Raw genomic sequence first — 144,179 nt, forward strand, 5'->3', positions numbered from 1 at the left:
ACTCATTGACCAATTATCGCTATTGACCAAAGCAGAAAATCCATTAAATCCTCACTGATCGAATCAGTTTAGATAGGAGAACTACTAATCTCTCAGTAGATCAAATTAGACAGTAGGACAAGTGATCTTCCTACTAACCAGAGGAAATAAAGAATACCACTGACTTCTTTATGGACCAGTGCAGATAGGAGGATCACTGAGACTCAATGTTTAGTGTGTTTAGGATCACTGATTACTAACGAATACAGATAAGAAGATCACTGAGTAGTGCAGATATGAGAACCCCATCTCCTCACTAACCAGAGCAGATCTAAGAACCACTGATCTCCCTATTGACTAGCTCTAAAAACCTCTGATGTCCTCACTAACCAGAGCAGTTAAGAGTAGACCAATGAAGTTCTCACTGACCACAGCCAAACAGGACCACCACTGATATTCTAGCTGCTAATCACAGAACCTGACCCCACTTCTTAGCTGCAGACCCGCATGTAGTAGTACATAGAAGAAGCAAACACAGGAGCACCTCTGATCTCCCCTCTGCTCAGCGACTAGCAGTCAGGCAGTGTTGGCTGAGAGAACCTGCCCACTACTTGGCTGTTTGTGGTTGTGTGTTGCTTAGTATAAGGAAGAGGGGCGGCGCAAGGGAGGTTGGCAATGGTATAATCTCTTGCTCCAGATTATTTCGCTCTCCCAGCAGCAGAGAGCAGTGAGCAGCAGCTGACATCTCCAGGAGTTACTCGTCCACCCTGCCGCTGCTTCTTCTTCGCAGAGGGATTTAAACCATTTTCCATCCAAAAAGGGAACTCCAGAGAGCCGCGCGCCTGATCGATCTCAGAGCTGCCAAGATCGCAGTGCTTGCTTGGAAACTTCGCTCCTTTGGCTTCTTCCCCACAAGCCTTTTGTGCATTTTTTTAATGTTGCATGATTGGGAGGGGAGGGGGTGCAGAGGAGCTCCGTGCAGACAGGTGATGGGCGTTTCAGAGGAGATCTAGAGCTGCCTCTTTGGTTTTTTTATGTTGATCTGATCAGAGCACCAACATGCAGACCACCCTACATCTTACCGCCTGCTAAAAGACAACCATCTGCAAAGAAATCGCAAGGGGGGGTAGAGGAGAGCAGGTTGGTGTTGGAGATCCCACCCAACCCCCCCAAAACGTCCAGATCTGTCACATTTGGTGGGGTGTTGATCCCCCTCTAAGGGATGGTACTGACTCCCCCAGACACAGGAGCAGTTCTGCAGCTCCTCCAGCAAGACGTTGCATTGTCATTCAGTAGTAAGTGCAGCAGAACGCAATGACGAGCTGGGCTTGGATTTTGCTTCTAGGCGTCTGCTACCTGTCTCCTTCCCTTGGCGAGGTAGGTCTGGTTCTTGTTCTATATATAACCCTTCTTCCGCTGTATATTTGTAATGCGAATTTATTGCTGATCCATAAGCAGATCTCACACTTCTACTGTATATGGGCAGGGCTGGGAGACACACACGGCACTACGATTAAATGATTGCCCAGGCAGAGCCTCGGATCCTGAATGTCCCCTTGGCAGTGCCATGTCGCCCACCTCCACTGCACAAGTTGGTGAATTGGCACCCTGGCTGAGCAGATCTCTTTCCCAAGAGGTTCTGCAGCGGTTGTAGGTGCCCTTCCCTGGAAATGACAGCTTCCTCCCTAGAGGCTTTGCTTGCACTGGACTTTGATGGTGGCGTAAGAATCAATGTCATACTACCAGCAATTGCTCAGGTATATTACAAACACATGTAGTGATCACATTTTTTCGGACCATGCCTAAAGAAGGTGTGGGCATGGCCATACCCATTACACTTCGTATCCCCCACCTTCCCTTTCATCTACAGTGAGAATGGCAAGATAACCACCCCAAGAGGTTCTGCAACAGCTGTGGGTGCTAGACCAACTTCCAAGCAGCACCCAGTAAATTACACTTGCCTCTGGAGTCTGTGGTTACACTGGACTCTGATGGTGGCCATAAGTATCATGATTGCACTGGTATATAGAGATAGGCAGTGGTCACATTCTCTCAGACCATGAATGAACAAGGTTTAGGAATGACCACACTTATTACATTTCTCTAAGCTATAGATTTCCCCACCTTCCCTACTGTAGATATCTTCCCCAAGAGGTTCTGCAGTAGTTGTGGGTGCCATCCTAACTTCTAAGCAGCTCCCAGCAATGCCACTTGCCTCCCTAGAGGTTGTTAGACTCTGATGGTGGCCATAAGAATTCATATCACACCAGTGAATGCACTGCTGTATTGTCCACACCATTGACACAGGCAGTGATCCACATTCTCTCAGACCATGTCTGAACAAGGTTGGGGCATGTTCATACACATTGCACTTCTAAGGTTTAGATTTTTTCTTCTTCCTTCCAAACTACTCTGCGCCAGGCCCTACACATGTGCTTTAATGTGATATACTGTAGCCTTGCTGAGCACATCTGTCTCCTCGCCTGTACTCCCTCCTACAAAAAAGTTGCTAAAGCTATAATCATTGAGGATTTGTTTGATCTTTAGCCCTGATGGAAATTGCTGATTCTGATGGGCACTGCAGTTTATGCCTGTGCAGAAAAATGTGCCTCTTCTGTTTCTAGTGTCACACCTAACAGAGAATGAATTCCCATCCCCTTATAGAGCACTTGGGCTACTGTAAAGCAGGTCAGCCCTCGACACCTTTTGTATTTCATAAAAGCACGTTCTATTTTTTCCAGCTAGCTCGTTTGCCAGGAAATTAATTAGTGCTTAGGGAATTGATGATATTCCCTAGGACAAAGGAAGCTACTTAATTCATATGTTTTCCTTCCGCAATTATTATTCTGGCTTATTTAATAAAGCAGTGCAGAGGCTGATGGTATACAGAGTGCTCTAATCCATAGCAACCAATCACATTTCCGCTTTATTCAAGCAGACCCCTGTAAAATGAATTCTGATTGGTTGCTGTGCATTGCTCTTTAACCGTGGGAAATAAACTCATAATCCTTTGAAGCCAACATGACTGCTGTTGTAAAATAGATTTTATTTTGTATCTGTTAAATTGTATTTAAAAGCTTTTTTTTTTTCTGTTGTCAAATATGCTAATGGATGTATAAAGTGTGTTAAATTGTAAATGTTGCATGCACTATGTAGGATTCTGCATAATGTGATGTGTTCACATTATGAGTTTTTATTAGTGGGTCTGTAGCGCAGCCATACCATAGCATGTGTGTGAGAACTGGGACAGACCTGATAAAGTTTCAAGGCTGGGCTGTAGACAGTGTAATATATATCCTCAGGGTTCTTAAAGGGAAAAGCCAAGCACTAGTGCCCTTGGCAATAATATTTAGAATGATTTCGAACAACTTATTTGTTCCATGTTGATGTTGCATTGAAGTGAAGTGACTGCCATAGATTGGGGGGGGGGGGGGGGAGCGGTTGGCGGGGGAGTTGTGATCAGGCAGAAGGGTAGGCTGAACTCAGTTGTTTGTAGGTGTTTGGAACCGTGAAAGCCCCCTCCCTGAGAACAGCACTGAGCTCTTGATGTTGAGTTCATGGCCAGTTTGAAGCATTTACCTGTCTGGCAGTGGTTGTCAATCTTCTGGATGTTGTGATGTAGAAAGACACCAGTACTTTCTGCTGAGTGGCACTATTTTATACATCCACTCAGAGTTGAAGAAGACTTCATGTGCATTCGGTATTTGATTCAGCTCTCTCTAAAGGACATTGTATTGCTAGCATCGGTCCTTTCCATTGTATAGATGAAAACATTGTCACAATGCATACATGCAGGAGGGCCAGTATGTAGTAGGTGGTATTTGGAAAGTAGGAGGAAATTGGAGCTCCCAAGAGAAACCCACACAGAGATTTGGAGAACATATAAATTCCTTGTAGATAGTGACCCCAGTGGGAATTAAATCTAGGATCACATGAGAGCCAGGCAGAAATGCCAACTGCTGTTACAGTAGTAATCCATGTCCTGGGGAAACCCATACATTGATAGTGATAGGTAGTTCCCCACCAAGGAGCTGTGAGCCCTCAGGGCTAACCACCATACAATACACATTCTACATAAACTTTAGACTGTGAGGAAGCCCAGGGAATCTTACACAACCACAGGAGGACACAGAAACTCTATGCAGAAAATGAAGTTGGTTGAAGGTAAACTCAAGACCCCACAGCTACAAGGAAAATGTGCTAAATACTGACCCACCAAGCCAGCTGAAGCCCCAGTGAATACCAAACAAGCACAAGAGAACATTCTAGGCAAAGAGTTTAATGCCCAGTATATATTGTCATAACATAATGATTTGCTCCAGTCAGACCTTTGATTTAGGTGGCTGTAGACTTTACTGCCAGAGTGCATGACCAGCAGCATGACCTCTCTTTCCTCCACTACTCCCAGCAAATGAGACGTTGATTGGTCTGTGCAGAGCAGCAGTACACTGATGAGACAGGATTGTTCTCTACCCCCTCATTTGGAAGTTGGCAGTGTATGATTGGCAGCACACATCTCCTGTAATCCCCCTAACCCCCCCCCCCCCCCTCCCCAGGGAATTATAAAAGTAGAAAATAGTTGTGGAAAATCATTTATGTAGTGTCTCACTGGAGAAGTCACATTCCATGTCAGACGGATAGACAGCTGCACATGGAAAATACCTGGTTTTATATCTCTCTGTTCTGCATATTTTCTGTAGCTAGCCTGCAGACTGTAGCGTTGGCTTCTTTTACTTCCTGTCTGGTGTGCATGACTGACTTTACGTTTTTTCTTTGTGTCTTAATTTCCAGACTGTTGACTTGTTTTCTTGCAAGAGGTCAGGCTTGGAGCTCAGCTCTATCTCAGATTCTCTGCTCATCTGGTAGCACGAACTTAACCTCTTGTAGATGAGGCCTCCATTGGCATTAGGATTATTTAACAGTATTTAAAGTGTAACTCCGCTCTTAGTATTGTATAACATATATGTTCTACCCAAGGTGTTTTGTAATGCCATTTAATATTATTAAAAAGTAGCATTCCCTATGTTTTTTCTGACAGTTGTACAGTTGGTAGGACATTTAAATTTCCCCTTCTTGCAGCCATAACAACAATACAGTGTTTAGACATACAGAATGCCAACCAATCCCCATGTTCTTATCGGAGTACTTGACTATATATCATCCTTGGTTAGAGCTGCATTTTGGAACATCTAAAGAGCATACAAAGAGGTTTTATTGTAGTAAATATCAGAACACAAAACACTTATTTTGCACTTTTCTCCTGGTGGACTTTAAGCGCCAGAGCTGCAGCCACTAGGGCAAGCTCTATAGGCAGTAGCAGTGTTGGGGAGTCTTGCCCAAGGTCTTCTACTGAATAGGTGTTGGCTTACTGAACAGGAAGACACTTGGTTTGAACCCAGGTCACCTCTGTCAAAGGCAGAGCCCTTAACCAGTACACTATCCAGCCACTAACTTTAATATATAGAACTAAACTGGCACATACTGCTTTTTTCGTAGGCAAGAGCAAAGTGAACTTTAACCAGAGGTTAATCTCGTGCTACCATATGTATCATCAAAAGCACAAAATGCTGTGTATAATTGAATCCCACGTTTTCAGGTCCCGCTGGCTATAGTTTATCTTTCCCTGCTATGTGTCTGATTGATTGCAGATTGGTTAAAGTTCCCTTGTTGACTTATACGTTGAAGTCAGACAGTTTCATCATCACAGAATTCCAGACCCGGACCAACCAATGGGAAACTTTAATTTTTTTGCTTGTTTTAGGAACATGCCATTGGAAGGCTAACAGAAAGCGGTTAGTATGAGTGATAGCACAGCCCTAGCTTTACATTTGTAGTTTTCTAATTATTGATCCCATAGTTATTAGAGGAATTTAGTAGTGTATGAGACATATATGAGCAGCATGGTGATGTAGTGATTAGCACACTTGGGTCACGGGTTCAAATCCCATGAGGGACATTATCTGCATGGAGGTTTATGTCCTTCCTGTGTTGTTTGGGTTTCCTCCAGGTGCTGGAGTATGTTTAGGATGCATCCAAAAATATAATATTAGGCTGTTTGGCTTTACCCAAAATAAGCCGTAGGATGTGGCAAGGATATTGGTTTGTGAGTCTGTGAGACAGTGACGTATGTTTTTGGCTCAGTGTTAAGTGCCATATTAAATTTGCTATATAAATGTGTGAAATGAAGTGTTGTACCTCATGCCTCAGAGGTGCTTCTACTGGACTTTAATAGGACTCTTGCATATTGGGCCTGATCTATGAAAGACCTCCCAAGACCGGCGTGCACTTGAGAAGGGATCTCTTAGATATGTGCCTGTTATAAGTAGTGATAACGTTTTGCCAGCTAGCTGCAGACAAGGAAATGTAAACCAGGTTTGGTACAGCACACAGGTTCTTCAGCCTACTTTAGATAATCTTAGTAAGTCAGTCCATGGTCTTTGTACATGTGCCCGCATAGCCGCATACTTTACCCATGACTGTACTTTTGATGTGCGTATTGTATCTCCTTACACACGTGGTGGCAGAAGAGGAAGCATTTGCTGTCTCTGGGTTCCTCAAGTGGGGTTGCGCTTGCTAAGCATGATGTGCAACAGAACCACCCAGTCACATGTCCAAACACCTATATGTGAACCCTTGGGCTGTATATTAATTCAGCTTGCACAGTGGTTATCCTAAGCATGCCTAGCAGGCAACAGATACTCTTCTCTGTTGAAGTAAGCACAGGCATTCAGAGACAGCTTTTACACCTAGAAAGAAAGAACTGACTGTAGAGCAAAGGTAACTGGGGCTGCCTGAGATAAGGAGTGAATTAGACGCAGGTCGGCAGTGAATGACGTTGTCTTTTGTTGTTCGCCGTGGCTGTAGTTGGGATTGTGCAGCATTTTCCCCTTGTGACATTGAAAAAAATTAGCCAGGCCTGTTTCACTCACTGACTTGTAAAGTGAACAGCTCACAGCCCTGGTCCATGTTTATCTGAGGCCTCCTTGTAGGAAGAACTAGGTGTACCCTGGCTACTAGCTGTGTGTCTGAGGGAGGGACTGGGATGCACGCTGTACATTTGATAGTGGGAGTGGATTATCATTGGGAAGTGACTATGAATTGTGTCTGTGTGTATTTTTTTTTTAATCTATTTCTTCCCTCACTGCTTGAAGGAAGCAGAGATCCCCCAGGAGCTGATAGAGAGACTGGCTCACAGTGAAATCCACAGCATCAGCGACCTGCAGCGCGTCCTGGAGATTGAATCCGTAGGTAAATTCAATTTCCTTTTTACCTTCTCACTTCTGATTTGTGACAAGTGTCCTTTTGTAAAGAGGTTATAAAGGCAAAATATACACAAATCTAAACAATATAAATATATAAGCATTTACAATCAGAGCAACAAGCCTTTCTCATCAGTGTCTCTAAAATAAGTGTTGACATTGTGTACAAGCTTTTTGGCGGATTTGATGCTGGTTCTGTCACTGACAGTCTGGCAGGGCTTCTGCGTGCAAATTTGCAGATAGGTGAAAACGAAATCATTGCACATACAATGGAATTCAATGGAGACTAAATTGCAAAATTTTGTTTGTGTCTTCATCTGCATGAACATTTTGCACACCGCATGCAATTTTTCTTAGACTATCTTTAGCTACTGTGAAAAATATGTGCAAAAAAACTTGACGCGTGTGGAAAAAGATTTGCAATTTCCGCACTGATAAGTGTGACCCCTGCCTTAAGCCTGGTATGCACTTTCAACCATGATTGGCCAAGCACTGACCAATTTTACTGCCTCGGTGTAGTATGAGAGATTAACTACACAATTTGTTCATAGTATTCAATATCTGTTGACGCTCATATTTCATGGAGGTGGTAAAATTGGTCAGTGATTGGCCAATCATAAATGAATGTGTGCACCAGGCTTTACAGTGTAACAGAAGCAGAGCATACACATGTCCAATTTTGATTGGCCAATCACTGGCCAATTTTAACACCTCCATGGAGTATGAGAGCCAACAGAGTTTAGATACCATGAACAGATTGTGTAGGTAAGCTCTCCTACTACATGGAAGAGGTAAAATTGACCAATCAAAATAGGATGTATGTACCAGACTTAACAGCCTATCACAGAGAGTTTAGCCAATAGTGTTCAGGATTGGGGGAAGCTCAGTGTTAAGGTTAATTATAATTTTATCAATTGGGCTCCCCTGGTACATTGATACCGATCACCAAGCTTAAACAGAAAATTTTATATTCTGCCTGACACCACCTTTTTTTTTCCATTTTATTTTGCACCAGAGTTGAATTGGTTAAACAGGATGAAAGGTCAGATTTGTGGGCCATAAACAGCAGCTGAGCCATTGATAAAGCAAGCAGGCTTATAATGAGTGGGTGTGGTTTTACTCTCTTGGGAGAGGAGGACTGAACTCCAGAGATAGAATAAAAGGTGACCTGTGTTCATGTTCATTGCCTCCGTCCTGAAGAATGGCCGATCACTCGTCATTATGAGGATTTCTGTGGCTCCTTTAAGGTCCATCTGTTGCTGATTGAATTAAAACAGAAAGTTCAAGTTGCAACAAAGTGATCGCACTGAAAAAAATGACACTTAAAGGGAACTCTGCTCGCTACTAATGTTGCCACTGAAGGTACACAACAGGTTATGTGTAGCTGTTTCCATTTATTTATCTTCTGGTCTGTAGAGTAAACATTATCCCCTGTGCCATTTCCACTGTGCTGGCATGCATCTGCGAGATGTGATGCTATAGCGTGCTGTGATATTAGATCGCATACGAATTCCTTTGAGCTGTGACCTGCACGGCTATAGGGATTTGCATGTGTGACCGGATTTTATGCTGCATGTCGTCTGTTTTCGGTACAGCAAAGTCCCCGGTATCCGGCGAGCATCGCTCCTAGTGCCGGATACATGTGCTTGCTGGTTGCTTGAGCAACTGGGCAAAAAAGCACTAACTTCCCCCCATGCAAAATAAATACTCACTGAGTGTCCAGCGCCGTCTTCTAACCTTCTTGTAGCTCATAGTGGCTTTCCGAGGTTCTCTGTGCACGGCTCCCCGGTGTGTCATCTGACCCGCCTCAGGTCACGTGACACACCAAGAGCCATGCACGGATGCCGGAAAGCCTTTAGGAGTTTCAGGAAGGTTAGAAGACTGCGCTGGACACTCTCTAGACACACAGTGAATATTTTTGGAACCCCTGCAAAACCCCAAAATCATAGTGCTTGTTATCCCCTCAGACATGCCGGTTAGTCGAAACTTCCAGTTGCCTGAGTTCCGGATAACGGGGACTTTGCTGTATTTGCTATGACTGACGTTTTGCCCTCCTGGAACAGATGTTTGCGCTGTTGTTTAGTTACACGTGGCAGAATTTTCTAAAGCATTACCAGCCAGTATCAGACTGGGAGGTGGAAAAGTTGAGGAAATCCACTTGCTGGCCAAGCAGCAGTAATCAGGTGTTACTACTCACAGTGAAGACTTGCTGCAGATTTCCATTTGGAGTCATAACACAGGGTTACTGTTGCTTGACCAGCAGGTACATTTCCTTATCTTTTCCATTTCCCAGTCTGACACTGTTACCAGCCATCATGAAGGAGTTCCAGTGGGGATATTAGAAGTGGGGATATCAAAAGTCAGAGTTCCCCAACCCTGTCCTCAAGTACCACCAACAGTAAACATTTTGGAGAAAACCACAAACATGCACAGGTGAGGTAGTTAGTGTCTCAGCAGAGCTGATTAACTACCTCTGTGGATTTCCACAAAACATGTACTGTTGGTGGGCCTCGAGGAAAGGGTTAGGGAGCAATGTCAATTTTTCCATTTTTTCTGCCATTTATATAAAAAACATACACTTGGGTCATATTTAAACAAGGTTGGGTTTTCTGAAAGGTTAGTATATAAGCATCTGTGATTTAATGCAGGTGCCCACAGTGGGATGTTTTTGTAATAGGGGAAGCTGTCCCTTTTTATTTTTTGTTTTTTTAAACTGAATGTTGTTTGCAATGGAATCAGAATTTTTAATGAATGCAAAAGATATCTTGTGATATCCCTTGAGAGATGCTTTGAGATCTCTGAGGGTGTCCTAATGAATGGAGCCCACAGCGTTTCCAAAGTTGTGGACACTGCAGCTCCATGTGATGCTGGAAGGTCCCCAGCAGAGGCTGTCTATCTCAATGCCTGGCTTCAGTGCTCTATGTTTCTGTTCTGTGCTGATAACTATCACATAACAATCCTTTTGGTTTCCTTTTTTAACATATTACAATCCACATTTTTCCTAAGTGGTAAATGTGGTAAATTTCATGTGTTTGGTCTGTCGGAATAGCTGTTATGAACTATTTTAGTTGACCATCACCTGTAGGAAACATCTTTCTTGGATGAAATCCACATCTATCTGAATGGGAGAGCATCATGGGAGAAACTCCATTCACCATTCATAGCTCTTGTTTCAGCAGATGTTGATCTGCAATGCCTATGGGCTATTCTGTAAATAGTAGGCTGACCATAAGCACTTGCTGGCCTCCCATCTGCAGACTGAAGTGTCCAGTGTGTGGTTGCCAATTCCTGTTAGGCAACCATTGGTGTAAAATAGGTGCAAGGTATTACTTTTTGACAAGAAACAAATGTACAGTATAGTCACAGTTATCCGGCACTGACAGGGAGAGTATTTTAACCTTGTGGGGAGCCGTGGAACCCAGTCTTGAAGCACAGCAGGGCCCACCAACAGTCTGAGAAATTGGCCCTCACCATTGCGAGTACTGCCGGCGATTTGTGCTGGTTGGCTGAGACTGCCGGCTAGTTGAGTTCCAGATAACCAAGACTCTACTGTATATCTAAATGGTGTATGTGGGAAGTGGGATGAATATTTATTTGTGTAGCCTGCTATTCTCTGCTGTATTGAATATCAAGTTTTTCCAGAATTCTTTTTTTCTTCCATATAAGCTTGTGGTGCTCAGTCAGGGGCCCATATTATTATTATTATTATTGATTTATAAAGTGCCAACATATTCCGTGGTGCTGTACAAAGTAAGAAACAAACATGGGGTACAATGGTGTACACTAATATACAAGATACATAATTAGTGACAAAATACAAAAAATGATATAGCATGCAGAATACAAAATACAGAATTGGTAATGACAGTGATAAAAGTAACATGATGAATAAAATGTACCGGTATAATGTTTTCTAAGACACAAAAGGGGGAGAGAGCCCTGCCCTTGCGAGCTTACAATCTAAAGGGAATGGGGGGAAACAAGAGGAGGGGTAGTATACGATAAAATATATAAAGGCAGTGTGTTTTAGGATACCTAGTAGGAGTGCAATTTGGTCTTAGGACAAAGGGAAGCGGCCTAAGGTAGCGCATATGCTTGTCGGAACAAATCAGTTTTTAGAGAGCGTTTAAAGGTAACAAAGGTTGGTGAGTGACGGATGTGTTGTGGGAGGGCATTCCAGAGAAGGGGTGAAGTGTGTGCAAAATCTTGTAAGCGTGAATGTGAGGAGGTGATTCTAGAGGAGGACAACAGAAGATCATGTGCAGATCTGAGATTGCGATTGGGTTTGTATCTGGAGATTAGCGAGGATATGTACCGGGGATAGAGATTGGGGAGAGCTTTGTAGGTTAGGAGTTTGAACTGGATCCTCTGGTTAATTGGCAGCCAGTGAAGAGCTTGACAGAGAGGGGCAGCAGAGGAAGATCAAGAAGAAAGGTGAATGAGACAAGCAGCTGAGTTCAGTACCGACTGGAGTGGTGCCAGTTTGTTAGAAGGTAGCCCATATGCAATTCAAATTTCCACCTGAGTTTTCTCCTAGGAGATCATTTTTTAATCTTCTATTCAAAATAACTTTCCAGTACTTTTCAACTAAAAAACTACCAAAACGTAAATGAAAAAGTACTATCAAAATTATTTGAGTATTTTCTTGCTTTCTGGTGGCTTAAAAGGCATTTTATTAACAAGTTTAAAAATATAAACCTAGGAGAAAACTCAGGAGAAAAAGTTAATTGCATATGGGCCAGAGTGTCAGTTCATTCTTTATGGTGGGCGGTGTTCTATTTATGGCTGCAATCGAGAGTTTGTAAATATTATTTTTCTAACTAGAGGTTCAAAGTGTCCATAGTGCTTTGTTGTGGGACTTAGGGCTGGGTCAGACGGAGGAACCGGCCACTCATCTGCGGCAGCCTCATCTCTTTGCAAATTCTTTTCTGAAAGCTTGCAGAAAAGCATTTGTCGCATTCGGGGGCACTTCCTGGCAGCTGCGTTTTGCATCCCTGCAGGGGGAGACGGAAGTGTGGCAGTTAATGACCCTGGAAGCAACAGGATCGGCTAAGCACCAGGCAGACAATGGCAAAATTTGGCACCAAAACGCAGTATTTGCTAAAACACTGGTAAGCAGTCGTACTGACGGCTGTCTATGCTGTTGTTTACCGTCGCAGAACCGTCCATGTGAACCTTCCCTTAGCTGAACTCTGTGCTGCATGGAACTGGCCATATTATACACGGTTACTCCAAAAATCCTGCACAATATATCGAGTTGGAAATATAGAAAGTTGTAAAGCAGAAGAGTTGAATTTGCAGAAAATTTAGCAATGGCTATTATGTTTCAAGATATTACCGTTGAGCTGTAGTTGTTATAGAACATGATGGAGTAGAAGCGGAAAACTTGTTACAGGTGATTGCAGATGATCTCTTATGTACCCAACCTTGTCAGAGTGGTGTCATCTGGCCTCCTTTTATTGAAGAGACACTGTAAGTGACATAGTAAAATGCAGTACATTATTTAGGATACCTACTTTTGCTGTAATGTTCCTGGTCTCAGCACCAGAAACACTACCCATATCTACATATATTGCTGTATATTGAATGTGGCCCCACCCTTCCAGTGATGTTTAGCCTAGCCTGTTTAGTTATGCAAAATTCTTTTCCCAGGGCATTTTGGGAGACCAGGTATTATTTGTGCTCGATTTGGAATTCTCTTTAAACAAACATTCTGCAGTCATCACCTGACAGGACTAAAGGTGTTGCCACCTGTAATAATGTTCAGGATGTACATCAGGGAGATGAAATATGTTACAATGGGCAAACACTGATTGAGTTATTTATAAATGAATATTGTAAAAAAACACAGAACAATTTTATTTATTATGTTATTTTCACTACAGTTCCTCTTTAAAGGAATTATCAGGCAAAAAACAAAAAAATGAGTTTCACTTACCTGGGACATCTACCAGCCCCATGCAGCCATCCTGTTCCCTCGTAGTCACTCACTGCTGCTCCGGTCCCCGCCACCAGCTAGCTTTGTTTTTGCCGACTTCGGGGTCGGCGGGCGTAAAAATGTACGCGTTACACCACTAATGCGTGAAAATGTATGTGCTAATGTTTCTGCACCATCGGGAAGGCTTACAAATGTACGCCGACCCCGAGGTTGGCAAAAACAAAACTAGCTAGTAGCGGGGGACTGGAGAAGCAGTGAGTGACTACGAGGGCCCAGGTAAGTGAAACTCATTTTTTTTGTGTGAACATTTTACTGTTGGCAGGTGATGTAGCTGCTGCAAGGTTTTTGGCAGTTGGAAACAGCTGTAAACAGCTATTTTCCACAATGCAACAAGGTTCACAGACAGGAAATGGACAAAAGTTTGAACTTTTCTTGTGGGAGGGGCTACTTGTGGGAGGAGTTTCACCACAATATCAGTCATACAGCACCCCCTGGTGGTCTGTTTGTGAAAAGGAATAGATTTCTCATGTAAAAGGGGGTATCAGCTACTGATTGGCTTAAAGTTCAATTTTTAAGCTTTGGCAACATTTTACTGATGTGGAGCCTCCCAAGTGGTTGGCATTGCCCAATCTGCATCATGTCACCATTTCTATTGAGACCTGATGATTGTACCCAATTGTACGGTCTCTTCTGACACTTACAGCAAGCCACATGTATACAATATACTATAAATTAAGAGCAACTTCTACCAATATTTCAGTTTTTAAAGTGATACTTCACCCTACAGTGAAAATTCACCAGAAGATAGTTTACAGTACAAACTCAATTAATAACTTTCAACCTGCGTTTAAAGAGGAACTTTACTGAAACTAACGTAATGAATAAAATTGCTTATTTTTTACAATATTACTTTATAAATTATTTACTCAGTGTTTGCCTATTGTAATATCCTTCCTCATGCTGATTTTTCATTCAGAAATGTATCACAGGAGGTGACATCTTTAGTCCTGTCGGGTGCAGTTCTGCGGAATATTTGTTTCTGAGAATTCGGAAGCCAGTACTAATAATACCTTGTCCCACAGTATGTAGAATTCCACAGTCTAGACCAGGCATGGGCAAACTTGGCCCCTTCAGCTGTTAAGGAACTACAAGTCCCACAATGCATTGCAGGAGTCTTACAGCCACAGTCAGGACTCATAAAGTCAAATGCATTGTGAGACTTGTAGTTCCTTAACAGCTGGAGGGCCAAGTTTGCCCATGCCTGGGCTAGACTAATCATCACTGGGAGGGCGGGGTTACATTCCAGTACACAGCAATATATAGATATATGAAGTGTTTCTGATGCTGAAAACAGGAAAATTACCATAAACGTGGGTATCCTGAATAATTTACTGCATTTGATTATAAGACACTACAGTGCCTCTTTAAAAATGTTACATTGCATTTCTATAAAATTCAGGTATACCTCTGCATAGAGTGGAAACGGTTTACAACATCTTTAGGGTTTTTACTGCTGTCAGTGGATTTTTGTGGGAGAGAATTATCCTCACCTTACTGTATGTCCAGACAGGAAGTGGGTACATCTGTTGAGCAGAAGACAGTGGAGGGCAGTAGTAAACCTTTTTATGAGCATGCAGAAAAGATAGAACTTCCATCACTTACCTTTGTCCCTGGTCACCCATTTGACCACATTCAAGTCTTTGGTGTCACAGTGCAGGCAGAAACAGCAGTAGATTCAAGGACTTCCTGCATCGGCAATCCCCAACCGGAGGATACTCAGTAGCTGGCAAAAGATACTTATCAGATAATGTATGCTGAGAGTGGAGGCTGTCTTGCACTTTGCTTCTAGTAAGTTCAAGAGTTCAGGAGAGACACTAATGCTGGGAATACACAGTTCGTTTCTGGTGCTCGATTCTTCTCTCGATCGTTTTTGCCGCTTGATTCTGCAGTCGATTCTCTTATCTTCCACTCGTTTTTCTTCTTTTTCCATTCACTTCTATCAGAAATCGAGCAGCGAAAGGATCGAAAGGGAGATCGGACATGTCGGAAATTATCTATCGAACCATCTACAGTGTTCTCCCCAGAAATTTTTTCTAGCTGGATGGCAGGAAAAATTAGCCGGGTGGGGCGGGATGAGGGAATGCAGGGCCGGAGCTTTGTGCAACTCTGCTTACAGAATAGGAGGAGGTGAGCTGATAACAACCGGGTGCTAACCAAAACTAGCCGGGTGGAGCACCCGGCTAAAAGAGCCTGGGGAGAACATTGCATCTAATCACCTCAAAAACGATCCGTGTATTCCCAGCATTGGAGTTTTGTCCTCACATAGAAGATTGATCTTTGCATAGTCAGGAAGTTTCTGTAGCTAGGCAACTGTTGAGGGTTTGGGCATAGGATTTTCAGCTATGCAAAGGACTCTGTTGTATTCATAATAGGAGAAGACTTTACCATGAGCTGCCCAGGAATTCAGAAGTTTATTGCAGCCATTGAGAGATTCATCCTCATGCCAAAGAATGCTATTCGCATAGTCAGGGAGTCCCTGTCTCTAAGCAACAGCTTAGTTTCTGGGGATAAGAATTTCAGTGATGCAAACCAGGAATCACTGATATGAAGTACTTTACTGTGTGTTGCAAAGTATAGATGGGGAAGTGACAGGTTTACTCAATAAGCCTAGTATTGAATTAATGTTAGAATTCACCTTTAGTATGAGTTAAAAAGTGAAATTTGTTATCCTGTTATTAGTTACAGTACTTATACTATAAAACAGGGTATTACATGTTTCCTTTTCAACCGTTACTGAGGTCTGATTGTGTAGGAACTGTACTATATTAATTTTCTGTTATCCCGCAACAACTGTGTGGAACACCACTCAGACTGGCAGGGCTGTCAGGCAACTGGTATTGTTTAGAAGGAAATAAATATGTCAGCCTCCATGTTCTTCTCACTTCAGTTGTCTTTTCATTTCCTAAAAATAAGGTACACACATTACAGATATAAAAAAAAGGTTTTTGAAAATGTCTCTTGAACTGTCATTTTCCATAGCTAGAAACAGGAAAATAACAATTCAGTTGTTTGCTAGACAGTTCTTGTAATAAGCACCCCTACCATTTTATGTAGTACACAAGTACTGCCTGTGCTACTCACAGCCACCAGTTAGATTTCCAGAAAGAACCAAATTGGTTGCTGTAGCAACATTTTTTTTCAGTTTAATAAACTGTATGCTGATAAATAGGTCTGATGTTGCTTTTTAGTTATTTGCTTGCACCTGACTTCCAAATTGCGTTCATAATTACGGCTTCCATCCTGAGCATAAAACACTCCACTGATTCTGTAACGTAATGACAAAATATCCCTTATGAAGGCTTAGGGGGGAAGTATGCGCAATCATTATTTCAATTATCCAGGATTATGCGGCACCATATTTTTTGTATCGTTCTACCTGTTGACAGGGCTGCTTTTTGTGAGCTGTAATCTAGGAGGAAAGATTATGACTGCTGGTGAAAACCGAGCTGACAATAGCTGTGTTATGATCGTGTCTCTAATGAATAGTGAAGAGGCTTTGATGACATTTGGGTGGCAGCTTCTGTCGAGTGCATGCCTTTGGCGATTTTTTTTCCCTCTGCAGCTTTTTGAAGTCGTGTTGGGGCCTCCTAACTTTGGCCATCGTCATAAATAATAAAAAGCAATTATTTGTCAGGTATTAAAACAAATCAGTGGCAGGGGATCCTGGAGCTTGTTGGAACAAGACTGGGAGGCTAATTTCTTCTGCATCTAAACAATTGCCTTGCAGGAAGTCAGGCTGCTGAGGCCTCGCTGAGCTTTGAGCTTCTAATCGCGCTTCGCAATCCCAGGCTCCACTGATGGAACATTTTCAAGAAGGAAAAAAAAAGCTGCTTTTATCTTAAAAGAAAAAAGCAAACCTCTAATTAGATGGTCTGTGTTTGTCATTTAAAAATGGAGGGGATGGTGTCAATTTAAATATTTGATAAGAAATATGTACAGGGGCAGAACCGCAGCCATAGCAACAGGGCTGTGGAGTGGGAGCAATTTTTGGGTACCTGGAGTCAGAGTCAGTGTTTTCATAAACTGAGGAGTTGGATGATTTTTGCACCAATTCCATAGCCATGATAGGGCTGTCGATGTTGAGGAGTCGGGGCAATTTTTGGTTGCCTGGAGTACCTGTGTTGATGTAAAGGTATCATGCAAAGTAAAATTATGGGTCTCCCCCTGAGCTCTGTATGTGAGTACTATTTGTGTTCCTCCAATGGGAGCCTTGGGGATGGGAGAGCATGGGCAGCCTTGAGCAGCACTGAGAACTAATGAAATAATAATAGTGTCTTGTGTAATTCTGGGAATACTCCATGAGATTTTTTGGAAGATAGACGGTTCGATAGATAATTTTCGACATGCCTGATCTGATTTTTGATCGTTTTTCTGATTGATTTCTCACAGAAGTAAATGGAAATCGATCTCAAAAACGATTGGAAAATCGGTCAGACAGTAAATCTGCTGAAAAATCTCATTGTGTATTCCCAGCATTAGGGATCCGGCTCAATGGATGACTAATGATGTCACCAGTGAGATGACAACAAAAATATAAGTGGTGTGAGCAGCTTATGCCTCTGTGCCATTTTACTTTTTACAACGCCACGGAATAAGTTGGTGCTTTATAAATCAATAGTAATAATTTTATTGATAAAGTGTGAAAATACAACCTAGGAGAAAGCTTAGGAGATAAAGGGAATTGAAAAAGGGCCTAAGTGAGGAGAGTACCCCTATTATGGTCGAAAACTCTACAGCCTGTTTGTTCTGGAAATTCAAAACTTGTGTGTGTTGGATTATGGGAGAATGTTCTTAAGATTAAAATGCCCCTGTGATAATATAATAAATGTTTCTGCCTTGGTAGGTTGTATTGTTTTGTTCACACTAACAACTTAATTAAACTGGACCATGTGTCCCAGTTCATTGAAATGCTGCTCCCTGCACAATGCATGCGATTCCAATTTTTAATCGTTTTTACATCCGATTCTGATTTTTAATCATTACTGCATGCTGCGTTTTTTCCTCGTTTTTTCTGTTGATTGCATTCAGGGAAAATCGGAATTGAAAATCGGAATCGCAAAACGGATTTGCAGTGTGCAGGGAGTCTTAGGGCTTTGAGTTTAGGTCATGTGATGACATCAGTCTGAGCAAAAGCTATAGATAAAGGTCCTTGTACACCTGGAATGACTGGACAACTGACTTTAAACCTCAGTTAACCTCTGCCGACCTTCAGTTGACCTGAGGTAAACATGCTTCGACACTTCAGTTAAAATAACAGCTGATGCGAAGTCAGAGTTCTTTACTACCCCAGTGTACATATAATTATGTGTGCTTAAAATGTGCGAAAGTGGGCCTTTGATCTACTGTCCGTATATTTACTCTGTCGTTTAGTTGGGCGCAGTGTGAGCCGAATGACGGCTCGCCCTGCTGCTGCTCAAATTCCCGATGGCGTCATAGAAACTTGGAGGGAGAAGTATTTAGGGGTTCCAGGGATCTATATCTAGAGCTGGACTGTAGCATTACTGCTATAGCTGCTCCCAACTCAGTGCAATGTGGTGAAACCACCTGCTTAGTTTCTTTTGATCAGTAATGCAATTTATGTGCAATACTTGCATGTCACTTCCTGGGTGTACAATATCAACTGTTACTGAGTTTAAGCCTTGTACACAGGCTAGAATCTAGCCGCTAGATGGTTCTCAGTCAAGGACCGATGGTCGTTGATGTCTGTACCGAGAATCTAGTGTGTGTAAGGTGATAGTTCTGGAGTGCTGAATTGTCTCGCCAAAGTGCATTGTTCTCCTCCTTTCCCCTTCCTCTTGAAGCTGCTACATCGTGTCTTTGTCCCTCCTCTCTACTCCATAGCAAAAGAACCTCTGTACATAACTCTCCCTTGAACTTCTGTCCAAGGAGTAATGCCTGCTGGTCACACTAACTATGCATGTGAACTCACCTTTATAATGATAGTAAATTAGCCGCAGTGTGTGCTGCTCCCTGTTTAAAAAATGTGCAGATCTTATCACCAATCAGATCAGATTCTGATAGGAGAGTGATCGATTGGATAGGCACATCAGCTCATAATTGAGCTAGCTAGCTTTACATTGTTGTCTAGAGTCTCATTTTAAGGCCTTTTAAGCTGTGTGTACTCAAGGTGGAGTAAGATAGAAAAGTCAGATACTTACCTTATCGTGGGTGCACTTATCTTCATGCATGGGCATGGCTGTACTGCATCTGCGCAGTAAGCCGGAGCCACTCGTCCATGCGATTTTCCAGAGGCTCCCGGGCAAAAGGATGTGGGAAGCCTCTGGAAGATCTAGCGGCTTTCCTTGTCTTAGGTAAGTATCTTCTTTTTTCTCTTCTTAATTCCGCTTCAGGTTCTCTTTAAAGAGAATCCGTGACCAAGAATTGAACTTCGTCCCAATCAGTAGCTGATACCCCCTTTTACATGAGAAATCTATTCCTTTTCACAAACGGATCATCAGGGGGCTCTGTATGGCTGATATTGTGGTAAAACCCCATCCCACAAGAAACTCTGTGCACAATGGTACTCCTGGCAGTTTCCTGTCTGTGAACCTTTTTGCATTGTGGGAAATAGCTGTTTACAGCTGTTTCCAACTGCAAAAAAGGCAAGCAGCAGCTACATCACCTGCCAGCAGTAAAAATGTCACGATGTGATAAATGTCAGAATGTAAATCAGGGATTTAAAATTTTTTACAAGGGGCAAACACTGACTAAATCATTTATACATAATTATTGTAAAAATGAAGCACTTTTTATTACATTATTTTCACTGGAGTTCCTCTTTAAGTGTAAGTACTCCTCTGTCCAGCAAAAGGGCAGTGTGAACAAGTCCATTCCGTTACCATTGGATTTAGATTTATAGAGGGCTGTGGGATGATGCTGAAACCCCTATTTCTGTTAGATGATTATTTAAATATCGCTAATTAAGGCTCGTCTGCATGCCTATCTCCAACCTCACTTGTCTGATTAATTCATGAAGATTCCATATGCATATAACCTTTCTCTGTGGGATAGATTAAGCACTGGAGATGTATAAAATATTTACAACGACGTGTAAGCACTATAGAGCTTCCACTCCTGTGTGGTGAATACTAGCATGATGTCTTTTTAGTGTTTGGCTGAACTGGCAGAAAGGTGAAATGTAGCCTCTGTTGTCCTTATCAACCCTATTGCAGCTCATTAAATAAGATGAACCTTAAGGTGCGTACACACGCACTACTAAAGAGAACGATGGGTCCGTCAGACCCTCCCGCTAGGTGGGCGTTCTCCCGACAGTAGTATCTGTCGGGTACAGTAGTGTCCGTTTCTGAACGATCTGCTGAGTGGTTCGTTCAGAAACAGCCTTGTCAGTCTGCAGATAGTCTGTACACACGCACTACTGTCGGGAGAACGACTGCCCAGCGGGAGGTTCTGACGAACCCGTCGTTCTCTTTAGTAGTGCGTGTGTGCGCACCTTTAAGCATACACTATGAGCTGTAAATTGTATCAGGTAAACGCTTGGTATCTCCATGATAGCAATCATTTTACAGCACACAATTTTTTTTCCTGCATTTATGCAAATTACAAAATGGGTGTTGCAGAAATAGTGCAATCCTTGCTACGTACACAATGTGCATGGTGCTTGTTCAATGCACATTGTTTAAATGCCGCAAATTGCTCTATTTGCAGTTTGCCAACTACATAGTTTGCATAAATGCTGGAAAAATTTACATGTACTCTCTGCACTGGTAAATTTCACCGCAGGTTAGCGCATCTGTCAACGTACGTCAAACAAAATTAGTAGTTATCTGGGCTTAAATAATTTGGAACAGCACCACAAGCTTAGTACCACTCAGGCCTACGTGAAAAAGGTGTTGCGGTAGTTTGGGTGCCAAGTGAAGGCACTGGTCAAATGTATGCACTTGCCTAATTTTATTTAAACAATTATTGCACACTTTCTGTAAATCCAATAAACTTCATTTAACTTCTCAAATATCACTGTGTGTGTCTCCTATATGATATATTTAACTGACATTTTTTATTGTAACAACCAACGATTTATACAGGAAAATCATGGACGATTAACAAGGTTGACCAAACTTTCTCATCCCACTGTAGTTGCCATTTACCAGCGTGGTTGGATGGGTTCCAAAAAGGACAGTTTATTAGACTTAAAGGACTTACGAGGCCAACGGTGGAAAAAAAGTGAATTACCTGTATCGTCGTTTCAGGCACGGAGGACGCCGTCCGCGCCCTCCGTGCCGATCCGCCGGGTCCCCCCGCTCATTATCCCCCCTGGCCGGCTCCCGACCCCACGGCCCGGGTCGGGCTCTCCTGCCTCACGAAAGATGGCCGCTTCCTCTGGCCGCGGCTGCGCAGTCCGCCTGGCCGCGAGTGCGGCTGCGCAGCTCTAGGGCCAACCGCCCCCCGATCTACACTACGTAGCGTGGATCAGTAGCGTGGATGTTAGGCCCCTCCCATGGAGGATTGACTTCTTCGCAGTGGGAGGGACGAGTACTTAATAGGTTGCATGCAAGCTGTTACAGGAAACCAACATCCTCCTCCAGTGGTAGAAAGGTCATGTGTATGCTCGGTGTGTATTCGACCCCACAAGTGGGGCTTGCACTCTTTTGCAGGTAGGCACTAGTCTGTTTTTAAGTAGCGCTGCTCATTTCCTTGCTATGTACTAATTTAATTCGTTTTCGGTCAGCTGCTCCCACTTAACAGCCATGCTTTTGGTGTATATGCAGAGCTTCTGTTTGGGTTCAAGGTGCGTTTGTAGTTCCTGGGGGGGGCTCAGCGCATCTCTGATTGAGAGGCCATTCGGAGGCGGCCTAGTGTTGCGCTGATCCACCTTTTGCGCAATTTTCGAGACACCAGTGTTTATCCAGCGTGGCAGTAGGTATCTTCAGTGTCGAGATCAGAGCAGTTTCAGAGTAGGTACTTTGTGGGAGAACGCTGGCAGTCTGGCTACTGAGAGGATGTGTGGGGAAAATGGTGACTAATAATGTATATCTGTACTGCTTGTAAGACATTTTCTCCAGTGCACATCGTCCTGAATGATTCCGTATAGCGTTCTGCCTGTTTGTTTTCAGTGGATTACTGAAGGAAAACAGAAAGAGAAATGCACTGTATGTATTTATAGAGTTTAGATTGTCTAAATCCCTCTCATCTGTGACTAAGCACAAGTTGTAATTTGATCCCTCAGCTGCGCCAACTGACTGCCAAGACAGAGAGCTTATTGGTAAACATAGGATGTTAACAATATGTCTGCCTCCATGAAAGCAGGAAGTAGACACAATGCAGATTTATTGCAGGATTTGTTTCAGCTGTAACAAAGAAATGCTTTTCTTTAAAGGTTATTATGCTGTTGCGTATCTTTTAGAGCAGAGAGGAAGTTCTGAGTTATGGTCCGCTTTAAATAAAGTACAATAAGTAAATAAAGTAGTTATAGATGTGGGCTGGTACTGGGCCTACCGTATATAGCTTTCATTAGAGAGGAAGCAGTCAGTGGAATCTGTATCAGATATACAAGGGAGGGAAGGGTCTTGTCCCCGCAGCAACCAGATTCCAGATAGTTTTCCAGTGCAGGTGAGAAAAAGGAAGGCAGATTCTGATAGGTTGCTGTGGATCAAAATAAATTAGGCCTTCTAGATAACAAAATCAATACTTGCTAATGGATGGAAATGTTCTCTGCTGAACTCCCATGGATGGATCCTGAATCTAGCGAGAGACCAGTGATGTAGAAGATTTACCTCAGTAACCAGAAATGTTCCTCTGTTCAAGGGAAATGGGTAACCCAGAATACCCCTTAGACAGCCGTCTATACCACCTACATTATGTCATAATGCATAACCCTGTATTATAGTGTTATCATTCCTCAGCTTGAATACGTGCCGAGGAAACCAGTGACATTTTTATCCGTTGCTAAAATAAAATGACGGCAGGACAGGAAGAGATTTGGTTGGAATGTGCTATATGCGGAATATAATTGCCAAAGAGGAGATGGCTACCTAAAAATAACCTGTCCTTTTTATCTCCTTTTTAGACTGGCAGGTGTACAAGTGCCACCTGCCTGTCATAAACACGTAGCTGGGCAGTCCGAACGCTAATTTTAACCGGGTAATGAAATTTAGATTATTTCATAAGTCAGTGGATTTCCTCCATGTTCTCTTCAGTATTTGAAAGGCCCCATTGCTGAAGCGTTTCTTGTGCTAAAGAGTGTAAAACCTAACTCTTTAATATATATAAATATTTGTTTGTTTTTTGCTTGTTTTCAGTGTACTTTTAATTTTTTTAACTACTTACAACAGTTTATACAATACTATAACATGCAACGACAAAAATATGCCACAAAAATCAGTATTGTATATGTTGTACATGAAGACAACCAATGTATAAAATGTGGTAACATGAGACGTTTGTAAATATATATACAGTAGAGTCCCGGTTATTTGGAACTCAATTAACCAGTCTCAACCAACCAGCACAAATCACCACAGAGGTGAAGGCCAACTTCTTAGGCTGTTTGTGGGCTCTGCTGTGCTTAAAGATGGGCTCCCCCAAGGTTAATATACATTCAATGACTGAATTTTAACATTTAATACAGAGTTCATGGTATGTATATAGAGTGGGTATACTACTGTAGAGGACTATTTCTATCACAAGCGACCAGAAAGCACAATTATCCGGCATCAGAAGATCCCCTTCAGTGCGGGATAACTGAGACTTTGCTGTAATTAGAAAAGAACAGTGTCAGTTTTCACTGCTGTCTTTCGCTAAAGCAGACACTCACAGGCAGCATGGTGGTGTAGTGGTTTGTGCTCTCGCGTTGCGGCGCTGGGTCCCCGGTTTGAATCCCAGCCAGTTCAATATCTGCAAGGATTTTGTATGTTCTCCCCATGTCTGTGTGGGTTTCCTCCATGCACTCCGGTTTCCTCCCACGTCTCAAAAACATACAGATAAGTTAACTGGCTTCCCCCTAAATTGGCCCTAGACTATGACACATACACTACTTGATACATACATGGACATATGACTATGGTAGGGATTAGATTGTAAACCCCTCTGAGGGACAGTTAGTGACAATATACTCTGTAAAGCGCTGCGTAATATGTCAGCGCTATATAAATACTTGAATAAATAACAGGTGATTTTTGATCACTACTTTACATGGAACTCCCATGGCTTTGAAGTGAACCCAGCACTCTTTTGACTGTACTGTCACAGCAAGCCTTGGGCCTGGGCACACCGCTGCATTGCTGAGCTGATTTCAGTAATACGTATCAGTGTGCAATATATGGGGACATCAGGCAGTGCATAGACAGTAGCACTACTCTAGTGCTTATCATTCAGTCGACCTAGTAGACCCTTATGTATTGAATAGCAGTGTGTTCTGACAACACACTGCTGCCTGCATTTATGTGCATAATAGTTGAATGGGGTCAGCGCTATACCAAAGAGCAACACGGGTGCATTTTTGTAAAATGCCTGACCACTTGCATTGCGGAGCAACATGAGAGTGTGTCGGGGCCCTACCAGTCCTGAACCCACAACTCATCCCCTTCTCCTGGTCCTTAGGGACGGGTCTCTCTTTTGGATCGCCATGTTTCCTGACTTGCACATCATGACATTAAATGACTTTATCTTATGTGGCACATGCTGTATCTTAATGTGGGCAGTCTGTAAGCACATCATGTGGGAGCGGGTGGGTAATTCCCATAGCACTCCTGGCTTAGTCATTTCCATAGTAGCAGCACTGCAAGAAAAGGTCTAGAAAAAAAAAAGCTGTACTGTATTTTAAAAATGCTGTACTGTGAAAAGGATTATTGAGGCTGACATATTTATTTCCTTTTAAAGCGGACACTCAGAACTTCCTCTTTGCTCTAAAAGAGGAGCAACAGTATAATAACTTTTAAATAAAAAAAAATATTTGTTACAGCTTACAGAACTCCTGCAATAAATCTGCAGTGTGTCTACTTCCTGCTTTCATGGAAGCAGACAAAGGGTGAACATCCTGTGTTTACATGTTAGCTGTGTCTGCCAATGACTGCCGAATTCATGTGCTGACACAGCTAAGAGATCAAATTACACTTGTGATTATTTGAAGATGAGGGGGCATTTGACAGGCTCTTCTCTCTAAAAACACACAGGGTGCATTTCTTTCTGTTTTTGCTGTGTCCTGTGCAAGAGTTCGGGTCTACTTTAAACAATGCAATTTGCCTGGCTGTCCTGCTGATCTTGTGCCTCTATTGACTTTCATCAGATTTGCAGCAAACACGTTTTTGCAACACAACTTTCAAGTGGGTATATAGCTTGAATGCAAAATAAATACATTTTTAGTTTAATTTAATATCTTTTCTTAGTGGGAAGAATTTTACTGAGGGGAAATTCAGATTACCACAGTAGCAATGCCTGTTCGTGGTTGGTTCTCTTTGTTACAGAGAAACGCACACAAGTCATGAATGTAGCTGAAAAGCAACAAAGTTCTTAAGCAAAAGGCTTGGATGTCATTTGATTAGCTGAACATGAAAATAACGTGCATTTTTCTCTGTTGGTCTACATGAGTTATTGTGAGGTAAATTGTGCTTTGTCTACCCAGCCCTATAAATCAGATGACGGCGACTTTGTTCCGGGCTTCTGAAAATGTAATTGCGTTTTCTGGCAGATGTTGAAACGAATGCCAGGGCTGAGCCGTTCCACGTAGGATCACCTTATATATGTATTTTGCCTGACTTTATTTGGCTGCTCTCCATCTTACCATTTTGTTGGTAATGATCAGGTTGCATTTTCAGATACATTATGGAACAAGACGGAACTAATTGTTGTATATTTTATCCATTCTCTAAACACTGTCAGTACATCAGGGCATAAAAAATTTAAGTGAAACTATTTGGTAGCCTGCCACAGAACCATTCTAAATTACCCGCTGGCAGTTTCTCCTCCCACAACCGCCTCGAAGAATGAGATATGTAGAGTATGGAAACCATAATCCTGATCAAAGGCCTTTTATGTCGGGCTAATTCTGGGGACATGCTCTGTATGAAAGCAAAGGGAACCTGTCATGGAGAAGGACATGTATGAAAAGATTGTGCAAACGTTTCCTGTCTTGCATCTTCTTTCATGTTCATTGGACCTGGTACTAGTGCACACGCTAATCTTTGGAACTGGTATCCAGATGATGGCATTTTTGGTGAAGCTTTTTGGCAGCTGACATTAAGTCACATGCTTATCTTATTGTAAGCTTTGCATTAATCTTACTGTAAACTAAACATTAAAGAGTACCTAAACTATAAATCACAGTTTGCTTTCAACCTAATAAATTGCCAAGATATATTAAAATCACACATAATAAAGTATGATTTTCTCACCACCAGGGTCTGTATTTCACGTCTGGTCTTGAAATCCCCTAGCCCTGTCTGAAATCAGGACCTGCAATTTTCTTTCTTTCCTAGCCATGGGAGCAAAGGATGCTGGGGGATTGATGCCATGACTTTGCCCCCCAAGTCCTGCTTCCAACCCACTGTGAAAAGAGATGTAATAAGATCCAGGCAGGCAGACATCTGGGATAAAAATTATAGCGTGTTGTCTCAGATTTCTTATCTTTATAATCACTCAGCTCTGTTTCTCACTTCATCCCCAAGTGTGGTCCCAAAACAAGCCTGGCTCTTATAATGTCATCAGTCCAACCCATAATCTGCACAGAGCATGTGCAGGCATATCAGAATCAGAATAGTTTTATTTCGCCAAGCATGACTGGGTCATGCCCGGAATTGGGTTTGGCACAATACATAGCTCTGAAAGGTACATAGGCAAAGGAGAGCATCACAGATACAGTGCAATACAAAAGGACAGACAGTAAAAACATCGTACTCAGGAATATTGCACTCAAGAAAGAGGAAATGTATGTACACAAATAAACATTCAGCAAGCATTATTACGTAAGCATTATTCCAGGACACTGCTGGATTCTAACCAGGGTGCAGGGACAAAGTCCAATCAGTTAGGGGTGATGGCAGGTTGCTTCGAAAAGCGTATTTATTACAGACCGCTACTGTGCAGGTGGTAAGGCACAGATAGAGGGTGGGAGAATGTTACGGGAGTTCAGGAGGCTGACGGCTGCAGGGAAGAAGGAGTTCTTGTGTCTGGTGGTCTTAGTGGGGATGGCCCGAAGTCTCCGGCCCAATGGTAGTGGGGAGAAGAACCCGTGGCCTGGGTGCGAGGGGTCACTTGCGATCTTCAGCGCCCTGGCACCCAGTCTTGTGTTATACAGGAGGTCAAGTGGAGGCAGAGGTCTCCCAATGATCCTCTCCGCCGACTTGATGATCCTCTGTAGTTTGTGTCTGTCACTGGCAGTGGCTCCCGCATACCAGACCAAGATGGAGGAGCAGAGGATCGATTCGATGGTGGAGGAGTAGAAGCAAGTTAGAATCTCCTGCGCCATGCCGAACTTCCGCAGTTGGCGGAGGAAGAACAGCCTCTGCTGGGCCTTCCGCTGGGTTGGCGTAATGTTGGCCTTCCAACTGAGATCTCTGGAGATGGTGGTGCCCAGAAGGCGAGCACAGGGCACTCTGGCCACCTCGGCGCCGTCGATGTAGATGGGAGGTGGAGTGGGAACGGATTTCCTAAAGTCAATTATTAGCTCGACAGTTTTGGCTTTGTTGAGCACCAGACTGTTCTCTATGCACCAGTGGCATATTCTCTCCACCTGCTGCTGATACTCCTGGATATTGTCTTTGGTGACGAGACCAACAATGGTAGTGTCGTCGGCAAATTTTATGACTTTGACAGAGTCCACCGTGGATCTACAGTTGTTTGTGTAGAGGGAGAACAGCAGTGGGGACAGGACGCAGCCCTGTTGTGCCCCTGTGTTGGTTGTCATTTCCCTGGAGTAGATGTCCCCCAGTCTGACAACTTGGGATCTCCCAGTAAGAAAATCCGTGATCCATGAGCGTAGGGTGGAGTGGACCCCAAGTGTGGCCAGGACATTCTGAAGGATGTGTGGGCATATGGTGTTAAAAGCCGAGCTGAAGTCTAGTAGCAGTACTCTGGCATACGCATCTGGTCTGTCGAGGTGGTTAAGGATGTATTCCAGGCAGATGTTTAAGGCGTCATCAGTAGACCTATTTGCCCTGTAGGCAAACTGGAGAGGGTCCAGAAGGGGCAGGGTGGATAGCTTGATGATGGATAAGACCACTCTCTCTAGTGACTTCATGATGACAGACGTCAGGGCCACAGGCCTGAAGTTGTTAAGGTCCGTGATGCCTTGTTTCTTTGGCACGGGTACGATGGTGGACCTCTTGTAGCACGCAGGGACTCTGCCCTCTGCCAGTGACTTACTGAAGATTGCGGAAAGGATGGGAGCAAGTTGCCTTGAACAGGTCTTGAGGCAGGCTGGAGACACACCGTCGGGGCCCGAGGCTTTCCTGTCCTTTAGCTTGGACAGGAGGCGCCGGACATCTGCCTCGCCCACCTCCAGAGGGAGTGGGTCTTCGCTACTTGTGTCACTATTTGCGTGGACTGGGGGGAGGGTCAGAGGTGTTGGGTGTCCCCCGGGCTCAGCCTGTCTCTCGAACCTGCAGTAAAATCTGCTTGGTTCTTCAGCTAACTCAGAGCTGGGTGAAGCGTGTTGCGGTGGGGGCTTGTAGTTGGTGGCGGCCTTGAGCCCTAGCCACACGGCTCGTGAGTCGTTCGAGCGCAGGTTCTGCTTCAACTTTTCAGCGAACTCCTTTTTTGCAGCTCTCAGCTCTCGTTTCAGAGCGTTCCTTGCCTTCCTGAAGTCCTCCTGGTTGCCATCCTTGTGCGCCGCCTCCTTGCGCTTGCGCAATAGCCGTAGCTTGTTGGAGAACCACGGTTTGTTGTTTGGGTAGACCTTGAAGGATTTGGTTGGGACGCAGGAGGCCTCACAGAAGCTGATATATGAGGTGACGTTATCCGCCCACTCGTCCAGGTCAGGGGCTGCTAGGGCTTCCCAGTCCGTACAGTCAAAACAGGCTTGAAGGTTGAGCTTAGCCTCGCTTGACCATACCTTGGAGGACTTCACAACCGGTTTTGTAGATTCCAGGAGCCTCCTGTAGGTGGGGATGAGATGAACAACGCAGTGGTCAGAGGAGCCAAGCGCTGCCCCGGAGGTAGCGTTGTAGGCGTCCTTCAGTGGCATGTAGCAATGATCGAGTGTGTTCGGGCCTCTGGTGGGGCAGGCGACATGCTGATGGTAGCGTGGCAGCTCTTGTCGGAGATTCGCTCTGTTAAAGTCGCCCATAACGATGAACAGTGAGTCTGGGAGGGATGTTTCCCACTGCGATATGATGTCGCTAAGGGTGCTTAGGGCGGTTTTGACGTCAGCGTCGGGGGGTATGTACACTCCGATAAGGACATAGGAGGAGAACTCCCGTGGTGAGTATGCCGGCCTGCAGTTCACGATTAGAAGTTCTAGGTCCGGGGAGCACCTCCTGTCGAGTACCGGTGGGGTGGGGCACCATGAGGAGCTGACATAGAAGCAGATGCCACCGCCTCTTTTTTTCCCAGAGAGGGCAGAGTCACGGTCCCCTCGTATGAGGCCGAAGCCTGGAAGGAGTAGGGCGTTCTCTGGGATGTTCTCATGCAGCCAAGTCTCCGTGAAGCAGAGTACTGGGGTGTTCTTCCCCAGTTCCCACCTGCCGCAAAGGAGACGTAGTTCGTCCAGTTTGTTAGGGAGAGAGCGGACATTTGCCAGGAGGACCGAGGGGATGGCTGACCTCAGGCCCCTCCTCTTGAGTCTCACGCGAGCCCCAGCTCGGCAGCCTCTACGATGCCATCCTGCTCCGGGCCAAGGAGCAGACTCCAGGACTTGCTGGATGTAGTTCTGGACCAGGTTTGGCAGGAGCTTGGCTTCAGGGAAAGGTGGGCTGCGTTGTTCCCACCAGAGAAGTTGCTCCCTGGGGTACATTGTGCACGTAGTGGCGTGGCCGCTGGTAGGAGTGGGGCGCCAGCGGGGGGTGGAGGGGCACGGCATTGCGCAGATGGCCACGGAGGCAATCAGGTCAGTACAGATCAGATCAAAACAGAGTTAAAACCAGTGCCATACAGAGATTAGAAGCAATACAACAATACAGATCGGTGGGTGTAGAAGGGAATGCAGTAGTGGTCAGGCAGGTAGGCAGGTCAGGTGGTGTCAGAAGCCACATTGGCAGTACCTGAGACCAGCATTCCCAGTCAGGCAGAGACAGCGGTTAGAAGAGTAGCAGTGGCAGACCCAAGCAGGCATGGCAATATAACAATATATGCGTGGGCAGACCAGTTATGAGGCAGCAGTTGCAGTACAGTGTGAGCGCAGGCAGCACACTGGTGGTCAGAACAGAGTTCTTACCGGCCGGTGGTGTGGCACCTCTAGGAGGGCAAGTTGGGTTCCGTGATGGGCTGGTTCCCTGTGGCAGGTGAGGGAGAGAGGCTCTGTGGTGGGCAGACACGTTGTGGTAGGATGGTGGGGGGTGGCCGCTGGAGTGGAGTTCCTGTGACTGCTGTGGGATGGATGTTACCTTGTGTCTGTGTGACTGGAGGCAGCAGGATCCGGAGCTGTTGTGGGGTGAAGTCAGCTTGGTCCCAGATGCGATGCAATGGAGAGGCTCCTGAGTGGCGGGGATCCTGTGGTGGCAGCCAGCGGTGGCTAGCGGGGATCCTCCACGTGGGTGGCCTGGCAGGCCCGAGGTGATGGCGAGGGCTGCTCCGGCACACAGTCCCAGTGAGTGGCTGCTCCGGTGGTGTTGCCGCTGGGGGCCTGGTGAGGTAGCTGCTGTGAGGGCCGCCTGTGAGCGGTGAGCGTGCACACCCTCTTCTGCGGGCCACGCCAGAGCGGGGATTGCTGTCGGCTCCGCTGTTGACCGCTGACGGTGGTTGGGAGCCAGCGGTGTCGGCTTTGATGTCTGCCCGCTGTGGGTGGATGGAAGCCAGCGGGGATGCGGCGCACAGAGGGTAGCGGCGGCTCCGATGTTGCCCGCCGACGGCGGTTGTTGGAGGCCAGCGGTGTCGGCTTTGATGTCTGCCCGCTGTGGGTGGATGGAAGCCAGCGGGGATGCGGCGCACAGAGGGTAGCAGCGGCGGTACTCTCCTTGTCCGCGGTGGAGGCTCGGCAGCAGGGCTTCCCTGGTGACGTAGGGACGGGTGTCCCTCAGCGGTGCCAGTGAGTGCAAGGCTCCGGTGGTGGAGGTCCAGGAGTAAGGGCCCTGGTCTCCGGTCACACCTTCCACGTGGGTCGCCGGAGGTCTGTTGGTGGCGTCGGTAGTGCAGCTCGCTGTGGATCAGAGGCGAGCAGGGGCTATGTGCACACATCAGTGTGCATCACAGGCATAAGAGACGTGTGATGCACCGTAAAAAAGTAACAAAAGTAACAAAAACATAGTAAAAAAGGGCAAAAGGAGGCAAAAAGTGCGGAGCTAAGTGCCGAGGCTGCTGGCTCAGCGCCATCTTGCATAAAGGGGAGGGCACAAGGCTGGAGGGGAGGACACATTGCTGAGGGTTTACGTGCAAGGCTTTAGCATGAGGAGAAAGATGGACATGCTACTACAGATATAATTGTGTGTCTGTTATAGACACTACGATGTACCAGATGTAAACTTTGAATGTTCATCTAACTGTATACAGTGCACGGACTACATTTATGTATTGCCATTCTACATTTTTTTGACTGGAGGTAGTCTTTAAAGTTTGGGACCCACTTGTGACCTCGCTAAAAAATGCTAGCATTTTGAGAGTGATTTTTCCATTTAAAAGTGGAACGATTTCCAGAGTGATTTCCGGGAAAGCTATTTTGGGCCCTGCTTTCTCATATGAAATCAATCCAAAATTGCTGCATGCAGGGCGATTGTGATTTTGGCAAATCGTAATCGCTCTTGTAGGATCACAGCCATTCACTTTCAGCACTGAAGCACTTTTGAAATCACCAGTGATTCCTAAAAAGCATACATCGCTGCTGAAAGCGCTTTAGTGGGTTCCAGACTTAAGGCGCTTTAAAAATCACAATTTATTTTACACCATTCAATTTTCAGAAAAAACTGATCAGAAATATATGCCATTCTCTATTTTTATTAATTTATGGGGAAAAAACTCAAAACCGATCGTTTATATAAAAAATGTGAAAATTGAATCTTCTTACTGTATCGTGCATAGCCACGTTTATGCAGTCATAGATTTTGTCACTTAAAGGATACCCGAACTGACATGTGACATAATGAGATAGACATGTGTATGTACCGTGCCTAGCACACAAATAACTATGCTGTGTTCCTTTTTTTCTTTCTCTGCCTGAAAGAGGTAAATATCAGGGCCACACTGTAGTCACTTCCTGTCTGAGTCAGGACTGAGTCAGCCACTTACATTCCTGATATTCAACTCTTTCAGGCAGAGAAAGAAAAAAAGGAACACAGCCTAGTTATTTGTGTGCTAGGCACTGTACATACACATGTCTATCTCATTATGTCACATGTCAGTTCGGGTATCCTTTAAAGTGACCCTGAGATGACAAATAATAAAAGATTTCTACGTACCTGGGGCTTCCTCCAGCCCCCTCCGCAGCAATCGCTCTCTCGCCGTCCTCCTCCATCTTCTCCTTCTCCCTTTATCAGCCCCAATAACTTGGTGAGTCGGGGCCCACTGCACATGCGTGGCCCGCCACGTGCGCAAGCCCCGCCACGCTCCCATGGACGGGAGTGTTCTGTTCCTGCGCATTATTACTGTGCAGGCGCAGAACAATCCCAGCCGTGGGAGCGAAGGGGGAAGGGGGCGTGCAGCCGCATTGCGCATGCGCTGACTGGCCCTGACTGACCAAACATGAATTCGGCAGTCCCACACGCTGGCATCCTCAAAAAGAGAGTGCTGCACTCTTTATTTATGGATACCAGCGTGTGGGGATTGTAACAAATACGTTTTTGTTACATTTCAGGGAAAAAACGTGCAGTAACGCGTACTAACGCAAACGCATGCCCAACGCAACAAATTAAGTGTAAAAGGACCCTAAGTGTAAATGGGTCCTAAGGTTGTGTGCACAGATAAAAGGTTTCCAGTCCTGCCAGTTTTTGACAGTTGCCATCAGTTTTGTGTGAGTTTTCTATCACGTGGTTTACACATAAATATGTACATTTCTGATCCAGTCCTGCTTTCTATCACGTGGTTTACATATAAATATGTACATTTCTGATCCAGTCCTGTCTTGTCAGTTTTGCATAAGTTTTGGATGAGTTTTCTATGGCTTGGTTCTGCAGTGCATTTGTTGCATTATATTGCAACGGGTAATATTGTGATGCAATTATATTTATAGGGTACATGTACATCGGTGCATCGGTGGTGGGTTCTGTCACAAGAACACCCAGCATGCTTTGCTCCTGCTCCTGGACAATGTGTGTGTTTACATTGGCAGTGAAGCATACTTTTATCGTACTGCATGCTTCAATGTATGGGTTGCATAGCACTCCTGACGTGCGATGCGGCTATTCAGCACCGTTGCGTGGTGATTGCATCTGGTCATTGCATCGCAACATGCATAATGTGAAAGTATCTCTACCTGTTACATTTTGAAGAGTGGTGGATATTCATGCAAAGTTTTGACTATTCATTATTTTACCATATATGCAGCATGGTGGCCTAGTGGTTAGTACTTTCGCCATGTAGCACTGGTTCCATTCATATTGCAACCAGGGCACTATCTGCAAGGAGTTTGTATGTTCTCCCCGTGTCTGTGTGAGATTTCTCCTGGCACTCCGGTTTCCTCCCACACCACAAAAGTTAATTGGCTTCCCCCTATATTGGCCCTAGACTACGATACATACAATACACGATACATACATAGACATATGACTATGGTAGGGAGGTCCTCTGAGGGACAGTTAAGTGACAAAACAATATACTCTGTACAGCGCTGCGGAAGATGTCAGTGCTATATAAATACGGAATAATAATATGACTCAGTACATATCGGTACATTGGTATCATGCAGCACTCAGCATTGCATAGCAGCACATTGGATTTCACCTTGTTATGAGATTTGTTGGCAGCCCCATTCATCTGAAAAGGGTGCGGTAACTAATAAAATGCCGCCTACAGGAGGTTTTTTTTCTACTGCCGTGTATCACATCTATTTGGTGAAGACAGGCAGAGGAAGTACTCAGCAAGGATCACATTTTCATTCGTGAGATCTGATATTGTACTGACTGTATAAAAAAAATTGTAAAAGATATGTGTTTTATACTAATCCTGATTAATGAAACAAAAATAAGAAGGAAATGCATTCACTTGAAAGTTGAACACTATGCAAACTGTAAAATTCACAGGAAAATCTCTGTGACCTCATCTTTCTTTACGGCCCTATGTACAAATGGACAAGCTATGGACACACCAGGCCTACTAAGTGGACTGTATAGAGGGTTAAAGAGACACTGAAGCGGAAAAAATATATGATATAATGAATTGGTTGTGTACTATGAATAATTACTAGAAGATTAGCAGCAAAGAAAATATTCTTATATTTTTATTTTCAGGTATAGTGTTTTTTTTTTTCTAACATTGCATCATTCTATAATATGTGCAGATTGCACAACACTCAGCATTTAAAATGATTCTTTCAGAGCAGCCTGTGAACTAATGACCTCTCCTCTGGCAGAGAAAAAGAAAATTGTTCACTAACAGTTGAGATAATAAAAGTCAGAAGACAGCCCTCTCCACGACTTTGAAAGTCGTAGAGCTTAATGGCTTTTTTGCATAGAGATAACAACTGGAGTTTCTTAACTCTTCCTGTACTGGAAACAATTAGACTGATGTATCTGATCTTAATGTTTTATTTCTTAGCTGTACTACACATACAAATTATAATATCATAATTTTTTTTTTGCATCAGTGTCTCTTTAAGCCTGGTAGGTACACACTTTCAGTTATGATTGGCCAGTCACTGACCAATTTTACTCCCTCTATGTAGTATGAGGGCTTACCTACACAATCTGCTCACAGTATTCAATATCTGTCGACCCTCATAGTACATGGAGATGGTAAAATTGGTCAGTGATTGACCAATCATAATTGAAAGTGTGTACTAGGCTAAGCACTGTGCTTTCTCCCCTTGTATGCACAGAGCAGGATCATCAGCTAGGCAACCTAGAGAGGTGCCTGGGACCTAATGGGTGTCAATGCGGCCCGTCTGACCCCTGTGTTGTCTTCACCTTACCAGAAGCACTATCACAGGGAGCCAAACCTACTACCTTGCCTTGGGCTCCATTCTGTCTCAATCCTTTTTTGTATAGGCAAGTTCCGAGTGTAAAGCCATGTACAGACTGGAAACTGTGTGATCGCTTTATGTGGCAGCCTAATAAGTCCAATTAATAAATCCAGCTGATTTTTGAAGAATTGTACCGAGTGGATAATTTGACTAGAGCTGAATTAACGGTACCGTTTTAAGTAAACAATTGTTCATTTATGGGCAATGTAATAGGCTAATACCCGCTGACATGGGAAGAGGAAGCAGTACTGTAATTAGGAAATAAAAGATGCTATCTGCCAGTCAGTGAGATAGCAGCAGATTTGTTAGACCTCATCCACACTGGGGCGTTTTTAGCCGGCGTTTTACGCTTTGCTGATCGCCGGGTGACTTGCAAACTAATACAACAAAACAGAGACGCTAAGCAGTATAAAATACACTAAAAAAAAAAATTAAAATGGAAGGTAGTAGTGGACTTACCTCCCCATTAAAGAATCAGAAGAATCAGAATCAGAATCATATTTATTTCGCCAAGTACAACGGGGGTTGTACCCGGAATTATTTTTGGCACAACAGGGTCGGAGATGGTACAAACACATGCGTACAATCCAACACATACAATCAGGTACAGTAGTACAGTAAGCATATACCCATACATACATATATATACACATACATATATATATATATATACATATACATACATACCCATATATACATATATACGCCCACATATACACAGAGCCCCTAAAGCAGTGAAGGACGCGTAGGGGAGTCTGGAGTGCTGTGTGAGGGGAGCAGCCTTACCGTCTATCGGTGGCGCTCGCTCAGCTCCACAGCAGTCCCAGATCCCCGCAGTGTGTCCTGGAAGAGAGTGTATAGAGAGAGAGAAAAAGAGAGAGAGAAGGGATAGCTAAGAGAGAGTGTAGAAGAAAGAGAGAGAGCCAAGGCAGGGGGAGAGACAGAGGCAGAGTCTTTTTGGGCTGCAGGATACAACCAGTCAGTCCGAGTAGTGGCCATCCCTGTGGAAAAACGCCAGGTGGCCCACCCCACGCGGGTCTTCACGGCTGGGTGGAGAAGCAGGCTGTTCGCTGAACTTCAGGGCTGGGAGGTGGTGCAGGCTGACCTGGTCAGTGGCAGGGGTAGACCCTGGGTGGCCGAGCAGGCTGGGGGCTGCGGCTAGTGGAGGCTGTGGCTGGTGAAGGCCCTCTCTGGATTTCCCGTGGGAGGCCCCGCAGGAAGCGGTGGTGGTCAGGCCTCCAGCATGTGGGGTGTCCCCTGTGCTCCGGCTGGCTTCCTGGACTCCTAGGCCCCATCGCAGCGGCCCACGTGGTGGAGGGGGATCCTGTAGCCTCCTCAAACCCAGGCTGCGGAGTAAGGCTGCACATGCAGTGCTGGTGGCGTCCTGGTCGCCCCGGGTAGCGGGGTACCGCTGGGCTCTGGGTCGGCAGCTCTTCCTTGCCTGCTTAGGTGTAGGAGGCTGGGAGCCGATCTCTGAGGCCACGCTACGGTGGCTGGAGGGGCTGGCTCGGGGAAGAAAGAGACATTGAAGCTAAAAATAAATTATGATATAATTAATTGTATGTGTACGGATAATTACTAGAATATTAGTAGCAAAGAATATATTCTAATTTTTTCATTTTCAGTTATATAGTTTTTTTTTTATAACATTGCATCATTCTCTAATATTTGTAGTTTACACACTACTCAGCATTCTAAATGATTTTGCATAGCAACAGTGAACTTAGGAACCCCTTCTCAGCAGAGAAAAAGAAGATACAATTACAGACAGTTGAGATAACAAGCTTCACAACACAGAGCTCTCTGCGACTTTGAAAGTCGTGAAGCTCAATGGCTTTTTTTGCATAGATAACAACTGGAGTTTCTTAGCTCTTCCTGTATTGGAAACAACATTAGACTTATGTCCCTGCTCCTAATGTTTTATTTCTTAGCTGTACTACACATACAAATCATTATATCATCATTTATTTATTTTTGCTTCAGTCTCCCTTTAAAGACTGGAATTGCCTGTATCAGGCAAAAAAAGTTATTGTATACTCCACTAATATATGCAATGCGTTTCACAGGTGTTTAACCTGCTTCTTCAGGCAATGTACAGGAGTAACAAGTACTCTTAGCTGTGTCTGCTATGAGCTCGGTATTTATTACTCCTGTACACTGCTGGAAGAAGTGGGTTAAACACCTGCAAAATGTGTTGCATATATTGGTGAAGTATACAGTAGCTTTTTTTGCCTGATACAGACAATTCGGGCCTTCATTGGGGAGATACCGAAAAGGCTCTATGGGATCTAGAGCCTTCCCTCTACATAGGTGAGTATTTTACTTTTTTTCCTGCCTTGCTTCAACATTGCTTTAAAGTACAAATAACTATATAAACAAAAACACACGTGGGTTTCTGTTACAAGCCACTGTGCATTCAATTCTCTGAATGCACAACTTTTGTCTTTATTGATAACTCATATAGCATATCCTGTATGTGCGTAGATATTGATTATTAAAGGGAACCTGAAGTGAGAGGCATATGGCGGCTGCCATATTTATTTCCTTTTGAACAATACCAGTTGCCTGGCAGTCCTGCTGATCTTACTGGCATCAGTAGTGTCTGAATCACACACCTGAAACAAGCATGCAGCTTATCCAGTCATAATTCAGTCAGAAACACCTGGTCTGCCTATGCTTGTTCATGGGCTATGGCTAAATGTATTAGAGGCGGAGGATGAGCAGGACAACCAGGTACTTGGTATTATTTAAAATGAAATACATTTGCCAGCCTCCATTTCACTCTCACTTCAGGTGTCCTTTAACTACTTGAAGACCGCTTCATGCCAATGGGCGTGAGAGTGGCGGCAGCCCCAGGACCGCCTAACGCCAATTGGGGGGGGGGGGGCGCATGCACGATCGTTCCCTGCCACTTCACGGAACGGAGTTCCGTGAATAGCCTGCTAGCCGTCGATCGCGGCTAGCAGGTTGTTTGTAAGCGAAAGGGGAAAGAAATCCCCTTTGTTTACAACTGTACAGCGCTGCGGTCCCTGGCAGCGCAGTACGAGATCGGTGATCCCCGGCCTCTGATTGGCCGGGGAGCGCCGTCCTCTCATAGGCTGATGCCTATGAGAGGCGGAACAGGATGGATCGCAGTCCTGTTCCAATTCTGATGACGGAGGGGAGGAGGGAAGGGGAGGGAGGGAGGGAGAGAGAGCCTCATAGAGGCTGGAAAAAATAAATAAACAAACGGACGCAGCGATCGGACTCCTCCGGCGGCATGTCCCCTTAGGGACAAAAAAAGGAGGCGAGTCTGATCGCTGGGCTCCATATGTGCAGGAGGCTGAAAAGCCTGCACAGCCCAATACTGCAAAAAATGGCCTGGTCTTTAGTGGGGGTTAGCACTGTGGTTCTCAAGTGGTTAAAGAGAATCTGAAGTGAAAATAAACTTGTGAAATAATGATTTGTATGTGTAGCACAGCTAAGAAATGGAACATTAGTAGCACAGATATGAGTACCATATTGTTTCCAGTACAGGAAGAGTTAACTACACCTTATAGAGAATTTATGTGTGCATCAAACCAAGTAACACCTGACAAATCTGGCTTTGCAAAATTGGCTATTCACGAGCCATTGCTCATGCAAATATGCATTTGCTTTCGCATGCCAAAGTTTGCGGGGTTAATATCCAATACTGCAAAGCGGTTGCCCTGCGGGAATTAGTTCATGCTCGATTAGCACTATCCAGGAGCGCCACGGGGAGGCTCCCCAATGCCCCCATACAACCGGGGTGCCACGGGGCCCCAAGCTCTCTCACTGCCTGGAACCACAGCGGCATCCCGGATGGGGAGGCTGGGAGGTGCAGGCGCCCCCCCCCAAGCGGGGCCAGCGCTGGGAAGAGCCACCCGAACCTGCCTCCCAAAATTTAAAAACAGGCGCTTACCTTAACGTCCATTGCGTTCTGTTACATGAGCATGACTTGGGAGCAAACACATGAGAAAGGAGTGAACCATGGGCCACTCCAAGCTTTGGAACTCAGAGCTGGCATTCACACCACAGGGCAGGCGCAGACAGCTCGCTCCAGGGCTCTCACCTCCTAGAACAAGCCATCCACCATTAGTAGCACAGATATGAGTACCATGTTATTTCCAGTACAGGAAGAGTTAAGAAACTTCAGTTGTTATCTATGCAAAAGAGCTTCTCTGAGCTCTCCCACTAATTTAGTCAGAGAGCAGTGATCTTTTCTGATGCACTTATCTAAACCTGTCTCTCACTGTTTCTTGTTTGTGAAAGGTTTAACTGCAGAGCTTATGACCCGTTGAACTTTCTTGCTCTGTTTCATAGTTTAAAATACAGAGTATATTTTATAAACTGCAAATATTAGAGAATGATGCAATGTAAAAAAAAGCTATATAGCTGAAAATAAACTTATGAGACACTTTTCTTTGCTACAGATGTTCCATTAATTATCCGTACTACACATACGACTCATATCATAAGGTTTTTTTTTGCTTCAGTGTCTGTTTAAGCAGTTCCTGTGGCCTGTTTCTTTTATGCGGATGGTATGGTGACTATCCTCACGTCCCACTTGATGATATCACACCTTGTATCTTGTGTTTCTATAAAAAGACAAACTTCCAGAGCCTTTTTATCATTCTGTACATCAGTCCTTCAGAGTCTTACAGGGGTTTAGACTAAACAGATACTTTTATCCCCATCCAGAATGTTGACATTGAGTTGTCTTTTCCTTTCCTGCAGGACCTGATGAGTTCTCTGGAGGAAACGTAAAATCCCAGACACACAACTTCCACCACAACAGACATGTACAGGAGAAGAGGTCTGTGCCTATTCGCAGGAAGCGAAGCATCGGTGAGTGAGGAAAGGGTTGCTGGGTTGATCTGTTGGGGAGTTTTTGCTTCCATTTTAAAGGTCTGCTTGTTTTTTTGTTGTGACTGAATGAAAATCATTCAAACTTTAGGTGGCGTATCCTGTTATCTCAGCATACATTGTAAACCCCTAGTAGCATGGGAGACCTCACAGGTCTGTCTGTGAAAATATTGATTAGCAAGCAAGTGCAAAACTGATAAGTCCCTGCAGAAAGGAGGCAGTGATGGATCATAGCACTTTATCCAGCTCCCGCCATACTGATTCAGACGTTCCTCTGTCTAGGCCAGCGATGCCGAACTTCAGTCTTTAATGGCCGAGGTCCAGGGGCGTAGCAATAGGGTTTGCAGAGGTAGCCACCGCATCAGGACCCTTGGGCTAGAGGGGCCCCGAAGGGCCCTCCCTCAACTACAGTATTAGCTCTCTATTGGTCCTGTGCTCAAAATAATCACTTCTATAGATACTTTGAATAGTGGTAATCATTAACAAACTGCTCCCCATGCCCTTCTTGCACCTGTCTTTGTCATTGGTTTTGCTGCGCTGTATCAATTGCTATGTATAGAGTGCTTGGGGGGCCCCATTGTAAAACTTGCATCGGGGCCCACAGCTCCTTAGCTACACCACTGCCAAGGTCCTCACACATTTTTGGCAGAGTTTAAATTTGTTGATGGGTCTTAATCAGGAATGTTGTGGTCCATCAGGTAGAACACATTTCTCCCTTCCTCTGTCCATCCTAAACACTGGCATGACCACCGAGGACTGGAGTTTGACACCTCTGGTCTAGACAGTGACTGAATGTTTTGACATGGGGTTTTCAGCTATGCTGTACAAGTATTTATTGCGCCACTAATCTGAATCATGATGTGTGAGGAACTGACAAGTATACTTTACAGTCTTGAGGTAATCAGGTACCTGTATGCGTGTTTGGATTGCTGTTTGGGAGTCTTCTTTGTCACAGACATAAATAAATGTGTATTGAGATATTTGGGTTATGTATTGCTGCTATGCAGGAAGTTCAAGAGGATATCATTGATAATGTGAGCCGAAGGTTATCTCAAGCTGGTTGTGCTTTCTAAGCCAAAATTAAAGTAGAACTACAGGTGCAGATAGGTGGAGTAGATGCAGCTTGCAATCTTTAGCTTTTGAGGTAATCTACCTGTGCCCAGAGTAGCATGCGGATTGTGAGCAGGCTGCAAGTGGCTGCTATCCTGCTCATGGGTCTCCGGTTGACATATGATGCATGTGCCCACCCACTTTCTATTATAGCCAGATACAGAGTACCGCAGGGGCCAAAAAACATTATATATAGGTTAACTACACCAGACACTACTCACATGTATTTATAATGTTGCTTGGCCAAGACCTGGACATTTAGTTTAGTATACCCTAAGTTCTACAATATCAGTGTTTATGATAACGAGATTATACTATACTATATACTCTATATATGTTTTGGAAGCATGAATCAAGTAGAACTTATTCTGCTCGGAACAGTTTCTTTATCATTGCGGGCAGGCAGTCAGTAAGCAGTTATGTTGTAAAGTATACTTTGCAGTTCAGTTTGTCTGCAGAGCCAGGCTTGGGTAAGTCGGCCAGAGAATATCTTCTCGTAGAGTACATAGACTGCACTTTCACACTTGCCGGAGTATATTTAGTAAGGCGCTTGTGACAAATTGTATGACTGGGATTGCTGGCAGGTGTTTTGATGACTCACAATCTTGATTGGTGTAAGAAGTGTGTGTGGGGGTTTAAGTGAAACTCAGTTTTTGCTGAGGGGAAAGAAACAAAACAATCCTGTCTAGGTTAACTATCTACATACGTATACATGTGTATTTATATCTTGTCAAAATTATTATTTATATATTGTCAGACTGATAGAAAATTGAGGCTGAAGTCAGCTTTACTGTGCTTTTGCTTACAATCCCATTTTCCTCAGCACCGTTTATTGCTGGCTGACAGAATTGTCTGTGTAAAGAGAAGTGAATAGCAATTCAGGGCAGTGATCAGTTCAGACCTTACGTATGGAGCACAGATACAGATGTGAGGCAGATCACAGATAAGTGCATGAGCTGTCGCAGCTTAGCTATAAGCAGCGGTAAGTGTGTTTGTATTTGCTGGGTTCAGAGAAAGACACCGGAGTGCTTGCTCAGTATTAGCAGTTACGAGTTTACTGTGCTATGTGATCACCCTGAAATCAGAGCAATTGCCCTGGCTAATGTGTACAAGAGTCCAAAGTGTGTATAAAGTCAATAAACCAACCAAACAGGTGTTGCTAAAAGACTGAAGAATTCTTCTAAGGGTCCCTGGGGGACATTTATCTAGAGTGTCTGATACAAAATATTGGTAGTTTTTTAGATATCTGTACAGAACTGTCTCAGACATCCTTAAAAATCACTAGTGCAGATTCCTTCTAAAACTGTTGTAAAATAGGAGGGGTTAGGAAGGTTTATCAGACAGTGTGATGTGTGGGGGAAATTGATGTTGCTGAGGTTACTGAGGTGATACTGACAGGCTCTGAGGAGGAGGAATTCAGCAGGGGGAGGAGCACCTCACAAATCATGTCTAGCCTGCACTGCTGCACTATCTGTAGAACTGCAATTAAGCACTTCTTATTCTGCAGCAGTTTAGGGACAGATTTGCACTTTTCTTAACTGTAGTGCAGCTCCAGAAATTTATGTTAAACTTCCACTATTTCCTAGGATTTAAGAAGGTTCTAATCATTCAGAACTGTTCTCCCTACTGGTTAGACCAGTTTAAGAAGAAAAAAACTGTTGGTAATGCTTTGATAAATCTGTCCTCCTGTCTTTATTTACCACTAGATTGCAGTTGGGATATTTTGCATGGTTTGTCTTGCTGCTTGTACCAACTCCTATAGCTAGAGGGTTGGGTTGGTTGACCAATATAGCTTTTAGGAATGGAGGGGTAACTAACACAGTTTTTTTATGTTTGTGAGTTGTGCAACTAGAATGTTTACTGTTGCATAACAAAACTACAACCCTGTTGTGTGTTGTCATTTAATGCCTGCTGTGGCCAGATTTTAAACTAGCCCTTAAACTGGATGTAAACTTAGAACTTACTATTTGCTTTTAAAGATAGGCCATTGCATGATACACTTTAGGGGAAAAATTACATAATAGCAATTACATTACAATTTATGGAAATCCCCCCAAAACCCTGAAGTGTTAACTGTCTGTACATTCCTGGTTAGCACAGAAAGGGTTAAGCTTTAGTGTTATCACAGAGCTGAGGCATATCTCAGGTAGAGCTCACAACCCTCATTCACACTTGCTGATAACAGCTTATTAGACAGTCTTATCTCTCTAAACACACACAGGACACATAGCGACTATGAAAACTGTTAATTGTGTGCTGTACAAGAGTTCAAGTCTGCTTTTAAGCATTCATGAAACACAGCTGAAAAGCTGTTAGGAATAATTCTGTAAAACTGAATGGAATTGTGTATGTGCAATATACTCATATGTCGACTTATACACGGGTCATGGGCAGCACTGAGCACATTGAGTAATGTGTGTACTAATAGTGACATTCCCATTTGCAGCAATTTTTTTAACAATATAAGGCTGCAGAAATGTACCTAGTGATTAGTGATACTTTGAGGAAAGGAAATGCCAAGAAAACAAAGGTCTGAAAGTCCTGGCCACAACAGTTAACAAGGAAAGGGACAGTGGGGAAAATACTGTGCTTCAGGAAGGGGATGAATAATTGTGAAACCTCAGAGCCTGGAGGAGTTATTGGCTGCACTTACGGGACAGGAGGGGTTAATGGTTGCGATACTGTATGCAGTGCAGTCATTAACCCCTCCTTGTCCCCAAGAGAAGCCATTAACGTTGCTGGGTAGACTTATACTTGAGTCAATAAAAAATTCCAGGCGCAAGAGAGTTGAATATTTGCATCAACTTATACAAAAGGTTGACTTGTATTCGAGTTTCTACGGTAATTATTATGCATAATTAAGGATTAAACTGATGCCAAGCCTTTCTCATGCCCGGTAATTGTTTTTGAATCATGAGATAAAATGAAGTCAGTAAAATCCTTAAGCAAACCTATGAGGAAAAAAGATACTTGCCGAGGTGGAGGGAAGCCTCTGGATGATCCAGGGCTTCACGTGTCCTCCTGGACCCCTCCAATCCTCAACTCTTCTTGTTTGCGGCCATACTCTGCTCTGTATATGAGTGCAGCTGCCTTTGCCTGCACAACTCCTACCTGTGCAGTAACACAAAGCCACCTGTGCACAGAAGAAAAGCCAGAGCATGAGCGGCTTCCTACTACTGGGCAAGCCATGCTCACACATAATGGGGAGCGTGACCACAAGAGCAAATCCTTACATAGTGGGGAGCGCGACCGCAAGAGCAACTCCGACAAGCCCTTGTTGGATTTGCTAAGAGTGCTGCAGCGCTAGATTTGGGGGGGGGGGGGGGGGGGTGTCGAGGTTGATGGGGGAAGCCACTGTACTATCCAGAGGCCTCCCTCTACTAAGGTAAGTAGCCTCTGTAACTTTCTATAACTTGACAGTGAAGGGAAGTTTAAGGAAATAGAAATACAAAAGGAAATTAAAAAGGAAAATAATTAAAAAGAACAAACCGCTCACCCAAACAAACCTTAACTTAAAGAGGTACGTCAGCCTAAACAAACATACTGTCATTAAGTTACATTAGTTATGTTAATTAAAATAGATAGGTAATATAATCTCTTACCCACCCTGTTTTAAAAGAACAGGCAAATGTTTGATTTCATGAGGGCAGCCATCTTTTTGGTTGAAAGGAGGTGACAGGGAGTATGAGACACAGTTCCAACTGTCCTTTGTGCTGATCACCCCGTCCAGTTGCTAGGCAACGTGCATAACAACATAGGCAATCCCATCATGCTTTGCACAGCATCAGGGAAAAAAAGCCCCGGCAGTTTTCTTTGATGGGTGGAGCTTAGCTAAAAATGCAGCTAAAAATGATGCTTTGGTAAGAAAAACAAAGTTCTGATGCTGTGAAACTGTTAAAGAAACACCAAGCGTTTTCAGTTCTGCTGAGTAGATTTTTAGTCCGGAGGTTCACTTTAAGTGTGAGTGCAATTTAGTCTGGGATATGGTATGATTAAAACTGCTTCCTGTAGAATGGTTCCCTTTAACACTTTACCACAGTCAAAACTTCTTTTGATGCAATAGTGAGGAGTTAGACTGTGTCCCCCCAGTTTGAGCCCTTCTCTTACTTCCTGTTTGCATTTCGTGCTGAAATCATTCATTTTTTTTTACTTTACTTTCTTAACCATCTGATGTGGCATTGACTATTGATACACAATACATTTTGTAACCAAATGATATTAAAATTACCTTTCCATTTTGCCTGCAACAAGTTATAAATATGTAACCGAGTCAAATGGTTCAACTTGTAATGGGTGGGGGAAGGAACAGTCCCAGATTCTGAATTCTCTGTATGTGTGTTTGGCTGACTAAGCAAAAAAGTACACTTTCTACTCCAAACCTCCCTAGGCTTTCTGCTTTGTGTTTGTATTGTTTGTATGAGTAGGGAGAGAAAGGGATCCAGAGATACCCAAATTCTGTTTGCAACCCTAGATTGACCCTATACAGATATTCTTATTTATCACTTCCTCTCACTAGCTGAGAGCTAGCACCCATTTCTTGCCAGCTTATGGAAGGTCAACAACAGACACTAATTACTGACTGTTGGATGTTTATTTTCTTTAATTTTACTAAAACCTTCGCCATGTGTTAAGTTTGAGTTGGCTTCATTTTTATGTTTTCGTGTTAAATTGTATAGTCAGGCGAGGAGTAAATGCTGTATAGAAATGAAGATGACACTGAGGAATAGATGTACCCTGTATCTCAGAAACGGTTTCCAGCAGTTATTAAAGTGGACCTGAACTCTTGCACAGCACACAATGAAAAGTCTTTACTCTTCATATAGTTGCTGAAGAAATTCTCTGCTCTGAGTTCTGTGCTTGTTTAGCTAGATCAAAGCTTCCAGTTAGTTCTTATCAGCAGCTGTGAATAGACTTCAGGAGCTCTGCCTAGGAAGCTCTCCCCATACAGCAAACACCGAGGCTTAATCCTTTTAGTGCTCCCTGCAAAGTGAATCTAAGTTGAAACTTCTGCATTTTATTAGGATTTCCATTCATTATAATGAAGATTTATTTCTTTTCCATAAAGGTTATCATGCTGTGGCTAATCTTTTAGAGCAGAAAGTTCTGTGTTTTGTACCACTTTAAGGAGTCTTTACACAGACATTGCATAGTGAGTGATCATCTTAGTGAGAGTGACTGGAAATTTGGAAGGTGCCGGAAGCCATTTCTAATAGGGACCAGTAAGGAATCTGGTTGCTGTGGACATTCCTCCTCCAGTTTTCATACACCTATTTTAGTGTAATGGTTAAGGGCTCTGCCTCTGACACAGGCGGCCAGGATTCAAATCACAGCTCTTCCTGTTCAGTAAGACAGCGCCTGTTCAGTAAGGAGTCCTTGGGCAAAACACTCTAACAAAGCTACTGCCTACTGAGCATCCCCTATTGGCTGCAGCTTAAGAGTCCACCAGTATAAAAGCACAATAGAAATGTTATTTGTCTTGTCTTATAGTATGCACAAGGCTGCTATGGCAGATTATAAAGTTGTTTCATCTGTTGTTTTACTTTCTCTTTACTTTCACAGAGGAAGCTGTCCCTGCTCTCTGCAAAACAAGGACTGTTATTTATGAGATACCTCGTAGCCAAATAGACCCAACATCTGCAAACTTTCTGATATGGCCGCCCTGTGTGGAGGTAAAACGTTGCACAGGCTGCTGCAATACCAGCAGTGTTAAATGCCAGCCGTCAAGGATACACCACCGGAATGTCAAGGTAAATCGCAGGTTCACCGATATAAACAAGTTTGTGTGCATCACAAATATTAATATTGAGATTCCAGAGCTTAATGTGTGTTGTAACTTATTACCAGTCTGGCACACTGGTGAAAGGCTAATCCCATAATTTTGTCCTAGGTGTTGGTTATAACTAGTGATATCTTTTGTATCCATTTCAAAATTGTTCTTCAAATTGGTGACATTAAAGTGTCATAAAACAGAAGTTTTTGACTTCCTGTTTTATTCATATTGACTTCCTGTTGCTGTAATTCTAGCATAGTATGTTCCTTTTTCTACTTGAAGCATAAATATTGCAAAAACCCTCTTTTATTTTAATGGTTGATATTGAGACACTCAATTCCAATAATAAATATACAATTGTGACAGAACTAAATCGATCTTCTAAAATAGGTCTGTTGCTTTTGAAGAAAGGCTGTAACTAAACTGTGTGTAGAGTAGAGAAACAGCCCACATCTCCAATTGATGGATATTAAGGAGGAACTTTACTGTATTTAACTTAATGAATATAATTGCTTATTTTACAGCATTCTTTTATAAATTATGTAGTTAATGTTTGCAAATTGTACAACCCTACGTCACCCTGCTTTACATTCTTAAATTTGTCAGAGATACCGGCATCTTTACAGCTGGCATGGTAAATCTCTGAGATATGAGCAGGAACAGCACATGATCTCCCAGCGTCTCTGGGGGAAGACAGTGCATTACATCATAGCCTAGGCTGTGACATCACTGGGAGGGTGGGGTTACATACCAATATACAGCCATATATAGCTATAAGAAGCACTTCTGATGCTGAAACCTGAAAAAGTATAGGTAAAATGGGTTTCCTAAATAATTGACAATGTTCTGCTATACAGCATTATGGTTCCTGTTTTAAAAATAGTCCCTCATTTAACACAACACAGCATAAAATCACTCTATTGCACATGGATTAGCTCCAGACTGATTTTCAGAAAGTGACAGACTTGTTCTAGGTAACATAATCATATACAGTATGTTGCCAAGCAATGATGGATATTAATTTTCTGTAAAATGACTGAAGGAATTAAATTGTTGTTTGACTTGTGATACATTTAACCCACTCTTTCACTCTTTCTTTAAAATGTTAAAAAAAAGGGTTGATTGCCCTAACATGTTTAAATGGTTTTGGTACGCTATTTTCTTTCTTGGCTGTTTGTTTTGACCTCTACTTCTCACTGTGACTGTGATTTGGTATTGAGCTTTGCCGGCTGCTTTGACCTTTATGTTAATATGGTATGCCATGCTCGAGACTTGTTGAGTGCTATGACACTTGCTGTTTTTATTTGTATTTAGACCCCTGACCCAAAATGATTTTCCTGCATTTTATATCAATAACCCTATGTTTTTGCTCATTGCTTTTTATGCTTTTCTTTGTTTCTGATTTTTCATATATAAAAGTAATGAATAAAAAAAATACAATATTGAGTACACCTGTGACATAGTGATGCTCCTGGTCCCAGTTTGGAAGGTGATCTTACTGTATGTCTGTAGGTTGCTGTAAACAGTGCCAGACAAGAGATGTTGAGGACACTTCAGACTTTTTGGAACCCTTTTGTGTAACTTTGTATGTTTCTGCAAGATGAATTGGTACTGAAAGTGCATGCTTTCTCCCATCTGCTCTTAGTAGGTACACAGGTGAACAGTTGAGTAACTTGTTTGATTGGGAAGGTTGTTCTGTTTGAATTCTTTAGGCGTATAAGTGATGTCTATGCATCTGTAGATTAAGTAGGCGGGAAAGGAAGTGTGTAAAAGCAAGGCTCTATAATTTCCACCACTTTCCCTGTTTTCTCCACATCAGATAAGAATTTAAAACTGTTTGAAGTATATATGTTATGGCCAGAAGCCGAAGTGTGGCCACTTTGCGTTCTGGCCAGCCACTTCGGGTTCTGGCCGGCCAATGTGCGAAGTGGCCGCAGCGCAGCGGCCAATGTTAGAAATGTAATGTTTAAATGTATTAAAACCTGCTTAATTTCATGAAATGCAGCCGGCGTCAATGTAATAGATGAAGCCGCCGGCTTTCGCACTGCCTCCTCTCCTCCTCCTTCCCCCCCCCCCCCCCCCCCCCAGCCTCTCTCCTCTCCCTGCCTCCTGTACAACATACGGAGCAGCCGGGGACAATGCGTGTCCCGGAGAGTCGTTCGTCGCGGCAGGGGAATCCTGCCGTTCCTGCAGAGCGGGTGCTGGCAGAAGCAATGTCTGCAGCCTCCCCGCTCTGCTTCCCCTGCCGCAACGAACGACTCTCCAAGACACGCATTGTCCCCGGCTGCTCCGTATGTTGTATAGGAGGCAGAGAGAGGAAAAAGGCGGGGGGGAAGGAGGAGGAGAGGAGGCAGTGCGAAAGCCGGCGGCTTCATCAATTACATTGCCGCCGGCTATATTTCATGAAATTAAGCAGGTTTTAATACATTTAAACATTACATTTCTAACATTGGCCGCTGGGCTGCGGCCACTTCGCACATTGGCCGGCCAGAACCCGAAGTGGCTGGCCAGAACGCGAAGTGGCCACACTTCGGGTTCTGACCGTAACATATACACTTCTTCTTCATATTCATTCATTTATACTTCTATATTCCTATAAACACATGTTCATAATAATCAGATGAGATGCCAAGTCTAGGAATTGGCCATTGTTGTTTAATCCACAAACGTCTTGTGTGATGTGCAGCCTCCCCGTCAAATGCCATTTTGCCATTTAGATAATATGAAATCTTTTTACCGGTCTTGAAAATCGTATGCCTGAATATAGCCAGTAACATTCATAGCTCTCACATGACTCGTGAAGTTGGACAGAGATCTAGGTGTATTTATAGGCCACAGACCTTATGATGGTGTCACTGCTAGTCTGATAAAGGATTTAGGGCCCATTTCCACTGAGTGCAAAATTGCAAAAACCAATGCAGTTTAATGCTGCAGATTTCTGAGCCACGCACTGCCCTGCATGTGAATCGCGATTCAGTGGTCCCGCATGCAAATGCATTTTTAATGTGAATTTTTGCATCCATTTTTCCATCTAACATGCTTCTTCATGTTTCCTGTGTAGTCACAGTGATGTCATGTTGCTATGGAGATTAAAAATCAGGTGCAAAAATTTGCTTTCAAAATGCGCATAAAACTGCATGTGTTTTCACAATTTTGCATTAAAAATCAGGACTGTGGAGTCTGAACAAAAATCATCTAACTCCGACTCCTCAGTTCATGAAACTCCAGGTACCCAAAATTGCTCTGACTCCTTAGTCTAATACTTACCAGGGCTGTGGATTTAGTACAAAAATCATCCGAGTCCTCAGTTTATAAAACTAATGACTCCGACTCCGGGTACCCAAAATTGCTCTGACTCCGACTCCACAGCCCTGTTAAAAGTGCATGGTAGAAAGTGGAACTGGGTCCTTAGGGGTTGACTTTTGTCATTAGATTTCCCTCCTATGAATTTTAGTTTATCTATTTAAACTCTTTAATAATCCTAACATAGGCACTTAGCAAACCCAAAAAGATGTAAAAAGGCTTCATAAAAAGTAATATTTAAATAATTTGGAGCCCTGTTGTGATGAATTTTTTTTTGTTTGAAAAGTGCTGAAGCACAGAGGAAAATTATGGGATAAGTTTTGTGGATCAGCCTTTTAGACCTCATCTGTAAAGTTAACCTGACGTGAACATAAACTTATCAGATAATTCTGTGTGTAGTACGAATGGTAAATAGAACATTAGTAACATGGAAATGAGTCTCATATTTTTATTTACAGTTTAATGGCTTAATTTTTAGGATTCCAGTAGACTGGCACAGTTGCTGTTTAGTCTTGTTTAACTGAAAGAGAAATAATGAGCTTTTGAACTTTCTTGCACTCAAGCCTCATTATAAGTATATTTTCACTGTTTTAGATTTTATTTACTTTTCAGGAAACCAGACTGAATTCCACAAGCTGTGCACAAACTCTTGAATAGGTATATTTTCACTCTTCCTCAGCTGTTTTAGATTCTATTTACTTTTCAGGAAACCAGACTGAATTCCACAAGTTGTGCACAAGCTCTTGCATAGTTAGAAACTCTCATTTTTTAACTCTTGCTGTACTTGAAAACAGAAAGAGACTAAAGAGAATGTCTTACTAGGGCTAGTATTATATGCACCTACAGTATGTTTATCTCATAATGCCACTTGTCACTTCAAGTATGCTGATGTTATTTAGGTTTGGACAACTGTTCACATAAGATGTGAAGAGATGATTCACAATAATAAAGAGCATAGAGGATCTGTTATAAAGATATAAGAACAAAAACTGAGCTGTTTATCCTGGAGAATAAATGCTGTATAAACATGTTATTGTGAGAAGAGTAAAATACATGCTGGTGCAGGCAGGGACCTTGCAATCACAATAGGATTTCTTGCAAATGATTCAGTACATATGCTTCTTACATGTTATTTGACAGCAGTCACAACTTTAAAATGAAATTGGTATTTATATTCCCTCGATAGTGCTGGTCGGTTGATCAGTACAATAATGCAAATCAGGGTATTTGGGCGCTGGGATCGGCAGGTGTCTAATAAACGCCTATGTTAATTAATGGTAATTGGGTGCCTAAGTGGTGAGTTGGGTGCTCGATGTGGATAGTAGCTGATTGGCTACTGCATTGGAAAAATGGTTGTAGCTGATTGTAGAGGATCAATTACAACTATCGGTTGTCTGGCTGCTGAGGTTAGTGTTAGGAATTTGGGGGTGTGGCTAGTTTTAGGCACTTGAAGGGGGTGGGGTAGTGTTAAGCATTAGGTGGGGAGTTAATTTTAGACACCAGGAGGGGATGGCTCAAGTGAGACTGGGTGCCAGGGAAGTGCATATTTTTTACTAGCGGCACCAACTCATGAGACTGCCCCACAACACGTACGCTGGTTAATGTTACCTTTAGGGGTCATATGAAAGGGAACCACAATTATTAAGCTGTTAAATTGTTGTTTCAGTAGCCTATACAACGTTCAGTAGGTCCAGACTGAAATCGCATAGCCCACTGTATAGGTAGTTGTTTGAATTAGAGCCTGCATTTATTCTCTAAAACTGGTATATACATGGTATGTGTTCTGACCCAAACTACAGCTTCTCTTAGGTGCATAACACATTCAAATATTATTGCTTCCCGGGGATCGGGACTCAATTGTTTGAGAGACTCTTCAGGGCCGAGTTCTGTACAGAGGTGTTGCTAACATATAGGCTAGCGATGCGTACTGTTGCCACAAAGCCGGGAGGAGGGACAGCGCATGACTAAATGGGAGGGGCAATGGGAGGAAAATGGTGTGCTCAGTCAAGATGATATGATACTCCACATCGGAAAGGATCAGGGGGTTACTGCATACTTGCTAGATTATTGGCTTAAGAACCATTGGCATGTTTACAAGACTTCAGTTCCTTCAGCAGAATGTGTTCTAGTCTTATTTTAGTTGCTTGTGTATAGTTATGTATACATAACCTCCTCTGTGAACAGAAACATACTTGCTTCCAATTATTTACTCAGCATCACTCCTACAGGAAACAGAAAAACTCTATACATCAGCTGGGGGGCGGAATTATAACCCAGAGGCCTTGGAAACAATCCTATTTTAGTGATGTAGCTGTGCAGATAACCTTGGAAACTGTGCAATAACTTTCTATTGCAAGAAATTGCGAAGGAGGGTTGGTTTTGGTTTAAAATGCATTAAATTATTGGTCAAAAAGAATGTTATGCAGAAGAGTTCAGGTTCAGCTCTGTTTTGTTCTGTTGATGAGTTTGCCAACCCAATTGCGCTGATACCAGGAGAACATTAGTGCAGGGCTGTAAAGGCTCTGCTGAAATCAGTGCAAAGTGATACTGACTAGGTAAGGAAGTGGACCTGTACCTATAACAGTTTTGTCATTGTTGATAAAAGTTTTTCAGCTTTGCTCAATGATTAATCATTTATTTAACCCATTTCCCCTATTTTATCTGGCCTTATATCTTGGTGGACGTCAAACTCCAGAGTAGGTCTGCTTCAATGATAAGTGTTGGTTGAGGTTTTGTTCTTGGACTCCGATTAATGGTTAATTTGAAGTTAAGGTCAGGTGATTAAGATGTTAATTATTGATTTAGAGGTTCATCAATGGGATAGGGATTAGATTGTGTTAAATGGAGTTTTTTCAGAAACTGAGGAATGTCATCTGGAGCACCAGATCTTTTGAGTTACCTTACCCTAGTGTATCAGCATTTTTGCGAAACACAGATAATGGAAATTTAATAAAGACAACATAAACTTTTATATTTTATTGACTACTGTAGTTTGCCTATATGACTTCATTGCTTGTCATTGCATTGCAAAGTGTGAGAGTAACTCAACAGCCATGATGATTTCACTGCTATCTCATATCTAGTTGCCTCTGGACCTGATTTGCTATGGTTCCTTGATGTAGAAGTGTTACCTAGGCAACACAAGTTGTGCTATGTGCACAACACAAACTATGCCAGTTGTGTGAATACTGGTATATGTTTAGGGAGAAGAGTAGAAGGCTATCATGAGCACTTAAGTATAAAGGGAAGTTGTGGATGAGTGCGGACCCTTCTTAGTGTTAGGGGGAGGGAGGGAAATATACTTTTTTTCTGAGAGATGAGCTTATTACAATGCATTCATAAAGAAAACCTAACAATGGTTGCTGCAGTCACATAACTGGTTGTAGTGCAACTTCTTGTAACCCTGTATGAAGTGGCTGGATAGTGTACTGGTTAAAGGATACCCGAGATGAAATAGACATGGGTATGTACAGGGCTTGACACACAAATAACTATTCTGTGTTCCTTTTTTATTTCTCTGCCTGAAATAGTTAAAAATCAGGTATGTAAGTGGCTGACTCAGTCCTGACTCAGACAGGAAGTGACTACAGTATGCCCCTTACTGATAAGAAATTCCAACTATAAAACACTTTCCTAGCAGAAAATGGCTTCTGAGAGCAGGAAAAAGAAGTAAAAGGGTCAATAGTTCATGACCTGGCATACTTCAATGAATGTATCATTGAGCAAAAAAAATAAAACTGTTAAAACTTAAAAAAGTAGATTTAAACATAAAATAAAACTGTGGACTATCTTAAAAAGACATTTTTAGGAGAAGGAAGATAGATACAATCGTTTATTTCATTCATTTTTGCCTCAGGTGTCCTTTAAGGGCTCTGCTTTTGACATGGGTTATCAGGGTTCAAATCCTGGCTAGGGTCAATACCTATTCAGTAAGAAGTCCTTGGGCAAGACTCCCTAACACTGGCCTCTTGAGCGTGTATTTAGTGAGCGTTTGAGTCCAACAGGAGAAAAACGCTATACTAATGTTAGGATTTAGGATTATAAAAGAAAATTTCTAGTTGAACTTGATATACGTATGTCTTATCAGATCATTTTGTAACTATGTAAAAATTGGGGCAGTTTTGGTAAGATTTTGAAGCTCTAATGATCTTTGGCATAGAGATGCCTTAGTAAAAATGGCCATCCCTGTTGCTGAATAGATAAACAATCACAGATTTATCCTAGCGAAGTCAGAAGACATCTGATTGAAGTAGATGCCAGGAGAAGGAGTTTTAAATGGAAGCTCACCTCTTCACCTCCACATGTAGACAGTGGAGCACAGTGTTGGTTATACCGCAGCGCCTGCCTTCTTTGTGGGGACTTGTTGCAGTTCGCAAGCAGCGATTTCTGAATCTGGATAGCTTTTTGTGGCGTGACTTAGCAAATTGTACAGAAGAGTCGCACAGGATGTGGTGGAAAGTGTTATACGTCGGTGGATGGCTCCGGAATGGTTCTGAACGTTTTTCCGTTTGCACAAAGTCTACATTTTATAAAGACTTCCTTTTTTAATACCATAGAGGCCTGTGTTTCCCCTAGAGGGACAGGAAACTGCGATCATGGCACGGAAAGCTGGTTGGGCATGTAAGAACACCTGGAGATCAATAAATGATAATACTGGAAGACTAGATGATCATATGATTAAATGTTTCGCTTCAGGTTGGCATGCAGTCTAGTTACAGACTAGCTGACAAACTTTATAGAACTAAATCAGCTATGTTATTAATAAAGTGACTGCAGCATAATAAGATTTACTTTTACTTAAAGGAAACCAGAGCTCTACATAATAGGAAGAACCGATACTTACCTGCTGCTCCTCCTGTAGCATAAACACGTGCAAGTCCCTCACCATCCTCCCGCGGTCTGCCGTTCAGCCACGATTAGCCCCAGTAATTGGCTCAGTCGCATCAGTCCGGGTCTACTGTGCATGCACAGTAGTGCAGAATACCCAGACTGAGCCCAACTGAGCCTATTACCGGGGCTAATTGCGGCTGAATGGCAGACCGCGAGAGGATGGCGAGGGACTGTCACGTGTTTATGTTGCAGGAGGAAGCAGCGGGTAAGTATCGGTTCTTTTTCTATGTAGAGCTCCGGTACATTTTAAAGTGCAAGGTCATGCATATTTCTTTTTTAGTATACATTTAATAGAACATTATTTTAAGTACATTATGCGTACATTATGCGTAAACAAAAAGTTTTGTTAAAAACAAAATAGTTGTTACTAGAGTTCATACAACTCCAAACCCTCCTTAGCAATCTAGAGCTAGCTTCCTGCTCACACCAGTCAGTAATTAAACACTTCGCCTTTAGTCACATACATAAGCAGTGAAGAGAGTCATTGGTCGGGCAAGTGAAGCCACACCTCTTTGTTGATTAATGGCTCTAGTAGGCAAGCATTTCATCAAACTGATTGGGAGGTGGGAGAGGAGTGAGCAGGCAGGTGGAACGACAGAAGAGATCATGAGGAAGTATGAGTATGAGTGGCTGATGTCCCCCCCCCCATGCCCATCCTCGCTATCTCATGTATGCAATTATGGCATGGAGGAAGATTTTGGACAGTGGGCTGTCCAACAAAATTGCGTTGTCACCTTTACATGAAATAATTCTACATTACACACCTAGCCAGTTTTTCTTTATCATATATTTTACTGCTTTTGCTATAGCACTCAGTCATTTGACTAAATGGGTCTTTTTCTACTTTGACATTTTGCAGTGTTTTCTGAATTGCGCTGCTTTATTTAAGAGGAGCTGTCAGCCATACTGTCTCAGAAAAACAAACAAACGCATGTATAAGTAGATAAATACTTGCTCTACTTACATAACATATGTATTGCACTGTCCATGTTTGGATTTTAGTGATTTTTCTATAGTAAAAAAAGAGAAAATCCTTTTTAGGATTCTCCATTTTAATTGTTTCTATTTTGAAGCCAATCCTGATGTAATTCCCTCCCTTACTCTCCTCTGCCTGATTGTGTATGCATTGCCCGCCTTCCTCCCAGTCTTCAGGCACTCCCACCCAGCTCTGCAATAGAAAGTGCATTGTTTCAGCATGAGAAATAGTGGCCAATCACAGAGGAACAGAAGTGTGGGAGGGGAAAACAGGAGGGAAAGAGGCTTTAGCCAATCAGGCTGCATTAGCTAAGTCTGAGGGGAAATTAGAGAAGCAAGAAAGGGCAACCCAGCATGCCCTGCAACTTCCTTCGTTCGGCAATGTACCAAATAAGAGGTAAATTGGGGAATGATCATTTATCAACAAGAAAAGTTATAGTGATTTTTAACTTTTGTATTGCCTGGTTAGCATCCTTATAATTGATTACCAGATAAAAATATAGAATAGATTTTTGATTTTATGCCCGACAATTACATTTTAAATCAGACCCTTGGAGTTGCTAATTTTAATAAAAAAACACATGAACCAACATAGGTGTACATATTACCCTAAAGCAATTAAAAAACTAAAGCTTATGTGAATTTCTACCCACAAGCTAATCAAATCATAAAACAAATGACTAGTCTATAACTTTTAAGGGAAGGACAAATTAATGGACCAACCAACCAAACAATAAAAAAAAAGGCATTGCCCAAGTACACATTTCCTCAAAGTCTTCTAGAATTCATGTCTCTAAAACTAAAATTGAACAAAGCCTAACGTTTAAAAGAATACAGCTGTTACAGATTGATGCCCACAAACAGAACATTACTGTAACATTATGGTTCTGGTTGTGGGTAGGAAGGTATGTCAGTGGTCATCTTTCTTTTTAACTATTATAGGGCTGCTTCTGCTCAGTGCAAATTTATGCAGTTTGAAACAGGACTAATCGAAACCCGTCACGGGGGAATTTTTGGCCCATTTTCAAGCTGCATAAAGTTGCATATAAAATGTATCTAATCCTCTACCAGCTAAAGCATTAAGGAAGATTGCAAAATGGAAAAATACATTTCAATAACATTAAACTTAAAAAAGCCCAATTCAGCACAGATCGTTATAGCAATTTTATAAGAAATGTGGAATTTCCCTTTAAGCTATCTAGATATCCAAAACGATTGTTTAATTACGCATTTGTTTTGTTCCTATTTCCATTCAAGAAATCTGAAGCAAGAGGAAAATGTTGGCAGCCATATTTATTGCCTTTTAAAAATACTAGTTGTCTGGCAGTCATGCTTATATGTTTGGCTTCAGTAGTGTCTGAGTTACACATCTGCAACAAGCATGCAGGTAGCAGACTCAGACTTGGCTCAGAACACTTGTTCTGTTTACTCCTTCTGTGTCACTGAATTAGAAAGCATTAGCAAGAGAGAATCAATAAAACTGCTAGCCATGTTGTATTTTCTGAAGGAACATAAAGATGGCCACCTCTGTTTCCCACACAATCAAGTTTTCTTAAAGTCATTGGGAATCGACATGAAAAAAAAAAGATACTTATCTAAGGAGAGGGAAGGCGCTGGGTCCTTTAGAACCTTCCCTCTCCTCTCCCGGCCCCGTTCCAGTGCTGGCTCCTCTGTAGCAGTTTTCAACCAATTTGGTCAAATACTGATGGCTCCGCTGCCGAAGGAGTCTTTGGAAGTCTTCAGGAGCATGAGTGCTCCCGAAGACGGGCCGCTTCGTACTGCGCACGCGCGAGCGCTCTCTCTCTCTCGTATTCACGCGTGCGCAGTATGAAGCATCTTTAAGTACTTTGCATTACTCCTCAGATTCTCTAGGCATACCCATGAGAGGTGCTCGGAGTCCCTTTAAAACCACAATTTCAAGACATTTGTGTACTTGAAACATGGGGGCTGATTCAAAAAGTTTTCTGCTGAAATATCTCACCTTACTTATTAACCCAAAAATGATCTCTCTTTAAATGACTTAGCTCATAATTTATCTCTCCTTAACTGACTCAACTCATGGTTTATCTCTCCTTGTGTGACTTAAAAAGGAACTTCAACCAATGATTGATCTTTAACCCAGTCAGCAGCTGATACCCCCATTCCCACGAGAAATATTTTCCTTTTATCCATTGATTCTAATATTGTGGTGAAACCCCTCCCACAGTGTGATGTCACGACCATGGTCCTGACAGTTTTCTGTCTGTGAACCTCATTGCATTGTGGGAAATAACATTTTTTTCCAACTGCCAAGAAAGCAATATCTCCCTCTGTGCATAGAACTTTCAGTAGCGAACATTCGGTACCGATTACCTGGCAGAACTAAAGATGTCACCACCTGTGATAAATCTCAGAATGTAAACCAGAGAGAGGAAAGATTTAACAGTGGGCTAAACGTTGACTAAATAATCTATATGTTAATATTGTAAAAAAAAAAAAAAGCAATTGTATTAATTATGTTATTTTTGCTACACTTCCTCTTTAACTCATGATTTATCTCTCCTTATCTGTTTATCCCATGAATTAGCTCTCCTTATTTGTTTATCTCATGCATCAGCTCTCCTTAAAGTTAAGGTGTAAAATAAGTAAGCTTTGTGAATCAACCCCATAGGATGTAGCTCTGTGCATGGATCACTCTTTTTCCCCCACTTATTAAATCCTGTATGTCACATGCATAAAAAAAGAGAGGAGTAGTTCCATATACCGGTAAATACGCTGAAAATGAAACAGTGGCAAACAAGAGTAAAAGTTGTGAACAGTCCTACAGACTCGCAATGGTGTGACCAAAAAGTGGAGGTGAATATCAAAAGTGCCAAAAATGTTTAAGTATTTTTTCTCCCAGTGGTGAGGCTACTATCAAAATGGTGATAAATATTTATATTTCTTTTTGGCAATCAAATTTTTAAAAGGTGGGAAACAAAATTAGCTGGTATTCTACATGTTTATTGCCACTCTTCTGCCCCCCATCACTCCTTCTCCACAGAATTGCCCTTTAATATCGAAGCAAGTGGTTTTGGGGCTCCCAAAGCTGGGTGGCGCTATAGAAGAAACACTATAGTGCATAAAGGTAATTCAGGGTATTGGCGATCGCCAGACCCCAAATTACATCTCCCTCCACGTTGCCATGATTTGGAGGGGGAATAGTATTTAAAGCTTCTGGGAATTTGAGCGACATCAGGTTGGTCATGAGGTAAGTTTGTTTTTTCTTTCCTTGTGTGACACTGTCTGAAATGTGTAGTTCACCAGCTGGCCAAAAGATGTCAAACTCTGCTCAGCTCACAAAGACTGAGGTCATCAAAACTTCATTACGTGACATTTCCTGATTCTTTTTTGTATCTGTCTCTTCCCTCCATCTGTTCATCACACATCCCACCACCTCATACCTTGGTGAGTCATCGTGTAGCTGGTCTGTTTTGTAGAGTGCGAAGTTACAGACAGGGCAGCTACACGACCACCACCTCATACCTTAGTGATTCATTGTGTAGTTGCCCTGTCTGTAACTCCACACTCAACAGAACAGACCATGCCAGGCTTGCTCTTTTGAAGCAGATTGTGTTCTGGATGTTTGCTCTGATGATTAATGTTTGATAGCCTCTGAATTATATTTATGGTACGACATCATCTCCACATCAGATGAGCCAGAATACCACATCATATTTTACATTCATGAGCTGCAAAGCATGGGTTATGATTAACTTCTCAAAGTCATTTTTGGCTTTTGAAAATTGTCCCTCTGTTCTTGAAATTAAGACCTCTGATGTGTCCTGGTTTGTAGCTGTGGGGAACTAAACCCAACATTTGTTCTGTGTCTCTTAAAGACTATCCATGCTTGTAGAACTTGGCAAATGACTTTATCACGAAATGTTTACCCTTCCAGTAAAACTGCATTAGACTGTAATTTAAGTAATGTGCAGCTTTCAATTGGTTTTTCTTTAGTAATTTTAGTCTTAGCATGGGATTCTACTGTTGCAGATGTTTATTTTTTATTTTTATTTTTTTACTTTTGCAACCAGTCTATTTAATATTTTTTAGAATTATGTATTTTTGTAATATTATCCATTTTATGTGTGGGTACAAGGACTGAATCAATATTTAACCAGTGTGTGTCATACTTACATTTTATGGCAGTCAGTTGAATCTGAATGGTTCATCTGATGGTAGACCTGGCGGTCTTCATGTGTATTTTTTTTTAAAGGAAGGTTCACATTGGCTGTTGGGGAGGGCTACACTCCCCAGTTCCCAGAAATCAACTGCTGACAATCGCATATCATGTTCATGCAGTGGTAAACAAGCTTTTGGCAAACGTTTGGCTAATGCCTGCTGTGGGGGTACATAGCTATTCCAGTTAGTCAATGTTAGTCAATGTTTTTCTCAGGGCTGTGGAGTTGGTACAAAAATCATCCGACTTTGACTCCAACTCCTCAGGTCATGAAACCACCGACTCCAGGTACCCAAAATTGCTTTGACTCCAACTCCACAGTACATGCAGGGCTATGAAGTGGGTACAAAAATCATCCAACTCCGGCTCCTCAGTTTATAAAACCACCGACTTGACTCCAGGTATCCAAAAATTGCTCCGACTTCTCCGACTTCTCGACTCCACAGCAATTTTCCCAAATTGGAATTGTGAGTTCTGGCTAATTTTTGGAGCGATTGTACTCCTATACAAAGTATAGAATCACGGCAAAATCGCTTATCAATCTCTTGTACAAAGCAATTTTGTGGAGATTTTCATAACCGGAAAAAAAAGTAAATCACAAACTCTGTACAAATTGCCAGCTTTAAAGAGGAACCATGTCCAGTGATCTTAACGCAAACCTGAAGCGAAAAAAATGTATGATATAAAATGTATGATATAGTGATTTGTATGTGTAGTACAGCTAAGAAATAAAACATTAGGAGCAGAAACATAAGTCTAATATTGTTTACAGTACAGGAAGAGTTAAGAAACTCTAGTTCTATGCAAAAGAGCCATTGAGCTCCATGACTTTCAAAGTCGCAGAGAGCTCTGTCTTCTGAAGCTTATTATGTCAACTGTCAGTCATTGTATTTTATTTTTCTCTGCAGAGGACAGTTCAGTAGTTCCCTGGCCTGCTCTGTAAAATCATTTAGAATGCTCAGTAGTGTGTAAACTGCAAATATTAGAGAATGATGCAATGTTTTAAAAAACACTATATAACTAAAAATAAAAACATGAGAATATTTTCTTTTGCTACTAATGTTCTAGTAATTATACATACTACACAACCAATTCATTATATCATCATTTTTCTTTTCGCTTCAGTGTCTCTTTAAATTTGAAAGCACCAGAAATTGTTTCAGGAAAAATTCTGATAAGATTATTACAAAAAGCTTGTGGCAAAACACAATCGCTATTTCTAGTGGCCCTTTGAAGACTCTTCACTAGCTTTGCAAAAATGTCCTTAAATGATGTACTAGTAAAACAAAATCAAAGCAAAACTGTCGTAGAAGTGGTTGAAACCACTGCAATAATTTGTACAAAGCTGCCACACTGGGGGATTGAACTGTCATCTTTTACTATATGTGTTATTTTACTCCCCACATGATTGAATTAAGGTTCTATTTCACAGCTGTCAGTCACATCTCTTCCTTGTAAAGCCTAGCCAGCAACTATAGCTCTGCCTGCTGCTATTTTAGCATTAAATTCTACTGTGTGTCCCCTTTTTCTGTGTTAGTAACTGTCACAGTACATCTTACCTCACTCAGAGGATTCTCTAACAGATTGTTCTAACTCTGAGAACCTCACACATGTATTCTCCTGTTTTAGAACATTTTTAGTAAGAGTCTGCACCCTCTTTAGAAGTCTGAGACAGTACTGCATGATTTCTATAAACCTCATAAGGTTTTCTCTGAGATACTATTGATAAATCTGAACGAAATCCAATTGTCCACTGGTTAACAGAGGTTAGAACAGTCCAATAGATAGCAGTTGTATGATTTCTTCTGACATGAAACACACATTTTTCTAGCATACCTGTTTTTTAAGCCATAGTGAACCTAACCTAAAACGTATCACAGCAGAATAGCCTCCCTTGACCACTCATAACACCCACCGCCTCTCCCACTTTCTATGAAAACATAGGGCAAATTGTATTTGGCTTGGAATCAGGCCAACCCAATGTACCATTTTTTTCACCATATAAGACACTCTGGAATATAAGACGCACCTAGGTTTAGAGGGCAAAAACCAGGGGAAAAATATACTAAACCGGGGGCATCCATGGTCCAGGAGCGTCTTGTAGATGTTCTCCCACAATTATTGTGTCCTCCTTGTACCTCATGTGTCCTCCTGTGTCCTCTTCTGCCCCCCACATGTCTGTTTCTGTCCCCCATGTATCCCCTTCTGTCTCCCATGTGTCCCCTTCTGTCCCCAGTGTGTCCTCCTTCAACCCTCAGTTTGTCCTTCTCTGCCCCTGTTTCTCCCCTGCCCCCACATGTACTCTGCCCCTCATGTGTACTCCTCTGCCCCCGTGTGTCCTCCCCTGCCACCCCTGTGTCCTCTGCTCCCCCCTCCCATGTAGAACTATGAGCAGCGGCAGCACGGCTCACTTAATCCACAGCTCCAGCAGCGATCAGAGACCTCTGCTCTCTCTTACGGGTTCTGTAGTGCTGGCTTCTGCTGATCGAGGCATCAGCAGAAGCTGGTACTAGGGGAAAAGTGAAGGAGAGGAGAGGTCTCTAATCGCTGCTAAAGCTGTGTATTAGTTGAGCTGTGCGCCACTGCTGATAGTTATACATGGGAGGGGGGAGCGGAGGAGGACACACGGGGGGAGCGGAGGAGGACATGGGACAATACAGGGAATCCGCAACATCGCGGTGGGTCAGCGGTTCGTATCAGTGGGCATTCATAACTCGGGGACTCCCTGTATTTTGCATATAAAACGCAGGGATTTTTTCTCCCCATTTTGGGGGGAGAAAAAGTGCTTCTTATATGCCGAAAAATACAGTACTTCCTGCTGATTTGGATTGGCCCAATCCTAAAATGCATATAATTTAGTGACCCTGAAGTGAGTTTGAATAAAACTTAGATACTCACCTAAGAGGAGGGAAGGATCTGGATTCCATAGAGCCTCCCCGGTTCTCTCTCCATGCCCTTATTCTAGGACTGCCCCTTTGGTAAAAGTATTCGACTTTCAGGTTGAATATGTCTTCGGCCCTCTACGGGGGCAGCCTTCAACAGTACAGGTGTTCCTGAGTTCCTTTGAAGACAAGCGGATCAATACTGCGCACATGTGAAGTCCCGGAGGTGCCAGTTTTGAATGAGGGATGGAGAGGAGACGGAGAAAGGACCAGGAAGGCTGTATGGGATCTAGAACCTCCCTCTTCTTAGGCGAGTATCTAATTGTATAGTTGTAAGTCTGGTCAGATGAAGCATAGAGATTGTAACACTGCAAAATCTTCCGGTTAGGATTTTAGAATCCCAGTACCACCAAGCACTTTGTTATTGCCAGCCTATATGAACTATGGCCACAATCACAGCCACTGTAGACACAGGACCGGGCTACAATGGAGCCTAGCTACAAGCTGGCACAGCCACTGTGCACCTTAAATGAATGTATCACTTTATAGGAATGTACACCTTTCCTGGTCTTCCTTTTCTTTTTAGGGGAAAATCTTTTTGAAATGCTCCTAAAGCACATAATTCTCTATCAGTATTATTTTGATGATTTTCATGCAGTGTATTTCCTCTTGTAATACACACAGATGAAATTACCGCCCACGCTAATTTCTACTCTCTGTTGGCCGCCTTCCTGTGCAGTTTCAGCAACTGGCAGTTGCCAACGAAGCCTCAGTAACCAAATTACGTACATGTGCATTTTTTCCTACGTCTTCAGACTGTTCTAGTCTGACCCGAGTGCAGCGACTAAAGGTCTTGTTCTGCTTTATCACTTGGATTGAAACAGAAACTCGATCCAACTGATTATGAAGTATTCAGGGCATTCCTTTGCAAAATACAGGATAAAGTTAAGTCATGATGGCAGTTTAATAAAAATAAAAAAATGTAAAAAATCTTTTGAATAGAGATGGCCCAAACGGTTCGCCGGCAAACCGATTCGCGCAAATATCGCTGGTTTGCGTTGAACCGTGAACTATAGGCGAGTTCGACCCGCCCCCTATACTACATCATTAGGGTCAACTTTGATCTTCACATCACAGTCAGCAGGCACAGGGTAGCCAATCAGGCTACACTCCCTCCTGGAGCCCCCCCCCCCTCTTATAAAAGGCAGGCAGCGTCAGCCATTTCACTTACTCGTGTGGCTGAAGTAATTAGAGAAGGGAGAGGAACCTGCTGTAGACATAGGGAAAGCTTAGTTAGGCTCTTGTTAGGCTTGTTAGCTTGCTCCTTGCTGATACTTATTGCTAAAAAGCACCCCTCAACAGCTCTTTTGAGAGCTAATGTTGTTCTTGTGATCTTTATTTTTTTGTGTGTGTGTCCCACAGACACTTGTGTTGCAAATCAAATACAGCCCTGTCAGTCAGTCGCAGCTGGCCCTTGGCCTCTTGGTAATTCCCACTGTGCCACTGCCAGGCCCAGCACATTCATGTGAGCACACGCAGTGTTATATACCAGTCACTGCACCTGTTCACGGTACCTGTGTGTGTGACAGCTGCACATTTGTAATACCAATCACTGCATACCTACCTGTTCAGTGCACCTACCTACGTGAGCGCACGCAGTGTTATATACCAGTCACTGCACCTGTTCACGGTACCTGTGTATGTAGCAGCTGCACATTTGTAATACCAATCACTGCATACCTACTTGTTCAGTGCACCTACCTACGTGAGCGCACGCAGTGTTATATACCAGTCACTGCACCTGTTCACGGTACCTGTGTGTGTGACAGCTGCACATTTGTAATACCAATTACTGCATACCTACCTGTTCAGTGCACCTACCTACGTGACCGCAAGCAGTGTTATATTATATACCAGTCACTGCACCTGTTCATGGTACCTGTGTGTGTGACAGCTGTACATTTGTAATATCAATCACTGCATACCTGTTCAGTGCACCTAGCTACGTGACCGCAAGCATTGCACTGCAGCTGCAACAACAAAACAAAAGGCATGTACATATGTCAATTCCCCTTTGTGATCGTTACCTTGCCGCGGTGAAGGGGCTTGCGTATCACAATGAAGCAATGACCTCTGTGTCTTTGGGGGGGGGGGGGGGAAGGGGGCAAAATAATAAGGTCGTTGCTTCATTGTGGATAGACCAAATTCGATCAGCTGGACAGCCACTGTTGTTCTGTCATTGAGCTACCTCAGCCCGGCGACCATATGGACTTGAAAACCGCCACAGCCTGCACTCTGGCCATGGTGCGCACCAATCCAGCACGGCCGTCACAACACAAACAGCTGTTTGCGGTGCGTTACACAGTGAGTTTGGTATGTCAGTGTGAAGCAGTACTCTAATTACACTCCCTGATTAATGTATACACATGCAAGATGTTTTAAAGCAATTAGGCCTCCAATTTAGCATGCAATGTGATTTCTGCCCTTAAAACACTGCTGTGCGTCAAATCCAGATTTTTTTCCCAGGACTTTTGGCATGTATCCCACTCTGCCATGAAAAAAATCAGGTGTTAGACCCCTTAAAACATCTTTACCATCACTTTTGTGGCCAGCATAAATGTTTGTAGTTTTCAAAGTTCGCTTCACCATTGAAGTCTATTGCGGTTCGAAAAGCAAACTTTTTGCGGAAATTCGTGTTCGAGGTTCGCGAACCGAAAATCGGAGGTTCGAGCCATCTCTACTTTTGAATGCTCAATGCTATGCTGAAACCCTGCATGGTTGATCTTGTTCTTGAATCTTTGAAGTAAGCCAAATTATTGTTTGCGGAGAGCCCCAGCAACATGCGTTGACAGATACTGTTATTGTCAGGGCTGTGGAGTCGGAGCAATTTTGGGTACCTGGAGTAGGAGTCGGTGGTTTCATAAAACTGAGGAGTCGGATGATTTTTGTACCAACTCCCCAGGCCTGCTAAGTTATAGACTAAGTTGGAGTCGAGGAGTCAGAGCAATTTTGAGTACCTGGAGTTGCAGTTGGTGGTTTTATAAACTGAGGAGTTGTTTGTGTGTTTCCAAATCTTCAGCTTTTCCTAGTTCTATGCAGGACACTACGCCCTCCAGCTTCATGCATGCTGCCGAAGTGACCAACTGATGGGTCTGAGCATGGTCATGTGGGGTGTAGAAGTGGCTTTTCATATTTTGAAACCCTATTGACATTTGCACCAGAGGATTCAGGGATGTGCGGAGAGACGTATGGCATAGGAAGGGTATTTGTCACGGTTCTCTGCTGATGTTGGTTGTGTTATGAGGGGGTATGGACATTTTGCAGATTATAAATCCACATATAAGGTGTACGCCAGACCTACAAAAAGTCACCACGTTTGTTTATTATAGAGGAACTGTAGTGGAAATAGCATAATGAATAAAATTTAGCTTTTTTGTACTGTTGTGTTTTTTTTTTTTGTTTTGTTTTGGTTTGTTTTTCCCCCACAATATTCATTTATACATTATTCATTTTGCCAGATGTAAAATCTTTCCTCTCCCTAATTTACATTCTGAAATGTATCACAGGTGGTGACATTTTTACTCCTGTCAGGTGCAGCTCTTTGGCGTGTTTGTTTTGGAGAGTTCCAAAACCAGTGAAAATAATGCCTGGTCTCTCAATATGTTCTGGGAGAAGAATCTCACATAGCTAAACAGCCTAGGCTAAGCATCAATAGGACAGTAGGGTTATATACCAGTATACAGTAGTATATAGTTGTAGGAATTTTTCCTGATGCTGAAGTCAGGAAAATTACTGTAAAAGTTGGCAACCTGAATCATTTATTGCATTCTGTTATATGACACTACAGTGCCTCTTTAAATTAATTCTATGTCATTTTATATAAAAACTAATAAGTAATTATATCTGCCTTCTATAATCCCCTGAAGTGCATATTTTAGACTGAGGAGAAGAGCAACAAAATGCTGTAGGAACTCCTCACAGTAGGCAAAGCCATGGGAATGAGTCATCAGTGTGCTGCTGCTCTGCGCAGTCCAGCCTCTGTGTCCTGACTGAGACTTCTGAACTGTTCAGTAGAAAAGTCAGGTTACATTGCTGGTTATGCTTTCTATTTTGGCTGGTTGTTGCCACCTGAAATAAACTGACTGGAAAGAGTTACTGATCATTTGACACACAAGTCTCTACAGATGTAGTTCCCTTCATTTGGTATTGTGATGTTTATTCTCAGCTTGGCTTTAATGATGCTTCATATTTTGAGTATACATTGGACTAGCAACAGAAACAGATGTGAATAGCTGTATGTACTCGGTAAGGTTCCATTTACACAGGTGGTTAGGCAAACACCTGGAACACTGCATGCAATGTTTGCTAGTCAGCTGTCAGTAGTTACGAGGTGGACCTGCATTTAGCAGCTCATGGGCTTGTTTGCCAAAAGAGTGCTAACTGATAGCACGGCTATTTTCGCGCAAATTTTTGCGTTTGAATTTTCGTGTGAAACTATAGCGTTTTCACGCAGAAACGGAAATTTTTCGTGTGCAAACGATATCAGTTTTGCGTGAAAAATCGTGTTTTGCACACAAAACGTTATCATTTTGCGTGAAAATTCGCAAGCGCGCGAAAAACAGCCGTGCTACAAGTTAGCACTCTTTTGTGAATCAAGTACTATATCTGAACCTCTGCAGTGAGTTCCTTCAAAAGCACAGTAATGTTACTACAGCCTGTACACATGTATGCAATTGTGGGCAGTGGTGCATTGCAAATTCTGCAATGTGAATTATTTTGGTCACCCTCAACTGTGGGGCCCTCTAACCATGTAGATGTGTACAGATACTTAGGTTAACAAGCTGGCAATTTTAACTAACCCTCAAAACTATCCATGTAAATGAGTCTTAAAGCACAGTGATATAAGCTTGTGCTACATAAATACAGGAAGTAAATACATTTGCAGTATCGCTATTATCTTAAATATTCAGGTTTAGTTACCTGACTCGGTGGTTGAACTCTGGGCCAACTAAGTAACCCCTTGACTGCTACTAAAAAAATGGATCTCGGCAAGACCACACCTGCCAGACATGCATTGTGCCAAGGCTGTCAGAAGGTTGAAACAAGACTTTGGTGGCTGCATCAACTACTGCAAGCTTGTTTTTAAATCGGTTTGCTGCCACTCTACATTGTTTAGGGGTGACCTGGGCACCACTCCAGCCATTCAATTACCCCTATTAACTGCCTTACTCCCCCCTCCCCCTTACTGCAGTCACTTCCACAGCCTCTTTGCACTGTCAGCTTATCACTTCACATGGCAAACTTGATCTGTATTTGGAGGAGATGAGCGAGCATGAGCACTCATTCTGTGATATGCTGCTGCTCTCCTGAGCACTTCCTGTTTCCCACTAGTGACATGGCAAGATCAGCCTACTGACATTTAAACCCTGAATAATCTGGGCCCTGGATACATGAAAGATATGTTGCTAGCAATCCCCGCATTCTCAGATCTACAGGTTCTAATAATCTAGTCATACTCAGAGTCCACTTGGAAACTTTTGGTCCCAGAGCCTTCTGTCATGCTACCCCTATGTTTTGGAACTCCTTACCTCAACAGATCAGGACAGCTCCATCCCTGGACGTGTTTAAATCCAGACTGAAAACCCACCTGTTCTGTTTGGCATTTGTAGAAATATAACTTTTGTTGTGTGAATACTTCATCCTACTACCAATTTTTGAATCTGAGAGAGCCTAAGCGCTTCGAGTCCTATGGGAGAAAAGCGCTATAGAAATGTTATTGTATTTTTGTATTGTATCTGCTGCAGATGTGTGATGGAGATTGGGAACTCACTGCTGCTGACCATCATTGTTAACAAGGTGTTCATATCTGGTTCCTTTCTAAAGAGGCCCTGTCACTTGCATGTACTGTCAAATAATGCTATCTTAACCAGTGGTATTAAAAGTAAATAAATGAAGAAATGCCTGATAAAATTGAATTTCCTCCCTGACACACACGTGTGCATACACTCGGCATTCACAAAAACACACTGCTAGTAAGCCCAGACATACACAAACTACATGCAATACACATGTGATAGATACTTTGGAGGAACCTTTAGCTTCCAATTTTAGGATAATGTTAATCAGGATGCTTTGTTAAAGCTTTATGTAGCATATTATCTAGTTATGGTTTTAACCACTTGCCGACCACGCACTCATAACGTGCGTCGGCAAAGTGGTAGCTGCAGGACCAGCGACGCACATGTGCGTCACCGGCTGCAGGCTAATTAATCAGGAAACAGCCGCTCGTGCGAGCGGCTGCTTCCTGTCAATTCACGGCGGGGGGCTCTGTGAATAGCCTGCGGGCTGCCGATCGCGGCTCGCAGGCTAAATGTAAACACAAGCGGAAATAATCCGCTTTGTTTACATTTTTACAACGCTGCTACAGTAGCAGCGTTGTAGTAGATCAGCGATCCCCGGCCAATCAGCGGCCGGGGATCGCTGTCACATGACAGGCAGGAGCCTGTTAGAGGCTGCACAGGACAGATCTGGTCCTGTGCAGCCTCCGTTCTCCGGGGCAGGGAGGGAGAAGAGGGAGAAGGGGAATCCTGCTGTGGAGGGGGCTTTGAGGTGCCCCCCCCCCCCCCGCCACCCACACGCATGCAGGAGCGACCAGACCCTCCCAGCACATCATCCCCCTAGTGGGGAAAAAAGGGGGGCGATCTGGTCGCTCTGTCTGTTATTTGATCTGTGCTGGGGGCTGTAGAGCCCACCTAGCCCAGATCTTAGAAATCAGCGCTGGTCCTTAAGGGGGGGTAAAGACTGAGTCCTGAAGTGGTTAAGCCAGTATGAAAGATCAGGCAAATATATATAAACATAGCCTCACTTTGTATATTTAGCTAGAATGTGGAAGATGTAGTGGATTTTAATTCTAATGCAGTGGTCATGTGACACACCAACTTACCAACACACCAACCCAATCGAGCTCAGGGCCATTTAAAAGAAAAACTTTTCCTGAACTTGATTGGAGATATGAAGGGAAAACACCCACTGTAAATAAAAAAAATATTTATTCAATGAACGAGTCCATTAGGCTTATAGAGACCCTGTTAGAAGAGAAATATGGACACTTTCATTGATTAATTACTTAAGGGTCCATGATCATGACAGGTTCACTTTAAGCTACTTGAACACACTTGTTTGAGCTGTTGCCTATGATGGATTGCCAAATATAAATCAATCATGAAATAACAGCTGCTGTTTCTGGATATATCTAGCTGAACTGTTCAAAGAATCCATGTCCATAGGTACCTGCAGATGTTGTAGACATTGGAGGCTGTTACTGTGGATAAGGACAATATGGAGAAAGCTATTTTGCTATCATTCAGCCATTAGGCCATTCATGGTCAAAAAGGACTTCTGTCCTCTATACAGAAACGGTTATATACTGTATATATATATATATATATATATATATATATATATATATATATATATATATATATATATATTTTACACAATATGAACATTCCACTTAAACAGAATACCAACACCATTATGGCCTGACAAACTTCATAATATCACTTGAAATGCAAAGAAGGTACTTGGTCTGTGCCTCAACATAACATTCACAATGTCACCAGTTCATTTCAGGTGCTCTATCAAGCAGGGCTGTGGAGTCGATACAAAAATCTTCCGACTCCTCAGTTTACGAAGCTGCCGACTTCAACTGCGACTCCAGGTACCCAAAATGCCTCTGACTCCTTAGTCTAATATTTACCAGGGCTGTGAATTTTGTCCTTAGTTCATGAAATCCTGACTCCAACTCCGACTTCAGGTACCCAAAATTGCTTAGACTCCGACTCCACAGCCTTGCTATCAAGTATAACATAGGACTGCACAATTAAATTACTAGGATCCTGCCAAGTTATTTCATAGAGCAGTCAGTGGAAGACAGAACCATCTCCAGTGATCTTAAAGCAAACCTACAATAAACTTGTGAGATAATGAATTGTATGTGTAGTACAGCTAAGAAATACAACATTAGTAGCAAAGAAAAGCCTCATGTTGTTTTCCAGTACAGGAAGAGTTAAAAAAAAAACCTTCAGTTGTTATCTATGCAACCCACTGTGTCCAATACAGTCCTGTTTTCTGAAGCACTTAAACAGCCAAGAAACAGTGAGCGAGAGATAAGAGAGAGATGATATAATGTTTTACTGCAAGAAAGTTCAAATGGTCATTATTTCTGCTTTGTTTTGTAGATTCAAATGCAGAGTGTGGTTTCTAAACTGCAAATATGACAGACTAATGCAATGTTATATGCTATATAACAGAAGATAAAAATATGAGACTCTTTTCTTTGCTACTATTTTTCTATTCATTATCTGTACTACACCTACAGTTCATTATATCATTAGGTTTTTTTTCGCTACAGGTTTGCTTTAAAGTGTACCTGAGATGGGCCCCTTAAAAATGTATACATACCTGGGGCTTCCTCCAGTCCCCTCCGGCCTGATCGCTCCCTCGTCGTCCTCATTGGCCTCCTTCGGGGTCTCCTTCACCCGCAACCGGCCCCGAAAATCCTTCCATCGGGGTCAGTCAGTGCATGTACAATCCGCCCAGCCTCGCTCCCATTGCCGAGAGCTTTCTGCACAATACTACTGTGCAGACGTAGGCTGCTCCAGGGTACGTGAACGTGACGGGAGCACGCATGCAGCAAGGCCGCACATGCACCGTTGGCCCCGGACTGGAGGACTATCTGAGTTCAATTGTGGAAGAACAGGAGTTCGGAAAAGGACAGAGTGGGAGCAATCAGGCCAGAGGGGGCTGGCGGAAGCCCCAGGTATGTATATTTTATTGCTGTTGCCCCATCTCAGGGTCACTTTAAGGCGATTAAGTTATGTTTATTGGCACCATGGGAATAACATGGGTATTACAGTTATTTTAACGGTGCATTATAAGCAAACACAAGTCAGAATTCCAAAGCAACAATTATATAGCACACATATTATCTCGTTACACATTAGAAAGGCCGCGTACAGTACTGAGAGCAGCATTAGCAATACTAATGGAATGCAACACTGTTTAACCCCGTAACCCTCGATTGATCCTGATTAAAGGGAAAAGCCGTAGTGAAGATAATCTATATTTTTTCTGGGTGATATATGAGAGAGGAACACAAAGCCTTCCTTCAGAGAGTATAACGTACAGAATGAAATCTGTCTTGATCACTGAAGCTAATGTAGTGAGAAGTCTCCATGTTAACATAATTACTTCATAGAACTCTAGTATATAATATAACAGTATACAAATTATTACCTATACTATTGTAATCCAGTATTGGGAAAATCTACCCAAGGACAAGCCAGGACAAATAACATTTATTTTGTGCTTTTCTTCTGGTGTACGCAAAGCACTTGAGCTGCCGCCACTAGGCAGTAGCAGTGTTAGGGAGTCTCGCCCAAGGTCTCTTTACTGAAAAGGTGCTTGCGTACTGAATGGGAAGGGCAGTCAGAGCCCTTAACCGTTACACTATCCAGCCACTGCTGGACCACAAACTTTTATGATACTTGTATAGACAGTTAGAATGGGAGTATTCTAATTGCTGAAAATATATGTAGGTGTTTATTCAAAATTGTACAGTGGTAACTTCGGAGCTCTTTTTTTGGCGATTGCTTTCCATTCTGTACACAACAGCGTTTGTTGCCTATACACAGAAACGGCTATGTCTACTGGTTGCAATGTACACATCATGGGCCTGATTCACAAAGCGGTGCTAACAGTTAGCACGCTGGTGAAAAGTCCTTTATCATGCCTAAACTCAGTTTAGGCATGATAAGTTTAGGTGTGATAAGTTTAGGCATGATAAGTTTAAGCACCAACTGGGTTAGCACCGCAGTGGACAGCTGATCAAAAGTTTTGCTCTAGCAAAGTCTGGTGCACTTCGCATAGAATTTAATGGCGCTGCTTTGCGTGCGAGACTTTGCGCACGATCTAAACTTCGCATAGAATTTAATGGCGCTGCTTTGCGTGCGAGACTTTGCGCGCGATCTAAACTTATCTAAACTTATCATGCCTAAACTTATCACACCTAAACTTATCACGCCTAAACTGGCTTTTCACCAGCGTGGTGCAATGGTTATCACGCCTAAAGTCTCTAACTGGGTTAGCACCGCTTTGTGAATCGAGCCCCATGTGTTGCATGGAACCGGGGTATTCAATGTAGCCATTAACAAACTTGGTTAAGTGTTGACAGAAAAATGGGGTATCTAAGGTCAGGCCTATATAAGATGAAGATGTTTTCGAACCCTATGCAACACATTTAGGACAAATAGTACTACTGCCAGGAGAACCTTCATAAATCAGTTCCCTTATCACTTGATTGACAACTAGGCTATTCCATTATCCTGTTTTCCTTCCCATCCCCCAAACGGGCTGATGGTTTAAGACAGGTATTCATAATAAAATGTCTTCCTTTTCTGTGGGAACATAAAGATTTGCTTTTGTCACTTTGTAAAATCTCTGTATACACTAATGAGCACTTTGGACCTTTGAAGGTGCTCGTTATCACTTCTGTTGTAAACCCCATCATGGCCAGATCAACCCCAATTGACATCATGTGCAAAAAACATCTGCAATGAATTGCCTCCATAGCATTGAATGAGATAGTCAATTGTTTGTTCAGGCAAGAGATTGCGTTGTGATATTTTATGATTGTGTTACTTCTGCAACATCTGAGTCCAGAGCTTTGTCACTCACCAACCACCCACTGTTGTCCTCGCAGTGAAGCCTATCGACTTTCAGAATCTGGTGGAATAAAGATGAGTCTATTAGCTGAGCTCGTCCTCCACAGATGATGTCCATAAACACACTCCTAGAAATGGCTGCAGAGGCCAAACGGAGCTCTGTGATTTGTGTCCAATCAAAGAAAATGAAACTGTCAAAAGAAACAGAACAAAGACCCTCTCCAGATCTCCTATGTTGGTATTGTCATGCCCACCCTGCTGCTCTTAAGAGTTACCAACACCAGACTGACTTCTGACAAAAGGGGTTTTATCTCTTGGTATTTGGATGAGGTTAGAGGCTGTGTGGAGAGGCCACAGCAGGTTAGCAGCTGTATTTATCACCCAGAGCTGTGATTTTTCTTTTGCTCCCTTTTTGCAAATACTTGACTATGCTGAAAGGGATATGTGTACATATTTGTATTTCCACTTTGTGCATTTCTTTTTTCTTTTTGTAACTTCAACAGTAAAAGATAGCCAAGAGCTACAAAATAACACCAATGTGACTACTGAGGGCAGGGATAAAAAGTCACATTGCTTTTCTATATCAGACTTAGCATTTTTCAAAGGTTCCAAGAAAACAAAACACCTTTTATGGTGATCGGATAAATTTCTCTGGAAAGGAAAGTGATGACTCACAGTTTGCCATGAACTGTATTAGAGACACACAGTCACAAGCTAGATTGAGGAAAATATAATGGTCTTGGTCAATTTTGTTACTTTTTCAAACATGCAATGTTTTTTTTTTTTAATCATTTTTTAAATGTTCTATAAAACTCTGTTTTTGAAATATTAGGATGTGTACATGATTCTCTACACAGCATGCTGGACTTTCTAATAAGATAACCCAATCTATACACATATGCTGGACCTAAATCTCTGACCTGGTCAGCAGATACACACCTGGCCAACCACTTCGCACCTCCAACAACCTCCTCCTAACCATCTCACACATCTCACACTCCCATGCACTACTACAGAACTTCACTAGAGCTGTCGCCATCCTGTGGAACTCTCCCCCACTGCCCATCAGACTTGCCCCCTCCTTTAACACCTTCATACACGCCCTTACAACTCACCTCTTCTTCTTGGAGGCCTACCCTACCTCACCGCTGCCCTAACTCTGTCTTGATGCAGCCCCCCCCCTCCTTTTGGTCACTCCCCCTACCTCTGGATTGTAAGTTTTTGGCAGGGCCCTCTCCTTCTGTTTCATATGTGATTGTGCACCTTACCCACAGAATGATGTGAACTGGTAATATTGAGACTACTATTCCAGTGTATAATCTGGCATTGTGACTTACTTACTATTTATTATCAGTATTGTGCTGCGGGACATCCCAGTTACCAATGTCTGTAATCTTATTTATTGTACAGCACTGCATAATTTGTTGACACTATATAAATTCAGTAAATAATAATACAACAAGTCACCAGTCTGGTTTCCTCTTCTATGCATGGAGTGTAGAATGTGTACCCCTATGTAGAAAGCTGTCAGATTAATCTCATACCCCACTACTTTTTACAGTGATCTGCATGCAGGGCTGTGGAGTCGGTACAAAAATCATCCGACTCCAACTCCGACTCCTCAGTTTATGAAAACTCAGACTCCAGGTACCCAAAATTGCTCCGACTCCTCGACTCTGACTACTTAGTCTAATTCTTACCAGGGTTGTGGATTTAGTGCAGAAATCATCAGACTCCGACTTCTCAGTTTATGAAACCACCGACTCCAACTCCAGGTACTCAAAATTGCTCCGACTCTTCGACTCCGACTCCACAGCCCTGTCTGCATCTCTGGTGAAATCAGTAACTTTCCTCTTTTATGGACACTTTGGTAACTTGTCTCAGACATGTAAAAATGTAATTGCTGTGCATTGGAATGCAAGATTAGTTACCATGGGAACCCACCAACAACCCCTCTACTATGCCTCTCTTTCAGAATTCCACAGTTGCTGCGTCCAGACTTTGTATCATGACATGGTTGTTTGATTGTGTTGTTGGTCAAAGCCTATGGTGAACAACTTTACACATCACATAAGCCTTATTTACCTCTGGAGTCGATACAAAAATCATCCGACTCTTCAGTTTATGAAACCTCCGACTCCAGGTACCCAAATAATGCTCTGGCTCTCCAACTCCACAGCCCCATCAGGGCTATGGAATCAGTACAAAAATAATCTGACTCCGATTCCGACTCCTCAGTTTATGAAACTACTGACTCCAGGTACCGAAAAATTGCACCAATTCCACGACTCCGATTCCACAGCCCTGGCCGTTATACATTAATTTTCATTACTAAAGTTATGCTTGTTGCCAAAGTGAAACTGTTGGTTTGCAGTTTTGGAATCCTTGGTTTGAAAGTCCATCTAAATAACAATGCATAAAATGTGTCTGTTCCCTTGTGTTTGCATGAACTTATTCCAGGTACGGTACTCCAGTATCCAGTATCCCTTACCAAAAGCTAACGTAGGCTAATTTGTCTTAATTCAAGCATAGCACTTGATTGCAGCAATAATTAGTTACCAGTGAACCATGGCATCATTATGTAAGTTTAAAGACCCCTACACAAGTTTGAGGACTGTTGCTTGGGGGGGCGGGGGGGATTGGGATTGATGCCTTTGGTGATAGTTTAGAGCCCAATGCTATACAGATGCATCGCCAGCCGGCAAGTGAGTCACACATCTTTGCTATAGAGTGGGGCAGAAGGATGAAGACAAGGGCTGTGGAGTCGGAGTCAAGGAATCAGAGCAATTTTGGGTACCTGGAGTCAGAGTCAGAGTTGGTGATTTCATAAACTGGGGAGTCGGATGTTTTTTGTACCAAATTCACAGCCCTGGTAAGTATTAGGCTAAGGAGTCGGAGTCTGAGACATTTTGGGAACCTGGAGTTGGAGTCGGAGTCTGTGGTTTCATAAACTGAGGAGTCGGATGATTGTACCAATGCCACAGCCCTGATGACGAGCAGCGCACAACAAATTGGTATCCCATGGGCAGGGTGAGTGCGGAGAACAAAGCGCTTGGGGCCTGCTTGGTCATCAGGGGTTGCCATGCTGGATCTTTAGGTGGCGTTGGGTAGCCACTGCACATGCTAGCCAAAGGCTTTATTGGTTGTCAAGGCTGAGTTTAATCTAGCTTATGTATGTAGTTTGAGGTTGGTAGCATCCATGACTGATTCTAATCCAGGAACTGGAGGTCAACTAACCGGCATCTGTGTTAAATTATTAGCTCCTGTTTTATTGATTAGCAGCTCCTGACACGGATTTAGTCATTTTTTGCTTCATTTTCATGTTAAGCATAAATTTACATATTCATTTAACTCCTGGAAAAAACTATTAGGCACATGAGATTACGATCCTCTCTAAGGAATGGGGGGCTATGTAATATTTGCTTTAAAATGATGTAGACAAATTGACAGTGGTGTATAACTGATATTTACATCTGAGAAGTGACTATTTTGTGTGATACTGTGACTGTTACTAGCTCACTACATTAGTCTTTTCCCCTCAATTTGAAACCTTGCAGAAGTTGGTTAGTTGCCGGGGTATATAAACAGATACTCTGATTGCTGTTTTGTTTTGTGGCTCCTGGACATGCCAGTGTTATTGTGTTTTTATTCATGTTGTGTGACTGAAATGTCAGTGCTGTTGGATGCTGTAAGGCTTAGCTGAGATCCCACGTCACAAGTCCTTGCTAGTCTCTTGCACCCCTGAGGGGAATTAGAGTGATGGATCCAAAATACCTGCCGACAGCAGTGTGGGACCAGTGGTGGCTACTGACAGATATGGACGCTTATAATGGGTGCTGACAGACATTAGGGGCTCATGCTGCCTGCTGACAATGTTGAGGAGACCATGATGACTGCCATCAGAGGTAGGGGGCGCGTAGTGGAGAGGCCCATGATAATGCGAATAAAGTGAATTTAAGCATGAGATTAAATGGTTTAATAGCAAAATGCATTTGAATGTATGTATATGCTGTTGCATTATAACTGTTATTAAAGGGTTACTCCACTTTGGTTCAAAATCTACTGTATTTAGACGCTCTGGACTATAAGACGCACTTAGGTTTAGAGAGCAAAAACCAGGGGGAAAAATATACTAAACCGGGGGCATCCATGTTCCATAGCATCTTGTAGATGTTCTCCCTCAATTATTTTGTGCGCCTTGTACCTCATGGATCACTATGTGTCCTTCTGTGTCACCCATGTGTCCCCTTCTGTCCCACATGTGCCCCCTTCTGTTCCCATGTGCCCACTTCTGTCCTCCATGTTTCCTCTTCTGTCCCCGTGTGTCCCCTTCTGTCCCCTATGTCTCCTCCACTACCCCCTGCCCTCCGATCCCCCTTGCCCTTCTCCACTCCATCCCATTGGCTCCAGCAGCGATCAGAGACCTCCCTTCTCTCTTGTGGCTCCCCTAGTGCTGCCTCCTCCTGATCATGTCATCAGCAGAAGCCAACACTAGGGGAGCAGTGCAGGAGAGGCGAGGTCTCAGATCGCTGCTGGAGCCAATGGATGAGGTGAGCTGTGCTGCCACTGCTGATGACTATACTCAGAGATCAGAGGAGGACGAAGGGAGAATACAGGGAGTCTCTGACATGTTGAAGGGTCATATTGGCGGGCGTTTGTAAGTCAGGGAATCCCTGTATTTGGCATATAAGATGCAGTGACTTTTTCTCCCTATTTTGGGGGAGAAAAAGTGTGTGTTTTATCCCGAAAAATACGGTACATTCAATAGATCACTACTAGTTATTTGGTAACCGAGTACAGTTCCAACTTCCACTGTGAAACATGCAGAGCTTCATATTAGTGACCTGGGAAAACACTGGGGTAAGGCATGTCCGTGTGATACAGAATGCTGAATACTTGAAATATGTAGAGATGATGTGATAAGGTTTTTCCATTTCTCAGGAGAGATATGACTTAACCCTTTCCTGCCACATGCTGCCTGAGCGGCACGTAAAATTCCCTATGTTTGAATGTACTACGGTATGTACTTTCCTTTTGATCACCAAGATTAGCCAATCATGGTGAACCTGGAGGAAGGGTGAAGGCGATCATATGATTGGAGACCACACTGATGGCCTCCTATGAAATCACGTAAATGCTCAAAGCACAGTCGGTAAAATTAGCAAGACTTAAATCCTGCTGGAACTTTAATTTATAGTGCAGCTATGGGAAAGGGTTAATGAAGCGTGCTTAATTCAGCAGTCTCAGCAATTTGTGTACCGCATTATAATTTTTACTCTGTAAGCAGCTATGTAGGTTCATGTTTCCTCTCGTTGAGACTATGTATTCCTGGGAGACCCTCGTGCAGACGATTGCAGATTGTACTGTACCGATTCACATCAGTACACTGATGAACCTAGACAGGCTTTTAATGTTACCCGAAACAATCTTTCATGAATGTCAGTTTCCAAGTGCGGGTGTGTAAGGTAGAAGATCCAACGCTCTGTGAGGCAGATGCAGGACAGGGTCTACAAATAAAGGGGGTCTGGATTGATTCACAGAAGCAGGCCTGCAGGTATCTAAACAGTACACACAAATGTATACCTTTGCAAAAGAGATTAACTTTTATTCTGAGCACTAAAATCCATTAGCCTGCAAAAATACTGTTTCCATATACAGACTGGGGAAGGGAGAAAGGAGTACCCAGAGCCCTGTGAATGAAGCCAATGAGTTTAGCTCACTACATAGGTTCTCCCTATTACCCAGATAAAGTTGCTAATCAAACACACAACACCCCACCTATAAACCTTACATGTTTCACCCTGTAATAATCAAGGGCTTCGTCAGGGGTACTATCTAAAGTGCACTGCGTGCTACATAAACATAAATACAAAAGAGAAGGAAAATAAAAAATATGTCATAGCCTTACTGCTATATTGACAGCCTAGGTATCTAAACAACACAAGTATATAAATACACATGCATACATAGTTAATATAGCAATACAATTATATATAGAGAGATGGTTACTGTCTACAGGAGAGAAGGGTGGAAATACCAGGTAGAGTGATAAAAATGACTCAGGAGGCAGCAGCTCCAAGTTTCCTTTAGTTTAAAACCTCAGATAAAGTTGAGCAGTAGGACATACTTGGCTTTGTAGCCAGTACATAAGCATTGCCAAGTATATCCATTTTTTTCATGGGAAGCCTTTAAGATGCAATGGAATGAATAGAATTAACAGTTCACCTAACAGACAGTGTTGGTCTGTCCTCGGCTCAGTAAAAGGGACTTTCCAAGATCTGTGCTTAAGTCAAACAGCTCCTTAGAGCCTAAATTTGGCTGGATAATTACAGATCTGCTGGAGCTGCCGTCTAGATCTCCCCTTTTAGGTCTTAATCATCATTTGATCTTCCAGAGTTTTACAGATTAGCCGTTCTTTCATGCCGGATGAGTCAAATTTACCCTGTGTCTTGGAAAGCATTAACCAAGGGAGCCCACGATAAAAGGAGCTAAAACATATTACTTCGACCCAAAGTTGACCTTCTTACAGAGCATTCATACATGTCACAGACAGCTTTGACTTGTTCAATGGAAATCTGACAGCCTTGGAAAATGCCTTCAAGTTTGACTTTTTTCTCTCTCTCCCCCCTTCTTGCTACTGTCTGACTATAGTACTTTTGTTTGCCAGGCTAAAGAAAGCAGGCTCCATGTCCTGTTGACAAAAGGGGCAGTGACTGAAAGCTCAGTGTGACTCGAGATACTTGTAGTCAGACTACCGGGCAAAGTTTCTTTCTCTTCCAGCTTGGACATTGTGACCAGTGTGTGCAAAACCCGTGTCAGCTTTTAGTCTGTGTAGCGTTTGTTGAGTGTTTGTTGTTTTTTTTTTTTTCACTGTTAGTGGTAAAATTATTCTAGGAATTGTTCATACCTCCCAAGGCAAATATTTTAGTCTGAAAATGGAAACCTTGCCAAATCTAATGCATGTCTAATGCAGTTACAAAAAAAAAAATCGTATTTAGTCATGTGACCTGAAATGGTAGACTTGAAGAAATTAACAGCAGGCTATGCGGGAGGGGCTGCAACTTGGCTTGCATCAACTTGGGAGGTGGGTCCCATTGGCAGGAACAGAGAGAAGAGTAAAGCAGTGGTCATGTGACTACCACCGTTGGAGCAGAATATAGATACTTGCAGATATTTGTTTTCCTCTGTTGGACAGCTGATTTTGGAGTGAGCGGAGCTACCGAAAGAATAAGTATTATACTGTGCAGAGACTGCCTGAAGCCAACCAAGGCAAACTAAGGTCCATACGCATTTTTAATATCCAAAGAAGTATTTTTATTAAAGTCTTTTTTCAGTTGACATACAAGCATTTATCCTACGAGGAGGCAATGAAATGCAGACACATCGGGCTAAGAGAAGCAATAGTGCGTATGCCAGGTTGTCATGCTTGTTTAAATTTGAAAACCTATCTCACTTTCCAACTTCTCCTTCTGCTGCTGAAAGATGTACCCATTGTGGCCAGTGCTGCAGCTCATCATATTCTTATCACCATGAAACTTAGATGTAGCAGCAGTGCTGGCTGCAAAGAGTTACTCTTCCAGCAGAGGGAGGAAGTAGGTCAGGTCATGTGCTGTGTGCTCACCTGGAGAGGCGGGCATCGGGAGGGATTTCCAGGTCATGTGACTGTATGTATCAAATATGAAAATTGTGTGAGTACGGTAATTGCATACTGCTGTATCCAGCATTATTAACAATGAAAAATCTGGGAGGGTGAACTAGGACTTTATACTTCTCTATGAGAGTGGATAGCTAGCAGTATGTGATGGTGATTAATATATCTACAGTCATGGCCATATTGGCAGTGCTTATGTTTGTGAGTGACTTAAAGGATAAGAATACTTATAGCATAAGTGTAATAAATCCCCAGCCCCAGATTGTTTCCTGATCATTAATGCACTTATAGTGTATCAATAAGCTTGCCCCCTGAGATGATCCAAGAACCTTCTGGCTGCTAGTTTATTGTAAATTGTTTTCTACTGACTTTATATTATGTCCACTGCATGTCAGATCTACTGTCCTTGTATTGTGCTGGCCTGATACCACATACTAGTCCGCTCAAAAGACACACTTCTGCTCAGTGATGTGTAATTTTTTTTTCAATGTCCCTTCCTGTTTGTGTTTGTTCCCTGAAAGTAGGGTACCACTCACAGAAGCAGGAAGTACTACAAAAAGCAGTAATCGGATCTCATGTACAAGTCATGTGAGCAAGGTTGTGATCAGACGGGCAGAGTAGAGGTGTTACTTACACTACATATTCTTCACAGCTGCAGCTGCGCCAGGTGTGAAGCAGGTAGTTGATGTTAGTGTTAATATGGCACTCACACTGCACTGTATCATTTATCAACAGCTAGGCAGGTGCTTGACCATTCATCAGACATTACATGGGGTAATTTGGCACAGTAACTGGGAGTCTGGGAGGGTAGGAGGCCACCAGGGCCAGTTCTCTCAGGAAGTAAGGTGAAACATTTGCATCAGGCACAGAGATTACAGTGGCAGCATTTTGTACTGTGTTTACACTTACAGCATGCAGTCAAAGTAGGAGGAGAAGCCAGAGGAGAGCGAGGTGAAGAGGTCATCATTGGGGGAAAAGCAGCTTGTTGTGCTGTGTGAGGAGTCTGACAGTAAGTGAGGAGGGGGGAGGCAGGAGAGCAGCAGTGTTTCATTTGACTTGCACAGTAGAAGGAGGAGGTGGCACTGCTGTCCTGACTAGGAAAGAATGGAGTGGCTGAGGGTGAGCAGTGTGTTTGTCACAGACTCTCAGCCAGCCAGTGTGCTATTGTGCTGAGCTGCAGCATGTCATAAGAGAACATTAAATGAAGCAGAGTAAATTGTCGGGTGCTGTGCGATCATTCCAAATCATTCCCCAGGCAGCATAAAGTCTAGAACTGGCCCTGGAGGCCACCCATCACTGCACTGTGAATAGTGTCTGCTCTGACCTGTAAGACAGGCAGGATAATTCTAAACTAATCAACACTGCCAATACTTTTATTTTACCCTTTACTCAGGCTATATATCCCATCCTCAGGTTACATTACATTTACTGAATAAGGAATGTGTAAAACCTGACACACTAACTTGCATATGCAGCATTACATAGCAGCCATTTCTGGATTCCCTTCAGACCTGTAATATAGATGGATTAGTTGCCATGGGTACCACCATTCACGTATCACTTTGTTCGTGTCATTGAATAAACCCCATTATTTCACCTTCTGTATATATACCATATGGGCAGTCATGGGTGGACTGCAGTGTGCTGCCATTTAAAGGAACTTCCTGTAAGGCCCTTAGACCAGAAAGTCGGAAGACACAGGAGCATTTATTTGTGGCACCATCTGCTTAGTGTATGCACCATGATTGGTGTGGTCATAGGAGGGAAATCTTCCTTCCTACAATGTTTCTCATCCGGTCAAAGCTGATTTTGGCATAGCACTTAGTCAATATTATTCTACAACAAACATCTGAAAGGAGCAGCAACAATGGTGGCTATCTCGGTTCTCTGGTTTGGTTTAATCCTGCTGCCAGTTTTATCGCAGAATGATGTCAGCATCTAGAAGTGTTTTATCAATGGAGTTACACAACAGAGCAAACTAATTGCAGCTCTGGCCAACTTTGATGGTAGGGGGCACCAAAAACCTGTTATGTGGCATTTCTGAAATGAAGTGCACTGGGAAGGGGAACATATTGTTGTTTGTCATGCTCTGCCGTTATGATGATTTACAATAGATATTATTTAGTACCACGAAGGCGAAAGTGTGAGTTTTGACAGACACAGTGGGCAGTATGACCCAACTCTGACCTTGTATAAAGAATGTCCAGAGAGCTGTAGAGGCAAAGATAACCCTTTAGCGGATAAAGCTTTCCTCTCAGAATAAGCGCTGTTTGCATTGAACTGAAACAAGATGGCAGAAACAGAGGCAGCAGATTATGCAGCATTCTTTACCATGGAGAGATGAAATTGATATCTCCCTGATAAGAATTGTTTTCTGGATTAACTGCCAAGCACCACTTAAAGGAAGCTTGAAGTGAGAGGGATATGGAAGGGGACATATTTCCTTTTGAACAATTTAAGCTTCCTGGCTGTCTTGCTGATCTTCTGCCTCTAATACTTTAAGCCATAGACCCTGAACAAGCATGCAAATCAGGTTCTATGACTAGATGAGCCACATGCTTTTTTTTAAGTGATTCAGACACTACTGATGCCAGAAAAATCAGCAGGACAGCCAGACAACTGGTAATGTTAAAGCGGAATATAACCCTGCATTTCAACTTTGCTCTAAAACATTATTTACAGCATATTATATGCAAAAAAGCATTTTTTTTACTAGACCAGCATTGGAAGGGTTAAACACAGAGGTTTTAAGTTCCGTGGAGAGATATGCAGACGTTCAGATAGTTACATTCTATTTAGTTATATGTATATATTTAGAAATGTTACACACTCTTTGGCTGTCCTCCAACTCCTTCTCAGTGAGAGAGATGAGTCACATTCAACACTTAGATACATTTATGTAAACAAAATTCATCTATCTCAAGTTCGGATGCGTCTGCAAAAATCTCCAGGAACTTTAAAGCCCTGTGTAACCCTTCCAATGCTGGTCTAGTAAGAAAAAAAATGCTGGTTGCATATAATATACTATAAATAATGTTTTAGAGCAAAGTTGAAATGCAGGGTTATATTCCGCTTTAAAGTAAATAAATATGGCAGCCTCTATAATCCTCTCACCTCTGGTTTCCTTTAACTAAATTGAATCTGTTGATGCAGAACAAAGATAATGCTGCATTCACTTGTAGCAAGATGAATGTACAGAATGACCCAATCACGTTTAGATCAATATTTCAGTTAAAAAAAAATCAATTTACTGGGCCCTAGATTTTAATTGAAGTTCATTTGATTCAATGTTTTTGTTGAGTAGCATATAAACTATTTCAATCTTTTATAAGGGCTGTAAAGTGCCTCAAGCTTGGTCTCAGACACACCCCTTGCAGACTTTGTGATGATGTCACCACATAACATAGACCCACCCCCGGACCTACTGGATAGGCATTCTTTGCAGAAGTACTGTTTGATGGGAGGTTCACTTTGACAGCATTTTTAAGGTTGCATTTCAATTTAAAACTCAGACCACACATTATGGCTAAATAAGGGTTAAGTGTGTGTACAGCAGCATTTTTAATTTGATTAGTGATCCTAGAGTTCTGTTTTTACATAACTTGACATCTGTACATCACAAGTTTTTGTTTTCAAAATGTTCTGCATGCAATCTGGGCAGCTCTGGTAAAATATTGTGCTGGGCATCTTGTCCTTTGTTACTAATTAGTTAACACGGTAGTCATTGGACTGTTGGATACAGTCTTCATAACAATAAAAAGAGTCTGGCATGACCTTTTCACGTTCATGACGTTTTATAATGGAATACGATGAGGGACTTCTTGGGTTGTGTCCAATGAACGAGAGAGGGTTTGCCCAGTTTAAATGAATCACTGTGCCATGACATAAAGGGAAAGTCAAACATGAAAAATTGGCCTTTCAAACAACTGTATACCTAAAAAGCATCGTCAAAGCCAATGTGGAGCTATTGCCATGACAAACCATCACAATCACCTCGCTTTCATCTGAAAAGCATCCAGTTTTATGTTGCCTATTACAATAAGTCATTTAGAAGAAAGAAGATAACAGGTTGGTCTGGACAATACAGGCCTCCATATATCCCAGCGGTGGCAAACCTATGGCACACGTGCCAGAGGTAGCATCCGGAGCCCTCTCTGTGGGCACACGCGCTGCTGGATGGCACCGCCGCTAGATTGCTGAGTGGTTTTTTTGTTCACTATTTTTTTTTCACTATTAAAATAAATAATTCTCCCCTAACTCCTCCTCCCCTCCTAAGGCCCCATTTACACTTAATCATTTGGTACACGTTTTTTCTTCTTCTCCATACCAGTGCATTATGAAAAATCTTTCAGTTAAAACGTGTATAGTGTGAATTAAGCCATTGGAAAACATGGACTTTACTTTGAAAATCAGTTGTCCTTTTAGTTATAACTGAGAGCAACTGATTAAGTGTACATGTGGCCTAAAACCTCCAGTCTAATACAGCACAGAGAAGCAGGCAGGTAAAAGAGGACTATATTTTCACCTGCCACCTCACTACGTATTGATACCTACCAGTTTCCCTCCTAACAATTAACTTATAGTTCTGGCCAGGAACAGCAGCAGAGACAGAGGCACGCTTGAGTAATTGGTAATTTCGGCATTTCATACATAGGGGTAATTGCTGCATTTTAAATGTAGAGTGGCTTTTGATGTATGAGTTGTCTTTCTCTTAACTAAATCCACAGTTTTCAGTATAAATTGCCGTGTCGGCACGGTGTAATAAATGAATTTTGGGCCACAGTTTGACCTCTCTGCCTTTAGAAGGTTCGCCATCACTGATATAGACACTTTCCTGACATTTGTAATGATGTATGGAGTTGTAGTGTTAGGGCTCATGCACACTAGTGCGCTTCTGTCCGCTTTTTTTCAGCAACATGTATCTGTAACATTATGTGCTGAAAAAAAGCGGATAGAAGCGCACAAAGTGTAAACCTGGCAAAACAGTGCTTCTCTATGATCTTTTGTTTCATAGGTCTTTTGTGCAATTCTCTATACATACATGATACAGAATACTTCACAGCCACAAGTGTGATAACAGAGTGCAAATATACACCTGGAAGGACCTGCTTATGTTGCTTTAATGCTCAATGACAACTTAATAGGTGTTTCTTCTTACAGGTGGCGAAAGTAGAATATGTAAAGAAAAAGCCCAAATTAAAAGAAGTTCTGGTGAGATTAGAGGAGCACCTGGAATGCACTTGCACAGTGAGTTCTAATTCAGATTACCGAGAAGAAGAACCTGGTAAGAATATTTCAAATATGGCGTATGTTGTGGTTGATTTAAATGAATCGCTGCATGCCCAACCCAGAGGAAAACCAGGAGGGCAAACTAAACTGCTGTAACCAATGCCCACTAACAACGATCCATCTTTTAGTAAAAAGACTGCAGTGACCTATTCAGTTGATTTTCCCCCTGAGATTTCTCAGCGGAGATGTTTTCACACCTTAAAGGGAACCCAAAGTGAGAGGGATGTGGAGGCTGCCATATTTATTTCCTTTTAAGCAATACCAGTTGCCTGGAAGCCCTACTGATCTCTGGTCTGAATCACACCTCTGAAACAATCCAGTCAAATTTGACATTTGTCATTCAAGCATTTGATCTGCATTTTTGTTCAGGGTCTTTGGCTAAAAGTATTACCTACTGAGGATCAGCAGGGCTGCCAGGCAATGTGATTGTTTAAAAGGAAATAACTAATGCAGTATCCATATCCCTCTTACTTCAGGTACAATACCTTTTCAGGGACCTTGTCCACTAGCTGATCGCAACGAGCACCGCGATATCATGTAAATCACAGTGCTCATTAACCATCACTGCAATTCATTTTTTTTCTGCACATAATCGTCGGTCTGCATGATTCTCAGCGTTATCGTGTTTTGTTCCCGATGGCTGCATGACACAATCATGGCAAGTGGTAAATCCGCTCGTGCGATCCCAAACGCTAGTGGAAATCGTCCCTCCCCATCGAGCAAGCAAGAAAGTACTAAATTTGAGATTACTTTCCAATTCAATTGTTAGGTGCTAAAACGTAATTTTGTAGCTTAAATGAAAAATAATCTCTTGGGAGAAAACTCAGGTGCAAAATTATTTGCATGGGAACCAAGATGTCTACACCTGGGTGCAAACATTAGAGAAGTCAGCATTGCTACACCTGGGTGCAAACATTAGAGAAGTCAGCATTGCTACACCTGGGTGCAAACATTAGAGAAGTCAGCATTGCTACACCTGGGTGCAAACATTAGAGAAGTCAGCATTGCTACACCTGGGTGCAAACATTAGAGAAGTCAGCATTGCTACACCTGGGTGCAAACATTAGAGAAGTCAGCATTGCTACACCTGGGTGCAAACATTAGAGAAGTCAGCATTGCTACACCTGGGTGCAAACATTAGAGAAGTCAGCATTGCTACACCTGGGTGCAAACATTAGAGAAGTCAGCATTGCTACACCTGGGTGCAAACATTAGAGAAGTCAGCATTGCTACACCTGGTTGCAAACATTAGAGAAGTCAGCATTGCTACACCTGGGTGCAAACATTAGAGAAGTCAGCATTGCTACACCTGGGTGCAAACATTAGAGAAGTCAGCATTGCTACACCTGGTTGCAAACATTAGAGAAGTCAGCATTGCTACACCTGGGTGCAAACATTAGAGAAGTCAGCATTGCTACACCTGGGTGCAAACATTAGAGAAGTCAGCATTGCTACACCTGGGTGCAAACATTAGAGAAGTCAGCATTGCTACACCTGGGTGCAAACATTAGAGAAGTCAGCATTGCTACACCTGGGTGCAAACATTAGAGAAGTCAGCATTGCTACACCTGGGTGCAAACATTAGAGAAGTCAGCATTGCTACACCTGGGTGCAAACATTAGAGAAGTCAGCATTGCTACACCTGGGTGCAAACATTAGAGAAGTCAACATTGCTACACCTGGGTGCAAACATTAGAGAAGTCAGCATTGCTACACCTGGGTGCAAACATTAGAGAAGTCAGCATTGCTACACCTGGGTGCAAACATTAGAGAAGTCAGCATTGCTACACCTGGGTGCAAACATTAGAGAAGTCAGCATTGCTACACCTGGGTGCAAACATTAGAGAAGTCAGCATTGCTACACCTGGGTGCACCTGGGTGCAAACAGAGAAGTCAGCATTGCTACACCTGGGTGCAAACGTTAGAGAAGTCAGCATTGCTACACCTGGGTGCAAACAGAGAAGTCAGCATTGCTACACCTGGGTGCAAACGTTAGAGAAGTCAGCATTGCTACACCTGGGTGCAAACATTAGAGAAGTCAGCATTGCTACACCTGGGTGCAAACGTTAGAGAAGTCAGCATTGCTACACCTGGGTGCGAACATTAGAGAAGTCAGCATTGCAAAGCAAGATGCTACTGTTATCTTTCTCTATGTGTCTAACCAGCAGAGCAGAGAGCACAGAGAGGAGTAGAGCAAAGGCCTTAGACCTTGACAATCATTTGGCTTGAGTTATTTTGCCAATAGTGTAATTTGAAGAGCCACCTAGCATGAAACATATCTACATATATTACAAGTCTTTTCAGTAGAATGTTTCTAGGTTCCTTTTGAGCCACAACAACATGTTGCAGTGGTTATGGTTTCCTATAATTTAATTGTGTGCCCTGTATTGTCACTTCTGCAAGCCCTGTGAGAGGATGAGGGTGGAGGAAGTGGATTGAGGAGGAAAGTACTGCAGATTGCAAAAAGCTCTGTATTGAAACTTCAGCTTGGCCTCCTTGATGTATGGTTGGTGTGATCAGGTATGCATGTGGCAACACTAGCAGAACGTGGGGCAGAGGACACACCATAAAATGTGACTCCATCTAGCCTTTATGACTCTTCGCCCCTAATAACAAGTGCTGCCACTATGTTGTCCAAATATAACAAATTCTGCTGATGTGTCTGTTGAAAATAACAAGTGCTATCTCACAAGCCACAGCTAACACCATAGGGTTCCTATAAGATGCCCATCATCCCCTCTCCTAGTAAACAACTTACAAAAATTTTGAAACATAATTCACTTCCTGTTTGTAAGCAGAATGGTGCTCCATCAGCATGCCATGTACCAGGGACAGTTGGTGATCGGTTGTCATGACGGCCAGGGTGCATATACACATCTTGAAATGCTCAGTAGTTTGCATATGATAGTCAGATAGCAGATCTTCTCTCCATTCAATTGCTGTGTCTTTGGGATGTCTCGGAAGGCTTTGGAAGCACTCGTCACTCCATGTGCTTCCAAGACAGGCCATCTATACTACGCATGTGTGAGCCCAGACTCACACCTGCACAGTGTGGATCCACTCATCCTAGGAAGTATTCAGGGACACGAGTACTTCTGAAGCCCTCTAAAGAGTCCCGAAGACGTATTCTGAAATTCTAGTTGGATAACTTCAATGGTGGGCCTGGCGGTGGAACAAGGAGATTGAGAGAGGACCGGGAAGACTGTCAGGGATCCAAAACATTCTGTCTTCTAAGATGACTATCCAAAGCAGGCCATACACTGGCTCGATTCACGGCCGTTTCGCCAGCAGATCCGATCCTGGGATCGGATCTGCTGCCAATCGCTTGCGCTAAACGCACCCGCCGATCCGATTCCCTCCCGAAATCGGATCGGACCGTCGATCGCGCCGTGCGGGAAATTACCCTCGATCGCCCGGCGGTAGGAGCGCGTCGCTTGCGGCGTACGATTCGGGCCCGATCCGAGCATGTATACATTACCTGAAGCTGGCTCCGGGGTCCTCTTCTCCTCGCTGCACCGCATTTCCGCATGTCCCAGTGTACGCTTATACTTCCTGTGTCACTCCGGTGACCAGGAAGTTGAAATAGAGGGCGCTCTATTTGAACTTCCTGGTCACGGAGTAACACAGGAAGCGCCGGGATGGAGCAAGAACAGCGGTGCGGTGCAGTGCGGAGAAGACGCCCGGGAGCCAGCCTCAGGTAATGTATACGGGGGGGGGGGGGACAGGCGGCAGGAGCAGCTGAACAGATTGTGATCGGTTTCAGGCTGAAATCGATTCACAATCTGTTTGCAGTAAAGGCAGCCATACGATCCCTATCTGATCAGATTCGATCAGATAGGGATCTGTCAGCTGGTCGATCTAATGGCACATCGACCAGTGTATGGCCACCTTAACTTTTTCCCCCTTCGTTTAGGTTTGCTTTGACATTGCTGCTGCAGCCTTATCCACAGTGTGGTCATTTTTCATCTTCACTTGCTAACTGGTTGCAATTTATTTAAAGCATAGATGTGTATAAATGAAGTACTTTTGTTAAAATCTCAATACAATGCTGCTCAAAAATGGTGGCAAACAGCTTTGAATAAATACACAGTGTTTTATCTATGGATCCTTAATGTGTCACTTTCTTGGAAAGTCTTTCTAGATGACCACGGCAGCATTTTGAGTTTCACTGTTTGCATTCAGATAAAGTTGTATTTGTGAAACTCTGGGCAGCCCTTCTAGTACCAGACCTGGTTTAACTTTGCCAAGGTCATTCCTTTAAACATTCACTGATTGTGATCACCATTCACATCCATGTTGTGGAAAATTCTTACATCTTTTAATATTGACAATCTGTTACAAGCTGCCGGTCAGGTTCATTTCTTATCATACATTATTCATAAGCATTGAATTTAAATGGATTTTCCCTTTAAAGTGGATCTGAACTCTTGCACAGGACAGAAGGAAAACATAGAAAAATGCACCCTATATTTATTTAGAGAGTTTAGCCTGACTAATTCCCCCTCATCTGTGACTAATCACAACTGTAAATTGATCTCTCAGCTGTGTTGGCTGGATGCCTCGGCAGAGCAGCTAATTTGTAAACATAGAATGTTAACCCTATGCCTGCTTTGATGAAAGCAGGAAGTAGACACACTAGATGTATTGCAGAATCAGTTGTAATAAAGACTTTTTTTTCTTTAAAGGTTATTACGCTGTTGGTTATCTTTAAGAGCAAAAAGGAAGTTCTGAGTTCAGGTCTGCTTTAAAGTGTACCCGAGATGACGTGATGTGATGAGATATCTGACAGTCTTTCTCCAGTGGGGACTCAGTCGGGCTAGAGTGTCCCTCACTGATAACAAATTACAACTATCAAATACTTTCCTAAGCAGATAACTGGGGTTCTGACTGCAAGGGATAGATAAAAAGGTCAATAGTTCATGTGTTTTCCCTCTGGGACACTTAAGACACTGCAATTGAGCTGAGACAACAACACATTAAATCTACTTTGTAAATGTTTATACATAAAATAAAACCATTAGATGTCTAAAAAAAAGTCATTTTAGGAGTGGGAGGACAGATTCAATTGTTAATCTCATCAGTTTATTTTCACCTCGGGTTCACTTTAAATCTGGCAGTCCTTTATGCTCTGGGGATCCTTGAGGATCAATAGTACTGTCTTTGAGAACCAGTACAGTACATTATTTGTGTTATTTAAGGTGATTTTAATTTTCCATTACTTTTTTTAACTGTCTTATAAATGTGAAGTCTCTATACAGACAGCAGTTTAGACTAGCTATCCAAATTGTTTCAGGAAATCGCCTGTTCAAATCCATTCTTGTTACTGAATAAAGAAAAAAAATGTTTCCTTAGGCCCATGGGCGTCCGCACATATGGCAAAACCGGGCATCTGCCCGAGCCTGGCCGCCCGCTGCCCCCCCCTGGCCGCGTGCCCGTGCAGCCAGCAGGAGGGGAACACGCAGAGAAGAGAGAGAGCGCTATGGGCACAGTGGGGAAGGGCGGACGTCTCCCCCCCCTTCCCTCACCTTAGGGGTCTCTCTCTCCCTCGCTGTCCCCTCCGGAATGAAGTGTGCAGCGGCTGGCAGCGGTGGGCGGAACTTACCTCCTCTCGCTCCTGCGCCGGAAGTTCTGGTGCCGCACTCTGGTCTGGATCAGGCCAGAGTAGCGGCTAATCCATCCGGCGCGTGCGACGAGAGGAGGTAAGTTCCGCCCACCGCTGCCAGCCGCTGCACACTTCATTCCGGACTCCGGAGGGGAGAGCGAGAGAGGGAGGGAGAGCCCCCTAAGGTGAGTGCCCATAGCTCTCCCTCTTCTCTCCGCTGCTCCCCTCCTCCTGCACACATGGCCACTTTTTCTGGGGACATATCCCCCTGGCTACATATACCGGGACATATACCCCTGCCTACATATACTGGGACATATACCCCTGCCTACATATACTGTCTGGGACATATACCCCTGCCTACATATACTGTCTGGGACATATACCCCTGCCTACATATACTGTCTGGGACATATACCCCTGCCTACATATACTGGGACATATACCCCTGCCTACATATACCCCTGCCTACATATACTGTCTGGGACATATACCCCTGCCTACATATACTGTCTGGGACATATACCCCTGCCTACATATACTGGGACATATACCCCTGCCTACATATACTGTCTGGGACATATACCCCTGCCTACATATACTGTCTGGGACATATACCCCTGCCTACATATACTGTCTGGGACATATACCCCTGCCTACATATACTGTCTGGGACATATACCCCTGCCTACATATACTGTCTGGGACATATACCCCTGCCTACATATACCCCTGCCTACATATACTGTCTGGGACATATACCCCTGCCTACATATACTGGGACATATACCCCCTGCCTACATATACTGGGACATATACCCGTGCCTACATATACTGGGCACATATACCCCTGGCTACCTGTTCTGGGGACATCTCTACCCCTGGCTACCAGTTCTGGGGACATCTATACCGCTGGCCACCTATTCTGGGGACACCTATAGACCTGGGGCTACCTATTTTTGGGGAACCACTGCTGTCAGATTGAGTGTATTTTGGGGAACTGCTGCCAGGTGAGAGGTGTCTACATATTAAGGGGGCATTCTGCCTATTTATGTGAAAAGCTGTCTATTTATGTGCCTCATGACTGCTGAATTTGTCTTGTTGCGGGCCTCATGGTTACTGACTTTGTCTTGTTGGGGGCCTCATGATTTGTTGGGGGCCTCAAGATTGCTGAATTTGTCTTGTTGGGGGCCTCATGATTGCTGAATTTGTCTTGTTGGGGGCCTCATGATTGCTGAATTTGTCTTGTTGGGGGCCTCATGATTGCTGAGTTGGTCATGTTGGGGGCCTCATGATTGCTGAATTTGTCTTGATGGGGGGGGCCTCATGATTGCTGAATTTGTCTTGTTGGGGGTCACATGATTGCTAACTGCGAGACTATGGAAAAAGCTGAATCATCATCATATGAGACAATAGCATTAAACCTACTTTTTCTGCTTTTTAAAACAGAAAATGAAACTGGGAGGTTCTAAAAAAAATGAATAATTTTTTTCAGGAGTACGATGGATGAAATTGTTTATCTTCACAGTTTATTTTCAACTTAATTTTCCATAATGTTCATGTATGAGTTAAAACGTTTGTATTTAGTTTAAATTGCTGTTGGCACTTTGTGATAGTAAAGTGACTTTGCAGTTTGGACACTCGACCTCCAAAAGGTTCGCCACCATTGTCCTAATCTAATGTCCCACCATTGCTTAGTTCATGTAAACTTGTCTCCACCCACGACCACACCCACATTCTGGTTCATGACCACACCCATTTTTCGGCGCGGCGCGCTACGCGCGCCGCATGACGTAGCTCCATTTTTTGGCGCGCTACGCGCGCCACACAACACCAGCCCAAATTTTTAACTCCCCACTTTTTGCCCCCCCCTGGAAAATTTTCTGCGGACGCCCATGCTTAGGCCTTTTCACCAGCCCTGCCCTTGTATTAACAGGAAGGCCTAGGGAAACAGGTAAAAAACGGAAGAGAAAAAAACTAAAGCCTGCCTAACACCCAGCTGGAAATAATTTCCCTCGGCAGGTAGGAACTCAGCTGAAAAATAACAACCACTGGCAATGGAAAAAGATGGGAAGGAAAACTTCCCCAAGCTTTTAATCAACTGTTTATCACATCAACACAATCACTTGTTCAAATCTTGACACTGTTACCTTAAGGCTTCAAAGAGATTAAATATGATTGGCTTTGATAATTCTACCTGCTGGTATTTTTTTCTTCAAGCTACACATCACCATAAGCATCTTGCATTCCTTGGCTGTCTCCCTATCTCACCTGTTTTTTTTCTTTTTTTTTTTTGTCTTTTTTTTTCATGTGCTTTAAGCTTTCTTGATCTGGAATGTGCCTGTTGTGTCATTGCGGATGATTTTTTTCGGGGTCACAATGCATGAATGGTTTGTCTAAATGTCTCTTTGTCACAGGAGAAAAATATGACAGGTTACATGGCTGGAAATTGCAAAAAAAATATTCAGCTTCACCAGTCCACAAAATATTTAGTTGTTCAACTTGTTACTTTTTTGTATACTCACATTATATATTTAATAACAGGTACACATTGTATTAAAATATTAACTGATTGCCCTAGTAAATTAAAAAGATGAACATTCTGTTGAACTGGGATGGTCAGTTGTAGGCTTTGTGTTCAGTAGAAAATGTTTATTTTGTGAAACGTGCCCCATTTGTAGCTTTTACACAGGCATTTATGTGCCGTAAGCCTTGAGCAAGAAACAGAGAGTCAGGCTAGTGCTTACTAGTTCACCATTGCTTCACCCTTGCATGTTTTACTGGCCAGTGCTGCTGTTTTGTATGCTATAGGGTATCTGTGAAATGCAAACACTGTCTAGAATAAGTGAAGGTGAGCTAGAACTAATGGAAGCAAGAGAGAACCACAGTCCTTGCCCTGGCAGGTGCTTGATGGAGAGGAGACATAGATTCCTTAAGTCATGGAAAATGACAGTGCTGGCTGCTAAGACGAGCAGGCTAGGGCCTTGCTGAATGAGTGAGTACTAGCCTGACTGTTTTTGTTTCAATCTTTAGTTAGTTAGACTCTAAGCCCTGTGTAGATATTACAGTTTTGAAAGCCACAACAGTTGTCCCTCTTCATTTTAGCTAACAGATTGATGTCTGCACAGACACACCCACCCCTCCCCCCATCTTCTGTACTTGATGCAGGGAGCATCCTGCCTCTCCTCTCCTTCCCTTCTCCAAAGTATAGTACATGCAGCTTATGGTTATTGTTTTTCCATCCTCTTGCTGCATTGTAGCCCTGATTGGACAAACCATCTCCATGCTAATATCTTTAGTTTCTGTGAGTGGGATAGGAGACTCTATCCATATAGAAAGATTTCCCAGACTTTTCAGTCAATTACTTTCTTTTCTATACAGTTGATTGGTAAGGTCTACAGATCTTCGACATGTTGGGTGACTCCCAAAACATGTTTGTAATTACTACAGCTAAAACATGACCATTTATTTGGCCTTGGTTGTTACATTGGCTTGGATCATGTTATGAAAACCAGTACTGGACGAATACCAGTAACTAGGTGAGTAGTGTGTTTAGATTCAGACGGAATGCTGGAGTCAGAATAAGCAGCGTTTCCCTATCCAGCTTGCATGCGGCAAAAGCATCAGTTTTCCATTCGTGACCATCCATTCCGCGCGGTCGATGGAACACGTCTGTTGATCCAGAAATATCGCTGCAGACCCAAACTTGCGGTCCATTAGGGGGAACGGACCGAACGAATCTGTTTGAATGGACCAATGTAAACAGATCCATTGGTTAACATTGGGTGTGTCAAACACAAAATGACAATTGTTTTGGTGCCACACAGGGTCCTGTTCATATGAAAAGTGCAGACATGACAAAACCTTTCTGTTGAAGAGAAGCCTGTGTGGCCCCAAAACTATTTTTGTGTTTGACACATGCACTGAATAATAAATAAATCAAACTTGCAAAAGGTGTGCTCACCAATCTCTGTACTTTGTACATGTTATGTTTGGATGTTGCGTCATATCCAGGTTATGCACCCGAAGAACCCTTGGTAAGGTGTGCCACTCCACAAAAACCCTTTACTTTCTTTGGTTAACATTGGATTTGTTTGCACCTGTTTTCATCCGTTCCGGTCCCCTAAACAGCCAATATGAACCGGACCTAATACATTAGCATATTGAGCAAAATTGGTTGGTACACATCATCATGCTGAAATCACTTTTAACCCACTGTCTTTGGGCACAGGACGCTACGATGTTGCCATATGCATGCTTGAAGCATTAACACACAGTTCTTGTTTTCCATGGCCTTATGTTAAGATGCTTTGGTACCCATAGAAGAGGCATTCACTAATATAAGCCAGTGTTTACATTTGTTAGAGGTAGGGCATTTCCCCATGTCCATGTACACATTTGTACAGGGAACAAAGACTTGGGATGTGTGTGGGTTTTTGGGCTTCGGTTGGCCTTTCAGCTATTGTGTTTCCTTGTGCAGCAGCGTAACAGATTGTTTAAAAGCGTGCAATGCTCCATGTTTTGCCATACAAATCTCTTAATGAATGCTTTTTGTTGCTAAACGCTCTAATATTTGTTTAAGAGGGAAAAGGGGACTTCTTGTCAGATGCGTGTTGAAATAGATCAGGGCCATCAGACTGAGCTTGGAGTAGAATCTTAATGGGTGAAAAGACCTTTTTTCCCCGCTTGTAAATCCCTTGATCTTGATGCTAATGAAGCCTGAAGGAACGAAAGAAGTCCAAATTAAATATGGATTTACATTTAGTCATGTGGTGAAAAATGGGAACCTGGCTGTTGAGCTGAGGAAAGATTTGTTGTAGTAGGCAGCTAACCGGGGCAGCTTAGCTATAATGCCTGATTTTAAAAGTCTTTTCTTTGAAATTGGAAAATCATTAGCCCTAACTCTAGTATGTGTACTTGGCAACATATGTTGGTGCCAGATGCATTAGTTTGAATACATTTAATGTAGACAAAATGAAAGGCTCCAACTAAACTCATATGGGCCACAGATCTGTGAAAAGGCCATAGGGCGAATAATATGGGACTATCATAGATATAGGATTTGACAGATAAACATTTGTTTTGTGTATGTGTGTGTGTGTGTGTATATATATATATATATATATATATATATATATATATATATATACACAGTATATATATATATATATATATATATATATATATATATATATATATATATATATATATATGCAAGTAGTCCCCGACTTACAAACGACCCTCCGATACGAACGACATGGATTCTGTGTTTCCATGGGTACAAGTCAAATTTTTTTTTTCAAATTTGACTTGTAGTTTTTAAAAAATGTAAAGAAAAAATGGCTTTTAAACTTGTATAAGCAGGTACAGAGGACAGAGGTGACACAGAGGGGGACACTGGAGGCACAGGGGGGGGATAGAGGAGGTACAGGGGACAGAGATGGCACAGAGGGGGACACTGGAGGCCCAAGGGAGCACAGAGGAGGTACAGGGAACAAAGATGGCACAATGTTCCCAATTAAGAACGAACCTACAGTCCCTATCTTGTTCGTTAACCAGGGACTACCTATATATATATATATATATATATATATATATATATTTTCTTTAGATACATTATCATACTGACTTAAAGAGAATCTGAATCCTCGCAAAAACCCCGTTTTTACTTCACAGTGCTTTTTAGTATTAATGCCCTACCTGAAACGCTGCATCCCCGCAGCTAACCACTCTATCAATCCCCCCAAACTCCCGGGGCAAAAATCCACTTCTTTCCAGGTTGTGGATTTTGCTGCCCGGGGGAGGCAGAGCTACAGCCTAAAGCTCTGCCTCCCCTGGGCAGCAAAATCCATGACCTGGAATGTCGTGGATTTTTTCATCTATTTCCGCCTCTCCCCGCCCCTTTCTGTGAAAGAAAATTGAGAGGGGCGAGGAAAGGAGGAGGTCCACACAGATTGCTGGAGTAGAGGCAGAGCTACTGCTCAAAGCTCTGCCTCTATGCAGAAGCAATCCCCGTATCTTCCCCAGGGGATTTCCGGGGGATTAATTGAGTGTTAAGCCATGGAGATGCGGTGTTCCAGGTAGGGCATTAATACTAGAAAGGACTGTAGTAAAAACGGGTTTTTTGTAAGGCTTCAGTCTCTCTTTAAAGCACATTTAAAAGTGAGAGGGATATGGAGGCGGACATATTTATTACCTTTTAAACAATGCATATTGTCTGGCTGTCCTGTTGAGCCTCTGCCTCTCAAGCTGAGTACACACCACCTGACGGGTCCAGCGACGTCCCCGTGACGACAAGCGTTCGATTATTCCTCTTCCTACTCGTGATGTTACACAACGGCACACAACGGGTGCGAATGGGAAGTCAATCGATTGTAGTACTTTATTAAACTCCACCTTAAAATCCCTAGACATGAGGTTGCTGTTAAGAAATGTATTTTAAATTAAAATGTTTGACAGTGCCGCTGATGGATTACAAACAATGTAAAGAAAACTGGAGCAAAATTGATACAGTTTCCTTTAACAGCCAAGCAGGTTTCAGTTATTAATGGAAACAAGAATTCTAATAGGTAGATAAGAAACCACCAATAGATGAAAAGACTAACTCATGTCTCATGTGAACATGAGATAACCCATTATATTTTGTGGACCAGCTGATAAACTTTTGCAATTTCCATAACATATCTCCTGTAAAGACTGATGTTTATTTTATTGTTTTTACATCTTTTTTTTCTTCTTATTTGCAGAAGTAAGGTGAAAATAAGCTAGAAGGAATCATCTGGGACTTGGATGTACACACTTTGTTACATTCCTGAATCTTCTACGTATGGTGCTTTTATAGACTTTTTTTTTTTTTGTTCTCTTGTGTGGAAAGACAGGATTAAAAAAACAAAACAAAATGGAAAAATAACAAAATAAAAAAGGTTCAAAGGACACTTCATGAGAACAAAGGAACAATGTACATTTGTTTGTCGTGACATCAAAGCAAGTATTGTAGCACTCTTACAGAGAAGAGACGCTTCCCTCGTCAGAAAACTGTGGCAATGAAATAAAACGGTGGATTGATTGAGAAAAGGACATGTAAAAAAAAAAAAAAGTTAAATAAAAGACATAACAAGACTTAGCAAGTGAATAAAGACCTTATATGACAGCAGCTGAGCTTGATGTCATGTGATGTGCCTGCTAACACTGATGATGAAGATGAATGGTCATTGACAGAGCAATGGCAACGGAAAGACCAGGAATGTATCAGCCGAACTTATATAGACAGAGACTTTCCATACAAATAAAATACTTGCTTTGTGATGTTTAAAGTCTTCACAAAACCTGGGAAGCCTTAAAGGACTTTTTTGTTGTTGTTTTTTACTCCATTGAGTAATAATTATTACGTCATGGGGTTAATTTAATTAAAGCAGCACAGTCATGGCGCTGAGATCTCACTTGCTTCAAATTTGGTCAGCCGTTGATCACCGTTGGTCATTTTGTAGCAGTGATATCCCTAGTGTTGACATGTGTGTGTGTGTGCGTGCGTGGATGCGTGTTTGTGTTTTTTGCTCCTGCCTGCCGAATATATATAAATATATATGAAAAAATAATAATAAAATATGTATATTTGATAGATATATGTATTTTATTTAATGACCTTCAGTTTACCAAGCTAATTAGATTTGGAAAGCACTAAGGAATGCCTCTCAAATAGTACTCACATAGCTTGTCCGGAGACAGGTTTCAAAGCAGATGAAGCATATGCAAAGTTGTGGGCATCTTATGTGTTAAACCAAGGGGGTTAAACCAGCCTATAATTTCACTGGGAATAGTGCTGATACATTGTTGTCAAAAATCTCCATTGCTATGTGGAGGCAAAAAAAAAGTAAGATTTATTTATTTTTTTATTTTACCAGTATTTCTTTTGTGGGGCCTCTGTGTTAAAACAGTCATTAGTCAGTGTTTTTCTTCAATTGTTAAAATTTTCATTTGAGTATTTAGCTCTAATGTTTTTTTTATTCTCCTTCTTGTCATTTATTTGCAACCTCTAAACCGTCTCAAATGTGTTAAATGTTAGGACAGTTACTGTAAATTGAGCAGAAATAGTCTACTACAGATTGCCTGCCTTCCCCCCTCCTAAATGGCTCCAGTGAGCTGGCCCAATAAGGTCACACATTCATTTTGCAAATCTTAATTTTATGTAGGCAACTCTCAGATTGGTGTTGTGGGTTAGTCATGGTCAATGTTAGTGCAAATGTTGGCTGAGTTAATGTAGAGTCACCGAACAACTTTTCACATGGTAATTATAACAGGATGTATACTTGTGTAGCATTCAGTAGAAGATCGCTTGAAAAAGTGGTGCCAACCCAGCCCTAGCGGATAAATCAAAACGGAGTCTGTCAAGGCTGAAGTGATGAAAGAGCGATACAGGAGTCAAAGGACTGCATTACGGACAAAGTGTAAAAGTGTTGCCCTGATAAATTTTTTAGAAATATTTTAATTTTCATTATGCAGATGTTGCCACCTTTGGTATTGTGTTGACTTCTACAATGTGCTCCTTCAAGTGCCTCTACCATGCCAATGAATTTAGGAGGCCTGGCACAATCACTCAGATACAACCTTTTTTTCCCTATAAGTATTAGAGAAGGTCATTTGTGGTGGGAAATTTGCAAAAATATTTAACGGGTCAGTGGGGCATATTGCTCCTCCTTCAATTTACAAGCACTTTGCTAAGAAGACCTGCAGAAATACAATCCAATGGGACATTTTTAACAGAATCTAAATTGGTGGCTTAGTATAATCCAATAGACTGCTGCACGGTTGTTACGGCAGTTTCTTAGAATTTCTTCTATTCCCATTCTTTAGTTTTATGAATTGGAACTTCAGTAAAAAAAATCTTCATTGTAAATGTAGCTTTAGAAGAAAACTTTGAGTTAAATTTCATATTTTATAAATAATATCTAATGTCTTTGCTTTGACATACTTTCCGTGTTTCCCGTTTTGGTAGCTGGTGGACTCAAGACGCAGGTTTAATTTTTTTTTTTGGTAAGTTGCTTCCCCCACTTAGACACCAATTAATGTTTTTATTGCATGCTAATTGATTACAGAAAAAAAATGAAACCTAACGGATACAAATTTTTAGTATTTCTTCTAGCAGGATGCAAACTAATGACATGTATACAAATAATAATAACAATAAAGAAACCAAGGTATAGCTAGTCCACATGTCCTGAAATTTTGTTCCCATTATGTCTGCTTCATTTAAGATTTAAATGAAATCTTGTACATTATTAAATCATGGGTTATTTGTGCAACGTCAAACTTGTGCAAGTTGCCTGATAATGCTAATATTTTATTTTTCTCTATTAATTTTATTTTTTTGTTCTGTAGTTTATTACTTTCATACAAATCAACCATTTTCACCTTGTCAGGGTGTGAAATGAACATTTTTATTTTTGTAAGTGCATTGTACAGTGTCAAGGTAGTAAGTAAACAAAAAAAAATACTTGCTACATGTATTTGAACAAATTCTAAATTCTTTATTTTTGGTAAAAAAAAGTATGCTTATGTGTATTCAACAGAAATGTGTTTTTTGTAAAGTTGAAGTTTGTATTTTTATCTAAAATTAACATTTTTATATGAGTACGAAAAGCCTGCTATGTTTTCTTGAACCAAAAAAATGCATTGTGTAGTCATATTTTTGTAGCACCATATCATACAAATATTTAGCTGTCTCTGTTGCAAATAAGTGTCCTGGCACTTGGTTTGTGATATCCTATGTTTTACTGCTGCTGTACACGTAACCAATATCTTCTGAATTGTTCTTCATCCATACATCTGTTGTGGTTGGAAGAATTCTCAACTTGTTGCCTTGTTATCTGGCCTTTCATTCAGCATATTTAAAGTATATTTTCAATTGTCCTGCCTTTGTGTAAGTTCTCACTTAAAGAGACACTGAAGCGAAAAAAAAATGTATGATATAATGAATATGTTGTGTAATACGGATAATTACTAGAATTTTAGTAGCAAAGAAAATATTCTAATATTTTTATTTTCAGTTATATAGTGTTTTTATAACATTGCATCATTCTCTAATATTTGCAGTTTAGACACTACTCAGCATTCTAAATGGGTTCAAAAGTTCACTAGCCTGCTCTGCAAAATCTTCCCTGCAGAGGAACAAAAAGATACATTGTCTTTTTAAGCTTATTATCTCAAGTGTCTGTCAGAGTTCTCTGCGACTTTTTTGAAAGTCGTGGCGCCTAATGGCTAATTTGCATAGATAACTGGAGTTTCTTAACTCTTCCTTTACTGGAAACAATATTAGACTTGTGTCTCTGCTGCTAATGTTTTTTTTCATAGCTGTACTACACATACAAATCATTATATCATAATTTTTTTTCGCTTCAGTGTCTCTTTAAGACGTGCAAGTTTCCCCTCAACAACTTCAATAATACTGTTGACCTGACTCCCTTGCGCTGCCATAGCTTGTTTGGCAGACTTTTTTTTTCTTGTCTACAGTCAGTTATCACGAATAACACCAGAGAAGAGGAACTTCCAATTGCACCATGGACAGTGCCAGATAGCAGCTATTCATTTTAGGTGGCACCGGCTGTCACGGTAGAAATCTGAATCTGTTTGAAACAAAATCTCAAAGGCTAAAATAAACCACTTGGAGTTTTGTCTTTTTTGTTTAGTCGTAGAACTTCAATAAAAGGCCTTTGATAAAAAGCTTACTATAGCAATGAAAACAATATATATGTCCTGTGAAATATTAAATGCCCAATAAACCTAATAGAAAAATACCTATATACAACATATTGATACTATTTACATGTGTCTCTAAAATGTTAGTTCATCTGAAAATATTTCCTATAAAGTAGTATTTAGTAGAAGATATTTTTTCAAATACTTGACTTCATATGTTAAGATCCTTCTAAATAATATAATTATGGTAAGCTTTCTCTAGCCTAAGACAGCTAAGTACCATCATACTGTTCTAAAATGTATAAACCCAATACATGCCTACCACTTCTCCCTATTTCGGAGACCAGTCCTTTATTTCAGGCTTCAGAAAGATGCACAGTATAGAAAGAGTATATTTTTGTCTGGATAAGGACGATAAAGGGCAGGTTTGGATAGATCTGTTGCCACACTGTAAGAACCAAACAAATGTTTGCTAAATAGTTTCCAAAAAGGTTAATAGACTGTGTTTCACTTTGCTCAGAAGCTTTTCAGTAACCGCACTGCCGTGAGCATATGTAGCAGAAAGGGTTTTTGTTTTGTTTTTTAAAAATTCATTGTGACTGTAAGCAAAGGAGAAAATGATTTCCTTGCAAGAGTTTTTGTTTTTAAATGAATTTGATATCATGTATCCATTGCAATGGCAGTTTCCAACCCTGTTGGGGAGACTTGTGATTTTTACACAGATGACTTTAGTTTGAGACAGAAGCAACTGGGATAACTGTTTGGGCGATAAAGAGTAGGTTATTATTCAATATTATGACAGACTGTAATTCTGCTTTAACTGCTGTTACAGCAACATGCAACACTGTCAAAAGATTTTATTTCCAGTCCCCACAGTTTTACAATTACACGTTTTTGCATGCATCTTTCTCTTACACTTAAAGTCAAACTATGGTGATATGGGTGCATGGTAGCTAAACTCACCTCTGTGGGAGTGTTTGGGACTAATGCTGGGAACACACAATGCAATTTCCTGTCCGATTGGCAAGTCATCTGATGGGAAATTGTATTGTGTGTACATGTCCAAACTGCTTCCAATCAATAAAGGGATCCGTTTTCTGTTCATAACTTTGCAAAATTGATCCCTTTATCGATCAGAAACAGATCAGACAGGTCAGAAATAATCGTCCGATTTCCGTCGATCGGACCGAAAGTTGCATTGTGTGTTCCCAGCATTATTCTCTCTGGAAGTATATCTTATCCATGCCTCTGCATTATATTCTGTCCTTTTTTGGGTTCATAGCATATACCTACACAATTAGCCAAGCCCAGAGTGACCCCGTTGGGTTTTTCTTAACTACCTGCAAGTTGCATTGAAGTGGAACAGGGCTGTGGGTGAAGAGAAGGTCCTAATACCTCATTCAAGGGAGGATAACTCTTGAACACCATTACAGAGGTGAGCATGGCTACTATAGAAAAATGCATTGCAGTCATGGTATAGCAGTGGATGGGTTTCTTCTGTAAAGTACCCCTGAACCTGGGACAAAAAAATTCTGGTGGTGCTCATTGTCCTCTTGGTCAAAGAAACTTCCAGAAGGCACGGCAGGAGAGGGTCTGGGCATGGTGAACAGGAGGGACCCCAAGGAAAAGAAACAACGTCAGGATACTAAGAAAGAGGTAATCTAGCTGCCGCAGGAAAAATCTGCACCCTTGAGGTCACTTTATCAGAGATGACTAGATTCTAGTTAGCCATATAATCTGTTCCTTACTGATCTAGTAATCAGAAGTCTAATTCACCTCTAATGTTGCCGCTGAGGGTGGTTGAAAGGTTTGCTTTTCCTATTGCCCAATTTTAGCGTACTCTATGTCATGACTGGCACTGATACCTACATAGTAGTGAGGAGGGCGTGTAGAAGGATTAAGAACCGTCTCAGGACTAGATTTAGAATAGAGGATGTTTTACTTGTATACTCCACCATTACTTTACTGTTCTCCAATCCCCACTTCCAAGACTAGCTTGGAGTTGCCCATTAAGTTACTAGTCAGCGGAAATATATAGCTAACAAATGGGTAGGGTCCACAGGCCTTTAACAAAGGTTTACATAATGTAGTATTGCAATTCTACCCTCCCCCCCCCCCCCCCCCCCCCAAAAAAAAAATGCATTCCTTGATACACCGCTTCAAAATACATTGTATTTAATGTTGAATGCTACATTATTTTAATATGGTCCTTACTAAAGCACAACTTTGTTTTACTTAATACTGTTGAATGTAGCTTTAGTCCTATGCAGCAGGGATTTCTTGCATTCATAATGGGCTTGCTTTGTTTGGTTGAAAGTGGTCTTCTGCTATATGCAAGAAAGGCATTCATGTTGTTATTGAATTAAAAACGATCTGTGTTGTGCCTTTCAGTTTATTATAAGGACTCTTATTAATGTTAGTTTTGTTGAATACAACGTTAAGGGCACAGCCTCACCTTCTCACATTCTCACTGGACATTCATTCAGTTTCCAGAGAGACAGGTACAGAGAAACTGTTGTGAGCCACCAGGAGCAAAGCTGACTGGCACCTGTAGCCTCTGAGCCATCGGTTGGTACCACTAGGCTAAAGTGAAAAGGCCAGTCCTGATCATTCGGTACTATATTCACCTTAGTGGCTGTGTTCTCATGAATATTCACTTTTTAAATAAATCAATAAAAAAAACAATTCACTGAGCCTTAATAAGAACCTACGGTAAACAAGGTGGAGTTTATAAACTTAGAATATAGAGGCTGCTATTTTTATCCACTTAAAGGGCATCTGAGGTGAATATAAACTGATGACAATTATATCTATCCTCCTCCTCCTCCTAAAAATTACTTTTTAAGACATCCCACGGTTTTATTTTAAATTTAAATCTACTTTTTAAGTTATTACTGTTTCATTGTCTCTGCTCAATGACACATTCATTGAAGTATGCCAGAGCTAAAATCTATGAATTATTGACTTTTTTTTTATCTCTTTCCTGCTCCCAGAAACCATTTACTGTCAGAAAAATGTTTTATGGCTGTAATTCCTTATCAGTGAGGGTTACGCTATAGTCCAACCCATTTCCGACCCAGAAAGAAACTGTCACTTGCATACCTGATGTTTAACTCTTCCCGGCAAAGAAAGGAAAAACGGAACACAGCCTAGTTATGTGTGTGCTTAGCACAGTACATACACATGTCTATCTCATTATGTCACATGTCACCTCGGTTGTCCTTTAAAAAACTATTTTTCTGGCTGCTGTGGTAAAATATTAACTCAGACTTCCATATAATGGCTTTTATTCAATTCACTTTAATTTACTTTTTCTCCTAAGTTTTCTACAAGGAGATCATTTTAATCTGTTTCAAATAACTTTCATTATTGCATAGCATTCTGCTATTAACTAAAAGTAAGTTAAAACGTACTGTCAAAATTATTCTGAGTATTTTCTTGCTTTTATTGATAAGGTGTGAAAATATCGACTAGGAGAAGATTTAGGAGAAATATTGAATAAGGGTCAGTGGCCCATATGCAATTCACTTTTTCTCTTGAGATTTTGCCCTAGGTGATATTTTCACACCTTGTCAATAAAATGCGTTTAAAATATCGCGCTCTAATAATTTTAATAGTACTTTTTCAATCGCAAAAAAATAAATAAAAATGAAAAGTTAATTGAATAAAGACCAGTGTCTTCTGCCTTAAAGTGATATTCCACTTTTGTTAATAAAAAAAAAAAGCTGAGCCCTTAAAACTAATAAAACCTAAAAAACGTTATGTCTTCTTTAAGTCGGTTACATAGGTGGAGATGGACACATCCATTGCTTGGCCTTCCTGCCAGCACAGTACAGCCTGTGCCAGTTTTCTGATCATTACAGGTGATTACACCTCCAGAACTGTATGTTTACCTGATCTGTGCAGCTAATTGCTCATGCAGAAAGACTGGGCTTTTACTAGGCAGGACCCTAGAGAGAATGCTAAAATGTTCCAATTGCTGCTTAAAGTGGACCCAAATTAAAAATAAAAGATTTCAGAAATAAAATCTATTTTCTAAATTATAATAGTAAATAGCAGCCTTTTTTCAGCTGCATGATGACAAATAAAAAATATTTTACATTTATTGGAGGAACCCCTCCCTTCCTTTCATATTGCCGGGACAGAATCCGGCAGACTGGTGGAGGAGATAAAAAACAAAACACAGGCTGCTACTGATGATGTCACAGGGGAGGTGATCTCAGCTTGTGTGAGATTTCACATAGACGACGCCCCTGTGAGGGAGGGTAGCTGATGACAAGCAGACCCATGATCTAAAACCTCAGACTAAGCTCAGAAGTAATGGCTGCCACCTGTATAACCCTAGTTATGAAAAGAGAAGGGTGAAAAGCATGCACTGAAATGCTCATAGGCTTGAAGGAGTGTTTATTTATCTTTCTATGTGTCAGAGTAGTGTAACTAAATATTTTGTATTAAAAAAAATGTTTGGTTTGGGTCTGCTTTAAAAAAACTGATATTCGAGTTCACAGGCCCTCTGACTGTATACTGAAATAACATATTATAATTTTTAATAACATTACACTGCAAAGAAGAACCCACAAAAAACATTTGTGTAATATTTGTTGCAATGTGAATCAGAAATGATGGAAGCCAGCCTCACAGACAGGCAATCGGAATTTTTATAAGCGAATAAAGATGACAGCCTCTGTGTTTTACTTACTACAGATGTACAGCATTTGCAAATAGTCATTTGACTACTTTTGCTGCTACAGTTCCTTATTCATTTCCTATTTAAATTGGCTAATCAGATTATGATGTGATAACCGCGAGGCTCAGGCCTTTCTGCAGTACATTCAAAATGGCTGCCAGGCTTACAGATGAAAACTAGTGTGACATAATTCAACATGGCTGTAGCATCACCTAGGAACAGTAGTATACTTTAGATGCAATTTATCATTTCTTTCAAAGCATTTTGTTAGTATGTTAGTAAGTTCACAGCACTTCTTTTTTTTTGAAACATTCCCATCCAGTTTTGCCATGATTGTGGTTTTACTATAAGAAAAAGCAGTCATGATGATCTTTAATTTTGATTTTGTTTTATTTTTATTTTTTTAAAGTTCTAATTCCCTTAGTCCGCACCTTGTAATCATTTATCCACCAGGATGCTCCAAAACTGGAAATACATGTATTAAACTGTGTGTATGCTTCTTTGCAATTAAGTGTACAATTCATAATGTAATGCCTATGAATGTCTGTGTCTGCGTTAACAGAGGAAAAGAAACTGAAATCCTGTATAAAAGTGTAATTTATATATTTATGTTTTGGTGGGATGCCAATAATAATGCTCAGTTTTGTTTTATTGCCTAAAAATATCTAATGGAACAAAGGCTTTGTATATCCATTAAAATGATGTAGATGGAATGTATGGTTGTAGCCTTTTGACCACCTTATGCGATAGTTCTATCTCTGCATAATGTGCGTACAAGTGCGTTCTATGACATTGCACAGGTTTTAAACAGCAAAAATAAAATATCCAATAAGTGATTTTGTTATTGGCTCCTGTACATTAGGTTCCAGCGGTTAATTCATGCTCAGATTCACTTTGGACCACAATACTGTAAAAAGTTAGAAGGGTGGGGTTGAGGCGCCCAAAATATATGGGTGTTAAAACTTTAAAAAAAAAAAAAAGAGTAAATGAGAAGTAGGCGCTTACCTCTCTAGAAGATGCAGACAACTAGTTCAACTGGAAAAATATTTATTCAAAAATTGACAACACATTTCATGGGTCATGGCCCGCTTCCTCAGGTCAATACTAAAAAAGCCTCAGCAGCATAAGGAGTGGCGTGTAGATGGGTGCCTCTATTCTGTAAAATGTGCATTTTTTCCGCTGTAAATGACCTTATTTTCCTGTGAATTTGTCATGTACAGTTAGTAATATGATGGCTCTGAACCTCTTACTGACAGGGTTTAGACTAATACATATTCCCGTGGGAAATTCTTAAAGTGTACCAGAGCCGCAGCTTGGATTCAAAATGAGATACTTACCTAAAGAGAGGGAAGCCTCAGGATACTATTGAAGCTTCCCTCAGTGCTCTGATGTCCCCCGTCGCTGAACGCTGCCCCCCGGAAGACTGGCAACAAGGCACCTGTCACCAATCACATCAGGGCCACGCACTTCCTCTACCATCAGCACAGCCTCACATTCACAGTAATCCGGAGCGGCTCCTTGCTACTGCGTATGCGCGTATGCGCGGCTAATGGATGGCCACTCTCGTAAGCGTGGCCCTGATGTGGAGGGAGGCCGCAGTGAGTAAGGGGGGACATTGGAGCATGGAGGGAAGCCTCAATAGAATCTTGAAGCTTCCCTCTCTTTAGGTAAGTATTTAATTTTGGAGCCGAGCTTCAGCTCAGGTTCCCTTAAAGGTTTCCTATATTTCCTTCAATTGCCCCTTTCGGCAAGGACCTGTACAGAGATGCCGGCCAGGCTGTCTGCTCGCTGTACACTATATTCTGCCAGTTGGACTGTGCTTCTGTTTTTTAGTGAGTTCTTTTTAAAACTAAGGAAACCTTGAGAATCTCCCATAAGGAACGTTACCAGTCTGAAAGCTGACAGTAAGAGGTTCAGAGTTGTAACATAGAAAAATGTCACTTACAGTGCATTACATGTGTGACAAATGTACGTTTCATATGTATGTGTATATACATATTTTAAATGTTACATTTTGTGTCATAGTAGTTCTTTATACAATACCCATATACTTAAACATTTTTCAAGTTGAAAAGCCTCTATGCCTGCTCCAACTCAAAAACTCCACCAACTGCTTCAATGATTAGGTCTCCTTTCTGAGAACTCAGAAGGAAGCCACCAGTTAATTTTTACAAACTGGCAACTGGGCAGCAAGCTGTCATACCTTCACTCAGTCCACAGTCCCTCCTCTGTATGGCTTTGCTGCCAGATACTCACTATGGAACTTTTCTACTGAGACAACAGTATTGCACTGTGAACAGCCATGTTCTGCACCAGAACTTTACAGACAGTGCTCTTCTTAACCAGTTTGGGAACGCGGTAGGTAGAATCTACGTTGCATTTCTGTCTCTTTAAGCTCAACACACACCATACAATCTTGGTTGTACAGAATTACCAAATCTATGTAGTATAAGGGCCAACAGATTGAAATTACCTTGAATGATTGATTGGATAAGCTCTTATACTACATGAAAGTGGTAAGATTGAACAACCAAGATTGTATGGTGTGTGTTGACCCTAAAGGTGGCCACACACGATACAATAAAATGATCCGATTTTACAGTAATTCGATAAAAATGATTGTATCTCTCGAAAAAATCGAAAGCCTTTTTTTCATTCGACTGAAATATCCGATCGGATTTCCCGTTTTTTTCGATTTAAATCAATCCGTAATGCCAGATATTTCTCTTCAATTTCTACTAAAGATTGTATGGTGTGTGTTGGATTGTTAAATTATTACTATACACACCCTAGCAATTTTCTCTGAGTTTCCAATCATTTTTATCATAATTGAAATCATTTTTATCATAATTGAGGAAAAAATTTAACATAGGTGTGTGGTACATTGGTCATATTTTTTAAATGTTACAATCAGTCAGAAAAATTGATTGCAATTCTTAAATTGAACAGATATTTAAAAAATTGTATGGTGTGTGGCCACCTTAAGGCTCAACACACACCATACAATCTTGATTGTTCAATCTTACCACTTTCATGTAGTATAAGAGGTTATCCAATCAATCATTCCAGGTATTTTCAATCTGTTGGCCTTTATACTACATAGATTTGGTAATTCTGTACAACCAAGATTGTATGGTGTGTGTTGAGCTTAAAGGTGGCCACACACCATACAATTTTTTAAATATCTGTTCAATTTAAGAATTGCAATCAATTTTTCTGACTGATTGTAACATTTCAAAAATATGACCAATGTACCACACACGTATGTTCAATTTTTCCCCCAATTATGATAAAAATGATTGGAAACTCTGACAAAATTGCTTGGATGTGTATATTAATAAAATGACAATCCAACACACACCATACAATCTTAAGAAAGATTGAAGAAAAATATCTGGCATTCCGGATCGATTAAAATCGAAGAAAACAGGAAATCCGATCGGATTTTTCAGTCGAATGAAAAAAAAGCTGCAGATTTTTTTGGGAGATACGATCGTTTTTATCGAATTACCGTAAAATCGGATCATTTTATTGTATCGTGTGTGGCCACCTTTAGTCTGATGCAGCCTAGATTCTACGCCGCAGTCCCAAGCCAGTCCCTGCTTGCCAGGGCCGCAGACTCAGCTGTCAAGGAGCAGCTTAGCTTTCTCCTATGAGTAAGGAGCCAGGTTCATTGGCTCCTTACCAGGTGATCACTGTGAGCCAATCCGTGAGGGACAGCAAAATGAAAAAAAAAAAGGCAGTGGTCTTTAAAGGGGCTAGAGCCTGCCATCCTACATGGGTTAAATAAATAATTAGTATATGAAGAAATATCAAGAACACTTTGGAAATTTTAATCTCCGTATCTGGGCTTTACCCTGACACAATTTTGACTGTGCTAAAGCTATTTATGTCAGTACATTGTGATCTGAACTCGGGTATTGAAATAAACTTGTGAATGGCCTAAAACACTCCTTTATTTTTACACATCTTTTAAGGGTCACTGGAAACTCCTATTAAAATCAGATGTTAAAAATTGCTTGTGGTTATATTAGATGAAACATCCATATTTACTTGAGGACCTATACTAGATTTGTACTTGTAGCACAAACATGTGGATCTTTGCAAAAATGAGGACCTGATAAAGGATCTTCCTTACTCATGTCCCCTGTTCTCCTGCTACGCTGTCAGATGCTAAGGGATTCTGGGAAACAATGCAGCTTTAGCGAGCTGTGGTAGGTTAGCTGCCCTGTTCTCCCTCAACACTGTCACTGGTGTGTGTACGTTTTTTAACTTCAGTAAAATAATAATTCATATGTGCCAGCGAGCCTAAGCTGATGCAACATGAAGAAAGTCCTCCCACCCACAAGTGTTAGGTGAATTTCTGAAGACTGGTGACCAGGGAGGATAATGGCCTGCTGCTGAGGGAGGGAGAGCCCCGTAGGTGTCGGTAAGGCAGTCTAGACTAGTTTCCAGACTGAAAGGTTGTTTAAGGGCGGCTCAACCCCACCCTTTTAAGTGACTGATTTAATAGGAAGTTCAGTCTGAGTTATGCATGTCACAGGAGTGGTCATATGGATTTAATATGACTTTAAATGAAAGGGCTGAGGTGAGGGCTTTAGGGCTTTTGCTCGGAGTGAGAAATCCAGTGCTGTTTTAGAGAGAGACAAGCAAGCCGCATCTGAGGAATTTTCAGCTCAGGGATTTTCTGTTGATGAAAGCCAAGAATAAGAAAGTCCACAGAGAAAATGATTTCCCTTTACGTTGAAAGTCACATTAGAAATCCTATGACCAAAAAGACATTTTTCCTCAGACTTTGTACAGGGTTGTGACAAGAAGGCCAAATTAGGGGTATCTTCTAACAGTAGCACAGCATACCTTCACAAATGTGGTTTTCACTTACAGCTCACCTAAGGGAAATAACTGGTGTGATTTAGGCGCTGCGACTGGTATGCATCTAATAGACACCTGTGTTATTAGCAGCAATCAGGCATCTGAGCAATGAGTTGAGACCCCAATGCAGTGAGTATCTGATCACCTACGGTATAGGAATAAATAGCAGTAGATTGGCTACACTTAGCAGTCGTTTGGGCACTAAGGGGGGGGGGGGGTTAGAGAATTAAGGTTAGGCATTACGTGGGGAGGTTCAGTTTAGGAACTAGGAATAGGGGTTATGGTTAGGCTTTAGGTGGTTGTGGAGGGGGGTCGGTTTAGGCACTTAGAATGGGGTTTGATTTATGGATTGGTTGGGGAGGTTTGGTTTAGGCAGTAGGTGTAGGGGTTATGGTTAGGCAATTGGTGGGGGTTCGTTTTAGGCACTTTGGGTGGTTCATTTTAGACATTAGGTGGTGGTGGGGGTGGGTCGGTTTAGGCACTTAGAGTGGGGTTCGGTATAGGCATTGGGTGGGGAGGTTCAGTTTAGATTATAGGAGCAGGGGTTATGGTTAGACATTAGGTGGGGTTCGTTTTAGTCACTTGGGGTTCATTTTAAGCACTAGGTGGTTGTGGTGGGCCGGTTTAGGCACTTAGAGTGGGGTTTGGTTTAGGCATTAAGTGGGGGGTTCGATTTAGGCATTTAAGTGAAAATAGGCGCCAGGTACAGAATAGGGATGATCATAGTTATCCAAATTATTTTACGTTGATGCAAATCTATGCACATTTTTATTTGCATAAAAATCTGCATAATTTCAAATTAATTGGCATCTCATTAATTGGCATCTCATTGATCATCCATAGCTGAATAGCAAAAAATCGGTAATTACCGATATTTTACTACTAGAGGCATCACCCGCCATCGAAATCGAGCAGTGCTACTGCAATATGTATTCTGATTGAAGATATTGCAGTCTATTGAAGCTGTAACAATGCTCTTTCTATGCTTTACTGTTCGCACCACTACAAACACTTTTTAAAGATATTCTGAAGAGCTTTCACAAGGCTTTGAGCTGGGGAGAGATGGTAAGGATAGGCATCACCAAAGGATAATGTGACACTATACATTCTAGTCTAAACCTAGCAGGAAGATCCCTGATCTAGCATGAGTACAGCCACCATGATGCATCACCGAATGTTTCGGAGTGCTGGATCATCTGGCCAAATGCATTGTTCTCTTTCTAACCCCTTCTGTTGGAACCCACAGCGTTGTCCCTCCTCGATATGGGACTCGAAACTGAACTCTTGCCCAAGGGATCGAGTCTTGATCATTCTAGTCTACACTCCTCATGCGTGTACTGTATATGCACCTAAACCTAATTTCCTCGCATGCTAATGTCTACTTTAGCACTGTTCAGATTTTGTATGGGCACAGAACTTTACAGCAGCATATTAGAGGGCATTGCCAGGGAAGCATGAAAATAGAGCACAGATGTTTGGGTGCCTCCAACTGCTACAACCGCAGTTTTCATAGTGGGGGGTGCCCAATTTTCATAGCATTACCGACAACGGTATTGGCAATTATTAGCGTTTTTTGCAGGTGTGTTTGGGGACAGAGTAGAAAACACATAAACAGTGAAGATATTTAAAAAAAAAACATATGCAAAAGTCACAATAAAAAGCATTAAACGTAAAAACTACTCAGATTGTGGTCCACCTGATCTTTGAAACAGTTTAGATCAGTTGAAGAATAAGTCCCAATCTATTGTTGCTAAAGTCACTGGGCTCACATATTGACTCTGTTTTCAATCAGCACTGTATTGGTAGTTTAAAAGCTTTGTGCTGTTCTGTAAAATGTTATGGAGGGGAGTTCCACAGTTCAATGTGTACAGCAAAAAGAGCCTCAATGTCCTTTATCCTGGTTAGGCCGATATTTCTACAGGGCAAAGCTCCATTGTTTGTAGACTAGAATACAGTTTACCAGAATGGAATAGTCTAAACAGGACAGGGATGTGACCTGTAGTTCTCATAAGAGGTCTAATGTGTCTTCATGAGTTTGTGATACAGCCATGTAATTCAGCCATATTTGGTATGTAAAAATGTTTTGAGTTCACTGAAGGCCTCTCTATCAAGGCACAATGCTCCCATTCTGCGGCAGTCGTTCACACATGAGTAAGTGCTGAGAGGTACCGGTAACTTCGCCCCAGACTTCTTTTATGTGTAAGTAGTGGGTAGAGATACCCAGAGGGAATAAAACTAAGTTAAAAACAATAAAAAGGGAAAAGTGAAGTAGCTTACCTCAATAAAGACAAATGGTGGAAGCACCTTAATTGCGTCTATCAGCCTCCTTTGGCACGTTTATTTGTCCTGAGGAAGTGGGCACATAACCACAAAATGTGTTGCCAGATCATATTAAAATCCATTTATTACAATAATTTGATTTCATTGAGGTAAGCCACCTAACTTTTCCTTTTTTATTATTTTTAACTTAGTTTTGTTCCCTCTGGGTGCCTCTTCCCCCCCCCCCTTCTTGTGCATTTCACCCTCCGTTTGGAGGGGTGTTACCCATAGGTCGCCTTGGCCAGATCCAGGACAATCAGATTTATTTTTTTTACGAGAATGCGACTACTTCAAGCTAGTCCGAACATCCGAGTGGAGTCGGGTTTATACACCTCCACCTGCCTTCAGGGGTTGGTTGCCCGTCTGCAACTCACCTTTGTAATTATTACTTATTACTCTTCTCCTCCTATTATCTACAGTGACATACTGCATCATCCAGGCTCCCATCATCTGTGTGCTTTTTTCTTTATAGGGTGCTCTAATTACCCCAAACAGTCGCAGATTCTTTTAAGTGTGATGTGCGATAAGAGTGGCAGACAAACTGCGATTAGAACATTGTGCCTTGATAAACAGACCCAGCGTGGTCTACGAACGTTGTCTTCTAATCTGAAAAACAATAAAGTTTATAAGGACTTTGCAGCCCTCATTTGTACTGTTCACGGTTGGAGGCATCATTCCTCCTGATAATCCTACACTCCTGCATATGTGGTGTGGCCACACCAATAGCGAGTGCAAGACATATTTAAATATTTGGTAGATAACCTATCTGTACTGTCTTCTGCTATAGTGTGTCAACTTACACATTCAATTGTCATTGTACAAGTAATGGAACATGTGGAAAATAAGCTCTGTGAAGTTCACTTAAACGTTCAATATACCAGATTTAGAGGTGCTTTGCTAAACGGCACAGCAGACAACTTTACAATAAGCTATTAGTTTTATGATGAGTCCCATTAGCACCCTTTGAATAGCCAGAGTTAATTAAAGTTTTTACCATTTTCTTTGGAACCTGTTTTGTGGGTGAAGTGTGCTGACTTTCATGGCCACTTAGAGTCAGAGAAATCTGCAGCATCTTCACAGATTGTTGGATTCCAGCACATTGTGTTTAGTCACCACTTCCCCATTATCCTCAGAGAGTTTGGGGTTTATCACTCCGACCTCACTATCATCACAATAGGCACTAACAACTGCATATTGGAAATGACCCACTAGACTTGCCGTTTTGGAACTTTTCTGACCTAGTTATTTAGCCAATGCAATTTAGATCTCTTCAAAGTTGCACAGATCCTAATGTTAGCTCATTCTCCATGTTTTTAACTAGCACTTTCAATAACTGGCTGCTCACTTACTGCCTAATATACCCTTAGGCCCCATTTACACTTAATCAGTTGGCACACGGTTTTTTATTTCTCCAGAGCAGTGCATTGTGAAAAATATTTCATTTAAAATGTGTATAGTGTGAACTGAGCCATTGGGAAACATGGGCATTACTTTGAAAATCCATTGTCCTTTCAGTTATAACTGACAGCAACTGATTAAGTGCAAGTGGGGTCCAACCTTTAAAGAGGAACTGTAGTAAATATAATGTAAGTCATTCAAATTACCTACTTTTGTTTACAATATTTATAAATTATTTAGTCAGCGTTTGCCCATTGTAAAATCTTTCCTAACCCCGTATTCTGAAATGTATAACCGATGACAACATCTTTAGTCCTGGCAGGTGCATCACTGTGCATAGAAGTCTAAATAAACAAACATTCTGCAGAGGGTGATATGGATTACTTAGCAGTTGGAAACAGATGTTATTTCCCACAATGCAACAAGGTTCATAGACAGTAAACTGGCAGGACCATGGTCATGACATCACATTGTGGCAGAGGTTTCACCACAATATCACCCATACAGAACCCCTGATGATCTATTTTAGAAAAGGTACAGATTTCTTGTTGGAAAGGAGATATCAGCTTCTGACTGAGATGAAGTTCAATCCTGGGTTAAAGTTCCTCCTTAAGAGGTGCCCTTGTAACAAGACAATTATGACTTTTCAGCTCAGCAGTTCAGCTTCAGCAGTTTTCAGATTGTGGCTGATCAGGTTAAGTTTGTAGAAAAAGTAACAATTCATTTTCCTGGGAGTTTGATGGCAAATGAACAGCTTCCATCTATCCCTGCACTCAGCATGTTACTCTGCATGTTTGGTGGTACAGAATCCTTTTTTTCCCCTTTTTTGTGATAGGAGTTCAGATAAATCACAGATGCATGTGTGTTTGCTACAGCAGGGCGAATGATCAAAAGAAGGAAATGTTTCATAAATATCCCAGGCTTGTGACAGGGTCACCGGTGAGCACTAGACACATCTGGTGTACATTTAATTTAGTAGCGCAAATGATAAGCTGCCACTGCAAGCTGGTTTACAAGACAATGCGTCTTTGCTCACAATTGGGACTCGGAGGCCCTGCTTCCCATCCGTGATTCTTCTCTGTATAGCACATCCACTTATGCCCCCTTTTCTAAAAGAGGAGCGTGCTTTTGGGCGGTCATGCTCGAATACCTAAATAATTTTTAAATGGTTTAGAAAATTTAATCTTCAAATCAAACATCTGGGTGATGTCCGGGGTCACCTGTCTTGGGCGGAAAATCGTTCATGGCTGCCGAGCATGAAAAGAGGACATTTTCCCGTGAGAATGTTGCCAGCATAATTTAGGTCAAGACAGGTTTACCGACAAATTCCAGGCTGGCAGTACATCTAGAGACCCTGTCGTTACCCTGAGTGTACATCTTCTTATTGTTCTGATAGATGGCTAAAAAAGCCACCGGAAAGCTTTTCCGAGGCTACAAAGTCATGGCATATATTTGCATTTTTATTATGAACTTGCTGAAGGGGAAAGCAATTAAGAGTTCTAAAATGTGAGAGTATTTTTATTAAAGGAAATCTCTATTTTGTAAACTAAAATGCTAAAATATGCACAATGCATTAATCAACCTGAAGTTAGGTCCTAATTATAAAGGTCCAGCTGTTTGCTAGAAAAGTGACATTATTTCTTCAAAATAAGGGCACATTCACATTGCTAGATTTATAAAAAAAAAAAGTGTGCTATTAAAGCAAACATCAAGTGAAGAAACTCACTATACTGTAGGTGCAATAGCTACTGATGTAGAAGTAAGGCTCTGGATACAAGTGTTGGCGTTCAAATTTGGCATAATGAATAGAGAACACCTGAATATTCCCTCGCTCACTTCAGTCCCGAACAAGTGCACAGAGTCACAGGTGGTTCACTATTTGCGCTCCTCGGTGCGTTTCACATGACATCAGATGCTTCCTCCTTCTAAAACTTAAAGGAGGAAGTATCAGAGACACTTGAAATGTACCACAATCCCCAAGTAGTGAACTCCCCCTAACCCCGTCCGCTTGTTTATTACTGAAATGATACTGAAGTGTGGTGTTCAGCACTATTTAGGTGTTTTGCATTTCTTATGCCGAATATGAACACCAACATTATTGGATACTATAGAGCTTTGCTGGACCTCAGACCATTCCTTCGTTCCTGCGCTATCACCAGTTGAATTTATTCATCCTGCTAGATTAATGATACTCCTCCGAAAGCCCTTGAAACTGCTCGCATCCCGGAGTAGTTCTGAGGACAAGTGTATCTGTACTGCGCATGTGTGAACCTGGACTAGCCTGTGTGCAGTATGAATGGGCTCATTTTCGAAGCTACTCTGGGACATGAAGGCTGTCTAAAGAGTACTGAAAAGCTATTCAACCTAGCATGTCGAGTAACTTTAACCAAGAACAAGGGAGTAAAGTCAGCATGCAATTTCCCTCTTAAGCCAGACCAGACCGTATGCCATGAAACAATGAGGGTTACCTTGCAAGGAGGGGCAGGGAAGCCTTTCCCTCTTCACAATGCACCTGGGTCCCATAGCTGGACTACCACCTCTATCTGTGAGTGAGAACAGGGGCCACCTAATGCAGCTATCTGGGGAAGAAAGGGACTTAAGCCACCTGATTCTCCTTTCTGCACGAGAAGGGGACAAAAGCAACCTGATGCTATCTGGGGAAGAAAGCCACATAACACTTTACTGTTACATGGGGGGAAGTATTTTCAGGGGTCCCATGTTAACTTTTGCGTAGGACCTCAGTTCATTTAGACTGGCTCTCTACCTGGCAGATCATGTTGTCTTTGTAAATTCCAAAAAAGCTATAGAGCTGAAAAAGTGTGGGCTCCTCCGGTCTAAGGCAACAATTCCCGATTGGCTGAAAAGACTAGTTATTTTGGTGTTATTTCAGCTTGATGTGTTATGTTTTGTACCAGAAGGGGTTTTGCAAAGTTAAAACTAAACCTAATAATTATGTGATTTTTTTCAGATTTTTAATTTACTTGCTTTTTTACATTTGGTGTATACTTTATTCTATGTGTGTTTTTATTGTTGTTTTTTTTTTTTTTTTTTTTTGCATTCTTCACATTTATTCTATTTTTCTTACCTTTTTAATTTTTCTTCAGTTAAACATTGGGCAGTACCTTGGAAAGGTGGACAGCATATTCTCACCCCTTCCCTCAAAGGCACCCTTATCCCAAAGCAGGATCCAAAAGCCACCTCTATGTGCTACTGACACAGAGATGGGGTTCATTGTAAAATTTAGGGGGGAGATATGATGGATTCTGGAAACTCATTTAAAAAAAGTCCCACCTGACCCATGTAATGACATTTAGGGGTGATAGCAACCCCTCACCTAACAACCAACGGTAGAACCATATCAATTTCCTGAAAAAAATCTGTTAACAATCACGAGACTAGAAATAAATACACAGAGGTTTTAATGTCGTATGCTGTAATCTGTTCACTATGTGAAAGTCTTTATTATAATGCAGTCTAACTGAGGGTCCATTGATGTAATCCATAAGGGTTTCTTTCAAAAAGTCTTAATAGATAAGCCCCCTCATGACAGTCATCTCTTTTACTGCAATACCGTTCATGGCCCTACAACTCATTATCTTGGCCATCATATGCCTATCTTAATTTAAATGCTTCTATTTAGCTATTTATAACTCTAGCGCCCAACATCTTGGACTCTGATGGGTGCTAGTGGCTAGTTCAGGTAAAGGAGAAGGTGTGGGGAGGGGGGATTTCTTTAAAACATAAATATACTAAATAGTGTGGTGATGGTCCTCAGAGCACAATGGAGAAGAAACCACACATAAATGAAATAAAGTAAATTGCTTCCTGTTGCATACGCCTAATCCGTCCATGCCCCACCTTTAGTGTTTCTGTAAATGCCTAACCTCCTAACCCTAAGTATTACATTTAATAGCCAAATGCAGTCAAATAGCTGTCCCTTAAACTAAGCACCTGGCACACTGGGATACATTTTTTCATGAAGCTCTATGGTGGCACCCGGTTTAAAATTAACAGTATGTGCCCAAATGGCCTGCTTCAATAGTTATGTTTAAAATGACATTTCCCATGATTTTTTATTTTTAGATTTTTGGAACCAGTATATATATTTTTTAAATAGTGTTTTGGGGGAAGGGACTAGGGGTGGCCAACAAGACTCTAAAAATGTCAAGTTAATGCAAATGTTATGCAACATTTTTAAAAGATTTATGCATCTCAAAAACAGACCATTAAATGTTGTAGAATGTAATTGATTCATTTTTAAGCTTTATATTTATATATTAGTATCTCACTTTAGACATGCTTCCACGGGTGCCTTGACCTCCTAAGAAATGTTGATAGTAACAGCATGTTCAGTGAAATTGAACTTAACTTGGAGAGCAATTCAACACAGATTTCAATGCAAACGTCACAATTTCAATCTTAATCAAATCTAGATTGAACTTTGTATCAAACTGACAGAAATCTAATGAAATCAAAATTGGACAATTCCCTCCAGTCTTTTTTTGCAAACAGGAAAGAAGCATTGTTTTGGATCGCTGTAGCCATCTCCTGGGGCATAAAACCATAGCAGTGGCAGGGGTTATTTTCTGAATCCCCTAAGTGAGAACATAGGAGCACCTGTGCGCAGGCATGCTTATGGCCATTTGCTGTTCATAGAAGCAGAAGTGGGATTTTTTTCCCAGTTGTGGAACTTATTTGGCAATGCCAAATCATCCCATCTGTGTTCTGCGATCACTAGTGTTGCTGCTCAATACAGTGATTGTTGGATACTCTTGTTTTTGGCTAAGTAGTTGCCTCTTAACACCAAGAATGTATTAAAAAAAATCCTAAAAATGTTTTAATGAAAACTTTGACAAGTACAATGTATGAGCAAACAAACTGATGAGCTGAAATTGTGAAATGCTAAGACTGTTCTCCAGCCAGGCAGGTGGGTTGGCAAATGGTTCCCTGGCTTTCCCTACCTCATAAGTACTATGCACAGATTACCAGGAATCCAAAGTTATCTACATTCTAGACATCCTGTTGACATACAAAATTGTAAAATATGCAAATGGATTCTATGCATCATAAGAAACCACAGTTGCTCACTTAAAACTGACCTGAACTCAGAACTTCCTTTCTGCTCTATAAGATAAGCAACAGCATAATAACCTTTAAAGAAAAACATTCTATGTTACAACTTACAGAACTCCTGCAATAAAATCTGCAGTGTGTCTACTTCCTGCTTTCATTTGTCTGCCAAGGACTGCCAGATTTCTGTGCTGACACAGCTGAGAGCTCAAATAATACTTGGGATTACATAAAGATAAGGGGGAATTAGACAAGCTATTCTCTCTAAAAACACACATAGTGCATTTCTTTCTGTTTTCCTACTGTCCTGTGCAAGAGTTCAGGTCCACTTTAAAGTCGAATTGTTGCAAATACCTTCTGTTTTAACAAGGCAAAACAGAAGGTATTTGTGATAATCCCAGTGCTGCTGCGAAACTGGGAATTCCGTTGAAGACCTAAGCTGTCAGCTCTGGCATCACAATAGCTTGAAGAGAGCTTCCCTCAACACAACATATCACATGGAAGACTGTGGTTTGGAAAGATGACTACCAGAGAAGGGAATGAAAATGGAGGGAAGTTCAGGCGTTATTCTTGAACTCAAATAATGTAAGCGAATCTGAAGACATAACAACAAAAGTAGTTTAGGTGATAACATTAATGACTAACTGTACAAGATGTTTTGCAAGTTTTCAAAATAAGTTTGTTCTTCAGGTATGATACAGAACTGGAGAAGCTCTGTATGTGATGTTACTTTTGTATGGTTCTGATCCAGTTCTGTATCAGGCCTGAAGAAGAAACTTAAAGTTTTGAAAGCTTGCAAAGAAATCTTACACAGTTACCACATTTACTCACATATAAGCCGACCCGTGTATAAGCCGAGGTAACCCACTTTTACCCACTTTTCCCTCAGAAACCACAAAAAAGGGATTGGCTCGCCTTTAAGCCCCCTCCTCAATATAGCCCCCTCCACAGTAGCCAGATGTTCCCCCAGTACAAGTCAGCTCCCCTCCCCATAGCCAGATGTGCCCCAGGGTCATACAGCTGTTTCCCAAGACAGCAATAGATGGCATCATGAGACACAGCGATTGCTACATGGGAAGAATCCCCGATCTTTGCACCTCTGACATGCTGCTTGCACGCTCTGCTCCACTAGCCAGGGGACACAAGTAGTCTTGAGCAGCACACTCTGCACACCATGTTGCAAAGGATGGCGGGCCTGGACACAGCAGGGCGCAAGCTGGTAAGAGCAGGATCTCTAGTGCACAATCCTTACACTCCTCTGCCAATAACAAAACCTGCTCCACCATCTGTTTTGTGCACATGACTCGCATATAAGCCAAGGGGGTAACTTATCAGCACATTTTTGTATGCTGAAAAATTAGGCTTATATGCGAGTATACAGTGGCTTGCAAAAGTATTCGGACCCCTTGAAGTTTTCTACATTTTGTCATATTACTGCCACAAACATGAATTAATTTTATTGGAATTCCACGTGAAAGACCAATACAAAGTGGTGTACACGTGAGAAGTGGAACGAAAGTAATACATGATTCCAACATTTTTTACAAATAAATAACTGCAAAGTGGAGTGTGCCTAATTATTCAGCCCCCTTTGTTCTGAGTGCAGTCAGTTGCCCATAGACATTGCCTGATGAGTGCTAATGACTAAATAGAGTGCACTTCTGTGTAATATAATATCAGTACAAATACATTTGCTCTGTGACGGTCTCAGTGGTTGTCTAAGAGAATATTGGGAGCAACAACACACCAGACAGGTCAGAGATAAAGTTATGGAGAAATTTAAAGCAGGCTTAGGCTACAAAAACATTTCCAAAGCCTTGAACATCCCACGGATCACTGTTCAAGCGATCATTCAGAAATGGAAGGAGTATGGCACAACTGTAAACCTACCAAGACAAGGCCGTCCACCTAAACTCACAGGCCGAACAAGGAGAGCGCTGATCAGAAATGCAGTCAAGAGGCCCATTGTGACTCTGGACGAGCTCCAGAGATCTACAGCTCAGGTGGGGGAATCTGTCCATAGGACAACTATTAGTCGTGTACTGCACAAAGTTGGCCTTTATGGAAGAGTGGCAAGAAGAAAGCCATTGTTAACAGAAAAGCATAAGAGGTCCTGTTTGCAGTTTGCCACAGGTCATGTGGGGGACACAGCAAACGTGGTCTGGTCAGATGATACCAAAATGGAACTTTTTGGCCAAAATGCAAAACGCTATGTGTGGCGGAAAACTAACACTGCACATCACTCTGAACACACTATCCCCACTGTCAAATATGGTGGTGGCAGCATCATGCTCTGGGGAAGATGGATGGAGCCAAATACAGGGCAATCTTGGAAGAAAACCTCTTGGAGTCTGCAAAAGACTTGAGACTGGGGCGGAGGTTCACCTTCCAGCAGGACAATGACCCTAAACATAAAGCCAGGGCAACAATGGAATGGTTTAAAACAAAACATATCCATGTGTTAGAATGGCCCAGTCAAAGTCCAGATCTGAATCCAATCGAGAATCTGTGGCAAGATCTGAAAACTGCTGTTCACAAACGCTGTCCATGTAATCTGACTGAGCTGGAGCTGTTTTGCAAAGAAGAATGGGCAAGGATTTCAGTCTCTAGATGTGCAAAGCTGGTAGAGACATACCCTAAAAGACTGGCAGCTGTAATTGCAGCAAAAGGTGGTTCTACAAAGTATTGACTCAGGGGGCTGAATAATTATGCACACCCCACTTTGAAGTTATTTATTTGTAAAAAATGTTTGGAATCATGTATGATTATCATTCCACTTCTCACGTGTACACCACTTTGTATTGGTCTTTCACGTGGAATTGCAATAAGATTGATTCATGTTTGTGGCAGTATTGTGACAAAATGTGGAAAACTTCAATGGGGCCGACTTTTGCAAGCCACTGTATACAGTAGTCATTTAAGTTATCACCTAAATAACTTTTGTTGTTCTGTCTTCGGATTCTTTCCATGACTAATAACGGACCACACGCAAATAATGTAAGCTGATCAAATCGAAAGCCTAAAGGAGAGCGACATATGTTTACCATTTACTGTACCTGTTAAGATGCAGGGAAAATAATATACAGAAGAAGAGAGCAGGTTACAGAACAGAAGTATACAGATGAAAAATGATTCAGTAGAATACAGATGAAAAACAGTGTTCATAAAGTACATCATCAGACTTAACTAAGTATAAATATTTTTTCTTCAAGTTTTTATTATATTTGTAAAAGAAGAGCCCGGGTAGTTACCAACTTATTAACACCTGATTATGAACGACTTGCAGATACGAACAACCCAAAAATGGGAAATTTGATTCTGTGGGAACAAGTAAAAACATTTTTTTTCAAAAGACCTTGTAGTTCTTTTAAAATTCAATTGAAAAATTGGAGAAATTGGTAAAATGACATTTTGCTGCAGTATATTGAAAGCACAGGGGGATAGAGGTGACACAGGAGGGGGGCACTGAGAGGGATGCTGAAGGAATGGGGAATAGAGGGGGACACTGGAGGCACAGGGGGGCATAGAGGAAGTATAGGGGACAGAGATGGCACAGTGTTTCGACTTAAGGACAGATTCAGGTTAATAATTAACCTACAGTCCCTATTTTGTTTGTTAACTGGGGGCTACCTGTACAATAAGAAAAGTGACAAAAACAAAAGAAAAGTAACGTACTTGTGGCAATAAATTACATTAACATAGTAATCTGGTTAAATCGGTAACAGTAACAAGCTGGTAAACATTATACAAATAGAGCGTATTCAAGCAGTAGGTAGCATCTGCAAACATTTGACAATTACTACCACATCTCTGACAATTTCCCATTCTAGGGCTCAAATATCTCCTGTACCCAAATATTCAAGCCAGGATTTGGGATAGTTGTCTCAGTAGAACTGACACAAATACCACAAACATCCTGACATTTATTGGGACTTCTGTGTACTTGATAAGTCAAATTGGATAGGGGGAGATTTCGGTATGTAATATTAATCCAGTCTTCTGTTTGGAGAGGAGAAGCCACATTTTATTAAATTATAATGCATTTCCTTGTATAATAGAGTAATAACCAAACTAACATTTATGGGCCATTCATCAATCATAGCCAACATACGTGCTTTAAAGAGAGTCTGAAGCCTTCTAAAAATCATCTTTTTATTTGACTTTTATCTTCAGCAATATCAGCAGTGCTAAAACGCCGCATTCCCACAGCAGAACAATGTCAATAAATTCCCCAAACACCGGGACTAAAATCCACGATTTTCCAAGTCGTGAATTTTGCTGCCCGGGGAGGCAGAGCTTAGTGCTTTAGCTCTGCCTCCATTAGCGTCAATCCTCGCTGATCGCCCCTCTCTGTGATAGAAGACTGAGAGGGGTGGGGTGTGGCGGCGATCAGCAGGGATTGATGCGAGTAGAAGCAGAGCTACAGCACAAAGCTCTGCCTCTACCAGGAAGCGCTCCCCACATTTTGCCCCGGGGATTTGGGGGGGTTTAATGACATCGTTTTGCTGCGGGAATGCGGCATTTTAGCACTGCTGATATTGCTGAAGATAAAACTCAAATGAAAAAAATGATTTTTAGAAGGCTTCAGACTGTCTTCAAATGATAAAATGGAGGAAATAGAGAGCTCATGAATAGATTTTATCTTAATTCCTTCTTTTAAATAGGTAGTGGTGGTGGTTGTGTGTGGTAAAAATGCCCCCCTTTTCAAATTTACCTAGGAGGGATGGACATTTGGGGCTACCAGAACAACTGGCTTTTGTCATAAGGAGTTATAGAGGTCTGGACGTTGGGGGTTTATGATATATCTATTTTTAGTTAAATAAAAAAAAAGTAAAAAATAAAATAAAAATAGGACAAAAATACCATTCAGATATGGATTATATGTCTTATCATCTGGGTAAATCGGGTGATAAGCTTAGCACTCCTCTGCCCTATTTTTTATGTTAAACAACATCTTTTAATTCGCTTATTGAATCAGATGAAAAGAAATGTGAGAAAAAAATCTAAATGAGTTTTAGTTTGCACTGCCAGAGAGAGAGAGATAATAGTCATGCCTGGCAGTGCAGTGTTAACTGAATCATGTAATTTAAACAGTCACCAAGCAACTTCGAGAATCGGGCCATAGATGTGATTTGTAGTTCCCAATTTTCCATTTTTGACAAGGACAATCCCTTTCTGGCAGAGTCTGATTAGGAGCATACAGAATCCTAGGCTGTGCCATGAATTTGGTAGTCCTGTGAATACCCCAAGTAGTAGTATTAGGTGCCCTGATCATATAGGTACTTGGATGTCTCCCCAGTATAGGTAGCCAGAGATGTCCCCCCAGCGTAGGTTGCCTGAGATGTCTCCCTAGTAAAGGCAGCCAGATGACCCCCCCCCCCAACTATAGGAAGCCATGTCTTCCTCCAGTAAAGGTAGCCAGATGTATCCATATTAAGGGTAGCTAGATGGACCCCAGTATAAGTAGCGATATGTTTCTATGTAGCCCTTCCCTGCCATTGATGCTTATCCTAGGCTGGTTAGCTATGCAGAATTCTCAGACCATACTGGGAGACCAGGTATTATTTTTACTGGCTTTGGAATTCTCAGAAACAAACGGAGAGATCGCCTGACAGTATTAAAGATGTCGCCCTCTGTGATAAATGTCAGAATGTAAATCTGGTTGAGGAAAGATTTTACAATGGGCAAACACTGGCTAAATAATTTATAAATTATATGAATATTGACAAAAATAAACAATTTTGTAACAAAATGTGTTAAATTATTTTCACTACAAATCCTCTTTAACCTAGCATTTGTTTGTAATGTTTTTGGAAGAGATGTCATGGTAGGTTTGGCCCACACATAATTAAAATGGGAGTCTCAGCCCTTTCCAGAAATGTTCTGTTCTACTGCTATCCAGTTGTTCCACAATTAGTGCAAATGCTGGGAGATAGGACAGGTCAATCTGGACTACTATTAAATGGCTTTCTTCTTTCCTAAAGTAAACCTACCTAACTATAGGCTTGGATAATGAATATTATTGTTGGTGATTCATCCATAGTCTATAATATTATGTTATGAAAATTTAGCATTCAATGTGAAAATGTGGTTTTCCTGCAAGGAAAGGAAAAATAGCCCCCCTTCCTTGCCAAACCTCCAAAACGCTCTTTTGGGTGCTCGACAAAGAGCAGAATTTTAATAAACTATATTTAGGAGTCACTGAAAAGTATTGTTTGCGCCACATTGACTATACATAACATCCCGTTCTCTAAATGTTAGTGTGTTATGGGGATCAAAAGAAATCAGGGTGTAGAAAATCTGGAAAGTCATTGGCTGTTTTCTGTACTGTAAATGTATCTTTGTTCATCAACCATAACAGACTGCCCACGCCAGCACACAGCCAAGTGGAGTATAATCAATTTAATTGAGTAAGTATTCAGGAGACAAGTGCTTGGATACCTTATAAAGGCACTACAAGAACTTCAACCACAGCTCCTACGGCATATCAGATCTTCTCTTCTAATGGAAAAGCAAGGTAGGGTGACCAAATAACATGAAAATAGAAGAACACAGAGACAACAGGAGCCTAAATGGTGCAGTATGTCACAAGAAGAGTGATGAAAACAAAAAGGATTGCGGTACTCACAAAAGGTTGCACAAGGGGCAACCAACCGCTGAAAGCAGGTGGAGATCTATAAACCCGACTCCACTCTGGTGTCCGGCTGGTACTTTACATGGTACACTCTTGGAAAAAACAACAAAGGTCCTATTGATGGCAAAGTCACTAGGTACCAATGTACACCACTCCCAAAGGAGGGTGAAAAGCACAAAGGGGGTAAGAGGCACCCAGAAGTAGATAGAACTGAGATAAAAACAACAAACAATAAAGGTGGCTTACCTCAATAACAAGTTCATATAGATAGCACATGCAATCTGAGGTGCTCCGTACCTGGATCTGTTACAACTTTTGTACTTTATTCACCCTGAGGAAGTGGGTACAGACTCATGAAACGCATTGCCGGTGCTTAATAAAGTTCATATCTTAATGAAATTGTTGTTATTGAGGTAAGCCATCTCTATTTTTCTATTTTAAGCTGTTTTTAACTCAGTTTTATCTACTTCTGGGTGACTTACCCCCTTTATACTGGTGGAAAAGGACACTACACCAGATTGATATATGGTGCTTGGACTGGACACAAGATAGCAATGTCATCAGTGCCCCTATTCAATTAACTTTTCTGATCAGTTTTCTCCTAAGAAATAATTTTACATCCTATCTACAAAATAAAGTTTTAGCACTTAACAACTGAAAAAGAGCTAAAACGAAGGTAAAAAGTATTGCTTGCTTGCTGGAAGCTTAACAAGCTAATAAGGTGTAAAAAAAAATCTCCAGTAAGAGTAAAGATAATCGCATATAACCCATGTGTGCTGGGATGCAGAAGACATCTGAATTTAGGGGGTTAGGTGACGGTTGGGAAGGGGATATTTAGCATTCATTATTTGTGTTAGAAGGTTTTAGCTAGGCATCAGGAAGGGGTTAATAATCGGTGGGGACGTACTTAACCCTTTCTGCTGCGGCCCCCATTTTGGACATTAGCAGGTTCCGCTTTGCTTCTCTCGAAGCTGGGTTTACCCATTCTTACATCCAAACACTGGACTGTTGCCATAGCTGGGTCAAATCATTATTCAGCATGTCTAGAAAATAATAGCTGGAATAACATCTAAAATTAACTCCTTTAGCTACTGAAGTGTTTAACTCTTGTGATATACATAAAATGTTATGCTCTATATTTAAATTTAGGTTTCAAACGCTCTCTAAAGTCAGCTAACACTTATTTGAATGAGCCTGGAGACAATGGAAGAAACAGAGACTATTTGTGTTACAACTTCAAAAACAATGGTGTTAACTTTCAACAAAAAATAACTGCCTAACAGATCAAAGTAACTGATGTAACCTGGGGGTGCTTTTATTGAACACATCAGGAGTTCTCCTTTAACCACTTCAGCCTACAGCTTTGAAAATCTTATGCATCCGAGCAATGTTCACCTCTCATTCATTCGCTAATAACTTTATCGCTACTTATCAAAATTAATTGATCTATATCTCGTTTTTTCCGCCACTAATTAGACTTTCTTTGGGTAGTACATTTTGCTAAGAGCCACTTTACTGTAAATGCATTTTAACAGGAAGATTAAGATAGAAATGGAAAAAAATCATTATTTCTCAGTTTTTGGCCATTATAGTTTAAAATGAATACATGCTACAGTAATTAAAACCCATGCATTTTATGTGCCCATTTGTCCCACTTATTACACCATTTAAATTACGTCCCTATCACAATTTATGGCGCCGATATTTTATTTAGAAATAAAGGTGCATTTTTTCAATTTGCGTCCATCACTATTTACAAGCTTATAATTTTAAAAAATTTCATAAGATACTCTCTTGACATGTATATTTAAAAAGTTCAGGCCCTTAGGTAACTATTTATGTAGTTTTTTTTTTATTGTAATTTTTTTTATTTATTTTTTTAATACAAAAATGTATTTGGGTAATTTTAGTTTGTGAGGGAAACTGCTAATTTTAGATGTAATAAAATGTATTTTTTTATTTAATAAAAGTATGTGGGTGCAGTTTACATTCAAAAAATTCCTGGATGCGAACAATATCGCATCTAGGAACTAAAATGAAGAGAAAAAGTTTCCTGGGGGCAGAAATACCACGCTCTCTGATGAGAAAGTGTCAGTATTTCTGCCGGGGACTTAGATCGGTGAAGGGGAATTATATTCCCATTCACTGATCGGGGGGGCAGTGGGAGGCAGCGGGAGCGCGCGCGGGCGCGTGCCTGATCGCGCGCACCACACGGCTGCAGCACCACTGCCTATCTGGACGGATATATTCGTCCAGATATGGCGAAGTGGTTAACCTATGCTAGCTTTTCACTTGTACACACAGTATATTATTATATCAGAGAAAATGTGTATTAAAGAGGAACTTCAGCCTAAACAAACATACTGTCATTAAGTTATATTAGTTATGTTAATTAAAATAGATAGGTAATATAATCTCTTACCTTAAAAGAACAGGCAAATGTTTATGATTTCATGAGGGCAGCCATCTTTTTGGTTGAAAGGAGGTGACAGGGAGCATGAGACACAGTTCCAACTGTCCTGAGTCCTGATCATCCCTCCCAGTTGCTAGGCAACGAGAACAACAACATCAGAAATCCCATCATGCTTTGGGGAAAATGTCCGGGCAGTTTTCTATGATGGGGTGGAGCTTAGCTTCTGTGCAACCAAAAAATGAGGCTTGGATAAGAAAAATTAGGTTCTGATGCTGTGAAACTGTTAAAGAAACACCAAGCCTTTTCAGTGCTGCTGAGTAGCTTTTTAGCCTGGAGGTTCACTTTAAACAGCAATATGTTTAATGAAAAAAATAAATAAATACATAAATTCAGTAAATTGAAGTGAACAGCAAACTTCAGAGCACTGACACATTGTTTTCTGCTATTATCACATTTTCTGTATAAAAGCTATAGTGATCTGCTTTTGCTGTAGTTTATGCTATACACACTATGTGGCCCCACCTGGATTTAACCTTTCTTCGAAATTTCCAACTGTTTGCTGCCCATATTCATTACACATCTATTTTAAAATATAGTCCAGTACACCAATTGACTCATAGAGTAGGGATTGCTGTAAACAGTATGTGATTACATTGACACAACTGGCTGACTAATTCAGCACTACCCCGCAATTCCTACCAGCCTCCACCACAGTTTTCCATAGGGGTGTGTGGTCTCCATTCTTTTGCCAGGCAGCCACACTCCACATGACTGAAGCTCAGGTTTCTGTTTCCAACGGTCCTAGCTCCCCCTAATCCAACTTGATGTGGTATGTTAATTCAGGTATACATACATTGCAGTTATAATGTGTTAACTAATAGTGTACAGTATACCTGTAGTGTCTAGAACATCTAGTGTCATCTTCAGTGCATAAGGTCATTTAAGACATTTGTATAACAAACATAAAACACATTACATAATAAATGCAAAATTGTATGTGCACTGTTTGCACACTGTACAATTTAGTATCATTTTTGGGACAAGAAGTCCATATTTTGCACTATATCTCAACATGTAAAAAAAAACAAAAGACTGTACACAATATCAACACCACCCAAGGAAGAGAAGGTGGTGGGTTGAAAGAAGGAGAAAAAAAAGCAGCAGCAGAAGCAGTACCACCACCTAGAGGGAAGAGAAATACATGCTCTGCTCTGCTCTGCTCAAATAAACTTAGCAGCACTGTAGTCACTGGATGGAATCTGCCTGGAAGGAAATATTGACCAACTAGGTGCTGGATGTTAGCTCCAGCAACATATGAGTATGAGTTCTCCAAGGCAAAGCGTAGCAGGTTTGAGTTTTGTCACACACACAGTGGGAACAGCCATATGTCAGCCTGAGCCTGCAGAGATGATAACATCTCTGGGCTTGTGTGTTATGCAGTCAAACATGTTGAACAATCATGGTACCATTTTGCTTGTGTATCGTTGAAGGTTCTGCAATGCTTGGGAGATGAAGATGGTTGCGTTGACAATATAAAAGGGGATTCCTAGAAAAGGAGTCAAAAGAGGAGGACAACTTGGAGAAGGTAGAGGTGGAGTATCTCTCTTCCGGGACACTTGTGCAAGTGTTAGTGCATTGTGTGATAACCAGCCCTCAAATGAGCCGAACTAACCAGCTCTCCTGGTAGGGGTCTATTCAACAACCTACTCCCTGCCTCTTATGTCTGTGTGCATTCCCATCATACCAAAGGCAAGTATCATCCCCAACAAAATACTCTTTCATTACTGTAGAAAGTACCTCCCCCATGAGCACATTCATTGACTATGACCTGATTACCTCAGACTCTTCTGAACCACAATAATGCTTACCTCCCAACAACAAGTGTCATGCTTGTAAAAAAGCCACTCACACGTTCCCCTGCATACAAATCCATCTCGCACACACTTCCTCATAGAGATCGCTACCTCAGTGGAGTCTTGCCTGGCGGCGCATAGAAGCATCATCATTCGGAGTGCACATCTTGCACTCTATATGAGTCCCAGACGAATCCCCAACAAGGGAGTTAAACAAGTTGGAATTGTTTAGGGGTGTTGTATGTATGTAGTGGTGGTGAGAGTTTTTGCTCGTTAGTGTGCTGAGACTCACAGATTCAAATAGGAAGGCAGCTGTTCTTTGCACTTCAGTGTCCTGATATCACTGTGTTAAGACAGGAGGGTTGCTAATTAACTGTGACCTCCTGATTCATAGGACAAATGGTTTATATATTGAGTTAGGATGAGTGTGAAGAAGCATTTATTGATGAATAGACAAGTGCTCCCATCCATGAATATACCTTATCTCATATATCTCCCCACTTCACATCTATGTTGTCTATCACTTTGTTTAACATTAACCATTTCATATGAGATATTAAAAGTTACGTTTTATGGACATTAGATTACTCAGTGATCCCATCCTTTCTAATATGTTTTTCTGTAGGGCCATGTATGTACCAGTAACCATAGAAATGCGATGGCTCATATGTTCATCAGTGCCTACTCCCTTAGTAACAGCTGCTGTGTGTTTGTTTAGCCGGTCAGGTGGTCAGACAGGCAGCAAGAGGCTGTTTCTGTGGAAAATGTAGATATTGGTTACCCTCCCTTTGTCTTGTGCACACATTATTGGGGGTTATTGGTCTCTTATTAGGTGTGAGGGCACCAGGTACAATGTATATATTTCATTTTACGGTTATATTTTACTTGGCTCTGATGACTGGGTATTATTTAATTTGGGTGATTATGCTTGTACTTTTTCAATATTCTATATACGGGACATATATTTATGTACATTAATTTAAATGGTTGGCTTAGGTCTTAGGACTTAGGTATTGGTTGGTTTGAATGATTTTGGTTTAATAAAGTTATGGTTAATGTTAAATGAATATTTAACCTCAATAAATGTGCCTACGCCATGTGTATGCCAACTTAGAGTAGTGTGGTTATTTAATATAGAATATTTTACGTTATAGTATTAAGATAACCACCTGCATTCCCATGACTTAGAGTTTATCCTGTATATTTTTATATGAACTCCAGTCAGTAGTGTGGGAAGGGTGAGGGTAATCCAGGAACATTCTATTTCAGCCCAGAGTTTACTTTTATATGTGTGTAATGTATATGTGTTTTTACATAATGCATGTATGTGTTTTTACAGTAGTGCTTACAGTTTAGTTACATAGTTACATAGTTACATAGTTACATAGTTACTTTGGTTGAAAAAAGACATACGTCCATCGAGTTCAACCAGTACAAAGTACAACTCCAGCCTGCTCCCTCACATAACCCTGTTGATCCAGAGGAAGGCGAAAAAACCCTTACGAGGTAAAAATTCCTTCCCGACTCCAGATGGCAATCAGATAAAATCCCTGGATTAACATCATTGGCATTACCTAGTAATTGTAGCCATGGATGTCATTCAACGCAAGGAAAGCATCTAAGCCCCCTTTAAATGCAGGTATAGAGTTTGCCATAACGACTTCCTGTGGCAATGCATTCCACATCTTAATCACTCTTACTGTAAAGAACCCTTTCCTAAATAAATGGCTAAAACGTTTTTCCTCCATGCGCAGATCATGTCCTCTAGTCCTTTGAGAAGGCCTAGGGACAAAAAGCTCATCCGCCAAGCTATTATATTGCCCTCTGATGTATTTATACATGTTAATTAGATCTCCTCTAAGGCGTCTTTTCTCTAGACTAAATAAACCCAGTTTATCTAACCTTTCTTGGTAAGTGAGACCTTCCATCCCACGTATCAATTTTGTTGCTCGTCTCTGCACCTGCTCTAAAACTGCAATATCTTTTTTGTAATGTGGTGCCCAGAACTGAATTCCATATTCCAGATGTGGCCTTACTAGAGAGTTAAACAGGGGCAATATTATGCTAGCATCTCGAGTTTTTATTTCCCTTTTAATGCATCCCAAAATTTTGTTAGCTTTAGCTGCAGCGGCTTGGCATTGAGTACGATTATTTAACTTGTTGTCGATGAGTACTCCTAAGTCCTTCTCCAAGTTTGATGTCCCCAACTGTATCCCATTTATTTTGTATGGTGTTAGACCATTGGTACGACCAAAATGCATGACTTTACATTTGTCAACATTGAATTTCATCTGCCATGTATGTGCCCATATAGCCATCCTATCCAGATCCTGTTGCAATATAACACTATCTTCCTCAGAGTTGATGATTCTGCACAATTTTGTATCATCTGCAAAAATAGCAACATTGCTCACTACTGTATCCACTAGGTCATTAATAAATAAATTGAAGAGCACTGGACCCAGTACAGACCCCTGTGGGACCCCACTGCTAACAGTCTCCCATTTTGAGTATGATCCATTGACCACAACTCTTTGTTTTCTGTCCATTAGCCAGTTCCCTATCCAAGCACACAGACTCTTCCCCAGTCCTTGCATCCTCATCTTTTGCACCAGACTTTTGTGGGGAACAGTGTCGAATGCCTTAGCAAAGTCTAAGTATATCACATCTACAGCATTCCCAATATCCATATTAGCATTCACTACCTCATAAAAGCTGAGCATGTTAGTCAAACAGGACCTGTCTTTAGTAAACCCATGTTGATGCTGAGAAATAAGATTATTTTCTACTATGAAGTCATGTATAGTATCTCTTAGTAACCCCTCAAATAGTTTGCATACAACTGATGTTAAGCTTACAGGTCTATAATTTCCTGGATCTGATTTTTTGCCCTTCTTAAATAATGGGAAAACGTGGGCTGTACGCCAATCCACTGGGACTCTGCCAGTTGCAAGAGAGTCACAAAAGATAAGACAAAGACACATCCTGTTTGTTGATACAACCTGCCCCGCACCTGTTCAGCCTCCCTCCATCCTATTTACTCTTACTCCTATTTCCTTACTCGTTATCTTTTTTTTACTGATATGTTACTAATAATTTTATTATTCACTGTTCTATGTGTTTGATGTTTAATTTTGTGTGGTTTTATGGGGTATGATCATAAAGTAAATTCGGCTTACTGAGAATGAGATTGTATGATGTTGGCCACAGTCCTGTGTGGGTGGTTGGGTTTGCAGGCATTTGTCAGCTGCATCAAGGCACTGGATGGCACTTGAGCTACACAAGTAGGAGTTCTGCTGTCTAAACTATCAGCAGTGGCTGGATAGTGTACTGGTTAAGGGTTCTCCTCTGACATGGGAGTCCTGGGTTGGAATCTTGGCTCTTCCTGTTCAGTAAGCCATTCAGTGATGAGACCTTGGGCAAGTTTTCCTCTCACACACAGAGAAATGCAATAGTACTATCAGAATATAGTGACATAATAATGCACAGGAGTGGTACTGTGACTGCAACTTAATGTAGCAACAGCAGTAGTGTGCACACAGCTCTGGGTGTAAAAAGAAACACAGGAGACCGATGTACTAGCCCTTAAATGGGCTGTTTGGGGTGCTTTCACAGCAAGCAAGTGAGGAACAAGAACACAGGGATCTCAGCTTACCTGTGCAGAAAGCGAGCCGGGGGATCCAAAGTTTCGCAGGGAGGCCCAGTGATGTCTAATTATGCCTTTATTACTGAAAAGCTAATGGTGCGAGTAGGTGGAGATTAAACGTGACTTTTAGCCGCAATATTGGCTGTTCTCCTTGCCACTCATCTGTCTGCAGCAGACAACACTACCTCCACTTCAAGGGGTTCCGTGAGTTCCACTTCATTAGTTAAATTTCATTTTCCTGAAATGACTAGTCTATATAGGCTGTGGCCAGATCATATATTGTGGTTAGTTTTCATAAACTGGACTGGATAAAGCCAAAAAATGATTGCATATGGTGTATAAGTATCAGACTTCATTTTCAAGAATTTAGCTAATCCATCTGCTTCACAAAGATATATGTCTGAGCAAAGTATGAACGGGATGTCCGCCAGTATCGGAGATATCACCGACTTGCTATGTTGATCTGCCAGTTTCAATTATCTAATTAATTAGGTAAAGGAGGGCTTGTGGACTGAAGCCAATAATCAGGGAGGATCCAGTTTTCAGGAGTCCTATCACAACAGAAACTGCAGGAAGGGTCACGGTGTGATAAGGAACATACTGGAGACGGGGCTAGCTCATGCAGCTAGCAACTAGTAAATAATGGCAATTTACATTATACATGCGATATTCTATTAGGAAATATTTTAGTACTAATATTCTAATAATAAAGAACATGTCCTTACATCATGGGATCAATTCCTCTAAGGGACCCCATGATAGTATACTGCTTGTCTGCTATGTTTTTTGGCAGCATAGCAACATTAGGCCGGGCACCCCCACAGACGTCTATCGGCCGCCCCTACCCAATCTCCATCCTAGGGGAAGGGGGAGTGGTCAGGGAGGTAGGGGGCTCAGTCCTGTACATAATGCAGAGTGGCAGCAGAGCAGAGCATCATTAATTTACCTGCTCCTGGCAGTGATACAGGTTCCTCTTCCCTTCCTCTTCAGTTTGCAAGTGCCATGCAGCCAGCCAATCACCATGCTGCCTCAGCGCTGCTCTGCATTAACTACGTACGGGACCACCCCCTCAGTTCCCACCCCCCATGGTAGTGGGGGCTAGAACGCTTGTTGGTTCTCCGGTTTAGGGATGGCCAATAAGATGCAAATAAATTTGAGTTGATGCAGGCTTATGCAAATTTTGTATGCATAATGTTACATCAACTCAAAAATATTTGCATCTCATTGACCATTCCTGCTACAGTTTTAATCAATAATCCATACTGGTCCATGTTTATTGTGTATGACTGTTAGGCTTGGTAGGTTTAATGTTTTACTGGAGCTGAAGCTGATGTGAATAATGCTAGTGTACACTACTGGGTGTAATTAGACATCATTGGGCCCTGCAGTAAAGTTTGTATGTTCCCTCTCCATCAAATAATGATTACCTATTGGTTAAGCAGGATGTCAGCACATGCAGACTAATGTTTTGCAGTGATAAAGTGATCACAGTATCATGTTACACAGACTGTGTAACTACTGTGTTATGTTTTAGTGATTGATTGGCTATAGATCCATGTTACACAGACTGAGTGAGGGCCAGTGCACACCAAAAACTGCTAGTAGATCCGCAAACGCTAGCAGTTTTTGAAGAGGTTTTTCAGAGCGATTCTAGGCATGTTGGAGAGATTTTCTAAACATGCTCAGCGTTTTGTAGCGTTTTTTTATATTTTGTTACAGTACAGCTGTAACTGAACAGCTACTGTAACAAAAACGCTTGGAAAACCCTTCTGATCTAGCATTTTTCAGAGCGGTTATCCACTTTCCCATTGGGGCAGAATCGCCTCAGACATCAGCAAAAATGCTGCAGGACCCGAGTTTGCGTTTGGGAAAAAAAAACGAACCGCTCTGGTGTGCACCATCCCATTCACTTTCATTAGCCAAGCGGTTTTCTCCCCGCAAGTGTTTTAAAAAACGCTCAGAACCACTCTTGGTGTGCACCAGCCCTGAGAGTCAGGACTATGTTACATAGACTGACAGACTAACCTCCCCCATGTAGAGCTACAGACTAGAGCAACTTTACGGGTTCGTTCACACTATGAGCGTTTGCTGAATTTTTTTAAGCGCTGTCGATTTTGCAAATCGCCCTAAAAGCACTTGTGTAATGATTTCCTATGACAGTGTTCACATGTAAGCGTTTCGATTTTCTTGAAATCACAAATGCACTACATGTACCACTTTCTGAGCACTTTGGCTCAATGGAAGGTATAGGGAAATCACAAAGCACTTGAAAATACGATTTGTATAGCGATTTCCCGAGCGGTTCTATGAATAAATAAATACATTGTGTTTATTCATTTCTGGGTTATAGAGTTCCCCAGGAAGTGAAAAAAATCATCGCTGAGCAAAAGCGCTTATAAAAGCACTTTTCTAAGCGAAAAGCACTGGGGAAAGCGTTTTTAAAAAAAGCTGAATAAATCGTTCAGTGCTTATAGCGCTGGCGATTTATAATGTGAACAAAGCCTACAGGTTTGTGCTTATGCTCTCTCACCTCTGTGTTTGTCATGTTTTCACTGATGTAGCCTTTTTAAAGTGGACCGGAGGTGACATGTGACATGCTTAGCTAAACGTGTATGTACAGTGCAAACATATGAATAACCAGGCTGTTTTACTTGTTTTATTTTGCTGCCTGAAAGTGTTAATTTCTAGGCATGGAAGTGACAGCTTCTGTCTTGTTGGTACCTTGTCGGGGGTAAATAGTAAGCATCACTGATACGCAAATTACAGCCATAAAAGTTTTCCTGGCAGAATACAACTTCTGAGGGCAGGGGAGAGATAAAATACATGAACTATTGACCTTTTTCTTACTCTGGGGCACTTAATAGGCTGCCACTGATTAGAGACAGTAAAACATTCAACCTACTTTGTAAATGATTAAATATAAGTCATTTTTAGGAGTATCAGGATAAATATAATTATTTACCTTATCAGTTTATTTTCACCTCAGGTTCACTTTAAGGCATTTTTTTGACCCCCCATCCATACAACAGCTCCCATTCAAGACAGAACGTATGTTCACTAATATAATGATTTATAAAGTAACATAGAAAGCCCGCGAGAAATATTAGGACAACAGTAACTGGAAGAAACACTTGCACTGTTATAGAAACCAGTGCTAAAGCCCAATATGTACAAAACAGTATAACATCACATAGCCCATGAAATGAAAAACATTCAGACAGCGTAACATTAATTAAGGCCAGACAAATATATTATGCTGCAGAATTATATGAATACAAGTGAGATGAATTAATGCCATATGGTGCAATGAGTCATAAATATAATAAACCCAATACCTGTTCAGTGGGAACAGCACAATAAGTGAACAAATTAATACATGGTGGGGGAAAAGTTGGAATTAATGTACAGTGTCACCTAGAATAGCAGATGTAGTAGTCTGAGGGCAGAGACTGGCATGTCTCAACTGTCACAGGACCCCTAGTGGCCGGACCGCAAAATGCCTTCCAATCGGTTTCAGCACACAGACCATGCAAGCTGAGTTCGCAATCGGTGCGCAGAAACCGCTGGCATTTTGGCAGCAGACCGACTAGAAGGGACCCTGTGAGTTATGGTAATTACAAATTACACACTATTTCGGGGTATAGACCTGCAAATAAAAACGGTTAAACACACTCTATTCTGTCTAGCTAGCAACAATAGTAGCGACTCTTCAGAAGTCAGGGTTCAGTTTGTGCGGCTGAATAGCAGGGTAGCTGAGTAAACAAATGACATTAGCGTTGTTTATTAAATATGAAATAGTAATAATTAATATATACAGAAAATCGTTAAAATCAACAATCCTCCAGTGGTAGACAGGTTATGTGTTGTATTTTATCCCACCAGTGGGGCTTACACTCTCTTGCAGGTAGGCACTTATCTGTTTTTAAGTAGCGCTGTTCATTTGTTTGCTATGTACTAATTTAATTCAATTTTGGTCAGCTGCTCCCACTTAGCAGCCTTGCTTTTGGTGTATATGCAGAGCTTCTGTTTGGGTTCAAGGTGCGTTTGCAGTTTCTGGGGGGCTCAGCGCACCTCTGATTGCAGGCCATTCGGAGGCGGCCTGGTGATGCGCTGATCCACCTTTTGCACAATTTTCAATTTTCGATTTTATTTGGTAGCGCACCCAGGCTATGCATATGCATAGGTTAGGATTTAGTTAGTGTTAGGTCCCCTCCCATAGGGGGATGACTTCTCCGCAGTGGGAGGGACAAGTACTTAACAAGTTGCATGCAAGCTGTTACAGGAAACCAAAATCCTCCAGTGGTAGACAGGTTATGTGTATGCTGGGTGTGTATTTTATCCCACCAGTGGGGTTTGCACTCTCTTGCAGGTAGGCACTTATCTGTTTTGAAGTAGAGCTGTTCATTTCTTTGCTATGTACTAATTTAATTCAATTTTGGTCAGCTGCTCCCACTTAGCAGCCTTGCTTTTGGTGTATATGCAGAGCTTCTGCTTGGGTTCAAGGTGCGTTTGCAGTTTCTGGGTGGGGGGGGGGGGGGGGGGGCTCAGCGCACCTCTGATTGTAGGCCATTCGGAGGTGGCCTGGTGATGCGCTGATCCATCTTTTGCGCAATTTTCAATCTTGAACACAAGAGTTTGTTCCTAGTTCACTAGCAAATCAAAAGAGCCATCCTGCAGTTAAGCTAATGCTATCTCTCTGCTGAGAGAAAGAGAGACTCCAGGTTGCTACAGGTAGCCCCTACACAACCAATCCAGATTCTATGCATATGCATAGGTTAGGATTTAGTTAGTGTTAGGTCCCCTCCCATAGGGGGATGACTTCTCCGCAGTGGGAGGGACGAGTACTTAACAAGTTGCATGCAAGCTGTTACAGGAAACCAACATCCTCCAGTGGTAGACAGGTTATGTGTATGCTGGGTGTGTATTTTATCCCACCAGTGGGGTTTGCACTCTCTTGCAGGTAGGCACTTATCTGTTTTGAAGTATCGCTGTTCATTTCTTTGCTATGTACTAATTTAATTCAATTTTGGTCAGCTGCTCCCATTTAGCAGCCTTGCTTTTGGTGTATATGCAGAGCTTCTGTTTGGGTTCAAGGTGCGTTTGCAGTCTCTGGGGGGGGGGGGGGGGGGGCTCAGCGCACCTGTGATTGTAGGCCATTCGGAGGTGGCCTGGTGATGCGCTGATCCACCTTTTGCGCAATTTTCAATCTTGAATACAAGAGTTTGTTCCTAGTTCACTAGCAAATCAAAAGAGCCATCCTGCAGTTAAGCTAATGCTATCTCTCTGCTGAGAGAAAGAGAGACTCCAGGTTGCTACAGGTAGCCCCTACACAACCAATCCAGATTCTATCGATCTTAATCACAATCGATGCAGAAAATCGATTGCGATCGCATTTTTTCACGGGAGGTCCAAGGGCGCGTCTGCGGCCACGCAACCGTCCGTGACAGCATACCACCACAGGAGGGAGGAACCAGCTGATATGTGCCATATTGGCTTTTTCAGAGATTACATATGCTGATGGCAGGGCTCCTGTTCACTCATTGATGGTGAAGAAAAGGATGCAGATGGTGGGGCTGCATTCTGAAATCACACAGGAAATGTTTAAATAGATGTGGATTTACTAAGATGTCAGCATACATCATCAGCAGGCAAAACCTCAGAGTTTGCACAGGCACACATGACCCTGTATTAGAGACACCTAATTGGTCAAGGAGGTTACTTAAGCCATGTACTTGTAATTAAGGTGCCGGGAAACAGTGGCGTAGCTAGAGAGTATGGGGCCTCATAGCAAAATGTTCATGGGGCCTTTAGATCTAGGCACTCTTAAAGCACTTGCCCCTACCCTATGGATTGAGCTGACTAAGTAGTTTACATTTCCATGCAATGTATACTGTGTAGTCTCTTGACGGTGCCCAAATTATTGATCAAGTCCGCTATAGCCATAATTCCTATTACAGCCTATGGCATGCCTCTGAAGCGCCCATACTCTATTGCACACTGTTAGAAGGCACTGTGTATTGGCCTGAGGAAGAGGGCTATTACTGTGAAATGCGTTGCCTATCTGTGTTTTTGAATAAATATCCTTTCCAGTTAAACTGGTGTTCTATCTTCCAAAGAGGTAAGAAAAAACTTCTTTTTTTTTAATGCCAACAGAGAACTGTCATTTTTTTTTAATGCCAACAGAGAAGGAGGAGGAGTTCAAGGCAGCCAGGTACACCCTTAAGCGCGAACTTAGCACTGCAAAGAAGGACTACTCCAGCAAGTTAGGCCTCAGCCTTCGATCCAACAACGCACGGGAGGTCTGGCAAGGCCTCAGGGCAGCCACGAACTTCAAACCTCCTCCTCAACACGCTCCCCCGAGCCTTGCACTAGCGGAAAAACTAAACGAATTCTACTGTAGGTTCGAAAACCAACCCTCCACCATCAGTGACCACGGAGCCACCCCCAGGGCACCCCCCTCATCAACTTCCCCTAGCGCGGACAGGGCCCTCCCAGTACCGTTAGAAGTCCAAGTGACCGACATTATCAGGCACCTCCGGAAACTGAATCCAAGGAAAGCCTCTGGCCCAGACGGCGTGTCATCCATGTGCCTGAGAACATGCGCTAGCCAGCTAGCCCCTGTACTGACTGCCATTTTTCAGAACACCCTGACAAGGGGTAAAGTACCCTCCTGCCTCAAAAGGTCCACCATCATCCCTGTACCAAAAAAAACAGGTGACACGGACCTCAACAACTACAGACCCGTTGCCCTGACCCCAACTGTCATGAAGATCTTTGAAAAACTGGTCCTCAGACATCTGAAAGCCTCCACCGATGCTCTCCTAGATCCACTTCAATTTGCATACAGAGCAAACAGGTCCACAGAGGATGCCATCAACATCAGTCTGGAATTCATCATGGAACATCTGGACAGACCCAACACCTACGCTAGGATCCTCTTCTTAGACTTCAGCTCTGCTTTTAATACAATCAGTCCGGTCATCCTGCATAACAACTTAGCGCAACTCGGGCTTGATCGAACTCTCTGCGATTGGATCAAAGACTTTCTCACAAATAGGACGCAACAAGTCAAACTCAGCAGCTGCCTCTCCCGAGTGAGGACCACAAACACCGGCGCCCCCCCAAGGCTGCGTACTGTCCCTGATCCTTTTTTCCCTGTATACGAACGGCTGCACCTCAACTGCTGACTGCATAAAGGTCATCAAATTTGCGGACGACACCACCATACTGGGCCTCATCAGCGGTGAGGATGAACGCTCCTCCCAGAGTGAGATCGAGCGCATCTGCAACTGATGCAAGGAAAACATGCTCGTCTTCAATGCTGCAAAGACTGTCGAGCTGGTTGTGGATTTCAAGAAGCGCCCTCCCCCACTTGACCCGATCTTCATCGCAGGCACAGAGGTCACCAGAGTATCAAGTGTTCGGTTCTTGGGCACTACCATCACCAATGACTTGAGATGGAGGGAAAACACCACTAAATGCCAAAAGAAGGCTCAGCAACGGCTGTTCTTCCTAAGACAGCTAAGGAAGTTTGGCATGCCGCAGGAGCTGATGTCAAGCTTCTACACTGCCACCATCGAGTCTATCCTGTGCTCCTCCATCATTGTCTGGTATAGCGGTGCCACCACAAGCGACAAGTACAGACTACATAGAGTTATCAATGCTGCAGAAAGAATTATCGGTACACCCTTGCCACCACTGGACCTCCTCCATGCTTCCAGGCTCAGAACAAGGGCAAATAGGATCATGCAAGACCCCCTCCACCCCGGCGGTCGCTTTTTCAACCGCATGCGCTCCGACCACCGCTATAGAGCTATTTCCACCAAAACCTCCAGACATAGAAACTCCTTTTTCCCCCAAACAGTGCGCCTTCTGAACTCAAGCCA

General features: G+C 42.0%; 1 protein-coding gene across 2 annotated transcripts; it reads left to right on the plus strand.

Annotated features, from left to right (window-relative positions):
- Positions 1-670: 670 nt before the first annotated feature.
- PDGFA (platelet derived growth factor subunit A) lies at positions 671-100,329 on the plus strand. Of its 2 annotated transcripts, XM_068244607.1 has the most exons (7): positions 671-1,356; positions 7,131-7,227; positions 40,187-40,297; positions 46,985-47,172; positions 86,979-87,102; positions 94,646-94,731; positions 99,456-100,329. In XM_068244607.1, the coding sequence occupies exons 1-6, from the start codon at positions 1,294-1,296 to the stop codon at positions 94,699-94,701; spliced, it is 639 nt and encodes a 212-aa protein (XP_068100708.1). In that variant the 5' UTR covers positions 671-1,293; the 3' UTR covers positions 94,702-94,731; positions 99,456-100,329. The 2 variants fall into 2 exon arrangements, with proteins under 2 accessions (XP_068100708.1, XP_068100709.1); XM_068244608.1 differs by lacking the exon at positions 94,646-94,731.
- Positions 100,330-144,179: the final 43,850 nt, after the last annotated feature.

This window comes from Hyperolius riggenbachi, chromosome 7, assembly GCF_040937935.1.
Source record: "Hyperolius riggenbachi isolate aHypRig1 chromosome 7, aHypRig1.pri, whole genome shotgun sequence".
Classification (NCBI taxonomy): Eukaryota; Metazoa; Chordata; class Amphibia; order Anura; family Hyperoliidae; genus Hyperolius; species Hyperolius riggenbachi.

Excerpts from the sequence above, each read along its gene's own strand:
- PDGFA (XM_068244607.1), top strand. The coding sequence starts at position 1,294 with ATGACGAGCTGGGCTTGGATTTTGCTTCTAGGCGTCTGCTACCTGTCT. Across the intron at positions 40,298-46,984 it reads TCGCAGGAAGCGAAGCATCG|AGGAAGCTGTCCCTGCTCTC; the intron begins GTGAGTGAGGAA and ends TTACTTTCACAG. Across the intron at positions 47,173-86,978 it reads TACACCACCGGAATGTCAAG|GTGGCGAAAGTAGAATATGT; the intron begins GTAAATCGCAGG and ends TTCTTCTTACAG.